The sequence below is a fragment of the Oncorhynchus keta genome, chromosome 17 (genome assembly GCF_023373465.1).
Source record: "Oncorhynchus keta strain PuntledgeMale-10-30-2019 chromosome 17, Oket_V2, whole genome shotgun sequence".
Lineage (NCBI taxonomy): Eukaryota > Metazoa > Chordata > Actinopteri > Salmoniformes > Salmonidae > Oncorhynchus > Oncorhynchus keta.
In genome coordinates this window covers 16,021,603-16,165,781 of record NC_068437.1, presented here as the reverse complement: position 1 = coordinate 16,165,781, position 144,179 = coordinate 16,021,603, and the positions used below count along the sequence as shown (strand labels likewise).

The following is a 144,179-nucleotide window of genomic DNA, read 5'->3' as shown; positions in this document are numbered from 1 at the left end:
AATCAGTGGTCATGGTTGTAATGCAAAAAAAATAAAGGTGAAATCAGTTACTGACACAGACATTGTGGCATAGCAGCAAGATCAGAATGCTGTGAACCAAGAGGTTGTGAGTTCAAATCTTAGGAAAGGTCATGTTGAAAAAAATGAATGTATAAATAAACATAAACAAACTTTGTATGTTAAAAGCACTGTGTGTGTATCATAATAATACATATATGTTTGCAGGGAATTTACCTGTGAAAATCCACATGTGAAATATCATCATGTCATGTGTTCCAAAAACACATGATTTCTCATGTGCAAAACATGTGGATATGTCACGTGAAATCAGATGATTTTCCACATGTGAAATCATGTGGTTTTTCCGCAAAGGCTCTGTCTGCTTGCAGCATCTGGTGGACACCTGCAACAGTGCAAGTCACTAGAAAGAAAGAAAGAAAGAAAGAAAGAAAGAAAGAAAGACTAATGTGTTTGCATATGGCTGGTTTTGATATGTGCACAGGAGGCAAGTTCAGTACTTCATTCAGAGGGAGCTGGTTTGGCCAGCTCAGTACTTCATTCAGAGGGAGTTGGTTTGGCCAGCTCAGTACTTCATTCAGAGGGAGCTGGTTTGGCCAGCTCAGTACTTCATTCAGAGGGAGCTGGTTTGGCCAGCTCAGTACTTCATTCAGAGGGAGCTGGTTTGGCCAGCTCAGTACTTCATTCAGAGGGAGCTGGTTTGGCCAGCTCAGTACTTCATTCAGAGGGAGCTGGTTTGGCCAGCTCAGTACTTCATTCAGCTGGGGGAGCTGGTTTGGCCAGCTCAGTACTTCATTCAGGGGAGCTGGTTTGGCCAGCTCAGTACTTCATTCAGGGGGAGCTGGTTTGGCCAGCTCAGTACTTCATTCAGAGGGAGTTGGTTTGGCCAGCTCAGTACTTCATTCAGAGGGAGCTGGTTTGGCCAGCTCAGTACTTCATTCAGGGAGCTGGTTTGGGAGCTGGTTTGGCCAGCTCAGTACTTCATTCAGAGGGAGCTGGTTTGGCCAGCTCAGTACTTCATTCAGAGGGAGCTGGTTTGGCCAGCTCAGTACTTCATTCAGAGGGAGCTGGTTTGGCCAGTTCAGTACTTCATTCAGAGGGAGCTGGTTTGGCCAGCTCAGTACTTCATTCAGAGGGAGCTGGTTTGGCCAGCTCAGTACTTCATTCAGAGGGAGCTGGTTTGGCCAGTTCAGTACTTCATTCAGAGGGAGCTGGTTTGGCCAGCTCAGTACTTCATTCAGAGGGAGCTGGTTTGGCCAGCTCAATACTTCATTCAGAGGGAGCTGGTTTGGCCAGCTCAGTACTTCATTCAGAGGGAGCTGGTTTGGCCAGCTCAGTACTTCATTCAGAGGGAGCTGGTTTGGCCAGCTCAGTACTTCATTCAGAGGGAGTTGGTTTGGCCAGCTCAGTACTTCATTCAGAGGGAGCTGGTTTGGCCAGCTCAGTACTTCATTCAGGGGGAGCTGGTTTGGCCAGCTCAGTACTTCATTCAGAGGGAGCTGGTTTGGCCAGCTCAGTACTTCATTCAGAGGGAGCTGGTTTGGCCAGCTCAGTACTTCATTCAGAGGGAGCTGGTTTGGCCAGCTCAGTACTTCATTCAGAGGGAGCTGGTTTGGCCAGTTCAGTACTTCATTCAGAGGGAGCTGGTTTGGCCAGCTCAGTACTTCATTCAGAGGGAGCTGGTTTGGCCAGCTCAGTACTTCATTCAGAGGGAGTTGGTTTGGCCAGCTCAGTACTTCATTCAGAGGGAGCTGGTTTGGCCAGCTCAGTACTTCGTTCAGAGAGAGAGAAAACTGGTTCTAGAGCCATCTGATGATTAATATGAGGGCACATTATGAGACAGCACTGAGAATCTCTGTGAATATTCTTCTTATTAATCTTTTACCTGTATTGCTTCATTCAAGTCCATTTAATCTGGACTTCTTGCCACCCTCTGTAACACTGAAAAACAAAAAACACACATCGTGAAATACAGTATCTAACCACAGCACAAAGGACTTTGAACACAACAGTCAACGCTAACAATCCATTGGACGTAATACAACGGCACAAAGAGACAAGATATTTTCCCTTCACAACAAAGCACAATGCTCCATACTGCGGGCCAGTTCATTATGCAATAGCAAACCAAAGAAGCGCTTTCAAATGGTATCAGATACTCACGCGCTCTTTCATTTAACAAGGCTAACAGCTCCAAGTGAACCCGATCACAAAGGGAGAGACGCTCACTGACACCACAGCAATTAGGCAGTACAGCTAATCTTACAGGGCACTTAGGACATCTTTAACAGCCGTCAGGGCACCAGGGTTGATGTGTCCTGGTCTCTCCTGGCCCGTGGGGCAGCACGGTGGCTGTTTTATGGCCGTGAGGGTGCAGGGTTGATGTGTCCTGGTCTCTCCTGGCCCGTGGGGCAGCAGGGTGGCTGTTTTATGGCCGTGAGGGTGCAGGGTTGATTGTTAACACAGGGAAAGTGATCCCTGGAGTCAGGCCACTAAATCTGCTCCGTCCCTGTAACCATGGCAGCAGACAGGTAGTGTCTGGGTCACAGGGCAAAACATTGCCAGCCTCGAGCGGTCTGCCGTCGTTTAATAAAACTCTAGCTCAGTGTGAGCGAGGGCGCAGAAGCACACACACAAACAGACACAGCATGTGCACACACGCACACACGCACACCCGTCTCGGGTGACTGGTGCCAGCTGACCTGAGGACAAACATTAATATACAGGGGAACAGGCTTCCATTAATCAACGACAGCTGAGTCATAAGGTTAGATGCCCATTTGAGGTCATAGACTCTTATGTACTACTACGTGTATATTCCATGTTTTACAACATGTACATATCCAGCATGTGTTTGTCCCTGGTTAATTTGGGAAGATCATGGCAAGAAATAAGTGGAACAGTGTAATGGAACATTGGTTGACAACATGAGAGCTGTGATGCCAGACAATGACACAGCTACAGTTTTATTTTTTGTTAAATGACAGTGTTATCTGGAAGTAATAGATCACATTATACAAAGCAAATAGGTTTTCCTCCTCTTTGCATGTTAAGTATTCTTCAGTGTGCTTGGACTGAGCCCTGGTCTGTCTGTCTGCCCCACGAGAGACAGACAGACGCCCGTGATTGTCTCTGCCCTTCTCTCGCCTCGCCTCGCCACTCTGTCTTCAGTTGCTATGAGACAGGTCGGCTCAAGCCAAGGCCTCCGCAATTCATTATTAAAAGGAACAAAAGCCAAAACCGTCCCGACCAACCCAAACCAGCTCCCACTTAACACACACATCACACTTCACTGTGCTCTCTGACTGACTGACATACAAATGGACAGTTCAAGGCCTTTACGTGTCTCCCTTTGAAAATAAATATGCCCAGTAATATACAGAGACACATCTCATAAATGACCACTACGAGAAGTCAATAGAGGGATAATTCTGCACTTATTTCAATAACCTCTAACAGGCCTCCGATGGATATCACTTTGTCTCTTGCTGCTTAGAAGCCAGCACCTTTTCACCTCAGCTGGTTTTACTTCCTTATTACTTCTTTATAACACAGTATAAATGACACGGCTGTTTTAGGAAAAAGTACACCATGCAAAAGATCACCCAATTTCATTCATAATCCAGAGTCTGTTCCCTACGTGATATTACTTTAAGAAAACTAACAAATGTAATATATTTTAGCTCTAACACAGCACAGTAAGACTGAACAGCAAATCGACATTTTTTTTTACAAAATCACCTGTATTTCTGGCTTCTAGCCTCCTCACACCAGTTCTTTCTGGCGCCAAATGTCATTAAAAAAACACACACATCTGAATCTGCATCTGTTTCTGTCCAAAGTAAGTGAGGCAAGCTAATGAAAAGCCTCCCTCTTCCTCCTCCAGGTCTCCAGACCTGCTCAGTCACATGACAATCACTGTCTATGAAATGCCAGCAGAGAGGCAATCAGTCATTGTAATTAGTCTGCTTGCCATCCCTGTTGTGTCATAATTCAGACTGGGCTGGAAGGCTGGGGCTGGAGGCTGGGGCTGGAGGCTGGGGCTGGGGCTGGGGCTAGAGGCTGGCTGGGAGACATAGTGAGACACTAAAGACCCAGCTGTTGCTGACTGGGTCCACCACTGCCTCATCTAAACCCCAACACAGGCCACTCCCTCTCTCCCCTTTCTCTCTCTCTCCTTTCTTCAGTCTTATCCCTGGTCTCTTCTCCTCTCTCAGGGGGGGAGACAGCAAAATGATTTGTGTGGTGGGAGAGGGGACTGACTCCCCCTCCCTCCCTCCCTCCCTCCCTCCCTCCCTCCCTCCCTCCCTCCCTCCCTCCCTCCCTCCCTCCCTCCCTCCCTCCCTCCCTCCCTCCCTCCCTCCCTCCCATACCCTTCTTACACTTTCTTTTTTCTTCTTCACTGCAGACATTTGTTTTCCAAACTGCTTGAGTGATAAGTGCATGAGCAGCCGATAAACTCAAGGTTCTTTCTGAAATCAAAGGCAATGTCTTTAGTGTGGAAATTCACTTACCAAAAATAAAGATCTGAACCAAAACCCACACCACGTATTAAACATGTAATGTCCATTTTACCAACATTTAAATCCTTTAAAAAAGGGGGTGTTCTTCAAACTGCCTCTTAAACGCCAACTGACTAATTCTCCCTGGGCGCTGGATGGATGCAGACTCGGAGAACCAGCTCAGTTCCCCTTGGAATTCAGAGATAAACAGGAAGCTATGGCAGCATTCTACTGAGATTTATTTTATTTGCTTAAAGGACGTGGTTTGCCTGCTGTATCTTTAAAGGACCTGAAGTTTTCTTGGCAGTAAAACGAAGATCTGTGAGTTCAGCCAAAATAGACAATAAAGTAGAATGGAGAAACATGCCAAATTGCTGGGGCAATTCAGTCCAGAGACTCATTTTTCCAAAATGATTCACACTGGAAAGAAAAGCATTTCCCTGTCCTCAGATGAACTTAGTGTGCTCTCACTACCCCCTCTCTCCCTTTCTCTCCCTCGCTCTCTCTCCCTCTCCCTCTCTCTGCCGGCTCATACAAGGAAACGTTGAGGGCGGGAGGGAGAGAGGGAGGGAGGGAGAGTGTATGCCGGCACACACACACACACACACAGACACACAGACACAGAGGAAAGCCTTCACTGCAGATTATTTGCTCGCTGCAGAATTAGGTCATGCACATAAAGGCCTGAAACACAGACACACAGATAAACATGCACTACTTTGAAAGGCCATTTTCAAAGTCATCGGAAAATCACATGGAAACCCAGCAAGAAAAGCACACACAGTAAAAACCATGCCAACGTAACGCGAACGGCCATTTCTAAGCACCCAGTACTGTCAGTAAAGTAACTAGTCATACTGTATGTGCTGAGCTTGGACTTTTCACATGTATTTGACTTGGACATTACACAACACAGAGACAGATGACTTTAGGAGAGGAGAGTGGGCTACACAGAGGATGTGCCCCACCAGTCAGCTATGGTCAATAGTCTGAGTCTGGTCTACGGGTTAGTCTGGCAACGCACATCATTCACCAGCTCTGTCTGTCTGTCTGTCTGTCTGTCTGTCTGTCTGTCTGTCCGTCCGTCCGTCCGTCCGTCCGTCTGTCTGTCTCGAAAGCCGCATCACACTTGTCATTTCCTAGGTTAGCCAGGACAGGAACAGCAATGAAAATAGTTTGAATGTGACTTACTGGAAATGATGTGACATGGCTATGAAAGTTAAATACCAAAGCAGAAATACATATCTCAATATCTCACACACCAAGTTATTTACATTAGTCAGCCATCAACTCAATGACATTCAGTGACTGATAAGTGTTTGGTAGCACGTGGGAGAGTACAGCCTCAGTTGATGAGTGAGTTCAACGTTAATGAGAGCGTACTGCAATACCGGCTAATACTTGCAATTATATGGCGAGTCCAACTCTTTATGCAAAAGGCAAATTAATACTACAGCCATCAACTTTCTGACCTACAGTCATAGGAAGCAACCAAGCAATCTCAGCTCTGCACTGTTACAATTGGCAGTACATATTAGTCAGCTTTTGTGCTGACACACATTATCTAGGTGTGGCAGGCTCTCAGGCCACTGACATACTGCTAGTAAAAGTCATGTCAAATCTCAGGAACTATCAATTGAAAATAAGAATCTGCCAGAGCTTTTCCCAAAGCTGAATGAGGATCCTGAGAAGAGTGCATGTATGTATGTGTATGTGTAAAATGTATGTGTATGTGTAAGATGTATGTGTAAAAATGAACAGTTTAGATTAGATTGTTTCCCTTTGCGATGTGCGTGTGTTTGTTAATATTGCTATTATTATGTCTTGGCGGCCAGCAATATTCTCTGGACAGAAATCCCAATTCCCTCCCCTTCCCAACCTCGCCACGGCCTTGCTGGAAGGAGGTAACAGGGGAGAACAAGTCATTCGTACACAGACCAGAAGTTTACTGTTACACTCCCCTATGTATTTATTTGGACAGCGAAGCTACAACTCTGTACTCCAGCATTTTGGATTTGAGATCAAATGTTTTATATGAGGCGACAGTACAGAATGTTACCTTTTTTTTAAGGGTGTAGTGTTTTCGTACGTATGTGTTTTACCATTTATAAATAAATGCACTTTATGTTTCTAGGCCCTCCATTTGAAGGTGTCATAAGTATTTGGACAAATTCACTAATAGTGTACACTTCTACAGTAATGTGGACGCTAACATGATTATGGATAATCATGAATGAATCGTGAATAATTATGAGTGAGAAAGTTGCAGAGGCATAAATGTCCCCAAAACATGCTAACCTCTCACCATTCCCAAATAACACAGGAGGCTAGCATTTGGGGGGGGTGACATTTATGTCTCCCTTCATTATTCTTGATTCATTCATGATTATCTGCAGTAATAGTAGCATCCACATTAATGTAGAAGTGTTCCGAATCATATTCTATTCTTATTTAGTTTAAAAGTGACTCCAAAATGACAATACATTATTTACCATTCATTTTTATTGGGCACAAAATAATCTGAAACAAATTGCAAATGCATCCAAAAGGTTTGTAGTCACAAGCTTGATGTGGTCATTGCGTGCTAGGAATATGGGACCAAATAGGTTCTATCGCGAGTGGCGCAACGATCTAAGGCACTGCATCTCAATGCTAGATGCATCACTACAGACCCTGGTTCGATTCCAGCCTGTATCACAACCGGCCGTGACAATTGACCCAGCGTCATCCGGGTTTGGCCAGGGTAGGCCATCATGGTAAATAAGAATTTGTGCTTAACTGACTTGCCTAGTAAAATAAAGGTTAAATAAAAAAATACTAACCTTGTGACTAAATTTAATACACTATAAGTGAATTTGTCCCAATACTTATGACACCTTCAAATGGCAAATGGTAAAACAGATATGTGTGAAAATACCCTCAAATAAAAGGTGATCTTCTGTATTGTCGCCTCATATAAAACATCCAAAATGCTGGAGTATAGAGCCAAATGAAAGGTTTTAGCTTCACTGTCCAAATAAATACATAGGGGAGTGTATGTGTTAAGGCTTTCTTAGTAAGAGGTCTGGCTGTGTGATTGTAGGAAACATGCCCTATATTTTAAGATTATTCCACATCTACCAATGCACACCTGGCCATATGTGACACTGTTATATGACACGTTTCTATCCCATCTTGAAGGCCCTCTCTAGTTTGACAAAGGTACACCATGTATACCTGTACTGTATATAAAACCTGTATACTGTACTTCAGTCAGTGGAATGGTCAAGGCCAAAGTTGCAGGGTCTTCTGGCATTCTAGTTTGTCATATGAGCTTCATTCAATGAACTACTAAGTACATGTAATAAACGCATAACTACAGTAGCCTTGGACATTCTAAATGCACGCCTCAGACTTTTGAGCACACAGCATACAGCTACCTCAGGATATTGTGTTTGGTTACACAACATACACTGTACTACTGACTGTTTACACCATGAACTACCAGAGAAAGAAGGAGCAGCATGAAAATTCCCAATGTTGCCATCTTATTTTCCTATAGGCCTAATATACTAAGGAAATTAGTCAAGGAAACACAAACATGTAAATGAAAACAATTATAAGCTACATTAACTGCATAGTTTTCAATACAAATGGCTAAAATGGTAAACAGTCAGAATCGTGGACAGTCAGAATCATGGACACTAATAATTAAGCAAGGCATCAACAACTAAAGAATCACAGTCCTATGTATCATTTTAAAGTATAGGCTATTTTCAACAAGAGGCTATTCTCATAGTGCAATACATTATAATAGGCTGGCCTACATTACAATGTAACTGACTTGCCTAGTTAAATAAAGGTTAAATAAAAAATAAAAACATTATTTTAAATAAGGAGAGAAGGCTATTCCACCTCAATTATATTTAAACCGTTGGTTTCAGCACCAAAGATCTAGGCCTACGTATAGCAACACTATATTTCCTACACATTGCCTCACTATAAAAAAAAACACATATACATAAAACAATGTATAAACCTTAGGCTATGTCAATAGCAAACATGCAAAAAGTATATCAGTGTCCAATGGCAAGGGAAACACAACACTTACCATTTGTCCGTTGTTGTTTTCAGGTCTCCCATCTGACTTCCACGTGTTAAAAGACCTGAATTAAAACCCAATAAAACATTTCAAGCACACCATTTTACGTGTAGTTGTGCTTTGTGTGATTTTTCGCGCGTGTAAGAGAGCACTGTACAGAAAGGAAACCGACGCCGACTAACGACGACCGACGATATAGAACCTTTCAAGAGGACGGGGTTTTAATCCCGGGGAAAGCTTCTCATCTATGTTTTTCCCCCCTATCCCGATTCGTGTTCACTAGCGTGATAGCCACGAGCTGTGCATCATGCACTGGCTGGCGAAACGGAACCATAGGCTGAAACTGCGGTAGTCACTGCACACAGTCACACATAATAATAAAACATTTAAAAAAATTGAACATCACCAATGGAGAGGTGTGATAGCCTATTTGAGCAGGATCATGTCCGGCTCTCGGAATGATAAAGGACAGTTATGCATTACATATTTTGAGCCATAGAAATAGAGTAGGCTGACAGAAACCCCCAGTAGACAAACGTTGACGTCAGGTGCATTTTGTGTGCTGAATGAAAGGTGAAAAATATTTTCTGTATGTCGAAAATACATGTCTATACGTCTTTTACGGAAGTCGAAAAGACCTGTTTGCAGGACATTGAAATAAGGTGCATTTAAGGTGCTGAGTGAAAGGTGAAAATAAGTGTTTCCCCGGATGTTTAAAATACGTAATTTACAGACGTTGAAAATGTGTATTTTTCAGTCATTGATTGTATGGCCAAATTTCAACTGCTATACATTCTTAATGACGTAAGCATTATATCACACTCGTTGTTCCATCCTCTTAATATAGGAAAGAAGAGCTGTAGGTCACAGCGTACTATATGATTTATAACATGCACAGACAGCCATCTTTATCAAAAGCTTTAAAACTAGCAGCAATTATGTTTAAAGGAGGCCAACCAACCGCTTTAACCAACAGACCACATTAATCACAATAAAATTCTCAGAAATGGTTACAGATTTTTTTGCTTGCTATGACTGTGATACATTTTTGTACCTTAGCTGAATGCACTGACTCGGCATAGAGCGTCTGCTGAATGACCAGAATGTAAATGTTAAAACAAACACTTGTAAAGCATGCTGGGTATTAGTTTAATGAGCTCCACCCCCAAACAAGTACACATTTGGTGGTGAGGACGAGATCCAAAGCTCACAAGTTTGAACATCACAGCAAGGCACGGTTTAATTCATTAGAGTACAGTAGAGCACTCTATGGTAAAAGACAGTAGCGTTTTATTCATAAGAGTTCAGTAGAGTAAAGTACAGTATAGTTTAATTCAGTAGAGTACAGTACAGTTTAGTATAGTACAGTATTGTACATTTGAGTAAGGTAGGGGACAATACAGTACACTATACTTTATTTTCTTTACTTTACTATACTCTACTATACTCTACTGAATAAAATGCTACTGTCCTATATCATACCATACTGTACAGTATTCTACTGTACTCTACTCAGTGGTGTAAAGTACTTAAGTAAAAATACTTTAAAGTACTACTTAAGTCGTTTTGGGGGGGGTATTTGTACTTTACTTTACTATTTATACTTTTGACTACTTTTACTTCACTACATTCCTAAAGAAAATAATGTACTCTTTACTCCACGTATTTCCCTAGCACCCAAAAGTACTTGTTACATTTTGAATGCTTAGCAGGACAGGAAAATTATCCAATTCACACACTAACCAAGAGAACATCTCAGTCATCCCTACTGCCTCTGATCTGGGGGACTCACTAAACACATGTTTCATTAGTAAATGATGTCTGAGTTGGAGCATACCCCTAGCTATCAGTAAATAAATCAAAACAAGAAAAAGGATGCTGTCTGGTTTGCTTAATATAAGGATTTTTTTTATGATTAATACGGGTATGAAAAATGTTGTGATATTGTATATTCTGAAATTGAAAAAAATGGGTATTAAGAATTACCCTCGAAGTCCAGGAAAATTTACAAGCTGAACAAGCATTATTGGAATGATGAATTAAGGGATTGTAAAATGATCTATGGTCAGTAATGCACAAGGCTGAGTACTTATTTTTACAGTGTAAAGATATGAATACAAGAGTGTAGGAAGGAAAAACTTGTTTGATAAAAGACTGTGCCTATTGAAACGGAGATATCAGAGAGGGCAGTTATTACACCTTGAGGAGATACAGACAAGAAATCCGCAACAGTTTTGGAGCCAAATAAACAAGTTAGGACCAAAACGACATTCCAATGGAAGTCAGGGAAGAGCAGGGGGGGGGGCTGAACTCTGATATTACACAGGTACTTAAGGAGTGGGAGAAGGGGTTTGCTAGTTTGTTCTCTGGTAATGTAAATGTGACATATTTTGAGGAAGAATTTTATATAGACATATGTTCCCTAAGAACTAAAATGGAAAATACAACATTTAGAACCCTCTTATATATGTAACCCGTACTTAAATGAGGAGCTGTCTGTGGCAGAAGTTAACAAGGTTATTGACGCTGCAAAAAATGGGAAATTATTTGATATTGATGAACTGCCTAATGAGGTTTAAAAATCCCCTAAATGAATTGATGTCCTATATGATTTGAGTACAGTATACAGCCATTCACTTGGTATAAGTCTATAGTGAATCCCATTCCCAAATCTTCAAAAATGACCCAAGAGTGCCATTGAACTATAAAGGCATACGTTTATTAAGTACGGAATATAAATTATATTCATCCATCCTCAACAATAGGCTAATTACAATTTCATTACACCAAAACATTCTGGTGGAAGAACAAAATGTTTTTCATAAATCCAGAGCCTGTATAGATCACATCTTCTCGGTCTGTACAATAATCAGAAATAGATTACATGACGAGAAGCCTACTTTTGCATGTTTCATTGATTTCCAGAATGTTTTTGATTTTGCAAATAGGATCTTTTAGCCTATATTTTGTTGACAGGGTTTGATGGGACATTTTATCAAGCAATCCACTCTTTACAAAGTACCAATTGCTTGTGTGTGTTAATGAATATCGTACAGGTTGGTTTCCCACACCCTCGGGTGTAAAACAAGGAGACGCCCTATCACAGACTTTGTTGGCTTTGTTTATAAATTATTTGGCAAAAGAAATTAAACAGTTAAATATTGGAGTAAGATATGATGATGAAATGCTACGTATCCTTTTACATGCTGATGATATTATTTTGAATGCAGAAACTGAACAACACCTGCAGAACATGTTGTTATGTGCAGTCAATTGGTGTAAAAGATGGAGACTCATGATCAACCAGACAAAAACACGGATAATGACTTTTAGAAAACCAGCTACTAAGATAAGTGTTTATTCCGTTTTGTTTTGGTGAAGACATTTTTGAGTTTACTAGCATTGATAAATATTTGGATCTTTTTATTGATGAACATATTACCTTTCTATATGCAACATCTGCCCTGGCCGACTCAGCAAGTAGAGCTCTTGGGGGAGTTATAGGACAAACTAAAACACTCAAAGATACTGGTTATGCTACATATTCCAAACTGTATCAGACATGTGTGTGTCCTGTTCTGGACGACTCAGCAGGAGTGTGGGGTGCTAAGAGGTGTTTTAAAAACAAACATGTTCATAACATATCAGTATGTTACTTTTAGGTGTCCACAAGTTTGCACCTATACTTGCAATAAATGGGGACGTGGTCTGGGATCCCTGTGAGGTGAGATGGAAGGTGTGTATGGTGAAACTTTGGAATAAACTGTTGGATTTGCCGACTGCCAGAATAGCAAGTAAAGTTTTCCAATGGGATCTATCCATACGGGGAAGCCTGGGCAACTGAAATGTCTGACCTTTTACAACAGTCTGACTATGAACATCTGTATGAAAACCAAATTAAGGGATACGTAGATATGATTAAAAAACAACTGCTGATGCAATCTGAAGCATACAAATGGATGGAGGAGATGAATCATAAACCACAATTGAGAATCTTTTGTTTGATTAAGGGTTTTAATTTGTGTGTGAGATGTATATTAGGTATAACCTACCTAAAAATAAGAGATCGCTATGTGCACATGTAAGATCAGGGATATGGCCTCTGCGTATTGAAACAGGTAAGATCAGGGATATTGCCTCTGTGTATTGAAACAGGTAAGAGCAGGGATATTGCCTCTGCGTATTGAAACAGGCAAGATCAAGGATATTGCCTCTGTGTGTTGAAACAGGTCAGATCAGGGATATTGCCTCTGCATATTGAAACAGGTAAGATCAGGGATATTGCCTATGTGTATTGAAACAGGTAAGATCAGGGATATTGCTGCTCTAAGATCAGGGATATTGCCTATGTGTATTGAAACAGGTAAGATCAGGGATATTGTCTCTGCGTATTGAAACAGTAAGTAAGATCAGGGATATTGCTCTCTGCATTGTCTCTGTGTATTGAAATTGGTCAGACAGCTTGAAACAGGTCAGATCAGGGATATTGCCCCCTGAAACTCAGATCAAGGATATTGTCTTGCGAAACAGGTAAGATCAGGGATATTGTCTCTGTGTGTTGAAACAGGTCAGATCAGGGATATTGCCTCTGTGTATTGAAACCGGTCAGATCGGGGATATTGTCTCTGTGTATTGAAATTGGTCAGATCAGGGATACCGTCTCTGTGTATTGAAACAGGTCAGATCAGGGATATTGCCCCTGCGTGAAACAGGTCAGATCAAGGATATTGTCTCTGCGTATTGAAACAGGTCGGTATTGTGGTGAAATAGAAGAGGAAAGACTATGTAACTATTGTGACCTCTAAGAAATGGAGAATGAAACTAATTTGATCCTCTATTGCCCATTCTACCTTGATATACACTTGCTCTTATTCCAGAAAGCACACCAGATATACCCTGGCGTTATGTAGCTGAGTGACGAGGAGAAATTTAAATGTTTTTTTTGTCCATTGTGTATTTCTGTTTGTGGAATATTTACATAAAGTATGGAATAAAAGAAAAAGGGTTACCTATAATGAAATTGTACAAATATTTAGCTTCTATGTGGTTGATGGTGTGTGTATATATATTGTGTAACCATTTCTGTTATAGGCTGATCAGTTAACAGTAAAACTGTTGGTTCTCTCAAGGTCTAGACTATTTGCTTTGTCCTTGCTCATTTCTTTTTAAAATAGGCTATCGCATATGAAACTATACACATATGAAATATTGTATGTGCATATAGCGTTTCCCATTTATTTTGTTTTGTTTAGGGTATTCCCGTAGGCCTAAATCCTGTCTCTCAAAATGTGGTTAATTACAATGACTATTACAATTATTTATTAAATATAAATGAATTATTAGACAAATTGAAACATTTATAAACTAACCCATTACAATTAAGGCCTATGCATGATTTTTTTTATATCACTGACCCCTTTCCCTTTCAACACAGACCTGTTTTAGGGACCATGCTGTCATACCATTCGTATGTTAATAAATTAAAGCACAATTTTAATTTACATGTGCCCAGAAACTCTTTAGTGAACAATGTGACGTGGTTTGTTATTTTATTTTATTTTCACCTTGAAATGCATCTCCTGTAAGAAATATGCTCTATAAATAAAGTTTGATTTATTGATTGTTGAGTGGGAAGGCTTAAAAACATATTTGTGAAGGTATGAATCTAAAACTGTTGCAGTTGCTGATACATTTTCCTGGAAGAACTATGTTGACCAGGACTACTGACAAGAGACCTGAGATTTGATGAGATTTTCTAGATAATTGATTGTTAGTTTTTGAATGAGCAACTTCTTGTTTGGGCGGCAGGTAGCTTAGCGGTTAGAGCGTTGGGCCAGTAACCGGAAGGTCATTGATTCAAATACCAAAGCCAACAATGTGGAAAATCAGTTGATGTGCCCCCGAGCAAGGATATTATCCATCATTTGCTCCAGGAGTGCCATACTACTATGGCTGACCCTTTGAAACAAAATACTTCACTGCACCTATCCACTGTATGCGACAATAAAACGTTGTTATTATTATTGTGCAAATGTGTGTCTTTAGTTGTAGTTTTATGGATACTATCTATACTTATAGAGTACCATTCAAAAGTTTGGAGACACCTACTCATTCCAGGGTCTTTCTTTATTTTTTACTCTTTTCTACATTGTAGAATAATAGTGAAGACATAAAAACGATTAAATAACACATATGGAATCATGTAGTAACCAAAAAAGTGTTAAACAAATCAAAATATATTTGAGATTTGAGATTTTTCAAAGTAGCCAACCTTTTCCTTGATAACAGCTTTGCACACGCTTGGCATTCTCTCAACCTGCTTCACCTGGAATGCATTTCAATTAACAGGTGTGCCTTCTTAATGCGTTTGAGCCATTCAGTTGTGTTGTGACAAGGTAGGAGTGGTATACTATTTGGTCCATATTATGAAAAGAACTGTTTAAATGATCAAAGAGAAACGACAGTCCATCATTACTTTAAGACATGAAGGTCAGTCAATGTGGAACATTTCAAGAACTTTTAAAGTTTCTTCAAGTGCAGGCGCAAAAACCATCAAGCGCTTTGATGAAATCATGAGGACCACCACAAGAAAGGAAGAACCAGAGTTACCTCTGCTGCAGAGGATAAGCTCATTAGAATTAACTGCACCTCAGATTGCGGTTCAATTAAATGCTTCACAGAGTTCAAGTAACAGACACATCTCAACATCAACTGTTCAGAGGACACAGCGTGAATCAGACCTTGGTCGAATTGCTGCAAAGAAACTACTATTAAAGGACACCAATAAGAATAAGAGACTTGCTTCCGCCAAGAAACAAGAGCACTGAACATTAGACGTTTGGAAATCTGTCCTTTTGTCTGATGAGTCCAAATTTGAGACTTTTGGTTCCAACCACTGTGTCTTTGTGAGACGTCGAGTAGGTGAACGGATGATCTCCGCATGTGTGGTTCCCACCGTGAAGCATGGAGGAGGAGGTGTGTTGGTGTGGGGGTGCTTTTCTGGTTGACACTGTCAGTGATTGGAATTCAAGGCACACTTAACCAGTATGGCTACTACAGCATTCTGCAGCGATACACCATCCCATCTGGTTTGTGCTTAGTGGGACTAACATTTTTTTTCAAAAGGACAATGACCCAACACACCACCAGGCTGTGTAAGGGCTATTTGAACAAGGATAGTGATGGAGTGCTGCATCAGATGACCTGGCCTCTACAATCACCCGACCTCAACACAATTGAGATGGTTTGGGATGAGTTGCCAAGAGTGTGCAAAGCTGTCATCAAGGCAACGGGTGGATACTTCAAAGAATCTCAAATATAAAATATTGTTTTTATTTGTTTAACACTTTTTTGGCTACTACGTGATTCCATATGTGTTATTTCATACTTTTGATGTCTTCACTATTGTTTTACAATGAATAAATAGTTTTAAAAACAAAATACTCTGGAATGAGTAGGTTTGTCCAAACTTTTGACTCTTGTATATTGTATATTGTCTGCAATGTCTATTTTAATGTTTTTAAATGTATGTACATTGTAAAGTATTTTTGTCTGTAATGTCTTTTTCGTTATGTATCGGACCCCAGGAAGACAGGCTGTCACCATTGTCGTCGGCTAATGGGGATCCTAATAAAATAAAATCAAGCAATTCAATTTATTAAATGTCAAACTTAACCAATTATTACTTTAACTGACAGGCCAAGCTGATGCAAATGTGTTACAGAGATGTTTATACAGGCACAAATAGAGTAGATTCATTACAAGTACGCCTAAAGTCTACATTCAACCGTTGGAAATGCTGCAAATCTTTCATGAAATGTGGAATCAAACGTTTTCTACAGACATTTTACAATATCTTGATCCATGACTATACAATAAGCCACAGTAGTATTTCAGTGACTATAGTTATGATTGTTGGTGTGTACACTGTAACTAGTACAGTGATTTTAAGCTACATTATGGCCAAATGTATTTAATCCATCATGGTTACAAGTTTGTCAATATCCACTCAGACTTTTTAGGACACGCACCCTAAATTAATTTATATGAACTATTATACTATTATTGAACTATTATACTTCTTATTTTAAAAGGTTTCTACTATTGACAAGATACCTATTTGTTGTTTGTTTCAATATTATATTTTTAGTAGCCATATTGATTTACTTCAAATACGTCTGGCAAGGTGCAATTCAAACATTGTACAATCAATGACAAATGGGGGTCTCTTCAGTGGCCACGGGGAGCTCAGAGGAAGGAATGACGAGTCACACAGATATTTCTCAGCTTGCCTACAGTAACCTACACCTGTAGTACTGCATGAACAGCCTCGTTTAAACCAACCAGGGCTCCGAAAAACAGGAAATGCAGGCCCTAGCAGACTTTTCCTGCAGGAGGATAAGTTCAAGGCTGCTTCTGAAATGGTACTACTTTAGTGAACAATATAGGACATAGGAGGTCATTTCGTGCAACTTCCCCCGTTGTTTACCACCAAAAATGTCCCCCCCTTGTACAACACCAGACATGTTTTCCTCCCATGCAGAGTGAATGTAAGTCCACTCAAGCTGCTTCATCATTCTGGCAGTAGTACTAACATGCCCGGCCACTTTAAACTGACCGACTCATGTTTTGCACTTAAATACATTATAATTTTGATCCTATTGTAGGACAAGACACACAACAACCCCGTTGACCGTAGCAGTGACATCGAGAGACAAGATTTAATGAGATTACCAAGGCAGAGTGTGACAGTCTGTTGGTGACGTCTTTTATTCCGCATTCAGGCAGCCATTCAGCCCCCTGGTCATGTGACGAGATCACTGAGGTTCGGAGAGGGGGATTACTTGGCGGGCCAGGGTGATCGGGTTCGCCCAGCCTGGGACTCAGGGCAGAGTTACGTGCTCTGTATAAAGAAAGATTGTAAGGACTTACAGAGCTAGAGGTTCTGAAAGGAACACACTGTCTCTCTGTGTTTGTCATGAAATACTAATACATGGGAATCAACCGTTCACATCGCTTTTGGATCATTCCAATGTCGCAATTCCTGACGCTCATGTAAAATCCTTTGTTGATAGCTATGCTTTTTCTAAGAACTGCATGAATGTGTCTTAATGTGTCTTAAGTTAGTCAGGTTGTTGTTGATGTGCTCAGGGTGGGTGCAACAGCCCTGTGGTGGTGTGACCGGGAAGAAACACTGGGGCGTCTCGTCATCACTGGTCAGGATTAAGAGGGTCTCCCAGACCTAAAGCCCTATAGCCGTAGTCTTAGCCGATGCTGCATGTGATCCAGGAACAGATGTGGTGGGAGAAAGCATAGATTTACGGAGTGCTGACACAGGCTCCACAGGGAAAGTCTACTTTGGAAGCTCCACAAGGCTTTGCTTTGCCCCACCATGCGCCCGCCCACCCCACAGCCACTCCGGCTCCCTGCTTCCAATACAGCCATGGAGCCATCCGTAAGAATAAAGACAACTGTGGAGCGTCTTGTCAAACCAAGGCACTGCTGTCAACAGGACATGCTGTTGCATATTCAGGAGGTTCCAGCTGTACATCAATACGTCTGCCTGAATGTCAGTTTATTTCCGTGTTAAGCCTTGTAGTCAATGTTGCAGGAGCGAATGAACGCCAAGTACAGAACAGAATGAAAGGGGATGGAGATCAAGAGTTTCTGCCTTGTTGATTTCCTTGACGTTTGAAATAGAAATAAACGTGAATTTAGACCTAATACATATTTGTTATGGTTGAATACAAAAGCCTGTTTTTCTAATGCATGGACACATGCTTCCCCTAGCCCCATGTGCTGTGCAGCTCTAACTATAGACAATGAGCTTCTTATACTGCCTAATCAACAGGTCAGACAACACGCTTACATACCAAAATGCAAAACCACTAGATATTTAGTTTAAGGTTTACAACTTGCTGGCTCAGAGTTCTTACCTGCTATTCATGTCACTCATGTGAACACCAACTCTGTGAAGTGGTGAGGTCTATTTTTAACTGTGGTGAGATGTTTGCCATAATTACCGCTTGACCCCAGACTGTCTGGAGGCTCTATACACAAGTCACATTAAGCCATACTTATTTGTAAAGTTCTCCATGGCTTCCCCTTGTTGAGGAGATTATTGACAGGGCCACAAGTACAAAGTTACCGCTCTCTATTGAGTTTGGGCTCTCTGTCTGCTGCTTACTACTAACCAGTATAAGTGATGAGGGCTGAAATTGTGTTCCTTTAGTAACTCTGACATTCGCGTGAATTGCACGTTGATGGGAATGGTTTCTGCATACGACAGGTTGAATAACAAGCATCCCCATTTGGGGTTTCACCTGAAGAATCTATCCACAATAACTGTCCCACCCACAGACCACAGGGGAGCTTTCTAACACCAGATTGCATGAAGATGAACAGGACTGTAAAACCAAAAAACTGGCACCAGATCCAAGTTCTGAATTAAAATGAAATCCAATCAACATTCATTTGTCACATGCTTTGTAAACAACAGGTGTAGACTAACAGTGAAATGCTTACAGTGAAGTTATTGGCATTTAACTTTCTCACATAAACCAATAAACACATCATATGCTAGTCTGTTAACTGGGAGATAGCATCTTATGGAAAACACGCTCAGTAGACTCCCAGCAGGGTCCCCTACATGGGGCTTCACCCCTGTCAATGACAGATGCATGAATGACTCAATATGTGTCTGGATTTGTCAACCTGCAAAGGCTTAAGCAAGAACCAGGGAGACAATAGGCAACTTGAGGGGAAAGCTGCGTAGCCATGCAGTCTAAACAAAATCTTATTGTTCCTGTTTTCCATAGCTGGGGGAGTGGGGGCAGACATTCCCTCCCCTCTCCCTCCCTAATACACTCCTTCTCTGTCCCAGTGTCCCCACTGCCTCCCCAGTCTCCACAATATGCTCCCCCAGCTCAAAGACTTCATCTCCGCCCTCTCCCTAGTCCTCTGTCCACGCTATGCTCCCCACAGCCTTCTCTTCCCTCTCCCTCCCTCCCCAGTTTCTCTCCGCGTTACGGTCTGCCAGCTCTGAGGCAGTTACCAGACTGGTAATTAAACAGTGCCTCCTCTCAGTGTCTGTGTCTGTGTCTCCGTGGGGGGAGTCCCTCTCTGTAATGCACCCTATTATCTGCTGGTGGAGGTACTACCCTGCCATAATCTTCAATTAGTTAAATTCACGGCAGGCACGTTGGGTGGACCTGCCACTATCTTTCCCACGGCTCCTCATTTTCAATGCTTTATTGAATCCACCAATCACATTTCATCACAAAGGGCTCAACAATTTCAAGGGTCATTGAGACAAGGACACTCAAGGGAACAAAAAAAGCACCATTCTCCAGACAGCTAGGCTGCCCATAACCGCCGAAACAGAGCAGTACCCACATGAAAAAATACTATTGTATACTACTATGGTATAAATAATATTCTCTGTAGTGTTTTTTGCAGACTTTACTGTAGTGTTCACTGTAGTGTTTTTGCAGACTTTACTGAAATATTCAGTACAGTGTTCATGTTTTATTATAATTTTATTGAAAAGTGGTGTCAGAGTTTTGATTGACGCTACACCCCCTTTTGTTTCATGCTGGCTGAAGACCTAGCTAGCCAGTAACTAGCTAACACCAGACACAGATGAAGACCTAGCTAGCCAGTAACTAGCTAACACCAGACACAGATGAAGACCTAGCTAGCCAGTAACTAGCTAACACCAGACACAGATGAAGACCTAGCTAGCCAGTAACTAGCTAACACCAGACACAGATGAAGACCTAGCTAGCCAGTAACTAGCTAACATCAGACACATATGAAAGGGGAAACATATAAGTGTCTTTGTCAAAGATGAAGAGGGTAAACTTTTAATTAATTCTAGTCACATTAGCGCACGTTAGCAACAACCGTCCCGATTTAGGGACACCCATCCCGTAGAGGTTAAAAAAGTGTAGTGTTTTTGTGGACTGACGTGTTTTTGCAGACATTGCTGTAGTATTTACTACATTATTTCTTTGGCGGATAATACTGCAGTATTAACTATATTATTCTACATCATACTACAACATTCTATAGGAAGTACTGCACATGATCGAGGGATGCTACAGTGTGTAGTATAGTATTCTACTGTATTCTATAGTTTACAATCAAATTATATAGTAAGTACTGTAGTATTTTATAGTAAACTGTAGTATTTTTTCATGTGGGTGCCTAGCCAGCTGCCTTGCTCTGGTCTTAGGCAGGCCTGCAATCTGGAGGCCTTGTACAGTAAGCTTACGTACGTGACCGAGACTGCCAAATAACAGTGCCACCTACATTCCTCTGCATCCTAGGCTGTCTAGGCATGATATGAGGGGCTGGTTTTGAGGAGCTTGTCTGCAAAAGCAAACAGTCGAGTGAGCAGCCCACTTCCAAAATCACCACCTCCTTCTGGCCTCCCCCCAAAACAACAATATCTTGCTTATTCGGCAATACAAGAAAATCATCTACACATCATCTACATCAAACCAGGCTCCTCTGACAAGAGACTGTACGTGTATGTGCGCTGTTGGTGAGACAATCTGACTCACCTCAGTAGCTACCAGGTCAGCAAGGTGGTCATACCTTGCAATGCACAGGTCTTTGTATGAACGGCAACCATTCACAACATGTGCAGCAGACTCCATTACATTTAACTCAGGGTGTAAAAATACCGAACGGATCATGGTTCGCAGGGTACTACAGTGCTAGGTTGTATCTTGTTGGTAGAACCAGCAGCCTTGCCATTCAATACACACAAACACACGCTCTTCATCAGCGGAGTACTTTTTCTGGTACCAGATACTCCCCTGGATTTGGCCAACAGGCCTCTAGGCTTCACTATACTCTATATACTATACTCCATCACTTACTGAATTGATCAGTCTCAGAGTTTCACGGTTTAATGTCACATGCACAAGGTCCAGTGAAATGCCTTTAGGCTGTACTCTATTAGGCTATATAATACAGCATGAAGCTCAATATGGATGAAATTCATAGAGTTTTGCTGATGAAGATGTTTTTTAACATGTCATACTTTAGGCTGTATGCCCCTTCATACATCAGTTGATTATTATATGGTTTTCATCTTATTACTGTAAATTGTATGATAACATTGGCTTGCAGGCATGCACTCCACTATACTTTTGCAGGCCTCGGAATGCCCAGAAATCCTTTAACTTGGTGATATTAATAATCAGTCTTTCAGCAGGGCTCTCGTGTTCTAGGAGTTTGAATGTTAAAAGGAAGTTGGTTCTGGATTGAATAAGTGGCAGTGTTTGGAAAGGAACACAATCTTTCGCTGCACCTCTTCACACAGCTATAAACCTGGCCTGGGTTAATATGGGAGAGCTCTGGGTTTGATGTGTCACTCAGAACGATCTAATGCCGACAGATTGTTTCCCAGTGAGGGAATAAAGTGTTTCTGTCACTGGGGGACAAACACATGACCTGGATCTCCAAATCCTTCATATCAAAGGCTGTCTCCCAAATGGCACCATATTCCCTATATAGTGCACTACTTTTGACAAGGGCACCCATTTTTTTTATCCTTCTGAAATTGTAGGACTTTGTCAAATCTGCATTTAGCATGATTTCTGTGTTAATACGGAGGTTAGAAAAATGATCTAAACGTTGTATATGGGAACACAATAGTAAACTTTGCGATAAAAGCACAACATTTGGCACAGAGGTAGATGTATGGACGCTGAAAAGGTATGGAGCCACCTCAGATTTGGCCTCTGGGGGTTGTGGCAGCCACCATAACAAAAAAATGATAAATACATATTTAGCTTACAGTCAACATATCTACACCAAGTCAAGAGTCTCATCTTTTATATGCAATTAGATCGGAGTTGATAGCCCATAGCGTTCCAAAGTTAGAACTAAAAGTCTGACGGCACCAGCTCCCATGCCAGCGGCCATCTTGGGTCCGACTGGTATGTCAGATTAGCTCAAATCGCCAATTTCTCAGCCTCTGAGTATCACAGAAACGCAACACTTTGAATGAATAATGGACAAATACATGTTCATAACGAGTGTCTGTGGATAGACATGTAAATATCTGTTCAAAACATGACAAACATGCAAAATCGTATATTACAGTGCATTCGGAAAACACTTGACTTTTTCCACATTTTGTTACGTTACAGCCTTATTCTAAAAGGTATTACATCTTTTTTTCCCTTCAATCTACACAAATACCCCATAATGACAAAGCAAAAACAGTTTTTCTTTTTTACATTTTTGGCAAATTTATTAAGAATAAAAAATTGAAATACTGTATTTACATAAGTATTCAGACCCTTTACACAGTACTTTGTTGAAGCACCTTTGGCAGTGATTACAGCCTCAAGTCTTCTTGGGTATGACGCTACAAGCTTGGCACACCTGCATTTGGAGAGTTTCTCCCATTCTTCTCTGCAGATCCTCTCAAGCTGTCAGGTTGGATGGGGAGTGTCGCAGCACAGCTATTTTCAGGAGGGAAAAAAAACGATTTAATCAATTTTAGAACAAGGCTATAACATAACAAAATGTGGAAAAAGTCAAGAGGTCTGAATCATTTTCGAATGCACTGTACCTTATGCTTATTTTTTTATGGCATTTAAACCATTTACTTGAGTTACAAAAAGTTAATAAAATAAAAAGTGTAACTGATTTACTCTTTGCAATCATTACCAAATTGGGGTCAGAAATGACTTGTATGGTTAAAAGAGGTCATTTCAAGAGTTTTTTCCCAAATGAGACGAAAGTGGGACAACAGCTTGGACTGTGTCCTCATATAAGTTCACTGGTTCATATACTCTAATTAAATCACTTGATGTGATTTTGGATCCTCGAAAAGGAGCTATCTTAGAAGATCTATGTCCTCATTAAAGGTCACTGTTACAGATGCATGAGACTGAAGGATGGACAGGCAGAGAGCAGCTTAGGAAGATTATCATATTGCAGGTTAAAGTACAGATGCATAGAAGACTGAGACAAAACAACAGCTTGGACTGTGACCTCACATAGATTCACATTCAATTATAGTAATGTGCCAGCTGGTGACTTGGCCACTTATGTCACAAGCCTGGTGACTGTGCCCTCGTAAAAAGTAATGTTTAGTTTATGTATAAGACAGACCAGACAAGGAAACAGACAGCAGCCTAGGCACTGTGTCATAACTTTGTTGGAACAACCAGTGCACCAGGTCCTCACACAGGTTCATCAAGTTCAATAATTACATCTCAACCTGCCTCTATAGCTGCCATAGGGTAAGCTGCTATTGTGCCAAAAACGTTATGACACAGTGTAAGCTAGTGGTTGAGCCCTAAGGCACAGGGGCTCAGATTACATTATCATAATTATCATAGATAAAATACATCGCATAAGCTACAGGCAGAGTTTCGCATAGATGAGTCATCTATTCTTCTCTGGTGGGGTTATCTCAGGTGAAGAAGAGATAATGCAGGCACACAGGGAGGGACCTTATCCAATGATGTGGCAGTGGCAGAACTTGGCCCCGTATGCCGTGGGTGGCTACATTAGCGGTCAGGCTGACAACATGGGTTGATACACAGCCAAAAGCCAGGACATTCAGACAAATCAGAGGACTGTCCACTATATCAGTGGTTCCCAACTAGGGGTACTGACCCCTGAGGGTGCTTGGACTATCCAAAGGGGGTACTTGAGAAGACTCATGAGACCATAGGCCTACTGGTAAAATGCACATGAGGAGGTACTTCAGGGGTACTCTGGGAAGAGCAAGATTCAGTTTGTGGTCCAGTAACCAAAAAAGGTTGGGAATCACTGCTCTACATCAGGTTTAAAAAAAAAAAAAAAATTTAAATCAGTGTTTTCCTGGGACCCAAGCACATCAAAACATGCCTGCTTTTGGGGGCCCTAAGTGAGATTCAGTTTCTAGACTAAGTTAACAATCAAAAGATTGTTAGCTGACACAACTGATTGAGTAACTGTCAGTAAGAGAAGAGGAAAAACTGCTGATGTACAACCACATTTTGAAATTGCACCTTGTGTTCTACTATTCTAAATCAATGAGAATGACAGATCTATAACTCACATTTCTATGTTGCCCAAACAGTTACATATTGCAGCCTTAAAGGTGGACTCAGTAGGGCAGATACTGTGTGTGACTACAAAGTCTTGTATCTCGGTCATCTGCGGTGCTGCTCGTGGCAACTTAATTTCACTGAGTCTACCTTTAAAGCTACGATATGTAACTGTTTGGCCGACCGAACAAAATTCACATAGAAATTTGCGCTACAGATCCATCATTCATATGTTCTATGTGTGCTATTTCTATGCTTCCCGTTCTTCAGTTCAGTTTGGTGTCTTTTGCTTTCATTTTTGTACACCAGCTTCAAACAGTTGAAAATACAATATTTTTGGTTCTGGAAAACATATTCCACAACGGTTTAGATGGTACAATGATTCTCTACACCACGCGTGCTTGTTTTCTCAGATCAACTGGAATTAGGCAAACTATTACAATTTTTGCAACGAGGAAATGGCAGAGCGGTTTCTGCACAGTGCATCTTTAAAGAAAGGCTGCTCTATATCCTTATTCTCTGCTTCCTGTGACCTATTTTAAGGATAACTCCATAGGCTCGCACACATCAGACCGAATGTTGACCTAGCGTTTGTTTGCTGAGGGATCATCCGCTGTAGATGTCTGACTGCAGACATTTTTCACATGGTTCTACAAGTAAAATCGGTGGGCACTCGGTTTGCAAATTACTTTCTGCAGCGCTAAGTACTCTCGGCCAGCAAACACTGCTGGTGTGTCTGAGCCCTAACAGTGAGCTCCCATAGGCTGCTGCCAACTGTCTCTCCTAGTTGTCTCTGCTCTCTCTTGTTTGTTACCCCTAACTACACAACACAACGACAGGCTTAGGCTGGTTGGCAGATGTGTCTTAACAAGATATCAAGTCCCAGTAATACAGTCAAAGGAGCTCACAGACACTCTGGGTCATCACGGGACTCCACGGACTCGCTCACCCCTGGAAGTAGCAGCTCAGGGATATCAGACGATTTGCAAGTTCTCTACAGGTAAACAAATCATCCAAATAAACTGGAACCTCAGTTTTACTAGGCCTTCACCATAGCTATAACTCTGTTGTTTCAACACTTGAAAACTCACAGTGGTAGAAAAGAGTATTGAAGAGAATCATAAACAAGACCCCAATAAAAGTTAGACAGAAAGCAAATATGTATCACTTCATTCTAGACTTGGCTTGCACGTGCTTGAGGGGACTCTGTCTGTAATGTGTGCATACACGTGTATAAATGTGCGCGTGCGTCTGCGTACATGTGCACGTGTGTGTGGTATGGTGTTGTTCATCCTAAACAACCTTGATCTGTTGTTTCCAGTGGCATTTCCCGCCTCGTCCCCGTGTGAGGCTCAGTCCTAGGCTATAGCTCAGATCTGCTCCACTCCAGGGTATCCTCCAAGCATCAGACCCGAGATCTGCAGAGCCTTAGGCTCGCTGACTGGCCAGCTCCCAGCCTGGCTGCAGTCGTTGCACAACACTTTGCGTGTCATTTGTCATACCCTGTCATGAGCTGTCAAAGACGCCTGTTGCAAATGTCTAGCATTCTGTTTACCGAACCGATTCATTGGCTTGGTGGTTTGACTGAGTTATCGTATTTAATTTGAGTTGAATTGATTGTTCATGTTAACTCCCTTTTGAGGATACACTGTGTTATAACTCAAAGGCAGGAGGACATTTCAAAGTTCACGTGACATAACAGATCGATGTCGTTTTATCCTTGCCTGTACTTACAATAAAAACCCTGCTTATGAAACTCACAGGCAAGAAAGACAATGGTGTAATGAATGGTTATGCTAAGCCTGCTGTGGATTTGTAACTGGGCTGAACAACACTCTCCCTCCCTACAGTAAATGACCTCTCTGAACTTACAGTATTGAGCCAGACACACCCATGGGTACACAATAGCATTACTGTATGTCCCATACACTCCCTCTTTGCACCCAGTGATGACAAACATGCATTGTACAAGTGCAGAACCAGAACACTCACTTCCTTTGTGCTGCAGACACTCACGGGTCCAGCAAGGTCAGAGAACTTTTGAGAGCTTCAAAACATTTAATCGTGTCAACAGAATCATAGCCATCCACTGTGTGTTTATGAAGAAAATGTGTTTTTCCCAAAATGATGGCTGTGACTATTACTGGTTTATGATTCTGTAGGTATGCTAATTATAAACAACAACGTAAAACTCTTATTTCCATATTACTTCTAACATTTGTTGTACGAATTTGGCTAATAATACTATTTATATTAGATCATCAAGATACAGCTATGAATCTTTCTCTAACATTCTCAATACCCAAAGAAATACCCAGAGCACCCATCTCACGCTTTAATTGTTGCATTTCCACACAAGTAGACTGTTGTAGACTGCTGAGTAAACTGCTCATTGGCCAGCTCATCCTCCTCATGAGGATGACATATTCCTTTATGAGGAAATAGCAGGCATTTTTGAAACGGTGTGTTTGAAATAAAAGTTTGAGGCGGGTTTTTTTAAGTGTTTTTTTTTTCTCTCAAAATGTATGCTTTGGTCACAAATATGAGCATAGGATAAGTCAACAACACTATTTGGGTATGAGTTAATATAATATTAACTTTTAAAAGTTAGATTTTCACTGGACAGTTGCTTTAAGAGAGCTTTCCCTCCCTCCCTCCCTCCCTCCCTCCCTCCCTCCCTCCCTCCCTCCCTCCCTCCCTCCCTCCCTCCCTCCCTCCCTCCCTCCCTCCCTCCCTCCCTCCCTCCCTCCCTCCTCTGTCCCTCCCTCATCTCCCTCATTCTCTGTAGATCACACATCTGCCCTGCTGTGCTGGGCCCTTGCATCAGCGACAGAACTCAGTCTCCCCCAAAGACAGAGACAGGAAGGACAAAGGGGTGGAGTAAGATGGTGTGCTATATCAGCAGAGCAGGCTCTTCACAGAGCAAAAACTTGAGGGGAAGTAGACAATAATTTTAAAAAATGTATACCAGGCACAGATGGCACATCGAGATGCAGAAACGGTATACCTGCTGTGTCTTTGTAATGCTGTTTTCCCTATGGGTCTCTGAACAATTCAAAGGTTATATCCAGATCACCCAAGCTTTCATCTCAGAAGTACTCCATTCAAGACAACTAAATGGGTTATGACTGAATACATGTTGAAAGGGTTTGATCTCACACTGCATGTTGGAATGCTAGATCTGAACAAAGGATGGAACACATCATTCAAACCTGCCAAATGTACAGTTGTTTTGAGCTGAGCTTCCAGCTGGCCCATATGATTAAAAGTAAGATCAAGTGGCTGGGCTAACACATTTGCTGAAAGTGATGTGGTTGACTAGGTTATGGCTCTCCTGAAAGGTGCCAAAACTAGATTGCGAGCGAGAGGAATTTGATTATGCCGGGGTAGTGGAGTGTGCACTTGTAGTACAGTTTTTGGGGTCATCAAAAGATCTCATTTATTGCAATCATTCAAAACCTTATGTCAAGACACCCTCTGTACACTCAGAAAAAAGGGTTCCAAAACGGTTCTCCGGCTGTTCCCATAGGAGAACTCTTTTGGTTCCAGGTAGAACCCTTTTGGGTTCCACGTAGAACTATCTGTGGAAAGGCTTCTAGATGGAACCTAAAAGGGTTCTACCTGGAACAGAAAAGGGTTCTTCAAAGGGTTCTCATATGGGGACAGCCTGAAAACCCTCTTAGGTTCTAGATAGCACCTTTTTGTCTAAGTGTACTACCAGTATTGTTTCATGTCTGGCTGACAATTAATTTCAGCTATTTAGGGACGGCAGGGTAGCCTAGTGGTTAGAGTGTTGTACTAGTAACTGAAAGTTTGCAAGTTCAAATCCCTGAGCTGACAAGGTACAAATCTGTAATTCTTCCCCTGAACAGGCAGTTAACCCACTCTTCCTAGGTGTCATTTAAAATAAGAATTTGTTCTTAACTGACTTGCCTAGTAAAATAAAAAAAAGTATTTCTTCCCCTCTAGTGACTCCCCATCCCGCATGCGGGAGTGTAATCGTTGCCTGATACAAATTAGCATAACGCAACGGACATAAATATCCCTAGAAAATATTCCTATTCATGAAAATCACAAATGAAATATATTGAGACACAGCTTAGCCTTTTGTTAATCACCCTGTCATCTCAGATTTTCAAAATATGCTTTACAGCCAAAGCTAGACAAGCATTTGTGTAAGTTTATCGATAGCCTAGCATAGCATTTTGTCCAGCTAGCAGCAGGTGACTTGGTCACGGAAATCAGAAAAGCAATCAAATTAAATTGTTTACCTTTGATGAGCTTCGGATGTTTTCACTCACGAGACTCCCAGTTAGATATCAAATTTTCCTTTTTTCCAAAAATATTATTTTTGTAGGCGAAATAGCCCCGTTTGTTCTTCACGTTTGGCTGAGAAATAAAGGTAAAATAAATAAAAAACATATTTTTTCTTAACAGTGGGGCCTCATTTCCTTCCAACTGATTGTGTTAGAAATTCCCTCATACAGCAGAGAAGGAAAGGATAATGAATTATACAGTGTACGTGTATTGCATGATTTCAATCAAAGATATAAGAGGGGACAGCCTAGCCTTTTCATTCCGGTACAGAATATTCTAAGATAGTTGATTTCCTCCAGAGTGAAACAGACACTTTGGTCTGGTCTATCAATAATAACATGTGATAGCCAACACATTAGCATACTTCACCTTATAATGGATTCTGTCTTCATGCAGTGTGTGCAGCGTCAATCTTTGATCATTGTAAAGTCTTTGAACCCTTATCGAGGTTAGGAACCCAATCTGCACAGTGGGAATGGTGAATGGTGTGGGTGTCCCAAGCACGCATTGTTCTCATCACAGTGGAAGGATGCAATTGGAGGAGATGTGTTTTCTGAACCCCAAGGGGTGGATGCAATCAAGAGAACCCCCTCTTGCTCACACACATGCGCAGACACAGACATGAATGTAGGCATGGATCACACAAACACATGCATGCACAGTGCGTTGAAATGCACACACACACACACACACACACACACACACACACACACACACACACACACACACACACACACACACACACACACACACACACACACACACACACACACACACACACACACACACACACACACACACACACACACACACACACACACACACACACACACACACACACTCCTTAGCTAGCAATCCAAACCATGGCCTTGGCTATAGTCAGGAAGCACTAATGAAGTTATTAATGATATGCATGTGTGCTGCGGTGCCGTGCAAGCCTTGGCTCCATGCCGTGCAAGCCCCAGGCAGATGGTAGCTCCTACTCAGCTTTGGTTAGTGGTGATTAAAGAGCGACTGAATAAAAAAAAGTATCTGGCTGTAGTCGTAGTAGTGAGCAATGTTCCCTCTAAACTGCACGCGCTCGCCCCAAGACTGCCGCATAGAAAAATAAGCCCACAGAGAGAAGCACGAGATTGAACTTCACTCATCTTTCTAGAGCAGTGATCACGAACCGGTCGATCGCCAAACATTTCTGTAAAGAACCGAAAGATAAAGCCTTGGGTTCGTATTTTTTAAAATTCATCTCGGGCTGTTGTCAGTCCGTGCACCCGATTCAGCTGCACTGCACGCCGGGTAGGCAAACTGTTGCCATTTTGAAACATTTCATGTGTCTGAAGGTACAAACTCAGCCTTCCCGGCTGGCCCAAAGAGCAAATCAAGTGCACTAAAGGTCTACCGCTGGCCAATCGGACGGCTCAGATGAACGTGTCTGCAGTAATGTAGCACACATAAAATAAAACTACAGCAGTTTATACGGTGAGATTTAAAAACGTTTAAAACCATGGCTAGATAGAAACTATCATGTATGTACATGTACTTACCTGGAGTGCCTGAGGGTGGCGCTATTACTAATTATTACGTGTGATCATCTGTACTGGCACTTGACATCTGGTAAACGTTGCTCTTCCACCCGCATCCCTGCTTCAGGGTGCTAACATATTACATGGTGTCAGAAGTTTAAAAGTTATACAAGGAAATCGCAACCTAGAAAAGGGTCCAGATACGGTCAGATATGCAAAGCATGTCACAGAAAAAAATAATGTCGCCAAAACGTGCTCCACACGCACACAGAGACGAAATCTTAGGATTCGGGCATTGACTGGGAGATGACAGCAGGAAATGAGGACATTGGGACAATTGAAGTGAAACAGAACAAAGTACAATGTCTAGATCAGCTAGTGTATGTCAATGAGACAAATACAGAGGAAGAGCAGTGGACAGAAACACTGAAAATAATCGACCACAAATGTACTGTTGAACTGGATACAGGAGTCTGTGAGAGACTTGAAAACGCGGGAAGTGAACGTGACGGGGTGATTCCATGCGGAAATCCAACTGCAAGCAAGTGACATATTCTGGCCACCAGATGGAGCCAAAAGGCAAGACGGCGCTTGAATGTCAATTTAAAGAGAAATAGTTTGAACTGGAATGTCAAGGGATAGAACAAGATGCACCTGCAATACTTGGAAGATCAGCTTGTCTGCAAATTGGGCTTAATAGAGAGAACATTCAAGCTCGAACACAGGACAGAGACTGACATTTTGAGTGAATATGAAGATCCATTCACAGGGCTGGGATGTGTTGCAGGGGTCCATCACATACAAACAGACCCAGACGTCACCCCAGGGGTTCACTCACCCAGAAAAGTGCCTGTGGCACTAAAAGAAAAACTGGGAAAGGAACTGAACTGCGTGGAAAAGATGGAAGTTGTCGTCAGGCAAACCGAGCCTACTGAGTAAACAGCTGGGTGACAATCGTGAAGCCAAAGAAAATATGGGTACGCATGGACCCACAGGATCTAAACAAAACCTTCAAGAGAGAACATTATCCTTTGTGTACCATTGAAGAGGTAGTTGCTGAAATGCCTAACGCAAAGGTATCTCCAGTAGCTGATGCAAAACAAGGATTCTGGCAAATCCGACTGGATGAAAAGGGACTGCCGTTCAGAATCTTGTCCGCTCCAGAGGCGTTCCAGTGGAGCCTCGCCCAGCCTTTGGAAGGTCTGGAAGGATCGTTAACATCATGGATGACAGCAATTTGCTACATTGGACATGTTTTACGCAAAAAAGGTCTGAAACCAGATTTCAAAAAAGGTCCGATCGATACAAGAAATGCCAGAGCTAGAGGACGAAGCAGCGCTTCAGAGGTTCATGGGAATGTTGCAGTATCTCACGAAGTTCATCCCAAATCTCTCAGATGTCAGCGCACCACTGAGACAACTGCTGGAACGAGAAGTTCAGTGGCACTTTGAGTCAGAGCTTCAAAAGCTTGAAAACACTTGTCAGCAATGCACCAGTGTTAAAGTACTACGATGTAAAAAAAACTACATTTAAAAAAATAACAGGGACTATCTGTGGGTGCAAGCTCAGAAGGCTTGGGAGCTGTGATGCTGCAAGATGGTCAGCCAATCGCATATGGGTTAAGATTCCTCACAGACTATCAAAAGAGATTGAAAAAGATCTACTGGCGATTAGTGTAATGACTGCAAGAAGTTTCATCAATGCCTGTATGGAAAACCGATCCTGGTGGAGTCAGACCACAAGCCCTTGGAAACAATCTTCAAGAAGTCGCTCCAGAAAGCACCAGCCAGACTGTAGAGCATGCTGATGAGACTACAGAGATACAGTTAACATGTGCAATACAAACCAGGAAAGGTGAAGCACATCGCTGATCCACTGAGCCGAACGTGCTTAAAGGAAAAGAGAGAGGAATTGCTGGATGGTGAGATGGATGTAAACTACATCGCTCATCATCGTCCTAGTTTCCGAAGAGAAACTGTAGCAATTCAAAACAGCAACAGCAGAAGATGAAGAGGTAAGCCTGGTCACAGAAACAGTTAAGAAATGATGGCCATAAACGAGAGGGAAGGTTGCAAAGCAAATACAGCACTACTGGACCTTCAGAGAGGACTTGACATACTCGGATGGACTGCTGTTCAAAAGTTAAAAAAGTGTCATTCCTCAGAAAATGAGAGATGAAAAATCAATAAATCAATAAACCACACAAATGTAAGGAACGAACAAGTGATGTTCTGTTCTGGCCAGGCATGCCTAAACAGATTGAATATGTTGTAACAAAATGTGCAGTCTGCAACACACACAAAAACAACAGCCGCTCATGTCTCATCCAGTCCCAGAGAGAGCTTGGACCAAAATTGGAGTGGACCTCTTCCATTACAGCGACACAGAATATCTTCTATGCGTGGATTACTTCTCAAAATACCCAGAAATCTCCAAGCTCAGTAGGACAACAAGTAAACACATCATTACAGCACTAAAGTCATAATGCATATTCCCACGGCATGGGGTGCCCGTCGTTTTGTGCTCCGACAATGTAAGACCGTTGGTGAGTCAAGAAATGTCAAAGTTCTCTACCAGCTGGGAATTCAAACATTTGAATTCACCAACTGTCTTCACAGCTAAACGGCCACGCTGAGAGAGCAGTTCAGACTGTGAAGAACCAGTTGAAAAAAAGCACAAGACAGCAATGGAGATCCTTACATACCTCTCCTTCAGTACAGAAACACACCCCTGGATGAATTAGGTCTCTCACCTGCACAACTACTAATGGCAAGAAGGCTGAAGACAACGATTCTGACATCAAAGAGATTGTTCGGAGGGCCTGGCAGTCTCTATGGGAGTGCCACAGGGTTCAATTCTCGGGCCGACTCTCTTATCTGTATACATCAATGATGTCGCTCTTGCTGCTGGTGATTCTCTGATCCACCTCTATGCAGATGACACCATTCTGTATACCTCTGGCCCTTCCTTGGACACTGTGTTAACTAACCTCCAGACGAGCTTAAATGCCATACAACTCTCCTTCCGTGGCCTCCAACTGCTCTTAAATGCAATTAAAACTAAATGCATGCTATTCAACCGATCGCTGCCCGCACCTGCCCGCCCGTCCAGCATCACTACTCTGGACGGTTCTGACTTAGAATATGTGGATAACTACAAATACCTAGGTGTCTGGTTAGACTGTAAACTATCCTTCCAGACTCACATTAAGCATCTCCAATCCAAATGAAATCTAGAATCGGCTTCCGATTTCACAACAAAGCATCCTTCACTCATTCTGCCATACATACCCTCGTAAAGCTGACCATCCTACCAATCGTCGACTTTGACAATGTAATTTACAAATAACCTCCAACACTCTACTCAACAAATTGGATGCAGTCTATCACAGTGCCATCCGTTTTGTCACCAAAGCCCCTTATACTACCCACCACTGCGACCTGTACGCACTCGTTGGCTGGCCCTCGCTTCATACTCGCCAAAAAACCCACTGGCTCCAGGTCATCTACAAGTCTCTGCCAGGTAAAGCCCCGCCTTATCTCAGCTGGCTGGTCACCATAGCAGCACCCACCCTTAGCATGCGCTCCAGCAGGTATATCTCACTGGTCACCCCCAAAGCCAATTCTTCCTTTGGCCGCCTTTCCTTCCAGTTCGCTGCCAGTGAACGAACTGCAAAAACCTCCCTCACTAGCTTTAAGCACCAGCTGTCAGAGCAGCTCTGGGATCACTGCACCTGTAAATAGCCCATCTGTAAATTGCCCATCCAACTCCCTCATCCCCATACTGTATTTATTTATTCATCTTGCTCATTTGCACCCCAGAATCTCTACTTGCACATTCATCTTCTGCACATCTATCACTCCAGTGTTTAATTGCTATATTGTAATAAGCCACCATGGCTTATTTATTGCCTTTACCTCCCTTATCCAACCTCATTTGCTCACATTGTATATAGACTTTTTTCTACTGTATTATTGACTGTATGTTTGTTTATTCCATGTGTAACTCTGTGTTGTTGTATGTGTCGAACTGCTTTGCTTTATCTTGGCCAGGTCGCAGTTGTAAATGAGAACTTGTTCTCAACGAGCCTACCTGGTTAAATAAAGATGAAATAAATAAAAAATAAAGAATAAATTGTTAGGAGCCGTCTCACAAACTTTTGGTCATGAAGGAAGAAGAACGAGTCAGGATCAGATAAGACAGCAAATGGCAACCAGCAATTGTACCTGAAAAACATGACCAGCCAAGGTCATACGTAGTACAAACACCAAACAAGAGAGAATCTACAGAAGGAACCGGAGACTCCTGTTAAAAACACATGAAACAACACACCCAGAGAGACACCATAATGGACTTACCTTATCCTGTGGAAAGAGAACCTGAAACAAGTGTTACCCTGGAAGACAACTACTCATTAGTGTGTTCTCCAGCACCAACAACACAACAATGTAAACACTGACACACCAGTGAAATCAACTCGCTATGATTTCGCTATCAGAATGCCAAAATGCTACCAGTACTGAAAATACTATATTGAAAAGACTGTTAAAAAATAAAAAATAAACATTGAAAATACATTAACAATAACAATGTGATGACAATTTTGATGTCTTAGGTTATGTTGAAAAAATATGATTGTTTTGCATATTGTTTGCAATGTGAAACACTGAGTTGAAAGAAAGAACGTTAAATAGTTTTTAAAAAAGGAAAATGTCATGTATTTACATGTACTTCCCTGGAGTGCATGAGGGTGGCACTGTTACTAATTAATACACGTGATCATCTGTACTTCCACTTGACCCATGACATCTGATGTTGCAACCACATCCCTGCCCTCAGTGTGCTAATATATTACAGAAACCGTCAACGAATACAGCAAAGAGACGCTGTTCTTATGAGCGAGTTCAAGTTTCTTACTCAGCGCTGTCAACACTTTTATAAGCCCAAAAATGCGAGTCCTTCTCCTTTCCACTCAGCGCTACAACAAGCAGTGCAGCAGTCATGAATGAGTAGGGAAGTGTATCTACTCGACAGGCTTGCGTTGTTATTATTATTAGCAGGCTTGAGTCTTTTTAAATATCGAGGGATATTTGACTTTCTCTGTTCATAGGAGTAATAATATGAATTTGTGCATGAGGCAGATGCTTCTTGAGTTTTGCCATCAGCTGCAGGATAGGGATACTTTCTGGTCAGTGTCAGTGGAGGAATGGAAGAGCGGAGGGATGTTGAGAGGCGGACCCCTCAGTCTGCTGCTCTTTTCCCTCCACTGAGACTGACCATATAACAATGAAAAGCTAATTATGTAAGTGTATGCTCACTCAGCTGTGCTTCACAAGTAATACAACAACAGATCTACTACCTGTGTAATCATATAGCCTACCTCATTAAAAAAATATATAATTTACAAAAATAGCCCGAACAACATTGCTTTGACAGGGCAATTCAATAAATATGAGGTGATAATGTATTGGACCTATAGCTTACTCCACAAACCTCATTGCTACAGTACTGTTTTTCATTGGTTAATATCGCATAGGCCTACACTTTCTAAGTCACGTTAATAGAAAATCTGAGCAGTAGATCTCGGCTTGCATTTTGACTATTGACTCAGAAAAGGTTGGTGACCACTGTTCTAAAGTTTTCCCTGTTAACACTATTTATGTTTCCCTTTACTGTGGCAATTGTGATCGAATCAACACAATATTAGCCACTTTCAATGCAACATACCGTGTACTGCCTATGTTGTGTGTCAGTAGCATGCATGTAAGTAGCTAGTTAGGAACTGCCCCTGTTGACGGTTCCTAACTAGCCTCATAGATCTATCCAAAGTCAGCTCCAACTCTGCCACGGTTGCACACCGGCCCGGCTGAAGGTAATTGGAGAAAGAAGTTGGCTACTTCCAGACACAAACTGTAGTTAGGCTGTTTCAGGTTATCTAGAAGGGTGAATGACTGTAACTGTATACTGTTTTGGCCGAGTGAATGTACAAACACTTCCCACATGCAAGCACACACACACACATAGGAGACACCCACATCAAAACACGCCTTCGTGACCCAAATCTCGTTCTCAGTTGCATTTCCTAGTGAGGAACGATTGAAACCGAGGCTAAATCTGTAAGTTTAGACCCACTTTAACAGTGAGACAGAAAGAGATGGAAGGGGGAATCAAAGTGCCCAGTCAGGGGGAGAGAGGAGTTGAGGGTGGGGAGAGATGAGGCTTTCACCAGACTTTGTGTTATGCAACACCAGATCTGCATCCCAAATGGCACCCATTCTCTTAATAGTGAACTACTTTTGTCCAGGGCCCATAACACTATAGGGAATAGTCTGCCATTTGACGCACACAACAGCAGTCTCAGAGAAATGTCTCAACGACCAACTGAGAAAATACTGGGGTTGATATACAGTTTTAAATAGTAAAAAACAAAAATCCAGATACTCTGTGGGCCTGAGGACAAGGGAAGGTAGTGCTTACTATACATTAGTGATAAATGATCACATGCAGACAGTGAGTTCAACCCAGCCTCCACATGTTGCCTGACTGTAGCAAATAATAACAAGAATATGGAACATATGTGCTCGTAACCAGTGTCTTTAGTGTACAGTAAGCATATGCTATGATAATAATTGAAACAGACGATGTCAGAAGTCAACAGAACCCCCACCCACCCCACCCACCTATTCACACTTCATAGAAATGAAGCCCCAGTTATTACGACGAGTTAGCCCTCGATGTGGCGTGAAAACGCCTCGATAATGGCGCCAGGCGTTCCTACTAAGACCGCTGCAATTAAGATGGCGGAGTGACTGGAGGACGGTTGTAACTCCAGCTCAGATCCACTCCACTGTTGGGGGCGTTTGAATCAGGACCTCCTGTTCAACTTACTGTGAATACTTAGGGTATAGCACCCTCAGGTGGGCATTGTTAATAAAACTTCTTCTGAATTCAAGGCGTTAAATGAAATCTTGTGCTGAAAATAAGTTGCATTGTAAAATCTAATGGATATTGTCTTCCATTGTGTGTATGTGTATGTGTGTGTGTGTGTGTGTGTGTGTGTGTGTGTGTGTGTGTGTGTGTGTGTGTGTGTGTGTGTGTGTGTGTGTGTGTGTGTGTGTGTGTGTGTGTGTGTGTGTGTGTGTGTGTGTGTGTGTGTGTGTGTGTGTGTGTGTGTGTGTGTGTGTGTGTGCTTGAGTGTGTGTGTGCTTGTGTGTGTGTGTGTGTGTGTGTGTGTGTGTGTGTGTGTGTGTGTGTGTGTGTGTGTGTGTGTGTGTGTGTGTGTGTGTGCGTGCGTGTGCGTGTGTGCGTGCGTGCGTGTGCGTGCGTGCGTGTGTGTGTGCGTGTGCGTGTGCGTGTGCGTGTGTGTGTGTGTGTGTGTGTGTGTGTGTGTGTGTGTGTGTGTGCGTGTGTGTGAATCCTGTATGATCTGCCGTTTGAATTTCCTGCAAAGGTTCATCCACTTGGCTTCTCAAACTAGAACAGATGCAAAATCATCCCACCTATAGCACATAATACACATCACCTTTCTTCATCTGTGGTGATATTACTGGCTAGGCATACAGCGTTCTCCCTGAATAAATGTGGGCTATTTTAGTCCATTTTAGATCTGTTCGCCCTACTCCGTCTTCATCTGCGGGGAGGGTTAGGAGCTTCTTCTTTACTTCCGTTTCTCTCTGACGACCTGGTTTTCTCTTTCGAGCCATTACTCAACAAGCAGACTGACTGATCTCTCAATGCAACGGTGGAGGACATTCCATGGGTGATGAAGACTCGAATGGAAAATATTTCACTATGGCAGTGGGTGTGTGTGTTACTATGGCGTTACAGAAGCGCGCATTCACCAACATACAGTAATGGCCAGCTACTCAAACATGGCAACAAAATACAGAGGTTAAATATCGAAACATATAGTGTACAACATATTGCTTTAAGACTTCGCTGTATTGAACCACACAGACATGATGAGATATATATGATTTTAACATGCATAGAATGACAATGTGCATGAAAGGCAGGTCTGAATATATTATTTTAACATGCATAGAATGACAATGTGCATGAAAGGCAGGTCTGAATATCATGTAAGACTGCCAGGGTTAGACCGACCACCCGCTAGCTTCAACATATCCCTCAAATTATTAAATCACTTGGTTATGAAATTATTCATCTGTCCAACAACACTCGGCGCCAGATCTGTGTACGTTTGGGAGCCATTACAGCCATGTTTTCAGTAAAACATTATGATAAAATAAATACTAGTTTATCGCCCTGTTCTGTTCTGTTCAATACTATATAAAAGAGAACCTCATTGTCCACAGACAGTCGTATTTGCAACTTCCTGTGAGCTTTGTGTCCATGTACATCACTGCCAACGACTCAGCGCTAGCTACAAATTCCATTGGATTCCAGTAAGTAACATTTGACAGCTTTCCTGGGCTTAACGGGAAATCACTCAATGGGACCCAAGATTATAACCTCTGTAAACCGCTGGTCAATGGAAAAGTCTTAATCCACTCATAGCCAACCACTCCCTGGTGTAACATTGACTTCGCCAGATACGGAGGTGGCCGATTTGACCATAAAGCAAATAAATTCTGTGAAGAAGAAATAAATTCCCAGGGACACAGTGTTTGGAGCCACTGCATGCTATTTCTAGCCTCTCTTCACAACAGTCACTTCAGCATTTATATGTGCATCTGTATTTATTTATTCACAGCAACAGAGGCTAAATGAGGTATTATCTAAACTAACCGTTTCTTAGACAGTGTGTCACAAGGTAAGCTGTGTTTTGTATATCGCCGTCTGGTTTTAATAGGTTACTGTGGGCCTCAGTATACGAACTATACTAACTATTGGGCTATAGGGCTTGTAAGTAAGCATTTCACTGTAACCTGTTGTATTCGGCGTGTGTGACAAATAACATTTGATTTGATTCGTTGCCTAGTTATGCTTGCTTTACTAATTATTGATCCCAGCTTGTTCTACAGCGTAAAAAGAAGGCCTCAAGAGGGCCTCTGGAATAAAGTCATTACAACGTATTCCACATAAACATATCACACTGTAGAACAACATGGCTCCCCCAGTGAGTCTCTCTAGACGGGCCTCATGCATGCAGGACCTGACGGTGGTCTGTTTTACACTTGAGTGTGGCCTCTGAGTAATTGTTTAACTACAGACCAAACTGTCTTCTTAATTGTCAAAGAAAACACATGTATTGAACTCATGCACCACAGCAAAATAAAACGAAATGGATGCCTTTCATGTCAAACAGCTCCAGTTTATAGCTGAGTTACGCGGTGACTGAAAATGTCATTGTCATCTCTGTGGCAGCTGAGGTAATGGCTTCAGTGTAGACTTGAAAATGGCTCCCTCTCCGAGTCCGTCTCCATCTGTTGTCACCTCGGCCACACACTGGAGAGAAACAAGATGGAGACAGCAGACTGAGCGACACAGATGAAAATAAGAAACAAAATAGCCAAGGAGGAGGGGAGAGGAGAAAATAATTGTCACCGCAACCACAGACAAACTCCAACAACAGAACCCAAATGTGTCCTTTGACCTTCAGTCACCAAAACCCCCAGCATGCTTTCTGCTTGCAGTTCCACTTGACATCAGCCTCTCGGTGGGGAATCTGGGTCGCCCATAGTGACTGTCACTCTTCTGTCACTGCGGAAACTGAGGATGGAAAATCCTCAGTCTCACATGGCTGAGGAAAAGCCAGGGGGCAAATAGACAGACAGGAGGACAGACAGACAAACCACAAGCACTAAACTGTCTTGAGTTGAAATAACAGTCATTTCTGTGAGGAAAGCTCAATGTGACGCTCCATTACTGAAACACAACAAAGCAGCCTTTTCATCAACTCACAAACACTGGGAGAGGAACTTGGGGTTCACCACGGGCCATCTACAAGACAGGGGTTGAAATAGGGTGTGTGTTGAGTACAAATGGTAGCTAGAAGACATTGAGAACTTTTTGTGTCTTTTTTAAAGTCATGTCCTCACATTTAACATCAAATCCCATGAAAAAGGTTCAACATTCATTCTACTGTAGAGGTTGAAATCCTTCCCTGACTTGACTGGGATATCGTCAGGTTGCTATTGCGAGGTCCCAGACAAACAAGCAGTCAGTGTGTAATATATCCCTCTAAACATTCCTTTGTGTGTGAAGCCCTGTGGAGGCAGAAGCACTCTGCTGGACTGCAGACAGACACAACAAAGGCACCTGTGTTTGACATACAGCACCATACCAAACCTGAGGCCAGATAGAACACACACACTAGGTCACACTAGAACTAAAGAAGGCTAGGACATCCACCTCACGTATAACACTGTAGGTCAGAAGCACAATAGCACAACTCAGATACTGCAGTGTAAAATATTTAATTTCAATATTTTTACAGTCAATTACTGGCAGCACAGAAGGCTTTATTGAAACACAAATTTACAGCACCTGACAACAGCAACATGTTGTATTTCAAGAATTTACAGTGCATTACTGGGAACGCAGTAGATTGGAAACCGTTGCAGATTTACAGTGCAGGCAGCTAGTGCCAAAGATGGGCAGTATTTCTGTGACATGCGTTTGATAAAGGTATTTCAATAGTTTATATACTTATTATGACATTGGTCTTAATTGCAACTTAAGTATGGCATAACAGTTTAATTTGAATACAGTAATTCAAATACATGTATTTTATAATATAGCAGTAAATTTACAACTACAAAAACATTCTCGGTAACAGAAATGGTATTTTTGCTTGCTATGAGTGAAATGTTCTTGTTTATCTGCCATAGTTGAATTCACTGAGTGTAAGTCGCTCTGGTTAAGAGTGACTGCTAAAGGACCAAAACGTAAATGTAAACATGAACACTTGCAAAGCACACTGCTGGGTATAAATATAATTACCACCCCCAAAGAAGCCAAATGTGATCAAAATACAAATAATTTGAGGGCGGAGCTCATAACAATTATACCCAGCAGTGTGCTTTGTAAGTGTTCATTATTACATTGACATTTTGGTCATTTAGCAGACGCTCTTGTCCAGAGCGACTTAGCTAAGGTTGATTAAAATAACGCAATGATATGTCATAGCAAGTAAAACGTTCCTGTAACCGTTCTTCAAGGTGTTTTGTATTTGAGTCAGAGTCTTTACCCGACAAGGTCGTGTTAGTTATCCTGTTAGAGCGGTTGTGGTGAATCAGGTGCAACGTTTATGGTCGTAGAAGTGTGTAGGAGGGAGATTTCAAGATGTGGGAACTGCGCAGGAGGGCATGGGATAGAGGATTTTGTCGTTTCGGTGAATAAAGTTGTGTGTGTCAACTGTAGGGGGTGCACATTTTGCTGGGGATGGGAAGTGTCCGGTGCGAGAGAGGCAGGTTCAGGTGGCCAGAGTCAGAGTAGTGTAGAAGGTGTCGTATACTGAGGCAGTGAAGAAAGTAGAGGACGAGTCAAGGGTGAAGGATTCTGAATAGTAGATATGTGCCAGCACAGAGGGATAGGCCAATGAGTGGTATATGCTTCAGTAAGATTGGCTTCTTAGCGTTCATAGGAATGGCTATCAACAGTACCGAAGAAATGGAATGTAAATACCAGAAAATAGATGTTGTGGTGGCAGCTGCAGAGAAGTATTTGGGGGTACGAGATTTGACATCAGAAGAGTTACAGAGTGTTGTCACGCCCTGGTCGAAGTATTTTGTGTTTATCTTCATGTATTGGGTCAGGCCAGGGTGTGGCATGGGGTTTTTGTATTGTGGTGTGTTTTGTCTTAGGGTTTTGGTGTGTATGTATTGGGATTGTAGCTAGTGGGGTGATCTAGCAAAGTCTATGGCTGTCTGGAGTGGTTGTCAATCAGAGGCAGGTGTTTATCGTTGTCTCTGATTGGGAACCATATTTAGGCAGCCATATTCTTTGAGTTTGTCGTGGGTGATTGTCCTTAGTGTCTTTGTTCCTGTCGCTGTGTTAGTTGACACAAGTATAGGCTGTTTCGGTTTTCGTTTCATTATTTACGTTCTTTGTTTTGTAGTGTTTGTGTTTATTCGTGTTTACGTTGTTTATTAAACATGGATCGCAATCTACACGCTGCAGTTTGGTCCGACTCTCCTTCATCACACCAAGAGAACCGTTACAAGTGTGTTGAGTGGTAGTGTCCTGTACTCTCAGGCCATTGGCGATGGGTTTTAATGAGTATTGGTAGGGAACTTAAAATTGATGTATATTTGAACTTAATTATATTTTTGCATCCCAAAGTGTACTAGATCTATACTATAGTTCAGTTGGGTTCGATAATGCAACATATTGGCAAGTGCCAAGTAAATTACTGTAATATTCTTCCTGTAATTTACTGTAATATCAGAACAACGATACAGTACAATACTGTAAAATTATTCAACTATACTGTTAGAAAGTAAATGTTCTTGATGTTACGTTTGAGGCATGTGTCAAAATCACTAAGCAGTTTACTTCGAAGCAGTGTGCCGATGCCTGTATCACTTTATCAGAAGCACATGATGAATGACGTCTGAAGGTTACGCTGCGCACGTGGCTTTGGAGTGTGGGATGTCATCTATAATAAATGGCTGCTCTAAATTATTTTGACCAGCAGGTGCCACTAGTGTACACAGTGTTGATCAAAGCCTTGCGTAATGAACCTATTTTCGACACAATTGGCTGTAAAGCGCCAATGCTTCAGGACGCTTCGTTTCCCACTAGGAAATGCTACTGTAATCATATTTTTATTTTACTGTAATTACATGGGATTGGTGCATGCAGGTTGGCTGTTGGTTATCTGTATTTTAGAGCATATGTATGAACACTTTTGTTTTAACCACTTGCACTTCTAGAGGCCTGAACAAAGGCTTTCAAACTGGCTCTAATTACAGGGTAAAGCACTCAACCAGTAACAGTTTAAGACTCGCTGTCACTAATCTGATCCCTATACACATTGAATTGTTAGGGCACAACTGCCACATACAGTTTAAGTCAGAAGGTTACATACACCTTAGCCAAATAGATTTAAACTCAGTTCCTCACAATTCCCTGTCTTAGGTGAGTTAGGATCACCACTTTATTTTAAGATTGTGAAATGTCAGAATAATAGTAGAGAGAATGATTTATTTCAGCTTGTATTTCTTTCATCACATTCCCAGTGGGTCAGAAGTTTACATACACTCAATTAGAATGTGGTAGCAGTGCCTTTAAATTGTTTAACTTGGGTCAAACGGTTTTGATTGCCTTCCACAAGCTTCCCACATTTAGTTGGGTGAATTTTGATCCATCCCTCCTGACATAGCTGGTGTAACTGAGTCAGGTTTGTGGGCCTCCTTGCTCGCACACGCTTTTTCAGTTCTGCCCACAAATTTTCTACAGGATTGAGGTCAGGGCTTTGTGATGGCCACTACAATACCCAGAATACATTTCTCCAAAAAGTACGGTCTTTGTCCCCGTGTGCAGTTGCAAACTGTAGGCTGGCTTTTTTATGGCGGTTTTGGAGCAGTGGCTTCTTCCTTGCTGAGCGGCCCTTCAGGTTATGCCCGTATAGGACTCATTTTACTGTGGACATAGATACTTTTGTACCTGTTTCTTCCAGCATCTTCACAAGGTCCTTTGCTGTTCTGGGATTGATTTGCACTTTTCGCACCAATGTATGTTTGTTCACCTCTAGGAGACAGAACACGTATCCTTCCCTGAGCGGTATGACGGCTACATGGTCCCATGTTGTGTATACTTGCATACTATTGTTTGTACAGATGAACGTGGTACCTTCAGGCATTTGGAAATTTCTCCCAAGGATGAACCAGACTTGTGGAGGTCTACAATTATTTTTCTGAGGTCTTGGTTGATTTCTTTTGAGTTTCCCATGATGTCAAGCAAAGAGGCACTGAGTTTGATGGTAGGCATTGAAATACATCCATATGTACACCTCCAATTGACTCAAATTATGTCAATTAGGCTGTCAGAAGCTTCTAAAGCCTTGACATAAATTTCTGGGATTTTCCAAGCTGTTTGAAGGCACAGTCAACTTAGTGTATGTACATTTCTGACCCACTGGAATTGTGATACAGTGAAATAATCTGTCTGTAAACAAATGTTGGAAAAATTACTTGTGTCATGGACAAAGTAGATGTCCTAAATACCTTGCCAAAACTATAGTTTGTTAACAAGAAATTTGTGAAGTGGTTGAAAAATGAATTTTAATGACTCCAACCTAAGTGTATGTAAACTCCCAACATCAACTGTTTCTGTTCAATTGGTACAGCATTCCCACTAATGGGTGCAACAAAAATATAGCCACTTAAAAGGCGAAAAACACTGCATGACCAAAAGTATGTGGACACCTGCTCGTCGAACATCTCATTCCAAAATCATGGGCATTAATATGGAGTTGTTCTCCCCTATGCTGCTATAACAGCCTCCACTCTTCTGGGAAGGCTTTCCACTAGATGTTGGAACATCGCTATGGGGACTTGCTTCCATTCAGCCACAAGAGCATTAGTGAGGTCGGGCATTGATGTTGGGCGATTAGGCCTGGCTCGCAGTCGGCGTTCCAATTCATCTCAAAGGTGTTCAATGGGGTTGTAGACTGGGCTCTGTGCAGGAAAGTCAAGTTCTTCCACACTGATCTCAACAAACCATTTCTGTATGGGCCTCGCTTTGTGCACCGGGGAATGCTGAAACAGTCAAGGGCCTTCCCCAAACTGTGCCACAAAGTTGGAAGCACAGAATTGTCAGGAATGTAATTGTATGCTGTAGCATTAAGATTTCCCTTCACTGGATCTAAGGGACCTTCGCCGAAACATGAAAAACAACCCCAGACCATTATTCCTCCTCCAAACTTTACAGTCGGCACAATGCATTCGGGCAGGTAGCGTTGTCCTGGCATGCGCTAAATCCAGATTCATCCATCGGACTGACAGATGGTCCGATGTGATTCATCACTCCAGAGAACACGTTTCCACTGCTCCAGAGTCTAATGGTGGTGAGCTTTACACCACTCCAGCTGACACTTGGCATTGCGCATGGTGTTCTTTGGCTTGTGTGCGGCTGCTCGGCCATGGAAACCCAATTCATGAAGCTCCCGATGAACAGTCCTTGTGTTTCCAGAGGCAGTTTGGAACTCAGTAGTGAATGTTACAACCGAGGACAGACCATTTTTACGCTGTTCTGTGGGCTTGTGTGGCCTACCACTTCGTGGCTGAGCCTTTGTTACTCCTAGACGTTTCCATTTCCCAATAGCAGCACTTACAGTAGACCGGAGCCGCTCAAGCAGGGCAGACATTTCATGAACTGACTTGTTAGAAAGGTGGCATCCTATTAAGCTGCCACGTTGAAAGTAACTGAGCTTTTCAGTAAGGCCATTCTACTGCCAATGTTTGTCTATGGAGATCGCATGGCTGTGTGCTCGATTTTATACACCTGTCAGCAACAGGTGTGGCTAAAACAGCCAAATCCACTAATTTGAAGGGGTGTCCACATAGTTTTGTATATATAGTGTATGTTAATGAGCCAGTGATTCCTCCCACAATTTTTTTCCACAATGCACCATCATTTACAGAATGGTGCAGTACATACCTGTATACAGCAAAACAACAATACAGTACTGTATTGTAATAAAGTGAATTTGTAATTATATATTACAGCATACTAGTTAATATTTGGTATTTTATATCACTTGTACTTGTAGAGGCCTAAACAAAGGCTTCCAAACTGGCAGTGACTAAAGGGCAAAACAGAACAGAACGACAAGGCTAAACACTCAACCATTAAAGTTTAAGACTCTGATCAGTCCACAATAAATTGCTAGGGAATTACCATCACATTTCAGTTAACTTGGTACAGCGCTGTCACTAACAGGTGCAACAAATATAACCTCTAGTGAGGCACGCCTCAAAATATTTTTCCTGAGATGGAAATGACAAAACCATGCACCCACTAGCGTTCAAAAGGTTTTTGGCGCTGCCAAAATATGGTAACGCACTGTATTCTGTGGGGTGAATTACAGTCAATTACTGGCAAGACAGTAGCCAGTAAATTATTGTATAGTTACAAGAAAATAAAAATAAATAAAAAAATACAGTACGGTGTTCTGTGGGGTACAGCATTCTCACTAACAGGTGCAACAAATATAGCCTCTTACGAGGCACTTCTCCAAATATTTTAATGAGCCAGAGTTTCCCCCCCACGGCAGTGTAGTGGAATGCCATTGAGCCCCCATATTGCATTGCTCTTTACAGTACTGTAATATTGAATTACAGTAGATAACTGTAAATGTGTTGCTGTAAATTAACAGCAATTTGTTACAGTGTGTTGTGTAGACTGCTGTGATGTACAGCACAGTATATTCAAACTATGTGTTTAAGCATAGGAATAGCAGTTTTGTCTGCCCATGTGACCTGACCATGAAAACTTCTGTTGGCTCTGTGTTGGCTATAACCTTTGCCCTGTAGCAATAGTATGCTGTAGCATAAAAGCTGGCTTAATCATGGTTTTGAAGTAAACTTGTTAAACAAATTGTCGACTATGTATGCAGTGTACTGCGCATGACCCTTGAGCTTTGAGAATGGCATGGGCTTAGAAGTCAGGAAAAAGTGGCTGTACTTTCTCAATCCTGCAGTAATATGTTAGTCCAATAGAAAGCTCCCTCTCTTGCTGCGTTGCCAAGCCATCGCTGGACGTGAGGCAATAACAGAGGACCTGCCGGCCGTGATATCAATGTTATGATTATATAAATGAAAGTAAACTTGTCGCAATGCCAAGAAAGAAAACCACAATCTTATTGCTAAACATATCAGCCGCCCATACCATATTGGAATAAGATCCTTAAAAACACCCAAGTACAATGTTAAAGATAAACAGTGAGAATCAATTAAGGAGAGGGTAGATGTTACAGTAAGAGAGTGAGACGGAGGGGAAAGAGAGCAAGCTGAGCAAGCTGAAAAGTAATATAATTTATTTGACCTAGCGCTGTACATATCTCTGTTCTGCAGAGCACCCAAGACATACTCAGCATGCTCACATGGTGTGAGAAAGTTCTTGGAATACCAACACATTGTCAATAGATGACACCAAACGTTGAGAGAACATATTCGGTACATTACTAGGATTCCGATTGATTTCTCAATGAACTGAGGCTCTTGTTTTTCAAGTAAGTCTGCTCTTAGGCTTTCTCTCTCTCGCCGCAGTGCGCGTTAGCAACAAAAGCTAGGCTTTGAGTATGGTTGAATGAGCTGGGGATGGAAACATTGTCTGTTTGAACTGGAACGCGGAGCAAACACAGACGGTACAAGGGGCTATGGTGTGAGAGAGAGTGGAGAGGAGGTGACCCACTCACACAGCAAACACCCCCAGCTGTTCAGAGGGAGTGGAGCCGGGGGGGTGTCGAGATGACAAAGAGTTCAAAGTTAGTAAGTACTGTGACCTACCTGGCAAAATCCGCTGAAATAAATCAATACCAACAAAGCAACACATTAATATTACTTGGATGACAGTCAGTTTGTTTCATTGACATTACTTTACTGGATAGCCTTAAGACTTGCAACGGTGACACAACTATGGAAATCAGCACAATCTATTAAATGTAGGTTATTATTGTCTATCTCTGTCATTCCGTCTACAGGTATTTGAAAATAAGACTAAAATGGATTATATAAGGCTGGGGGAGGGTAGGATTGTGTGTGTGTGTGTGGGGGGAGGTTTTAAATGATAATTTGTAGTGACTTTCCAGAAAAGGATAGAGACAAATTGTTAACTTACAAATGGGCAAAGGTACAAGGATAATGGGGGGCTTTGCAGAGGGGCACTTACTCTGATAGTCCATCAGTCTGAGGGCCCTTCATACTGTACCGAATGCCAGTGTGACTTAATGTGGATATATTAAATTAAACAACCATTTTATACTCTTTCTCTGCTACTGTATCATTCATTTCCTAGTATTTTTATACTGCTGCTCTACATACTTTTTGGTTTGAAACTTAACGTGATATTTTCAACTTAAAATACAGTTATTATACTGTAATAATAACCCGCAACATACACAGTTAACTTTGAAAAAAAAAAACATGTTAAGCAGGTATTAAAGTTCAAACTGAAAGGAATCGATCTCTGCTCTACACAATTATCAACAATGTAACATCATCATGGCTGCCTCTCTCCTGCATGAAGTTGACACATGCAATACATACCTTCTTGACTTAAGATGCTATCATTTCATCAGAGATCATATATGATAACTCAGATGTATTCACGCTATGACAGATCATCTATCCATGAACTCTATCAGCTTGGAGAACTGAGATGTATTCAAGCTATGCCAGAACTACCCAGCGTTAGCTTGTTAGATATATCCTGACACAGCTAAAAATGACTCAACTGTAAATGTAAAGCTAACAAGCTACTAGCCAGGAGAAAGCGTATGTTTGCTCATGTTCGTTCTATATCAAAGTTTATTCACATCCATAAACGTTTTAACTTAAACTGACTTTGTTGTTGCAAAAACAATTACTTTACCCGGTGCGGTGAGTAATGACGGTGGTGCTGCACAGTGCTTTAACTCTCATTCACACACTGCCACACTGCTTGTAGAGTGAGAACAAAGCAGTCAGTGGGAACTGAGGAAGTGACACAAGTTCCAGCAACAGAGGCTTTTTCAAAATAAAAGTCCCTCGACAAATCTGGCGAATCATTTTTCTAAATTAAATTCTTGCCTATTATTATTATTATTTTTGGATAATTATTCATTTGACCTGCTTCTAACATTGGGGGGGGGACATGTGTCTCCCCCCTGTCTCCCTAGGGCTCCTACGCCCTTGCCTCTGGACATAAATAAAAGATGTATAATGCTCGTAAAATGTCATTACATGTAATTTTACTTCAGTAAATTATTTGTCTGTTCTAAAACTTTCTCTCATATACAGTGAGTTATTACCATAGAACAGAGATGCATTGGTCGTATTTTCTCAACTGCACATAATACTCTGGCCCTTAAAGACATAAGCCACGTCTGTCAGATTTTTTTGTGAATGTAAATTCTTCAGTTCCATTTGCAGACCAGCAAATGAATGCGGTTTCAGTTTTTGGGTAAGTGCAATCATTTTTTGTTTCGTTTTTTGAATGATGAACTCACATATGACTACAGTTAGTGATTTCTGCCCGTGCCCACTATTAGACGAACTGGACCCTGTCCATAGGCAGCGTATGAAAACAAGAGTAACTAAAGCTGAATGCAGTCATTTGTCTACCGCACATCCCAAAACACAACACACATGCTCCTTTATGGACGTCCTCATTCCATCAGACAATCCCTGTCCACAAATGTGGCGATGGCCTCTTGTCCATCTGATCTCAATTGAAACATCTGCATACAAATTGTTTCCCTAACTATTGCAGAGGCCCTGCGAGCAGAGATAGGAGACTTCTCTCCCTCGAATGAATTGGAGTATTGATACATAATGACGGGATCTAAGGGGCTTAAGAGAGGCACATTATATCCGGATGCGGCGGGCGCTCACATATTCAACATGGCCGGGAGACGATGATTAAGTGGAGGTCTGGTATGCTGCAGGGAGTGGGACTCATGCAGTACTTAATAGGGCCAAAGGGTTTGTTGAGTCTATTATCTCAGAGCTTTGGGGAGGACACGTCACACAATGGACTCCCAGATGGGATCATAAGTCATCAACTGACTGTTTTCCCCTTTAATCACTATGACTAGTCTGGGTAATGTGGGATGTGACCAGTCCATCACTAGAGAGTAGGGTGTCCAATCAAAGCGCATCTTTTACCAAATTTCAGGGCTGCAAGTAGCCTAGTGGATAGAGTGTTGGCCAAGTAACCAAAAGGTTGCAAGGTCAAATCCCTAAGCTGACAAGGTAAAACATCTTTGCTTCTACCCCTGATCAAGAGAGTTAACTGACTGTTCCTAGGCCATCATTGAAACTAAGAATTTGTTCTTAACTAACTTGCCTAGTAAAATGTTTTACAAATTGACCAATGGGTAAAATAATATGTTAATTGTGTAGATAAACCTCTACGAAAACCAATGGTCCAAACCTTATGTCTCTATCATAATTTGTTCAAAATGTATTGGAGTTTTACCCTTGTAGGACTGCCAGAATTAAGGTAACTAAATCAATGGAGGCCAGAGAAAAAAAGTGGTCAAAAATGAAGAAAATTGCATAGCGTCAGCTGGGCTGAAACGTCTTAGGGATTGTCGTCTCGTCAACGGGAAAGTTGTAAATCATGCAGTGCCGTGTGTCATGATCTAAGATTTTAGAGAAACAACAAATGTCGGTACATATAAGTGTCTTATATCGGCTGAAAGCTTAAATTCTTGTTCATATAACTGCACTGTCCAATTTACAATAGCTATTACTGCAGAAAAATGGCATGCTATTGTTTGAGGAGAGATCCTAACAACAAAACACTTTTTTTCTCCGCGATAGGTTTTGACCTCTGAAGGTGAAATGTGTATTTACATTCTGAAATATTGCTCTGATTTATCATCCAAAGGGTCCCAGAGATAACATGAAGTGTAATTTTGTTAGATATAGCATGCATGATCGATTTTGTATTTCCACTTGTTCGATTTGCAAAGAAAGGAATCTGTGAAAATCTAACCCTAAACGTTGTTTCAACTAATCAAATCACTTTCCTATTTATTCCTCAGAGATCCTAGACTGTAACCAGACTTCACTATATCATTAGGAGTGTAGTATGTCTTATAGGACACCACATTTTGGTAAGTCAAAGTCCAAGTATACAGATTTGACGAGTATGGTTCCCAATCAGAGGCAGCTGTCTATCGTTGTCTCTGATTGGGGATCATACTTAGGCAGCCCTTTTTCCCACCTTCTGTTGTGGGATCTTGTCTTTGGTTGTTGCATGTGTTTGCACTCCTAGCATTTCGTTCGTTGAGTTGTTTTTATTATTATTGTTTTTGGTGGAACATTTATAATTGAAAGGAAAATGCACGCCTACCACGCTGCACCTTGGTCTTCATTTAACGACGAGCGTTACAATGCTTTTCATATTAATTCTAAATTCCTGTTCTTTTTCAAAGATTTAGAACAAAAAAGAAGCGTATCTCTGTAAAGAATGTACGGAGCACTGATTGCATACCAAGCTTTTAAGTCTTTTACATTTCATTCAGCTTCCGTCATGCTATGTTTGGTCACAACTTGCAGACTTGTTTACGTGTTGATGTATGTTTTGTTGCCAACCTTACTTTGCTACCTGACAACTTTACGGTTTTTACTTTTTAATTACCATTTATATTTTTGTTTTTTCCCCTCACTCAACTTTTTTTCATTCAACTTTTTCACTCTGGATGCTTTATCTGGACATGGTTCGTCAGGACCTCTAACAACCGAAGCTAAGTAGTAACATTAACATGATGCCTTCTAATTGCAGTCGCTGTACTCATAATATACAGGAGAATGATCGCCTTACGGCGAGGATAGCTGTGCTGCAAGCCCAGCTTCAGACGCGATCGTTGGCAAGGGTAATTTCAGTGTAGGAAAGGGTGAAACAGCGTCTGTGCCACCAGTAAGTACAGATAGTAAAGTTAGTATAAATCCCCTCGCACGGTCCCCGCAGCTGGACAACTTTCTCACAGTTTCTGTAGGAATGCTCAACGGGTGTCGCTCATTCAGCTGACAGAAACTTTCAACCGGTTTTCCCCACTAAGCAATGAGTCGGAGTCAGAGGCCGAGCCTTCTCTTGTCTCTACTCCTCCCGTTACGGGGTCTGAGACGTCAACGCTTCCCACCACTCTTCCCACGCTCTGACAAATTGAAAAACTCCATAACCCGCAGTATTAGCCTTAAAACGAATCATCCAGCGATCATACACTGTTTACCAGGGGGCAGGGCTACCGACGTTAAGGCTAATCTGAAGATGGTGCTGGCTAAAGCTAAAACTGGCGAGTGTAGAGAGTATAGAGATATTGTTATCCACGTCGGCACAAACGATGTTAGGATGAAACAGTCAGAGGTCACCAAGCGCAACATAGCTTCAGCGTGTAAATCAACTAGAAAGATGTGTCGGCATCGAGTAACTGTCTCTGGCCCCCTCCCAGTTAGGGGGAGTGATGAGCTCTACAGCAGAGTCTCACAACTCAATCGCTGGTTGAAAACTGTTTTCTGTCCCTCCCTAAAGATAGAATTTGTAGATAACTGGCCCTCTTTCTGGGACTCGCCCACAAACAGGACCAAGCCTGGCCTGTTGAAGAGTGACGGACTCCATCCTAGCTGGAGGGGTGCTCTCATCTTATCTACCAACATAGACAGGACTCTAACTCCTCTAGCTCCACAATGAAATAGGGTGCAGGCCAGGCAACAGGCTGTTAGCCAGCCTGCCAGCTTAGTAGAGTCTGCACTAGCACAGTCAGTGTAGTCAGCTCAGCAATCCCCATTGAGACCGTGTCTGTGCCTCGGCCTAGGTTGGGCAAAACTAAACATGGCTGTATTCGCCTTAGCAATCTCATTAGGATAAAGACCTCCTCCATTCCTGTCATTATTGAAAGAGATCGTGATACCTCACATCTCAAAATAGGGCTACTTAATGTTAGATCCCTTACTTCAAAGGCAATTATAGTCAATGAACTAATCACTGATCATAATCTTGATGTGATCGGCCTGACTGAAACATGGCTTAAGCCTGATGAATTTACTGTGTTAAATGAGGCCTCACCTCCTGGCTACACTAGTGACCATATCACCTGTGCATCCCACAAAGGCAGAGGTTTTTCTAACATTTACGATAGCAAATTTCAATTTACAAAATAAAAATGACTTTTTCGTCTTTTGAGCTTCTAGTCATGACATCTATGCAGCCTACTCAATCAGTTTCAAACATTCTACTTTTAAACTCGGACAAAACACAGATGCTTGTTCTAGGTCCCAAGAAACAAACAATTAATCTTAATGGTTGCACAGTCGTCTCAAATAAAACTGTGAAGGACCTCGGCGTTACTCTGGACCCTGATCTCTCTTTTGACGAACATATCAAGACTGTTTCAAGGACAGCTTTTTTCCATCTACATAACATTGCAAAAATCAGAAACTTTCTGTCCAAAAATTATGCAGAAAAATTCATCCATGCTTTTTTTACTTCTAGGTTAGACTACTGCAATGCTCTACTTTCCGGCTACCTGGATAAAGCACTAAATAAACTTCAGTTAGTGCTAAATACGGCTGCTAGAATCCTGACTAGAACCAAAAAAATTTGATCATATTATTCCAGTGCTAGCCTCCCTACACTGGCGTCCTGTCAAGGCAAGGGCTGATTTCAAGGTTTTACTGCTAACCTACAAAGCATTACATGGGCTTGCTCCTACCTATCTCTCTGATTTGGTCCTGCCGTACATACCTACACGTACGCTACGGTCACAAGACACAGGCCTCCTAATTGTCCCTAGAATTTCTAAGCAAACAGCTGGAGGCAGGGCTTTCTCCTATAGAGCTCAATTTTTATGGAATGGTCTGCCTACCCATGTGAGAGATGCAGACTCGGTCTCACCCTTTACGTCTTTACTGAAGACTCATCTCTTCAGTGGGTCATATGATTGAGTGTAGTCTGGCCCAGGAGTGTGAAGGTGAACGGAAAGGCTCTGGAGCAACGAACCGCCCTTGCTGTCTCTGCCTGGCCGGTTCCCCTCTTTCCACTGGGATTGTCTGCCTCTAACCCTATTACAGGGGCTGAGTCACTGGCTTACCGGGGCTCTTTCATGCCGTCCCTAGGAGGGGTGCGTCACTTGAGTGGGTTGAGTCACTGATGTGATCTTCCTGTCTGGGTTGCCACAGTGTCTCCTGACCCCTCCTGTCTCAGCCTCCAGTATTTATGCTGCAGTAGTTTATGTGTCGGGGGGCTAGGGTCAGTTTGTTATATCTGGAGTACTTCTCCTGTCTTATCCGGTGTCCTGTGTGAATTTAAGTATGCTCTCTCTAATTCTCTCTCTCTCTCTCTCTCTCTCTCTCTCTCTCTCTCTCTCTCTCTCTCTCTCGGGACCTGAGCACTAGGACCATGATGACTGGCATGATGACTCCTTGCTGTCCCCAGTCCACCTTGCTGTGCTGCTGCTCCAGTTTCAACTGTTCTGCCTGTGATTATTATTATTTGACCATGCTGGTCATTTATGAACTTTGAACATCTTGGCCATGTTCTGTTATAATCTCCACCCGGCACAGCCAGAAGAGGACTGGCCACCCCTCATAGCCTGGTTCCTCTCTAAGTTTCTTCCTAGGTTTTCGCCTTTCTAGTGAGTTTTTCCTAGTCACCGTGCTTCTACACCTGCATTGCTTGCTGTTTAGGGTTTTAGGCTGGGTTTCTGTACAGCACTTTGAGATATCAGCTGATGTACGATGGGCTATATAAATCAATTTTATTTTATTTTATTTGAATTTTGCTTTTTGCGACCCACAGTCTACAAAATGTTGAAAAATATATATATACAGTACAAGTCAAAAGTTTGGACACACCTACTCATTCAAGGGTTTTTCATCAGTTTTACAATTTTATACATTGTATAATAATAGTGAAGACATCAAAACTATGAAATAACACATGGAATAATTTAGGAACCAAAAAAGTGTTAAACAAATCAACATCTATTTTATATTTGAGATTCTTCAAAGTAGCCACCGATTTCCTTGATGACAGCTTTGCACACTCTTGGCATTCTCTCAGCCAGCTTCAACTGAAATGCTTTTCCAACAATCTTGAAAGAGTTGTGATGAGCACTTTTTGGCTGCTTTTCCTTCACTCTGCGGTCCGACTCATCCCAAACCTTCTCAATTGGGTTGAGGTCGGGTTTTGTGGAGGCCAGGTCATCTGATGCAGCACTCCATCACTCCCCTTGTTGGTAAAATAGCCCTTGCACAGCCTGGAGGTGTGTTGGGTCATTTTACTGTTGAAAAACAAATGATAGTCCCACTAAGTGAAAACCACTTGGTTTTCACTTAGATGGTGTAGCACTGCAGAATGCTGTGTTAGCCATGCTGGTTAAGTGTGCATTGAATTCTAAATAAATTGCAGACAGTGTCATCAGCAAATGACCCCCACACCATCACACCTCCTCCTCCATGCTTCACGGTGAGAGCCACACATGGAGTGACCATCCGTTCAACTACTCTGCATCTCAGAAAGACATGGCTGTTGGAACCAAAAATATCAAAACTTGGTCTCATCAAACCAAAGGACAGATTTCCACTGGTCTGATGTCCATTGCTTGTGTTTATTGTTCCAAGCAAGTCTCTTATTATTATTGTTGTCCTTTAGTAGTGGTTTCTTTGCAGAAATTTGACCATGAAGGCCTGATTCACGCAGACTTCTCTGAACAGTTGATGTTGAGATGTGTCTGTTACCTGAACTCTGTGAGGTGCAATCTGAGGTGCAGTTAATTGCCGATTTCTGAGGCTGGAAACTCTGATGAACTTATCCTCTGCAGCAGAGGTCACTCTGGATCTTCCTTTGCAGGTGGCGGCCCTCATGAGAGCCAGTTCCATCCTAGTACTTGATGGCTTTTGCGACTGCACAAACTATCCAAGTTCTTGAAATGTTCCGTATTGACTGACCTTCACATCTTAAAATAGTTATCTTTGCTTATTTGAGCTGTTTTTGCCATAAAGTGGACTTGGTCTTTACCAAATATGTCTATCTTCTGTATACCACCCCTTCCTTGTCAACTGATTGGTTCAAACGCATTACGAAGGAACTGTATATTATGAGACACCTGCACCGCTATGTCAACAGAGCGTGGTGCTTATTATCGGATGTATTAGGATATATTCATGACAGGGGCGCAACTTTGGTTTTCAAAGTGGTGGGGACATTATATATATTTTTTATCCAGTCAGATAAACAGTCCAAACAGCCTACCCTACCGCTCGGAGGCATCTGCATGGTCCTAAAGCACACCATTGCCGCATTTTTTATCACATTCCGATGATAAAACTGGGAAAGACAAAAATGCAATGTCCCCCCCGTCCCCATTGAAAGTTCCACCCCTGGTTAATGATATGTTAGAGATAGACCCCACTGAATGAAGTGAAATGTCATAACCAAAGCGCAGAGTGGGCAGAGTGGGTGGACACCAGTGGAGGCTGCTGAGGGGAAGATGGCTCATAATAATGGCTGGAATGGAGTCAATGGAATGGTATCAACCACATGGATACCACGTGTTTGATGCATTTGAAATAATTCCTTTGACTCCATTCCAGCCATTACTGTGAACCGTCCTCCCCTCATCAGCCTCCACTGGTGGACATCCTATACATACGAGGCCTTCAGTTAAATATTGGGACCATTCTGTTATACTGAGTTGAGAAATCTCTGGTCACTCACCTCAGAAGAGAAACTCTTGATGTGACCTGACCAGACAGAACAAGCGTTGTCTCCTAATCAGGTCATTTCTTCTCAAAAAACTTCTGAGCCTACTCAACACACAGCGCACCATGACCAGGACAGAGTAGTAGTAACCCATCCTAATATCATCTCAGACAGAGAGAGCTCCTCTCCAGCTTGAAACCGAACACTTTTTTTCCTCTAAGCCACCAGACCATTTCTTGTGAATGTGCTCTTGAAAAAAGGGCTTTGGCTTTGAGTCCCAGACTGTCAGTTCTGGGTAAATCGATCCGGGTCTCTCTGCACTGTCTCTGAGATCGGCTGATCAGAAAAACACACTTGAAAGGTTGGCAAGGGGCTCCGGTGAGAAGTGAGCCATATTTAAAATAGCAACATCGCAGATTAGCGTTTGAAGGTTTAACATGAGCAAAAACACCACTGACTTTAGATTTTTTTTTATTAATCTTTATCCAAGCGCTCGATGTGGCATTCGGCTCTGGCAAGCCACGGTGAACCTCAGAAAACCTGCTTTCCATCGAGAGGGCATGATTGAGCATTTCAGCTTGCACTAATCAGCCAGTGGAGCTAGTCGGGCCGCATGTGGACACAGTCTGGCATATCTACACACGCCCAGTCAGGCCCCTTCCTCTAAGGACCCAAAATATAAGTGGGCATGTTGGGGAATTAATCAAGCCGCACTCCACTCCACACCCCCATACGGGCATCCACAGCTGTGCCCGACCAGAAAAGGAGGAGTTCAATCACATCTGTCTGGTTAGGAGGAGTGGAGGACCTGTTGGGGCAGTTTTTGACATTTGACCTTTGAATTGTGAACATTCCTCACTGTGTGATGTACGAGGTGATGTTGTCTGCCAAGGTCATCCAGGTCACGCACTCTCTCGCCCATTCTGTCTCTGTCCCTTTCTATCCCTGTCTCCCTCTTTCCCTCTCTCTCCCATTCTGTCTCTGTCCCTTTCTATCCCTGTCTCCCTCTTTCCCTCTCTCTCCCATTCTGTCTCTGTCCCTTTCTATCCCTGTCTCCCTCTTACCCTCTCTCTCCTCTCTCTGATGTGATCCATGTCCTGGTCTCAGTCTCTTCTCTCTCAGGGATAGGAAGCCCCCTTTTCATCCAGACCTTCTCCGTGCCAAACAAAATCTTCCCTGGGCTAATTGAGGGAAGTGTTAAAATCTGGAGGCAGACAGAGTGTGGAGCTGATGGAGCCCGGGCCATCAGGGAGCAGCATAATGGCCGGTTGGTTCCCCCTCCTGCCTGTGTCTGCCTGGGGCCTTGTGTAGATGTGGCGGACCCAACCCCAGACGCCGCTCCATGGTTTGGCATGCTGCTGCATTCATCCATTTCAGTGCATTGCTGCAGCCGCTTTCCAGCTGACAGGGCTCCCACACAAACATATGGATGCCTGGTGGGTTTTCTTATTTAGTTGTCGGTCAAGAGTACTTAATAATATTCAAGAAGACAGTACGACATATCATCTGACATCTGCCAAAATACAGACCAATATTTTTTTTCACTTTCCTTCTACCCTCCTGCAGTTTTAAAAGATCGTAAATTTAAAGAAGCAGATACAATTGTGCAATCTTCAAACTTGTTTTGCTTCACATTGGAAAGCAATGCTGGATAGAGGAGAAAACTGTAGAGATAGCAGAACCTTTCACGGGACAGCCTTTGGAATTTAGTAACGCAATATAAATGGGCCAAAACGGTCCATACAATTTAGTGTATTATATGTGCAACACAATGTTTGTGATTGGGTCAAATAGTGACTCTATCTACAAGTAAGAGGAAGTGGTCAAAAAGAATAATCAAAACAAATTAGGTCCAGGAGTTTTCCTGATTACGTAGTTGGGACCCAAGGTTTTGTGGTCAGGAAAAACTCCTGGCCTTACATATGATATGCACTGTAAATATGTAACTAACATCAATATCTAAATGTTCTTGACTGTCTGCAACTGTCATGACTGTCTTAATTAACTTTCACATGAACTACAGTCACACGAATATCACCACAGTTTCCCCTTTAAACCACTGGGTGCGTTGTGTTATGTGGCATATGACGTGGCTAGATTGATGAGTCCTCCCTGTCCCAAATGCTCTCTGTGTGTGTGTGTGTGTGTGTGTGTGTGTGTGTGTGTGTGTGTGTGTGTGTGTGTGTGTGTGTGTGTGTGTGTGTGTGTGTGTGTGTGTGTGTGTGTGTGTGTGTGTGTCTGTGTCTGTGTCTGTGTCTGTGTCTGTGTGTGTGTGTGTGTGTGTGTGTGTGTGTGTGTGTGTGTGTGTGTGTGCGTGTGACATGTCTGCAATGACAGTCACGGGTGACAAATTGTGTCCCTGCTGGTCTTTGATGATCTGGCTTAATAAAAATCGCTCCTTTGAACATTTTAATTAAACTAAACAGGACCATCCCCACCCAGCCTTTACCAAGAGTTACATTTGAAGAGAGAGAAATAAGTCCATCTTTTACAGGAATACATCAAATACGTGTCTTTTTTATGTCACCCTGGGTCTTTATGTTGACATTCATTATTTCAGAAATCCATCTGGAATTTGGATGGGCATGTTTTGAAGAAAATGGCCTGGAAACCACAAAGCAGGGATGTCTTGAAACAAAGGTTTCTGTGGTTTGTCTGTCTCTTGTGGTGAACAACAACTCTCAGAACCAAAGAGAAGGGTCTGATGTCTGTCATTTTAGTTTATGCTGTAATTATTATTCCAGTTTAGACGTGTTCATTGCGTATAGTTTTGTTCTAATATGGTATATGACTTATGTGTTGTTTTAACAAAGTGCGTTATACAATCAAAAATCTTATATAGAATCTTGAATAAGGAATTACATTTATTTGCAAGACCATTCAAATGCAGCAATAAAACACAGAAATTAACAGGACCATATTTAAATAAATTTGCATATAGCATATTTATGGTGATTTACACTTTCTAAAGATCACACAAGTGCACATCATGTTAAAATATAAGTGCAGGAACTTAGCCAAACTGTCTGCATACAAAAGCTCACTCACTCACATCATACAGGCCTCTATAGTCACACAGAAGACACTCCCCCTACCAGTTCGACAGCAGTTGTCTACTGTAACCACCAGGGGGAGTATTGTACACCAAAAGGGCACCACAGGGCACAGACACTCAAGAAGCATCAAGATTGTGCGCATCCTGAAATGATGGTCCGTCCCCCTGTGCAAAGTCAACTGGCTATTTTTACATGTTGTTTTAAAACGCATTTGTCATAGTAGGCGATTCTGTCGCCTATTTGTTGAAAATGAGCCCCGTGATTTGATGTAATAAATAATAAGAAATGCATTTCCTTAATGATCTTTAAATATTGTCTATAGATACATGCATAACAGGTGGCAAACAAGTATAATTTATGATCGGTTAAGCTATACATATGAAATGCCACAGAATACTCTAGAATTCTACTCAAGGTTCATATTGTAAACTGGTGCATGGACTAGTCGCTAGAATTACTTGTCTACTTGATGAGAGTAGTCTAGTATCTCCTGTTGTGCAATACCCAAGGTTGCAACCTCAAATAGCCTATATAAGGAAGTTTCGGTGAGATTCGCTGTATGTTACTGTAGCTGTACAACAACTGCACGTGTTCAGCTCAACCCAGAAGCCCGTCCCAATCCTTGCATATCCATACCAGCTCAAAGGAGGAGGCGTGGATAGGGCTTTTGTTACCTGCATTAGAATACCTGCAGCTACATGGAAAGAATTTAAGATGTCGTCAAAGGAGAGGAACTGCAACCGATGTGTTACGGCCTCAATACAGACGAGGGGAGGAAAAGGAGGACATTGCACCGGGTGTAAATGTACCTGGCGCACGCAAGAACAAGTGAGAATACATAACTTGTCCTACTTTGATACAAAGGACGAAATATAAGAATGGTTCACCCGAGAACTCATCTTACTCCTCGACCCATCGCTCTCTCATAAGTGTTTTGTTGTCGAACTCTTTAACAACCACGTTTTGGATCACCATCACTCTCTGTCTCACCTGTTACCCGTTGACTATGGATTTGAAACGGATAAAGATTTCAAAGGAGTTTAGATTTGATACTTTGGAAAAGAGAAGTTATATCTGCATCTGGAAAGGTTAGGATACTGTAGTGTTGCCAATGTGAACGCAAGAATGACCACTTCATTCTAGTGAATGGCCCGTCCCAGAAGCGGTTATGATCATGCACCGACCCCTCCGAAGGTGGAATTTGTACTTCTTGTGCTTTGGCATCATCTACTTAAGGCTTGGGTAAGTGTAAATGTAATACTTATATCAACTGCTTATACGTTTATGTTACTTTCTTGTCAGTATTATTATTGTTGTTTGAAATATAACCTGCAACATGCTGAGCCTCATGGGTATTCTGAATGCCCAGCCACATGTATATTCTGAATGCCCATATAAATGCAGTGTTCTTCTGCGGGCGGCAGACGGAACTGCCCTTTTGACCTCAGTAACTTTTACAAACAATTTCTGACTTTTACAAACAATCTCAAAAACTCAGTGTGATTGCAGCCTAATCCATCCATGTCAGTGTTGAAATGAACCTGACACCCATAGCCATCAACGGACAACGGCTGGATGTGCGTAAAAGCTGTGCCCATGTTGTTGTTGTTGTTGTTGCGCTTGGCCCAATATTAGATGAATTCATATTCAGTCTCGGTTGTGGTTCATCGGATCAGAGTCTTGTTGGTTTTTGTCGCTCTATAGATCGTTTGACCCCCTCAGCCGGGCTCGTGCTCGTGCTCACTGCGGCATACCTTCATTAATAGAGGCAGCCTGGCTGAGTTGTATTTCCACATTCCACAGCCCAGATGGAGTTTTTACTTGTTTTGCAATAGCTCATCTTGATGTATAAAAAACCCAGAGGAATTATATATGCTGTGTGTGTGCAAAAAGAAAAACGGGTATTGTTGTTGCATATATAGAAATTATATTACACAAACGGTAAGATCATTTTGTTTACCTGTCTCTGTTGTAGGTCTGTGTTGTCTGCAAGGTAGCCTAGCCTGATGGTTTGGAGTGAATTGATAAGAGTACAAATATATACGAACAGTAAAAAAAATGTTTTATACACAAAGTATGTAACGTTAGGATATTTCAACAAGAGTCAACCCTTGGACAGCTCAAGGTCCTGTTTTCTTTACCCATACATTTTTCAGGCTAGTGTTCCTCATCATCCATAGCCAGTCGTGGTTATCTAAACAAAAACAACAGGTGTCATCTCCCAGCGCGTTCCATTGGTGGGAGCTCACCTTTCCTTCTCCTACACAAGCCTTAAGTGAAATAGGCCTAACGGGTAACCTCCACAGGTATTCATATCTTAACAGTTCAAATAGGGAGAAAAAAAAACACTCCAAGTGAAGCGTGACGAGATATCTCAGGGTTTTATCAAGCCAAACCAGTTAGCTCATTCCCGCCGCGTTCTCCCCCCTTCTTTAGCCTGGGAAAATCTTTCATGATACCCTCTTCACACACAATGACTGGAGTCTACAGGTGACGAGTGACATCACTTTGTGCTGACGCGATGGTGCAGGCAGAGCCTTTCACTCACCGGGTCCAACACCGAGATCGCCCTGTAGATCCCGTGTTAAAACCGCAGGTTGATGTTTATTGTCATGAATCTTGTCCCAGAAGCAAAACTGAGCGATTTCTCCTTATATAGGCCAGCTGGAAAGTCAAAATTGTCTATATTGTAACTTAAATGAACCTTTTGGTCTTAATTTAATGATAGATTTAGACATTAGGTTTAGCAGTGTGGTTAAGGTTAGGGTTAGGCTTAAAAACTGATTGTAATGACTTTGTGGCTGTGCCAGCTTGTGACCACCCTGCAGCGCTGCCTCCAGAACAAGATGAAAAACGCGAACCTGCTTTAAAACCTGCAGTCGCCTGCTCATTTATTGACAGGATAAAGTAATGAATAACACAACATACCAGGTGTTCATTTCTGTGTGGTTACGTATTAGGCTATCCACACCGTTTTTATTTTTTAAGCATTGGATAAAATGTGTGCAAGACCAATTGCTTTATGCACATTACCCACATACGTTTTTTTGTTGTTGCCTGATGATGTGTTAGTGTGAAGCAGTAGGCCTGAAGATGAAACAGTCAGTGAGTGCGCCAGTGTTTGTTTACTTTTGGGCCTGATTTGATGAATGAAAGGCAGCCCTGTCCAGGGGAGCAGCGGATCACTGTCACCCTATTGTCCTGCTGTGGCGCAGAAGTGGGCGGATAGCAGTGTCTCTCTCTGCCCAATGGCAGCCACGACACTCATGAGTGTGGAGAAAAGCACTTTTCTGCCATCCAAAATCCCTAAAACCATCATCATTCCGTCTCGGGAACCACACTCTGTAACAGCCTCTACCGCTGAGAGATGACAGAGCCAATCTCCGCGCCCGCTGCACACTCACGGCCCTGGGACTGGGAGCTAGGAGCTGCATAGCACCGCCACTGAAGCGAGCACCGCAGACGCATCGCACCAACCCTGGTGTCAGCTCTTTGATTTTTGAGCAAAGGGGAACTAAAACGCGCGACATCAAGGATTTAAAGAGGACTCTATCCCACCATTTTTCTCACTCCACTAGAAAGCGGCCATTTGTTCAATGTCATCATGATCATCTTCTCCTCGCGCAGTGTACTACTGTCAGTCTACTATCCACAGATCTTCCTCATACTTACAAGTGGGAGCTACCTGTAAGTTGACTCAATCACCCGAACCCTTAGTTGCCTCACTGGTGTGATTTTGTGTTTGGAGACATACAAAGAATGGATTTCATTTTCGATTATATATACTCTGCTTTAGAATTGTTATTGTTGAATCTTTCTCCGAAATATTACCGCAGGTTGTTGGTTACGGTAGCCCATGTTTATGATGGATGTTTACTTCACAGTGCACATGCTAGTCTAATCCAAACTGTTTTAATATAAAATATAGCCCACAACATGCTTGACTAGAACTAGTCATTTAAGACAACTGGGCTTTAGCAAAATGGAGATATTAAACGATTTCGATCATTTATTTGTGTGCACTTGGGTGTGTATTTTACGCACCGACTTTGATGTATTATTTTGTATTTCCCACATTCGATGATGTTCTAGACGTTACCGTTTAAAATGACTAAAGGATACTCGAAATACATTCATTATCAATGCGTATGCTTCAGGTAGGTAGGGCATCCCTCCGGTCCACGTGGGAAACAACGGATGAAGTCGGTGTTAATTACCTGACGTCTTTTTTTATAGGCCTGTAGTTCGATGTGACACACTACAGTATTTTTTAAATTTGAAGTTAGGATCCAAATCCTCTTTTACAACATTGTAATGACGGTTGGACACGGTTTCATTTGGCCACAGAGTGGCAGAGATGTTCAAGACAATTGAATGAAGAGTGAACGTTATTTCATTATTTCCCCTTTATGAATAGCTTTTACGCATGCGGCGTATTACCTGTCACAATTTGTGAATAGGGATTATGCTTTATGCATTACATCACCATAGTATTATGCATATTTACCAAGTTTCAATTTAAAGCCACATCTGGAAAAGTAGCTGTAAAACACCGGTCTATGACACGCACACGATTGACAGTGGTCATAATTGTATCATTGAATTAAAATAAGGAGTTGCTCACGCAGGAGAACGTTTTATTTTTTCCTTAAAAATAATTACCGAACCATACGTTGTATCCATCCCCGTGCTGGAGACCCCAAACTTAATGTTAAAATAGATGTGGTTTATGGTTGCAGTTAAACGTGGCTATGATCTATGTTTAGTAGCCTATTCGTTTGCACATTATAAACTACATATATCATTTTGTTTTCATAATATAAACATGCTTTATTACATTACAGTACCGCAAATGAAATAGGTTTTTAGGGATGAGGATGATTTTAAAGTGGAATAAGAAACACGGAGGAATGTGATCCCCATTCTCCACAGTGTTCCTTCCTCTCTCATTACATGTGCAGCTAAATGCGTGTTAATCTAACAGTAAAATTCGGTTAACTACATGGGTGGCAAATGACTCATCCTCAGACAGAGGTATTAGTCAGAACACGCTGTCATTCCATGAAGAAATATGCAAATGTTAGGTGAATTGTGCCTTTAAAGTTGTGTTTATTGCACCACCTCACCAAATATGATCAGTATAAGGTTTTTAAAATGGGGAACTTTGAAAATACGTTTCGATTTCCATATTAAACCCTAGTAACATCAAAGTGGAATAATACATTTCATATGAAAACAAGCTGCACTGTTAATTTGTTTAACTTGCCCACAGATTTGCTATAACCTACATTTATAACACAAATACATACAAGGGTGTTAGACTGGACAGTCAAGATTTAAAATCTTTTCACTACAGAAAGATTTGTTTTGACTTGAAGTAAATATTATGAATTGATATCATATCTTTAGTTTAGACAAATCTTGTAGATTTGATTCGTTTTCACAATTGCTATTTTGGCAAATTTGCCCAAGAAGCAATTCTGACAAATCTCACCAAATAAATCCACTTGAATTACCTGCATCGTGAGACAATTGTGGCTGAGATATTTCTCAGTGAAACATACCTGTGAGCTTCATTCTGTGTCACATCAAAGGCATTCGACTGATGGAATAGGTGTGTGTGTGTGTGTGTTTGTGTGTGTCGGTGTGTAGAACCATGCATCCCTCCCCCTTTACAACACCCTGTCATCGAACCCACCACCTTATAATGTAAGGTTTGGGGGAAGGTTATTTCGCTTTGGTGGCCCGCGTGCACTATAAAATACTGTGGGAATCCCTGGATTTGCTATTGTTAATGTCGCTACATACTATAGCCTATAGCATATGGAGAATAATTGTTTGTAGCTATCATAGATGATATAGCTGTATTATATATATATATGTGTATATAATGTGTATTATACTTGTATTAATATACAGCATGGTTACCAATTGACATATTGAGCTTGTTTTCTCCCTTTGTATCTGTCTATTGGAGTACTAGCTGTTTCTGGACTGACACTGTGCACACAGAGTCGCCACTAAGCAAACATAATCGCATTTGTGCACTTTGATGCTGCAGGGATTTAACAGCTTAACTGAGGAATGCTCTGTTTTTGCATTGTCTCATGCTTTTGCCAGCCCATGTTCGACAGTGATGCTGGGAATTGGCAGGTGAAAATGGCCAGGCTATGATGATACAGGAGAGTAGTAGCAACATCATCATGTCCTCATGACCATTTTAACAGACAGTGAGCTGCACAGTGACTTGTTGCTGACCGAGGAGATACCCGAGAGCCATTACGGTTGTTGCTGTTGTTGTAGGATATATGCACATGATGTGATCCAGAGCATCTGTGTACATTCCGAGAGCATCAGTTGCAGTGCACCTGACCTCGTGAATAGTAGCATCACACAGTATATGAACCACACATTTAAACCACAAGCTCCACGGGGGTTGTTATGCGATAGAGGAAGGTTGGTGGAGGATTTGGATTGTTTTGTTCGGCAGACATCAAGGAAACAGAAGGTTTAAAGAGTTACGTTTCGAGCTTTGTGCTTCACTAATTCTTTGCTTTATATCTCAATTTCAGGTCTGAACGGATATAAATGGAAAATATACTGTATTAATGACATTTGAGAGCGTTCTAATGGCATTTACCAGACATTTCACCCAATTTTCACCTAATTCTCAATGCCTGGTAATGGTGATTATGTTATCTTTGCAAAGGTCAAAGCATTGGTGAGCCTAATTCATCACATCATTTTGGATATGGAAAGGGGAGAGGTCTATGCTGCGTATGGTGTGGCAGATTGGAAGCAAGAAGGGATGTCTGAATCGTCTCCCTTGAACCATTGAAATCCTTTGCCGTTCCTTTTGAATTCACTGGACTCAAATGTTTGCATTTTTAAGCATCTTCACAACTTTTGCAAGGATGGAACTGACACTTACTCACATGGCATCCATAGTACATTCTCCTCTAGTGCAGATGAAGTAGCAAATAGTGTGAATAAGAAAAAGCTCTGTTTTTGCCAAAGATACATGTCACGTTGCAGTTATAGTTTAATTTGAACATGTCATGTCGTTTTGCATTCAAGGTTCATTTTTTGGTCTGGAGACAGATAATGGAGTAAGAGGCATAAGCTTTAACCAGCACGAAAAAGAAAAACGCATAGAAAATGTCTGCACTCACTACTGTAAGTGGCTCTGAGTAAGAGTGTCTGCTAAATGACTCAAATGTCAATGTAAGCTGACGCACAACCCAAATTGTTTTAAGGAGGTGTTGACTAACGGAGAGTAAACTATTAAAAGAAAGAAAGACAGAAAGAAAGAAAGAAAGAAAGACAGCTAATCAACAGAAGAGGAACATGTTAGGTCAACATTCACTCTTTTTGTTCTTCGAGTCATAAGGGCAGTATGGTTTTGTTCCATAATCCTTTTGAAGGGTAATCCTCAAATGCAGTCGACCTCTTTCTCTCCCTCTCTTTTCTCTCTCCCCCTCTCTTTCCCTCTCCCCTCTCTCCTTCTCTTCCCTCTCTCGCTCTCTCTCTCCCTCTCTTCTTTCCCCCTCTCTCTGACCCCCCCCCCCCTTCTCCGCCCTCTCTCTCCCTCTCTGTCATTTTTTTTGCTGACACACAACTTGCCTGCATCAGCCTGCCCTGCTTGTGGTAAAGCCCTCGGAGGCCCTACGTCATACATCAAAGCTGGCATTCGCCTTTATGCTCTTTTTACTGCTCCTTGTCTACTGACATGTTTGAAAGGCATGTATCTGCAGGGTTTGGATGGCTATAAACACACTGATGGAGAAATAACCCCATTTGTTAAGCCGTCTGTTTTCAGCTACGTGACTCTTCCAAACCCATCCAACATGTGTCACCCCCAAAGTGACGATCAGTAGTAGAAGCTCCATGGTGTCTTGTCATGGGTTAAATGACTGCTTCAACTTTACGCTTGGAGGAACAACACTTCCTCGGGTGTGCAGGAGGGCTGGTGTCGGAAATCTTGCGTACTTGCCAGGCATACCGTGGCATTGCTCTGTGTGGATAAATGAACGAAGTCTCGCACAGGAAATATATTTATAGGCGGTGTGTTATGCCGCATGTGAGCTTTGAACTCATACATATCAAATGAAATAAGGATAGCATAGTTGTGTGACGTCTTGGTTGAGAAGTGAACCATGTCCAAATTTGAGAGGCCCAGTTACAAATGGAAGGCACGGTTGTGCCGGCGCGTGGCTTGCCCACGCCCGGAAACAATTCTAACCAAGTTACCTAACAATGACCGCAAAACCCCAACTCATTTCTCTACGATCACGAGCGAAACCAACGCGGAGAGGCACATGGTCAACAAGCAAATAAACACAATGTCACTTTCTGCTTTGGATCTGTTTTACCATACAGTGTAGTTTTATTATTCAGCTTCACATTGGATAATATGGTTTCAGATGCTCTCTTTGTTTCACCTCTGATCCATGAAATTGTAATATTTTTAGCAAGACAGCACTGAGTGCCTAAGGAATGCTCATCAAGGCTTTGGTTGAATTTAATTCTGGTCTCGAGAGGCCTAAAGTCGATGTAATGTGACTCAAGTCTATGTGTCCTGCATTACCGCTAACTGACTATGTGTGTGTGTGTGTGTGTGTGTGTGTGTGTGTGTGTGTGTGTGTGTGTGTGTGTGTGTGTGTGTATGTTTACCTCTCCATCCATAGGGCCCTGTCTTCCGTGGTGGCTTTGGGTGCCAACATCATCTGCAACAAGATCCCTGGGCTGGCCCCTCGCCAACGGGCCATCTGCCAGAGCCGCCCGGACGCCATCATCGTGGTGGGGGAGGGCGCTCAGCTGGGCATCAATGAGTGTCAGTACCAGTTTCGCTACGGCCGGTGGAATTGCTCCGCCCTGGGGGAGAGGACTGTCTTCGGACAGGAGCTGCGAGTAGGTTAGTCTGGGAACCTTGGGAGAATTCGTTGTCTTCTGTACCGTGGACTGACGCTGTAATGTCCACAACTCTGAAAGGCATGTTTGCGGACATAGACCTACTGTAAAGGTGTGGCGCAATACGTTTGCTACATTTGTGGGGAGGCATTTGTGAAGAGTTACTTCAAATCTTATTTGCAGGGAGGACTGGATTGCAATGGTAATCATTGATCATTTGCTTTCAGGCAAAGTATTGAAGCTGTGATATAAAACAGGTTACATTTTGGATTGAGGATGTCACCATCTCCTCCAAATGGTAGCCTGAGAGGAGAACTCAATCCACTACCAAGCCCCGACCACCCAAGCCTCTTCACAAGCCAAACCCAAGCTGCACACATCACAGAGTCAAACATTAACCAACTGCACACACGAGTCTTTGACTCTCTATTGTATAACAATACACGTTGGCAAACTCAAACTCAAGATGACTTCATATGTTACCGTTACGACAGATTGCAGTCCGATGTGTCCTCATTTCAATTCACACCGTTACATTTCTGCAGCGTGGCTTGATTTCTTTTGATTTGCGTTGAACTTCTGGTTAAAAGCTGGCTGCAGCAAAGTTATGGAAAGGTTACCAGAAGCACCAAAGTCTAATGGGGAAAAAGCATGGTTGAAAAATGATATAGCAAATGAGGAGACAACTAATGGTATTATTGTAGAGAACTTTGTTGAACAGAAATAGATGGACACATCTGTTGTTAATCTTAGGAAATTGGTTGTGTCCATTGCTTGGTTCACGTGTGTGTGTGTGTGTGTTGTGTGTGTGTTGTGTGTTGTGTGTGTGTGTGTGTGTGTGTGTGTGTGTGTGTGTGTGTGTGTGTGTGTGTGTGTGTGTGTGTGTGTGTGTGTGTGTGTGTGTGTGTGTGTGTGTGTGTGTGTGCGCGCGTACAGACAGTCAGAACAAGCTACAAGCAGACAAACATTTACGGGGCTTTTGTTTGAAACTGAATTCCGCAGACCTCTTTTTGTATGACTTTTTTTACAGAGACTTTTATACATTTGTTTCATTTAGAAATGTTTGTCGCTGTTAAAGTGCGGTTCGACTATGCATTTAATCCAACAGCTCTGTTAACAATCACTGCTATTTAGGAGCGGCTGACTTCGCTCCAACCCCTCTAAAAGCGTTTCTCTTTGTTGTAAATCTGGCACTTTTGTAATGGATCTCGTCTCATTTTCTTCTGCGTTCAGCATCTCTTATGCACTCCTTTTTTCACATTTTCTTTTTTGCTTAGTTTCAGGGAGACTTGAACTGAACAGTACCACATGTCACGCCTTGCTTTATCACTGAGAAATCGATCAGGTCACTGATACTGCATGTGAACTACGCTTATGTTTTTACAACATTTGTATGAACTATTCAAACTACTTGACTCATGAACCAGCCACATCTCTGGTCAAAGCCTTTAGTTAGTCGTGCGATTTAACTTTAGGCGGATGTTTTCCTCCATCCTACACCCCCGGAGAGAGAGAGAGGGAACCTCTTCTCTAGAGGAGGCAGAGATGAGGCATATTTATTTTTTCTCTCGTACTGTGCTACCATACTTTCCTCCTTGATACTCACTGACAGCGAAGCCAGGGATGTTTCACTACACTCTCTCAGAGCTACAGCCAGACAGTGGGTACTGGTACTGTAGAGATTGACTCATACTGGTTAGTGATTGGTTGCTGCCATGGCCAATTACCCGTGAGCTCAACCGCTCCAGTACTGTAGGCAGAAGGGTCAGTGGATGGATGTGACCATTTATTGAGTATTTATCTCAGGGCTTTATTGTCAATACACCATAGATTGTTTTTGATACTAATTTGATTTGTGCATGATGAGAGTAGCCGTGTTCTTTAATTATGTTGTATGCATGACAGTGGTGTTGTTCAGTGTGGCATATGAAGTCATGGAATACACCTCCTCAATAGACAAATGTTACAGTCCGTCTCCTCCTGAATCTGCAAAATCCCACATGATCATAATCAACTGCAAGGAGAAAAATGCATATTCCACTCCCACTGAAGTTTTTCATTCAAATCCCCCAAATTATGAACACTAAACCTTTCCTATTCTCAATGATCCAGTCTTAGTTTTGGATCGGGGGAGATGCCGTTGTTTTCTGAAGAGTTAAAGATCAGGGAACCACAAGCCTAATGCTTTCTCTCTGCGCTGCTTGCACTTGGATGGAGTCGGTCAGTTTGGCCGGGTTCCGTGGTATTACATTCGGTTTCCAAGAAAGTACACATTAATAGCTGGGTTATTGAGTAGGACAGAACCCCAAATATCTTGATTCAAGGAAAGATTCTGTTTAAAAAAAGGCCATTCATTTGATATTTATTTCTGTGTTATTATACTGTAAATATATATATATAACCTTTATCTGCCGATGCTACCGCAGCCTTCCTTGACACTGGCATCTCTGTTAGTTCGATGGGACTTTAAAGGATGGATGGAAACATGGATGGAACCATACTCATTACGGTCACGTCCTTCAACAGTTCCTCTGTTGTGCAAAGAGTTGTTGGCTCTCCTGTTATGCTCTAACTGACACATTGGAGAACAAGGCCATAAACACTGGATGCTGGGTATTAAAATATGTTTGTGTTTCCTCCTCTGGACACAGAAGCTATAGTAATCTCACTCACTCACGTTGTCATGTGCCTTAGCAGAATGATATTGGCACTGCTCTGTACCTTGAGCCCATAAAATGTGGAGTGAATTATCCCGTGCTAACAGAAGTGGGTGTTATTGAGTGGTATATTACCCTCTATTAACAGTAAATAATACAACTGAAGTCAGAACCATCAAGGCAGGGAGGGGCTATGGATAGGCAAAGCAGATTGTTGCACTAGGGCTGGTCGGAGACGTGGAAAAGGCCAGGATAAATGGCAAGAGAGTGATACTCAGTAAGGTTTTAATACAGCGCTGAATAAAAGTGATGCATGTTGGGGTTGACTACAACCATAATTCCAACCTTAGTTTGTCATAACCTGTGGGAAGTCAACACCTTATCAGTTTTAACACTGCTGTCTACTTTGGCCTGTTGCTTCCTGGTCAGTTAGGATGAAAAATGCCATCTTCAATTGGAAATAGTTGATGTAATCTCATGTGATATACGGTAGATTGTGGAGAGCATCTACACCAGAGATATCCTGAGCCTCCGAGCCTGAGCACCTTCAGCTTTAACAGCTTTCACAGCCTGAACAGAAGAGCAGAGCACTTGAGGTTAGCGATTATAGTATGAAAATAGACACCTTTCAACGGCTACACTCAGCATCAAAGGAAGACGTAGGCCCCGTCGTATAACTGCCCTGCTCTGGTTACTTTCTGTTTAACTTTCCAACCAGTTTGTCACCATAGTGATTCATGCTTTTCATCTCAAAGAGGTTCTTGTTGTGCTCAGCGGTGAGATATTGCAAAAGTTCAATTACTCTGGCCCCTGGCTCATTGCACAAGAATGGAGAATGGATGCAGGACAGGGGCAGGTGAACCTCTCAGTGCACGACATAGGAATGCTGCTTTAATTTCATACCAACACTAAAAGCCCGGGCTGGGCTGGGGAATCCACTTGTTAGAATCTATTAGAGACTGGAGAACTCAATCTACATCCTACATTTAATGACAAAGCAATGCAGTAGTAGTCCCTTCGTTTTTTTTTGACCAGATTGCTTTTCACACAAAAACATTACTTCAATCATCAGAGAGGAGAAGCTGTCAGACTAGCAGGCCGTTCTGCTCTATGGGCCACATTGCATTGCCTCCTGCTCTCGCTGCACCTTTTCTTAGAAGCAGCAGCCTGAAGGCAGCCGACAGACAGACAGGCAGGCAGTGAGTTGAGTTATAGCGCTGAGCCTGACTCCATGAGTACAACTCTGGAGAGAGGCACTCCAAGGCACGACCAGCTTGGAGGCAAACGGACGGCATGAAAAATGCCTAGCAGCTCCAACCGGCTGGTTAGCAAGCGAACGAGAGGTCTGGGGGCTTTTAAAAGAGGAAAAAACTTAACTGGGGTGGAATGTGAGAGCTGGTGGGGGGTATCAGGGAGGGGATGGGGGTGGTTCCGTCTCTATTTCCCACTCGCCTGGGTGCATACAATACAGTATCGCCTCCACAATGAAGCGCTCTCTTACTCCCCCACATCCCCCAGGGGGGTGGGGTGAGGGTTGTAGAGGGGGAGTGCTACTGCTGCCCAGCGGCCGGGCGGCTGGGGTAGGGCCGAGCCAAACAGACGTCTATACAGATAAAAGATGTGGAAGTCAGCAGGTTCATTGGAAGCCACTTGAGAGGAAAGGGTTAGGACAGGCACATACTTGATCAGGAGCTGAAGATGCAAACTACTACTCCCATAAACAGACCAGCTCCCCCAGATCAGACAGGGAGGGGGAAGGGTCACAGTCAACAGATCGCCTCGCTCCATAAGTCAGACTGATTAGAGTGTTTTTTTAAAAATCTCTGTTTAGAAGTGGGCTGAACAGAGGAAAGGTGAATAATGTTCAAGTTTAGACTTAAACAGGTGACTCACAAGCAAAATGGTGTACATTTTTGCCACTGGTCAGATGCAGAAGATTCTTCTCAATTTTCTATGTGTTTATTTAAAGGAATGCTGTGCCTGTGCACAGAGCATGCATTTTCTGCAGTATTTTTGGCAAATGTTATGCTAATATCAGCCCGCAGCATAAATGTATCAAATCAGTGATGAGTTGGTTGGGTTTGTCTCTCGTTCCACAATGGAGGTTGTTTTCATGAAAATCACGATTTTCTACAAGTTGCTCATGCATCTGTACATTGACAACTCTTGGAAGGAGTGCTATCGGCTATCATCAGTTTAAAGGATTTCACTGTTATACTGTGATGTACTATATGAGATTGAGCTGTCATAGGCTAGCTAAGCTCAAATAAATAATGTCTTTATTGGCGATTCAGTCCAAATGAATTCATTGCCATGTAATGTCTCCCAATTATGTCACATTATTTCCTGTGGTCCTTTTAATGAGATAAGATGCTATCATTGAAGTGGCAATACATTTCAGGTGTAGATTTGTTATTCTCGGTCATTTGCGGGTTTCAGTGCCAACAAAGAAAGTATAGCTTTGTCTCATGTACTGTAATATAGCTGAAGGTCACAATTGCAGGGCAACTAAATACTCCAATTATAAATGAATTGGTAAGATCTCCTTCCTTTTCTCAGAATCACTTCGTAATTTGTGGTGAAACTGTATCTTAAAAGAATGCAAACACAGACAGTATCTCCATAGAATCTGATCCTAATTATGAGCGACTATCCTCCCAAACCTAACAATGTATTTAAATGCACTGCTATGATCAAAACATACACATATGGTTTAATTTATGCATGTGTTGCATGATTTCATCCAATGTTACGAAATTAAAGGAAAGGCATTTTGGGATATTCATTATGACCAGCTGAAGTTTTCTACAACCACTCATTTTTTCATTTAAATGGGAAAGTCAAATACAAATCTGAAAAGAAACATATTCCCTTCAAATATAAACTTGTGGGAACCCCCCTCAAGGCATTCTAAATGTAAAAAAGCATAGAGAGCCGGTCAGAAAATGTCAGCCTTTGCAAAGTAAACACTATAAATTAGTCATTGAATCCCAGGAAGGAGAGACTATACATTATCATATGATAGTGGTCATCTATTTTTTTTCTACGTTTATTGGCTTGTCTTCCCTCCCCATATTTTACATCCAACATGACTGGTGGGGAGTGAAATGTAGTAATTAAATTCTTGCTAGAATAATGATTTGATGCCCCATCTGATTGCACAAGTCTCTCCTGACACACAGCTCGTAACTGAACACATTCCATTCCACAGCCAAGTGTTTAACCAACCCATCCTTGTTTAATGTAGAGAGGAAAAACACATTTTTTAAGACTGTAAGAGCAACGTAAGTGGCTGCTTTGACACCGATGAACTCTCCCAAAATATCATTCATCACTTCAGTAGTACACAACTACCGAGCCCATTCCTTTTAACTTCACTATTTATAATAATATATGCCATTTTGCAGACACTTTTATCCAAAGCAACGAACAGCAATGTGTGCATGCATTTTTACCTATTTGTGGCCCCGGGAATCGAACCCACAACCCTGTCAGTGAAAGCACTATGCTGCACTAACTGAGCAATACTGGACCACTCTCCTCTTCCTGTTGGCTATATTACTCTCAAGCAAATGATTGTAATCAAAGCTGATATGCTATCAGACTTTCTACAGCGTTATCATGGAAAGATGAGAACGCTGTAGAACTTAATGTGCAATGTAAAGCCCGCACGGCGCTCAGTAAACAGAGACAACCATAGCCAAGTAACTCATATCATGTGGATAACCCTGTGCAGATGATGCGTGCATTGTGCTATGCGAGACTGGTGGCGAATAAAATACCTATGTTTGGAGCCATCATCATGTGGGTTGGACTAATCCGCTGGCCACGGAGGCCAGGGGAGACAGAATGGGGTGAGGAACTTCTGATGGAAACATGTAGAATGTGTATCACCATCTGTAGGCTTTATCAGGGTCATTGGAGTTGATCATTAGAGGTTATCACATTGGAGTTGATCATTGGACTTGATCATTAGAGTTGATCATTAGAGTTGATCACATTAGAGTTGACCATTAGAGTTGGTCACATTAGAGTTGATCATTGGAGCTGATCATTGGAGTTGATCATTAGACTTGATCATTGGAGTTGATCATTGGAGTTGATCATTAGAATTTATCACATTAGAGTTGGTCATTGAAGTTGGTCATTGGAGTTGATCAGTATAGTTTTTCACTTTAGAGTTGATCATTGGAGTTGATCATTGGAGTTGATCATGGGAGTTGATCATTGGATTTGATCATTAGAGTTGGTCATTGGAGTTTGTCATTAATAGTTGATCATTGGAGTTGATCATTGGAGTTGATCATTGGATTTGATCATTAGAGTTGGTCATTGGAGTTTGTCATTAATAGTTGATCATTGGAGTTGATCATTGGATTTGATTATTAGAGTTGATCATTTGAGTTGATCAGGTACTGTGCTGTTATGTGGTGAGTCTTGCTGTGTTCCACTACAGTGTGGGCTGTATCTGTAGCCTTTATCAGGTACAGTAGTCTGGCTGTGGGTTGACCTTCAGAGAGTGGGTTGTTAGTCCCCAAGGCATGGCAAAGGTTGATATGTGTATCACCATCTGTAGGCTTTATCAGGTTCATCAGGATCTCTTCCGCCTTTAATGGCAGTGTTTTCCATAATGCGTTTGTTGCCTAGGCAGGCCTCACCTCCTACGTCGGGGAACCAGTTGTGTCTGGTCCCCACGGCTGCTCTCTCTCTCCACCTACCCCTCTCCCCCTCTCTCTCAGACAGCATGGGGGTCCCCTCTCACCTACAGAGTATACTGTTTGCTGACAGGAGCTGCGTGTCCCGGCCTGCCCTACCCCTTGGCCCCCCGGGGGCCTGATGCGGTGGGCCGGAGTCGGTGGATAACCCGCGTGGTTTTATCGTCCGCTGGGATCTGTGTCCGTCTGTGTCCGTATGTGTCCGTCTGTGTCCGCCTGTGTCCGTCTGTGTCCGTCTGTGTCTGTCTGTGTCCGGCTGTGTCCGTCTGGCCGCCAGACGCGGGGGAACAGGATGTGAGAGGATCAACTGTAATCTCAAAGCGCGCTTTGTTCCACACAATCCCAGCACGGACTGTATCCACTACACGCAAGTCGGCAGAGCACATTTACATGTGCCAACAATCACAGCACTATTGAACATTAAAGAGAGTTGATTGAGAGACAGATACGGATAGGTTTTTGGAGGTGGAAAATGTTCAAGAGGCTTTAACCCCTTATCGAGGTGACAGTATGAAAATGGGAGACTTTGCATGTTGTTAATGTCAGGACGATCAGATATCCTCTGAGACTCCAGTGAGTGGTTGAGTTACAGTTTAACCAGTACATTGGATATCTAGGCAGCGTACTACTTAACAGTTGACACACAAACAAGATGCCAATCATTCAAATGGACTAGAACCTCTAACAATGACATCAAATGAATGACTTTCTGAGTTGCTCAATTAGATGAGGTCTTGAACTGTCCCGACTCATTACGGGATTTTCCGTTCAAGTCTTTTTAATGGATTTTGGCACGTTTTTTTTTGGGCAGAGTCATCATTGTGTCAGAATCTTTATCTTCACCTCGGGGAAGATAGATGGGAGAAGTGCGGGCACATGAGTAGTGTTCCAACTGTAGGTCATAGAGAGGGAGATTGGTTGGCATCCCAGTATTTAAAACCATTATGCCCCGAATGCACTCACATTGTTTTTCAGTTCTAACTAACACTTAACTCGCTCTCTCTTCGTCATCGTCCTATGGACCAGAATTTAAGACTTATTCCGCCTGCCTGAGTGTGTGACTCCCACAGCATTACAGTATATATACGCGCTTTGCAATGTGAGTGTATTCAGTATGTACTTCTGGTAAAACAATATTACTTTATTGTACAGGAACATGGCTGCACTAATTCCTCTAGCTGCAAACCTCACGGACCACAACTTTGTCTATAATTTGCTCAGAGCATATGTTCATAGCAACGGTACATAAAGCGGAACGAAAAACAGTAGTACAGAGTGCATTAGTCAGCTCGGGGAGAGAGAGATAGAGAGAGAGAGCAAAAGTGAGAGAGAAGGAAAGAAAGAAAGAAAGAAAGAGAGAAATTGGTTGGTATACAAAGCAAGGGTTTTCCTCTACTGGGGCCCTGGAGAGAGAGAGGAAGTAACAGCACCAGGGCACTGCAATCTCACTGGGTGCGGACTTCACTGTGTGTGTTGTTGTTTTGGGATGTACAGTGTGGAGTACATACATGTATGGCATAAACCTCTTGGGTTATCATTGGAAACACTGATTTAGTATTAGTATTTAGTTGCCTTTCCTTTTTTCGGGATAATGCTCAACCCTTTTCCTAGTGGCACTCTGACTCTCTGAAACCGCAATGCCTTTTCATGCCTGTGTGGTTGCAGTTGAATTGCAAACACAAGCAAACACAAACCACACTGCCTAACTGCAGCACCTTGTGGCTACCAGCAGGTGCCACCTTTTTTCTTTGTTCCAAGTCAATGATTACATGTGTGCTGTACATTATGGGCTCTCAGTCTGTGCTTTAACAGATTACTTCAAACTAGAACTATATAGAACTGTCCTCCTCAACTGTAATGCTTCCATGCTGTAAGCAAGACACTCTTCATCTCTCCTCCTCCAACTCCTCCTCCTCTCTGAGTGCATTTAGAGACAGGGGCCTTCCTCTCCGGCAGCCAAGGCCTCCCCCTCTCTTTTACAGGCGCTTGGCTTGTGTGTAGAGGCCACTGGTCTGCACTGCTGAGCTTAGTGTGTGTGTGTGTGTGTGTGTGTGTGTGTGTGTGTGTGTGTGTGTGTGTGTGTGTGTGTGTGTGTGTGTGTGTGTGTGTGTGTGTGTGTGTGTGTGTGTGTGTGTGTGTGCGTGTGCGCGTGCGTGTGTGCAAGGCTATATCGATGTATTTGTATCTGTCTGTGTGTATGTGTGTGCGTGAGTGTGTGTGTGTTCTGCCTCTGCTTTGCTTGGGTTCCCACCCTGATTCCGTCCGGGGCCCACTCCCCTCTCCATAGCTCCTCCTCCTCTCTCTTTATCCCTATGCCCCGCCCCAGAGCAGTGATTAAGTCATTCGTGTGCTCTGTGACTCACTGGGACAGCTCTCTGTCTGACCCACTGAGGTATAAAGATCTGGAGACCGCGCCCAAGATGTCCGACCGTTGTTGTCAACGTAATCTACTCACGTTCACATATGCCGATTCATGGACCGTTTATGTCCAGGTTGCATCCGGTTTACGCAGCCCAACTTTACATGTGCATACAGGGGCTGCGGCCCAAACGTGAATTAGACAGCCCTCGGACCTCAACCCTCAGCCTTTGAATGACGTTTGCCATCGTCACGGCCGAGTGTACCTTAAATGTCCCTTGCCCAAGCGAGGGAGAGTGATGATCGGTGGGAATCTTGTTGAGCCTAAAAACAACCAATCTGAAGCTATTGATGTACCTAGCAAGCTAACATAGCTAGCTAGCACTCCTGTCAGGTAGCTGGCTAGCTAGTTTTATGCTCTTTTATTCCAGTAAATTTCAGAATTCCAAAAATATGTTTATGAAGTCACTTTGAGCATCATATCCCCATTTGCCACCGCTAAAATAAATGTAATCTATAGATTTTTGTCTCACGTGCCGAAAATGCAGCGTGTTGATTCAATTTGACACTTTGCAGCCACTGGAGTTTGACATGTGACTACAGTTTGCTTTGAAATGTTTTTTCTCATCAACCCCAGAAGTGATTAAAGTTGTTCACTCTCGCCCTCAAGCTAATTTGAGGGCCGATTGAGAAACTTTTGTGAATTGGACCGCCACATAAGATGTCAATCAAACTGCATCCAGTTTCGACCGGGATTCTCCTGAGGGAAGTGGCTAGCGCGAGGGCTGAGGGGGTAAAAATAACACGATTGGACCGCAGCCAGGGAGGGGAGCGATGATGTCATCACGTCATCCAAAAACATGGCAGACATTGGATGAATATAAAATGTTAATGATGGGTGGGGGGGATCATCCGCAGCGACAATTATTTGAATAAATAAATGGATGTTTTGTGCACATAGGTAATGTCTAAAGTGTCTTATTAGGAATTTTCCGGTCTGACTTCTCTAGATGGCCACCTATAGAAATTCTTTCTGAACCCGGGACTCAGTTAAACTGCAGTACAAGACTGAAGGAGCAGTCAAAACCATGCTTCTATAGACCAGAACCCTGGCCCCTTGGTCTGATCCCCTGTCCCCCATCACGTACACAGCTCCAAACAAACACAGGCTCTAAAGAGGAAGCACATTGCCAGTCCATAGCACAGCGATGGTTAGTTGTAGTGTTTCCAGGCAGCACAGTGTCCAGACCAGAAGCTCACCAGAGGACCAGGGGTTGGCAGTAACCTCAGTACTTGTGAACCAACTGTGGTTTCTACGGCGACTGTCCCCAATATGTCATTTCTGTGTCCCTTTGTGTCCTATTTTCCTCCCTTGTCAACAAAATCAACAAAGGCCAAATGCATAGTTATGAGCCCTTAACCAATAATGCAGTTTAAAAAAAGACTGATAAGAATAAGAAATACAAGTAACAAGTAATTAAAGAGCAGCAGTAAAATAACAATAGCGGGACATTATTCAGGGGGTACTTGTACAGAGTCAATGTGTGGGGGCACCGGTTAGTTGAGGTAATATGTACATGTAGGTAGAGTTATTAAAGTGACTATGCATAGATGATAACAACAGAGAGTAGCAGCGGTGTAATAGGGGGAGGGGGGTGACACGGCAATTTAGGTGTTCAGGAGTCTTATGGCTTGGGGGTAGAAGCTGTTTAGAAGCCTCCTGGACCTAGACTTGGTGCTTCGATACCGCTTGCCGTGCGGTAGCAGAGAGAACAGTCTATGACCAGGGTGGCAGGAGTCTTTGACAATTTTCAGGGCCTTCCTCTGACACCGCCTGGTATAGAGGTCCTGGATGGCAGGAAGGTTGACCCCAGTGATGTACTGGGCCGTTCGCACTACCATCTGTAGTGCCTTGCGGGTTGAGGCCGAGCAGTTGCCATACCAGGCAGTGATGCAACAGTCAGGATGCTCTCGATGGCGCAGCTGTGGAACCTTTTGAGGATCTGAGGACCCATGGCAAATCTTTTCAGTCTCCCCAGGAGGAATAGATTTTGTCGTGCCCTCTTCACGACTGTCAAGGAACTTGAAGCTCTCAACCTGCTCCACTGCAGCCCCGTCGATGAGAATGGAGGCGTGCTCAGTCCTCGTTTTCCTGTAGTCCACAATCATCTCCTTTGTCACCAGGAGAGCTTTGCTAGTGTAGCCTAGCACTGTCTGCAGTGTCTGTACTCTCTCCGGCTGTATAACTCCATTGCTGTGTCATGTGAAATGTTTGTGGTGCACTCGCCTCCGGTTTAAACACAGATTGATGTAAAAGCGTCCTGCTACCACATACAGAAATGTTTGGGTTCATTTGATACGGCAAGACATGACAAACAAGCAGAGGCCAGGCAGGGGTCCGCTTATGCGAAGGCCACACTCTCACACCCACTCCATACAAGGTGTATTCCTCCATACAGGGTGTAGCGAGCCATCCTGTATCGCCCTGGGATGTTGACTGGTACCTGCTCTCAGGGAAGAGCTTGTGCCTTCCTTCTCTTTATGGCCCCGGAATGTTGACTGGTACCTGCTCTCAGGGAAGAGCTTGTACCTTCCTTCTCTTTATGGCCCCGGGATGTTGACTGGTACCTGCTCTCAGGGAAGAGCTTGTGCCTTCCTTCTCTTTATGGCCCCGGGATGTTGACTGGTACCTGCTCTCAGGGAAGAGCTTGTGCCTTCCTTCCCTTCCTTAGTTTCCATCTTGGACACTGTCACAGACACTTGCCACTAAACTCCATTAAACATCTGGTTTAATATTCCCCTATTCTTCTCCCCAGACTGTTCCAAGTTCATTGAGGTTTTTCTGGTCAGTCCAATTTTCCACTGGCAGCAGAGAAGGCTATCCCAGGGTGGTTCTTCCTGGAATCCTGTCAGGACTCTGGGGCCTGCTGCCTCTTTAGCCTTTTTCTCTTTCATAAACCACATTCCTATTCATCAAGCGGGGTCTCCGTGTACACAACTCCCATTCATACTGTACATCTATTTGAGCATCGCGCCCACAGCACACCAACACAGCGTTGAATGTCTGGCTTATCATTACAAAATAAATCACCTCACGGATCAATGATGAAACTTCATCACCAAGACTACTCCATCAAACCTTACACTCACTGATACTCTGAGACTCCAACACAGAAATGGAGCACCTGAAGGTTGCAGCATCAAACATCTCCTCCATGGAAGCAGTGCCAACACTTGTTGTTCTGCTAGCTAGTCCAAGCATCAAGCAGCTCCCTAGGGTCTTGGGTCTGCAAACATTCCTTGCACAGTTGTAAACAGTCTGATTCAAGACTACCAGTTGTGTGAATTAAAATGTGAATAAAGACATGCAAGCATGATGTTGACATTATTGTGTGATGGATAATGCTGATTCCCACAAACGGAGCTCCCGCATGTGAATAGGATTACTGCAGCAGAACAAAGTGGGTGCTGCTTTCCTACCGTTTTCTCCCGTTACTAGACTAAGCCCTCTTAGCGTTGGCTGGCAGTTCCGTGCAGGGCCATAACTACATATGAGGACACCGAGGTTTGGACCTCAGTAAAAAAATAAATAGAAAATATAGAGAAAATATACATTTTTACACATCTAAATATTGCTCCCAGCGTCGATCAAAGCTCAGAACACTTATACTCATGATCTACTGACTTCTGATTGCGCCTGCCTCTTTGCGAATGAGTGAGACACGAAACAAACTACCCCAACTACCTCAAATGTCTCCGGGCTCAAGTTGGCAACTAGAGACGCTGCTGACAGTGTGTTTGCGAGATGCTGGACAAAAGGCCGTTTTAAACCGACCCACGACTTCTGTGTACAGACATCCACCAAACAAAACTGCCTCTCGGAGAACGAGTCCACAACTGGTAAATAGTCATTTATATGTCAGTCAGTCAGGTGGCTAGCTGCCGTAGAGACTTCTATGGTAGTAACATTTAAGGGCTCTGGCTAGTATTACTTAGCCAGCTAGAAGGAAGAACTAAGCAGCTAACATTAACCAGAGCCTACCTCAACAGGAGCAAAAGAAATGGCTACTAAGTTCTCATAATAACTTTGCTTTACAGAGAGTAGATTACTGAGACAGACAGTGATGTGGCGCTCATTGGTGAGGCTGAGGCAGACTGCAATGCATGCAGGAGGAAGCAGAGGAAACAGAGAGAGAGAGGAAGCAAGCAGAGAGGGAGGTTTGTATAGTGGCTCCTAAACTGGGGGTCAGTCCCCATGTGGGGTCCCCTGAGAAAATCTGTACTAATCTTATCAAACAGGTTAGTAACTTAAAAAAATATATATAAAAAAAAAAAAAAAAAAAAAAAAAAAAAAATATATATATACATATATATATATATATATATATATATATATATATATATATATATATATATATATATATATATATATATGTTTCAATATGAACATCTCGACATGCAATCAAAATGCAAACAATACAGTTCAAAAGTTATCCACCTTTTGTTTTTACCACTACATCACTGATATTAATACAGAATCGTAAGTAATGTTGTAATCATTCGTGTTAAAGTGATAAAATGATCATCTGTGTGCTCCTTTGACGTCTGTTTGTGCGGAGCTGGATCAGTGTTGCCTAGGAATAGACATGAACATCATGCAATTTGAGCGAAGAGATATCTATGCAAAGATTTGATGATTTTATGCAATTCATCATTACAACCGACTGAACAGTTGCTGATGCTACGTGTCAGTGTGAATCATTTCTCATATTTCCCCTCTTTCAGGGGTATAGCATTACAATTGTATAGGTAATAGGTTATGTGTTTGTAGATCGACTGAGGTGAATGAACCAAGGTGATAATGGCGGGGGTAAATTTAGCTTGTTTTTCCTGTTCTCCAAATACCATTTTAAAGTTGTTTCATTGTATAGATATGCAGTAAATGAACTTCAACATTCAAAAACAAATCCTGGGACCTCACTAAAACTCAAACCCTGGTTCCGGCCCTGGTTCCAGAGCCAACAGGGGGTGTCAACCAATACCAGCCAACCCAATCATCATCATTTTCCCCATGAGCAGTTTTAGTGCAGGCAGAATGGCCCCAGAAACAGGCCTGCATCTATGGCACAGGGAACCACCCTTCCTACGCTGGAAACTCCAGTATCCATTCTGTTTTTACCATTACACTGCCCCGCCATGTGTGTGTTCAGTGTGTGTGTGTGTGTGTATTCTGAGTATGTGTGTCTTTGTGTGTGTCTGTGTACATGTGACATTGTGTGTGCGATTCTGTGTGTGTTTCAGTGTGTGTGACTGTGTGCGTGAGGTGGGGATAGCTCAGCAACAAGATCTCACGGTTTGACCAGTTTTAATTCACATTCTGATGTTTAAACATGTTTCTCCAAGCGTCAAATTTCAAAGTGTTTTAAACATCCCAGATTGCTCCTCATACTCCACATCATTCCAAATAGTTAGGTTAAGGGTTAAAGTTTTTGTATTAAAACGTTAAGTTTAGGCATTCATTCCCGAATGGTTAAGTTAAGGGTAAGGTTTGCGATATGGTTAATACCCCAAAATGCAAAACCAGTGTCTACCACTCTGATTGAACACACATATTCACAAATTGGGGGTGGGAACATTGTGGTGATTTTCAGGTGGACATGTAACAACACCCTGAGTGCATCGGACACAAACAAAAACATCAATACAAATGTAACAGCACAACAAAATAGACAAACAAGTTTGTGGAATCTATTTCCCCACAAGTTCATCTGACTCTGGGGAAATAGATAAAAGGTCCTCATTGCCAAAATCCCAAAGTATCCCTTTAAACCCAAACCTACTTGATGGTAATAGTGCTCACCGTTGCCCCTAGTGGCCAGTTTTGAAGGCAATTCCCAACGTCCTCAGGACATGCACAGACATCCAATTTCGAAGTCAATCTGAGCTGTAAGTAACCACAAGCTGGCAGGTCACATCTCTGTTGATAACCAGGAAGGCTGGTGGTTGTGAGTCATTCCTCATACAGTACATACGGCAGGCCAGTGGGCTGGCAGTCCAGGTCATTAGCAATAGCAGCAGTCATGGCCGGGGCGAGCTCCAGCACGGACTAGCAGCCTCCACTAGCTGTGACCACAGTGTTTGGGGCTGTAAAATAAGAACAATTAAGCAGTGATTTTACGTCTAGTAAGTTTCTAAACTGTAAAATATTTATTTGCTTAGGCAAATAACCTACCACTTTTCACATTTGAGGTATGTCGTGGTTTTTTTCTGTAATTTGGCTAAATACATTGCAATATGGAGTGGCCACACGTTGCTGAACGTCAAGATATTTTCCCCTTCCCTCATGCTGGTAGCCTGGTACAGTAGGCCATGTGGACCAGACAGCAGAAAGTATACCGGACCGATCATAAAATCTCCTTGATATCTGAAATACTTGATTCATAGTATTCACATGAAACAGAAGAAACGTTAGAGTAAGGTGAAAACACAACCATGAGTTCTACAGTGTGCTTCCTGTGACGTTACAGGCAAAATATGTTACGTAAAAGAAACAGGAACAGCCATGTTTTTTTTTTAAAGAAGAAAAGATCCCCCACTCCCCCTCATAAATGCTTAGAGGCCCACTAAAACACACTGGTTAGTCACCAGTAGCGTTTGTTCTCCCTCCGCCCTCTCTCTTTGAAGTGCAGATCCTCTCTACTCTCGCTCACATTAAGGACGGCTCAGGGGACACCTGGGTCACTGGCAGTGACAGCACAGCGCCCACGGACCCTTTTAGAGCACAGCAGTCTTTTAAAGGCACTGCCTACTGACCATGGGACAGCACTAGGGGATGCATACTTAAAAAGGGATGGTAGAACAAAACATCTGTGTTGACGGCCCTGAACAATAACTCTCATTGGAGGAAAGACTACATGTGTCACTTTTGCCTGTTGATTGTCCTCTGACCTTATGCGTACATGGCCTTAGCCTTTACCAGCAATACTGAAATCCTAACCACTGCAAACTGTACTGTCGACAGAGAGAACACCAGAGAGGGAAACCTTTGCTGCCAGGCTACTACAGACAGACAGACAGAGAGAGAGAGAGAGAGAGAGAGAGAGAGAGAGAGAGAGAGAGAGAGAGAGAGAGAGAGAGAGAGAGAGAGAGAGAGAGAGAGAGAGAGAGAGAGAGAGAGAGAGAGAGAGAGAGAGAGAGAGAGAGAGAGAGAGAGAGAGAGAGAGAGAGAGAGAGAGAGAGAGAGAGAGAGAGAGAGAGAGAGAGAGAGAGAGAGAGAGAGAGAGAGAGAGAGAGAGAGAGAGAGAGAGAGAGAGAGAGAAAAGGAAAGTAAGTGCACTAAGCAGCCAGGCAGACCTGCAGACCACAGCTGTAGTAATGTGGGCAGCAGTACAAGGTGCTCGAGGAGAGGAATTCAGCACTTTGGACAGCACCTAGCTACAGTACTCTCCTCTCTCCACTCTGCCTGGAATCACAGCACCGCATACTTGGAGGCTGTGCTTAAGGACTTTGTGGTCTGCACTGTGACCACGTTACTAAGGTGCAGGAGGGGAAGGAGGGAGGGACGCAGGGGAGGTCTTGCCTGGAGGGTTATGCCGGATTTCCGTGTCTAGATCAAGTGGGAATAGAATACAAACGGGAGCAACGAGGTCACAGTTCACACCAGCTTCTATAGTGTTCAGTTGTCATCGTTGTAGTTCTACAACTATTTAACGACCTTACTCTCTCTCCCGTCTCCTCTTCTCAGGTAGCCGGGAGGCTGCATTCACGTACGCTATCACGGCCGCCGGCGTAGCCCACGCCATCACGGCGGCGTGTAGCCAGGGCAACCTAAGCCAGTGTGGCTGCGACCGGGAGAAGCAGGGTTACTATAATCAGGAGGAGGGCTGGAAGTGGGGAGGCTGCTCGGCGGACATCAAGTACGGCGTGGAGTTCTCCAGGAGGTTCGTAGACGCCCGCGAGATCAAGAAGACCACGCGCCGGCTGATGAACCTCCACAACAATGAGGCAGGGAGAAAGGTAAACACCCACATAGAAGAAATGCATCTTTGTCTTTTCAGTTTGGTGTCTGTGCGCATGCATCCATGTGTAAACACCCTAGGCCTGAGAAAGAGTGGAAACCTACAGACTGGTGGCGGGAACCCCTGATTGGGTGACGTGCTGATTGACAAGTCCCAGTTAGCCTCTCAGCAGCTTGTTTTGCTTTAGCTCAATTACAGTTTTTTTTCCCTACCATAATGGGGTGTATTTTTCTCTAGGAGTGATCTGGCACACTTGGGCCATGTTTGTTTGCTATTAGTCATCTCAGAACACAGAACAACATGAACCATAAGGGAGGGAGGGAGGGAGGGAGGGAGGGAGGGAGGGAGGGAGGGAGGGAGGGAGGGAGGGAGGGAGGGAGGGAGGGAGGGAGGGAGGGAGGGAGGGAGGGAGGGACAGAGAGGTGAAGTGAGAGAGAGATGTAGAAAGAAGGAGTGAGAGAGCGCACAAATGACATAAAGATGAGAGAGAGAGAGACAGAGAGAGACAGAGAGAGTGAAAGAAAGAAAGAAAGAGCGAGAGAGCCTGACTGCCTGCCTGTGCTTCTCTGGCATTCTGGTGACAAATGGATCTAATTAATAAGTTCAGGGTTTTATCGTGTGCTCGCTGCTTGCTAGGGAAGCGGAGTGCGGCCGGCCGCCAGCTGCCAGATGGAGTTCTGCCATGGCCCTCCATCCAGCCCTTTCATGGAATTATGAAGTGTAAAGTCAGGAACAGGATATTATTGCAGTTCTCTCAGCCGTACCAAAAACACAGCACTGCTATTTCACTGCACCCATTCTGTTTCTGAAAGCACAGCGACAATGGTGGAGTTAACGCAGGCAGACTGATATGAGGGGATCGCGGTCAGGTGACCTGTCTGGGTCTGAGTTAGGCCTGGCAGAGGTTTGGTATGGATGATGGGATTCAATCAAACACACGCTGTGGAAACTGGAGTTGTGGGGGGAAAATGACTTTTTCTAGTGCAGTCTGTTGATTAACGAGACAAGAGGGAAACTCAACTAAACATATTTCCAGTTTGAATGGCTGCATTTTCACAGCACAGGAATAATGTCCTTTTCTTTAAGTGTTTGGGGTTTGATTGAAGCTGGCCCTAGACCATTTAACGAAATACTCTGGTGTCTAACAAGTTTGAGAGTCTACTACTCTACCACTACAAAGATCGCTTTGCATCTAGAACATTCCGACACAAACACTGTCGGCTCCAGTTCTGTAAATCCCAAATAAATACAGACAAACCCATGGAATTATTTAGTCTCTCTGGAAGTTTGACCAGATTCTTTTCGAGGAAATCTGGTCATATCTGACTAATTGGTAGCAGACAAGAGGTTTGACGGACACACTGTAAAGTAAATGTTTCCAACCATTCCGTCAGTCTGTTTCACATAGACAATCATTGTGGTTTGTGCCGCCAGTATGTTTTTGGAAATCCTCATTCTGAATCACCATGTGTGATGAGATTCTTGGTTGACCCTCAAATCTTTTACCTTCTCCCCTCTCTTTCAATCAAATATCTGCTAATGAGGGATTTCAAATCACACACCGTATCAAGAGTAAGAGTCTAACGGCGTGTATTAATCGATAACTCAGCGTACAACGTGTCTGATAGAAGTGTCTGTGAGTGTCTGATAGAAACGATGACTACTGCTGGCAAGGCATCGTGCCTGGAAAAAAAACTGCTCTGGAAAAATGCCCTGCCAACAAAACAGAACATGTTATACAACAAATGCATGCTTGGTTCTTACAAGTAGAAGCGCCCAATTAGGTTGAAAGAGTCATGTTAAGAGTACTACAGAAGTGTTTATGTATTCCATGTCTCATACAAGAGCCTCTGTCTCTTATTTCTCCATGACTTTACCCTCTCTGTTCTCTGCAAAATGCAGTTTGTACTGTAGTGGTGGAACGCAGTACTACAGTAGGTTACTGGAAGCCTGTTGTAGAACAAGGATTGTCTCATTCCTGACACTAAACTGCTGTGGACACCACACAATATTTCCCAGATGCCCTAGGATTAGGCATTTTAGTAGGAGTTCTCTACTACACTGTGTGCCACATGTTGGAGCTGAAGATGAGCTTGGTGAGGGCGTGGGGTAGGGGAAATTAACCAGTGCTAGTGCATCTCGAAAAGGATTCAGTTTCTAAGAGATATGTCTGCTATTTGAACATGTAAGAGTGTTTTGATTCAAGATAAGAGACTTTGAAGTGTTGGTTTGGAGGATCTGTTTAATTGCGACATCCAGTACTTCATGCATCGTGGTCCTTCTGTAGCTCAGTTGGTAGAGCATGGCGCTTGTAACGCCAGGGTAGTGGGTTCAATTCCTGGGACCACCCATACGTAGAATGTATGCACACATGACTGTAAGTTGCTTTGGATAAAAGTGTCTGCTAAATGGCATATATTATTATTATTATTATAGTATTATATTATTATGCATCGAGCTTGTTCATTTAAACACCATGCTTCTTTACTTAATAAACCAAACCATGCTCCCAGTGTACACCGTGATCCAGATGCAAACAGTTAATGGTCATCTGTCGAGGATGTCTGCCCAACGTATCTGCAACAAATAAAATAACTGAATGATCCACATTTAACTAAAGTGTAATGGTGTATGGTTATATGAGATTTAGATTTATTTTCCTCTGCTTTTGATGTGGTGTTCAGGAAGGTAGGGATAATTACATGGTAGAATATGACCAGAAATTGCATTTTTCCTCGCTCTACGGCCCGTGAGGGGGTCTTATCTAGCCAGGGGGTGGTTTAAGTTAATAAAATATATAGAAAAAATACATATTGTTTTGAAAAAAAAATTGGTGGTGGAAAACAAACTCAATATATTTTAAAATAACTAAAACCAACTCAAAATTGTGTAGTAATGATAATGGACCTACATTCATACAGTTTCTGGACTGTGTCCAGTTCACTAATAATCACCTAAATGAAAGCAAGACAGTTAGGGACAATAGAACATTTAAAAAACCTATAGATATAGAACAATTTCTTCAGATTTTGATGGCGAGGGAATATAACATATTTTCAGTTGTTTTGAAACCCCTGTTCTACGCTGAGCCAGGATGCAAATGTTTGGCCCTTAGACGTAAGTGGATGTGGCACAACGCACAGAACAAACAACAAGTGTGAATTAAGATAAAACAAAACTCCCCATTCTATAACACAATATTAAGTCAAATACTTCCAAACAAATGTGTTTGGAATTCCACAGATCTGTCATTGTGGACATCCGTTTCCACTTACAGGGACCCCCCTCCAAACAAAGAGGGCATTTACCAACCATCTGCTGCCAACTCTTGGTTATTCATTAATAGACCCAATATTGAACTCAAATAAATATGTCCTCTTCACTCAGATTGTCTCTTGGTCTTTCTCTAAAATATGTATATGTAACACTGAAGAGAAAACAAACTAGGAAAGCACTGGTGTGAACTGTGAAGCTGACGTTATATCAGAGAAATACCAGCATCCATAAAAACATGCCATCCAAACAGTGCTGCAAATACAACATAGACGACAGTTGTCTTTTTTGGCCATGCAACAGTGTGGTATGTTCCCAGACTTTTATTTAAAGAATATTAAGTAAACTATTATAAGGAGAGATGTTTAAACTTGATGGTTTCAAGTATTCAAGTATGATTACTTTAATGTCCTTTTATGTCCTTTTAAAAATGTCAAGGAAGGCTGTAAAGCATTTTGTAAGTATCATTACATTTTCTCATACTGTTACCATTGTTGCCCAATGGAGGATTGTTGGACAGAATCCTGACACATTTCACCTTGCATTAGACGACTGTGTTTGGGAGGTCAGTACAGTGGCTTGCGAAAGTATTCACCCCCCTTGGCATTTTTCCTATTTTGTTGCCTTACAACCTGGAATTAAAATAGATCTTTGCGGGGTTTTTATCATTAGGATTGACATAATATGCCTACCACTTTGAAGATGCAACATATTTTTTTTATTGTGAAACAACCCAGAAATAAGAAAACTTCAACTATTCACCCCCCCCCCCCAAAATCAATACTTTGTAGAGCCACCTTTCTCAGCAATTACAGCTGCGAGTTTTTTGGGGGTATGTCTCTTGGCACATCTAGCCACTGGGATTTTTGCCCATTAAAAGGCAGCTCCTTCAAGTTGGATGGGTTCGGCTGTTGTTCAGCAATCTTTAAGTTATACAACAGAGTCTCAATTGGAATGAGGTCTGAGCTTTGACTAGACCATTCCAAGACATTTAAATGTTTCCCCTTGAACCACTCTAGTGTTGCTTTATCAGTATGCTTAGGGTCATTGTCCTGCTGGAAGGTGAACCTCCGTCCCAGTTTCAAATCTTTGGAAGACTGGAAAAGGTTTCCCTCAAGGATTTCCCTGTATTTAGCGCCATCCATAATTTCTTCAATTCTGACCAGTTTCCCAGTCCCTGCCGATGAAAAACATCCCCACACCACCATGCTTCACTGTGGGGATAGTGTTATCGAGGTGATGAGAGGTGTTGGGTTTGCGCCAGACATAGCGTTTTTCTTGATTGCCAAAAAGCTCAATTTTAGTCTCATCTGACCAGAGTACCACCTTCCATATATTTGAAGAGTCTCCCACATGCCTTTTGGCGAACACCGAACGTGTTTGCTTAATTGTTTTCTTTAATAAGCAATGTCTTTTTTCTGGACACTCTTCTATAAAGCCCAGCTCTGTGGAGTGTACGGCTTAAAGTGGTCCTAAGGACAGATATTAAAATCTCCACTGTGGAGCTTTGCAGCTCTTTCAGGGTTATCTTTGGTCTCTTTGTTGCCTCTCTGATTAATGCCTTCCTTTCCTGGTCCATGAGTTTTGGTGGGCGGCCCTCTCTTGGCAGGTTTGTTGTGGTGACATATTCTTTCAAATGATTAATAATGGATTTAATGGTGCTCCGTGAGATGTTCAAAGTTCCTGATCTTTTTTTATAACCCAACCCTGATCTGTTCTTCTCCACAACTTTGTCCCTGAGCTCTTTGGAGAGCTCCTTGGTCTTCATGGTGCTACTTGCTTGGTGTAGCCCTTTGCTTATTGGTGTTGCAGACTCTGGGGCCTTTCAGACTATATATATATATATATATATATATATATATATATATATATATATATATATATATATATATATATATATATATATATATATAATGAGATCATGTGACAGATCACGTGACGCTTAGATTGCACACAGGTGGACTTTATTTAACTAATTATGTGACTTCAGAAGGTAATTGGTTGCAACAGATCTTATTTAGGGGCTTCATAGCAAAGGGGGTGAATACATATGCACGCACCATTTTTCAGTTTTTTATTTTGGGGGATTTAAAAAAAAAAAAAACTTTCTTATTTTTTCTTACCAATTTTTTACTATTTTTGTCCATTTCATGAAATCCAGATAGAAATCCATTTAAATGACAGGTTGTAATGCAACAAAATGGGAAAAATCCCAAGGGGATGAATACTTTTGAAAGGCACGGTAGTTATTGCCAAACACACTAAAATAGTATCCATTTGTTGGCTCAAGAGGTAATTAATTAGGAGTTGTGGTGCGGATAAAGGTGCGGTGGTTCAACAACATTTGAGAACAGGTCTTTTATTACAGACTCTGATCTTAAAATGATATTATACCAAGGGCCATCTTTTCTCACTGACCTTCTGTTGACTGTTTTTCCATCATTCATTTAGCAGAAGAGCTAGGAACCTCTTCACCCTGGCCTTGGTTTCTGTTTCCACCCTAGTCAGGCCATTCCAGTATTTTAACGCTCGGCCTGCCACAGGAATGCAATGTAATGTCTTGTAACGCCATGTAACCTCTTACATCGCTCTCTTCCTGTGTGTCCATGCAGGTCCTGGAAGAGCGGATGAAGTTGGAGTGTAAGTGTCACGGCGTGTCGGGCTCCTGCACTACCAAGACCTGCTGGACGACCCTGCCCAAGTTCAGAGAGATCGGCTATATCCTGAAGGACAAGTACAACGAGGCGGTTCATGTGGAAGTGGTCCGGGCCAGCCGACTACGCCAGCCCACCTTCCTCAAGGTGAAGAAGACCCAGGGCTTCCGCAAGCCCATGGAGACCGACCTCGTCTACATTGAGAGGTCGCCCAACTACTGCGAGGAGGACGCGGCCACGGGGAGCGTGGGTACCCAGGGGAGGCTGTGTAACCGCACCTCGCCCCACACGGACGGCTGCGACCTCATGTGCTGCGGCCGGGGCTACAACACGCACCAGTACACCAAAGTGTGGCAGTGCAACTGTAAGTTCCAGTGGTGCTGCTTTGTCAAGTGCAACACGTGCAGCGAGAGGACGGAGGTGTTTACCTGCAAATAAAGGGGTTTGTCATAACAGACCTACAGCACGGTACTATGACGGGGAGGGGCATAGCAGGACTAGTTGGATGAGGAGGAAGACCCCCAGAGGAAAGATAAATGGACATGTCTTGGAACAGGAACAATGAAAGACTTTACAATAAAAAAGGAATGGAATTTTTCATGTCAGCTCTTCATGGCATCGTTTTGCACAGCAGAATCAAAATTAGCTTTTTAAGAAAGTAAAGGCTAAATATCAATAGGAAATAATACTACCCCAAATCTTTGACCGACTGAGACAAAATAATGTGTGCTCATGTAGTGATGTATTCAAAGTGACTCTAAAAGTTGGGACTACAGGAAACAAATAGTGCCTGGACGGGAACTGTGCATTGCACTCTGGGATTTGTAGTTCTTTATTTCCCGGTATGGCTTCTAAATGGACCAGAAAGAGACTGGAGATGTGGTAGAAATTGACAGTAACTGTTGAGGGATGAGACTCTGGGAAAGAGTCATCTAAAAGTCTTCTAGTAAGAACTCTTTGCAGTTTTCTTTTGTCTTTCCACAGAAGGAGAGAGCAGAGGTGAATATTTTAGCCCCGAAACAGGAGGTGTTTTCTTTTTGGAGTTGTGTAGACATGAAGAACGCTGTGTTAGCGTGGTGCCTTGGGGCGCACCGAAAGCTGAGTCTCTATAGTAAGCCCTCTGCTGCCAACTGGAACAGAGTATGTCCGTTTTCCAGTCACACTGGAACTGTCTGTTTGAACACTGAAAATAAATGGTTTATTTATGTTATAGTATCTTAAAACAAAGCACTAACGGGTAGAAATGTCTTTTTTGTACTAAGTGTAAAAAATACTTTTTTTTTTAGAAAACTCTGACTGAAGATTATGCGTGTCTTTTAGAAAATGGTACCCATCCCACTATCAATCCCCCTTTTTTCTAAAATGGTTCCATTGCTATTGGTGTGTTGACTACAACAACAACAAAAATCAACATTAAAGTGTATTTTACAAGTAGAATCAATCACGTTGGTTCTATTCTGCTGTAGCATAGCTTTTGTTTGCAGTCATTTATGAACCAGATGGTAGGCCTACATCCTGCCTGGGTTATGTTGCAAAGACAGTAGAAAGAGCACTCCTTTCTTAACCGCAAAGATCCTTGCTCAATTAATTTAACGTGATATTGACATGTTGCCGCATGTGTTGTCGAGATATGCCTCAAATGAAAATCATATAAACTCCAATTTGACTGAGTTTTTGAAATGTATTGCAAAGAAAAACAAGACTGAGAATCAAAGTGAGTGAAGTCTGCTGGTCTTGAGGGGAAATGCAAGGCGTCAGCCAATGGCTTCATTCATTCACTGCATACAGAGCTGTGATCTCATTCTCATCTGTGTTCATAGGTTGCGGTTATGCTATACAAAAGTGTCCGGTTACATCAGGTTTCAGTGACGTAAAACATCAGAACACATCATTTTGGCACTTTATCATAATCGATCATACAGCTCCTCCTCTATTTTCTGTGTGTTTAAGCTTCATATGTTGATATGAGACCATTTGTTTTTCTGCTGATTTGAGACCATGACGACGCAAGGTTTACTTCTCAGACAGGCCAGTTTCTTTCTTGTTTCATTTTCTTGGTTTTTCATGAGATAGACAGATCTGTCATTGTGTGCACAGTGAATAATAAACGTTACAATTTAGGTGAAAGGTGCTGTTTTATTGTAGTGACGATGTAAAATTCAGTGCTTTCGTCGTTTTCAATGATGGTATCAATGTTGGTGCTACTCAAATACAATAGTAGTTTAATTAACCGGATAGTCTGCTGACTAAAGCAAACTATTTAATGTCGCCTAGACGTGAAAGTTTATGAAATGAGTATGTGTTCTAATATTGATTAAAACCACTGCAGCCTGTTACTATTTCAGGATACAGTATAAACTCACAAACAAGGGGATAAACGTGTGAAAATGATCCGATTTATCTCAGATAGATTCTCATCGCTGCACCCACATATTAGAACGACTAATCCTGGAGTTACTGATTAACATAACTGGAGTCAATTGTTTACTTTGCTATATTTAAGTTCTCTACAATATCCAGAGAGTTATCTCAAACTTTTATGGCAGAAGACCGTATATTGTTTGGGCCAAGTGCAAGTTGATTCACATAATATTGCTTGTCAGTGCTCATCTCAGTTGCCCATGACAACTGTTCCACCAAATATCCAAAGGGCTTATTATTTGGGCTCTGACTCCCTGCAATGGAACACATTTTAATATGTCTGGCCATTGTATGTAGAGATTTTAAGCCGCCATTGTCTATATAAAAAATGTCCCTTATTCAGAAGTTCCAACCACCGTGAATATGGCTATTGGCGTTGCGAAGGAAGCGTAAATCATTAAATATCATAAATAAATAAATCAACCAGCTTGCTAACTTTGACATTATTTTGTACACAGCACATGTTCATAATAATCTGTGGTTCGTCTGTCTTGATTATGGTGCGCACAAAACAAAAGTCAATTATCTCTCGCGGCCCATCGCTGAGTCAGTCGGTCACATGTGTGCAGCGAGTGGGAGAGCAAGTGGAAGAGAGAGTCTTTGGGGTTTCTAAAGCTTCATAGGGAGTTATTGTGTTGCCTTTTCTGGGTAATTGGGGTTGTCTGTCTTGGATTGTCAGAGCAGCATGTAAAGCCACATCTTCTCACTCTATCATTGAATAATCGGTCTAACTCAGTCACCATTTGTTGCACATGTTCTTGACTGCATGCCTGCTGTAGTCAATATATCACAATTTAATATGAGATACTATTAAATCAAAATCAAATAAAATGTTATTGGTCACATACACATATTTAGCAGATGTTAGGGTAGCTACTCTAGAAATGTAGTTTACCAATCTACCAATTACTTCACACTGGAAGAAGTTAAGCTACCCGTAAAGAAACATATAGTTCACTTAACTAAAGTTACTTTGAAAAAGTAGTTCACGACATCCAAACGACTTTGTGAGAAATTATCATAACTAAATCTTGGAAGTGTCATAGAATACAAAATTGCAAGAACGGTTCTCTCTGCCGTCAGATGTTAACAGTGTCATTTAAACTATTAAACACTAACTTTATGTTTCATGGGAGAATTAGGCAGATCTGATGCCGAAAAAGAAAGGAAATGGTTGCCTACTTCACACGTATTTGATTTAATTTTTGCAACAGAAAAAAGTAGTGTGTAGGAGTTCCAGTAGGTAGCGTGGCAAAATAAAGTAGTGTGTAGGAGTTCCAGTAGGTAGCGTGGCAAAATAAAGTAGTGTGTAGGAGTTCCAGTAGGTAGCGTGGCAAAATAAAGTAGTGTGTAGGAGTTCCAGTAGGTAGCGTGGCAAAATAAAGTAGTGTGTAGGAGTTCCAGTAGGTAGCGTGGCAAAATAAAGTAGTGTGTAGGAGTTCCAGTAGGTAGCGTGGCAAAATAAAGTAGTGTGTAGGAGTTCCAGTAGGTAGCGTGGCAAAATAAAGTAGTGTGTAGGAGTTCCAGTAGGTAGCGTGGCAAAAGAAAGTAGTGTGTAGGAGTTCCAGTAGGTAGCGTGGCAAAAGAAAGTAATGTGTAGGAGTTCCAGTAGGTAGCGTGGCAAATAAAAGTAATGAACTGCTGAAAACACTATCTAGATTTAGATGAACTACCACAAAGCTACTCCAAAATGTAGGTTATTACTAGTTGAACTACATGTAACTCACTATTACCCAACACTGATTATTGATATCAATAAGTACATTTCAAGTGTTATGGATGCCTTTACATGTTGATGGAGTACCTGACCAGTGATTACCTCAACTCTCTGAACCCTCGCTATACTCTCTGTGTTGGCAGCATTGGCCACTAGAGTCACTAAATACTATAGGCCATTTAAGCAGACACTTTTACAAAAGCTACTTTACAGTCATGCGTGCAGACATATGGGTGCCCTGGAAATCGAACCCACAACCCTGGCGGTGCAAGCACCACTCTCTACCAAGTGAGCCACACAGGACCACAAATGGGAAATTGGAGCTCCATGCAAATGACCTGTGCTGAATAAGAAGTGCCTCATTTTCCCTCTTGCTTTTTGGACACAAACGAGTGTCATTCTTTTGTGAGTGTGTTTTCCTAGATGGATGGAACAAGGATGTGCATGTGCAGTCGGAAACAGCAAGTGAGAGAGAGTGTGGGGATACTGTTAAGGAAGTACAACATTGGGTCAAGGGTAGCAGCTCTGTGGAGGAGAGAAATTGGTGTGAATCACATTTGTATTGTCTTTTCATAAACTGAAATTCTTGTGTCCTCTAATAGTTAATAGTCAAATCCACTTAAGATCAGATCAAAAAGTAAGATAAAAAATTGATAGCCCACTCGTCTTTGAACCAATTCATTTGTTGGTACTTGTGAGTTCCCTTGTTGGTACTTGTGAGTTCCCTTGTTGGTAATTGTGAGTTCCCTTGTTGGTACTTGTGAGTTCCCTTGTTGGTAATTGTGAGTTCCCTTGTTGGTACTTGTGAGTTCCCTTGTTGGTAATTGTGAGTTCCCTTGTTGGTAATTGTGAGTTCCCTTGTTGGTACTTGTAAGTTCCCTTGTTGGTAATTGTGAGTTCCCTTGTTGGTACTTGTGAGTTCCCTTGTTGGTAATTGTGAGTTCCCTTGTTGGTACTTGTAAGTTCCCTTGTTGGTAATTGTGAGTTCCCTTGTTGGTAATTGTAAGTTCCCTTGTTGGTAATTGTGAGTTCCCTTGTTGGTACTTGTGAGTTCCCTTGTTGGTAATTGTGAGTTCCCTTGTTGGTACTTGTGAGTTCCCTTGTTGGTAATTGTAAGTTCCCTTGTTGGTAATTGTTAGTTCCCTTGTTGGTTGTTGATGGTTAATTTGAATGTTGAATGGATTCTAATATGGACTCTGAAAGTCAGTCACCCAGACTTGGGTTTGTCTACTTAGCCCAGCTTGAAATTAGCATTTGAGGAACTGAAAATGGTTATGTCATTTTCTAAATATCCATTTACAGATTGATGGAGTAATTTGGATGAATGTTGCATTTCAAATTGAGAACTTGTTATAACAAATTAGTTATCAAATCAAATAGTTTTTGTCACATGCTTTGTAAGCAACAGGTGTAAACTAACAGTGCAATGCTTACTTAGGGGCCCTTCCCAACAATACAGAGTGAAATAATAGAAAAATATCACAAGGAATGAATAGAAAATGAGTAATGATAACTTGGCTCTATACACAGGATACCAGTACAGAGTCAATGTGCAAGGGTACGAGGTAAATTAGGTAGATATGTACATATAGGTAGGGATAAAGTGACTAGGCAACAGGATAGATAATAAACAGTAGCAGCAGCATATGTGATGAGTACAATGAGTTAGTGCAAAAAGGGTTCAATGCAGATAGTCCGGGAAGCTTATTGGTTAACTATTTAACCAACTATTTAGCAATCTTATGGCTTGTGGGTAGAAGCTGTTTTGGGTCCTGTTGGTTCCAGACGGTACTACTTGTTGTGCGGTTGCAGAGGGAACATTCTATGATTTGGGTAGCTGGAAAATCAACAATTTTTTAGGGCCTTCCTCTGACACTTTCTGGTATAGAGGTCCTGGATGGCAGGGAGTTCAGCCTCTGTGGTGTACTAAGCCCTACCCTCTGTAGCGCCTTGCGATCGGATGCCAAGCAGTTTCCATACCAAGCGGTGATGCAGCCAGTCAAGATGCTCTCGATGGTGCAGGTGTAGAACTTTTTGAGGAATCTTTTCAGCCTCCTGAGAGGGAAGAGGCGTTGTCGTGCTTTCTTCACGACTGTGTTGATGTGTGTGTACTATGTTCATTCCTTAATGATGTGGACACCGAGGAACTTGAAGCTCTCGACCCGCTCCACTACAGCCACATCGATGTGGATGGAGGCATGTTCGACCCTTTGCTTCCTGTAGCCCACGATCAGCTCCTTCATCTTGCGTTGAGGGAGAGGTTGTTGTCGTGGCACCACACTGACAGGTCACTGACCTCCTCCCTTTAGGCTCTCATTGTATTCGGTTATCAGGCTTACCACTGCTGTGTAGTCAGCAAACCTACTGATGGTGTTGGAGTCGTGCACGACCACGCAGTCGTGGGTGAACAGAGTACAGGAGGGGACTAAGCACGCACCCCTGAGGTGCCATTTGTTGACGGTCAGCGTGACGGATGTGTTGCTGCCTACCCTCACCATCTGGGAGCGGACCGTCAGTTATCCCAGACATAACAAAAATAAACATGACATTTACTTGGGCCAAATTGAGATAAAAAACGAACTTACCAGAAAATTCCAATACATAAAAATGGTGTCAACATGACTATTTTTATACATGATTGTGAGTCATAATCAATATTTCCATGGTTGTTGTTGAGTTTTATGGTATATTTTACATGTGCTATATTTATATCTACTGCTTTAGAACAGACAAGTGTCCACCTTTATTTGTACATATTATGGATAAATTGATATAAAGACAATATTTATGAATAAGTATATTACAGAACAGTGGAATATTTTGACCTTTGTACAAAATATACTCCAGAACGATCAGTTGTTTTTCAAAAGTAAATTTTATTGAAAACAAATCTCATATATATATATATATATATTTTTTTTTTTCATGATGTGAAAAGTATAAATGGTTGCTGTGTGTTAAACGTCATTTTGATTCAGATCTTTTTATAAAAGGGCGCAACATACTGTGAAAAGAACCATGCTACTTTATTCATTTGGTGGGCGCTCCCACTCGTTCTCCTGTATGTGAAAAGCATAACAGCCGAGCAGCAGAGCAGAAGTAAGATGTGTTTTGTTAGTTGTCTGAAACCCTGGGGACCGGAACCACATACGCTCCCCATACTATACCCTTGATGGAGAAAAATAAATCCATTTGTTTCTGAAAAACATTAAAAAAATATGAGATAGATAAACAGACTGCTGTGTGCGTGCCTTCTTGTAAAGCAGCTATTGTTTAGTTGACAGAATCATTAGTTCATTGGGTTATATTCTGCAAGCTAATGCATCTGGTCTAATTCACACTGGGAGAGCGCGACGTGTCTGCTTTTCCAAATCAGGGACCGGCCGGGGGAGAGAGAGTTGCAAAGTAACACAGCCATTGAAACAAGTGAGAATGGACACTGGTTGTATCTGCTCCCATGTATCTGTAACCAGCCCACATCTATGGTCATGATTAAGCGTTTAGAGAGGGGACAAACAAGAGGGGGAGGTCTGATCCGATGTACACCATTTTGGCAAGAGAAGCGGATCCTTTAACTCAAAGATGGTGGAAGATGTGTCCCAAATGGCACACTATTCCCCATGGGGCCTGGTCGAAAGTAGTGCATTTTATAGGGAATAGGGTGCCATTTGGGATGCACACTGTGTCTAAAGAGCATAAGAGCCCAAAAGGCTGCCAAGTCTCATTTGAACCCAGTCAGATGCCACAGAGCAAAGAGAGGATGAAGAGAGGACAGGAAGCTGGACGCCCACCCTCGTGAGGTCCTGATCAAAACGAGGGAATGTTTTCGCTCCTTTTCTCTGAAAGTCTTTGCTGCTCAATGCCAAATGAAGTGCCTCCGCAGATTGACACTGCAGTGTTATCCTCCTTCAGCTGACAAACATCCTGATTCACTGCTGCTGGAAATGGGGCACCGTTACCACCTATGGTCTAATGGGCCTGAGCCAGAGGCACATGAACCAACTGTCAGCTTCAAGTATCAGACCAGCTCAGGTCTCAGGGAGGCCCTATGTAGAATAGATATGGGGTGGCCACTAAAGAGGTAACAAAGACACACTAGGCGGTCCTGCCTCACACAGAACTCCCGGAAAAACACCAGTCTAGATGCCAGGGTGTCCTGTCTTTTCCTTTAACAGTTTTGAATTCACAAAAGCACTATAGATTCCTCTAGCTTGGCTCAGGGGATCTGACTCCACCCAGTCATTTGTAACTTCAGTGAAACAGAAGAGAACCTTTGGATCAGAGACCCGGCCCTTATAGATAAGACACAGCTGCAGCGAGGGGAGAGAGGAGAGGGTGGCGAAAAATAAATTACCTCAAAACCAGGAGGACGGGGGGGTTTAAAATCAAGGAGTCGTTGGAGTTGACGTTTGAGATTATCCAGGGATCCAGGGAGAAGAAAGGAAGGACTGTTGTCTTCCAGACACTGCACATCAATTACAGTGTGCCTGGGAGACACATAGGGGACATATGTAAAATTCCCTAGAGTGATGTATCATTCTAAGGCATTCTTCCCTGTCTTGTTTGTTATTCGAGGAACATGTTGGCTGTGGATGAGCTCATAAGAGAGTCTGAAGGCACTACCGTGCTGCTAAACCCCTTCGTCCTGGTATGATAGCACACTGTAACAATGATTTGGAAAGTTTTACAGCATGCCATGCAATTTGATTGTGAGCTTAGTTTGACTTCAGTGTCTCTGTAAGAAAGGTAAATCAGCTGAAGTCCAGGGATCACCATTAGCTCCACAAAAAAAAATCAGCTCTAAAATGCATGCTGTCCTATTATGTGATCGAAGAACACACCAAAACTCATGAAGTCTACTTGCGATAACTGGAATCAACAGGACAAAAGGTACCTATTTGAGTGCAACAAAGATTGCAACAGTTCTAAAATCAACGTGGTCTTTCATCTGCTGTTCGGTTAGAACGGTGTTTCTCATCAGTTCTTTTACATTGTTATGACTGCTCGTCGTATTGAAAGACCGTCATTTTGAGGTTTCACATCATCTGTTTGATATTAGTGGCGAGGAACACATGGCTATTCAAAGGCAGAGGCCTAAGTGACATCATAGACCGCATGGCGAAGCCAGGATCATATCGTCAGACCCCAGTCAGAGACTTCTCAAACATACCTGACAACCAACCCCCCTACCCTGCGTCTTACTACATTGATCTATTGGTGTAGTCTTCATCTATGGGATTTACCTTGGATTCTCCCTCAAAGAGATTTTCAATGACCTGCATTTACTCAACAGTACCACGTACTACAGTATATGTAGTCTTCTTGAGTACAAACCTCACCACACAATACTTGTGTTCAGAAGGCTACATCCCTACATGCATAATTGCAGGAAGTGGTCAACCAATATCAATGAATAGAATATTCATCCTGAATAATCATTGCCTTGTTGAGACTAACAAAAACACGAGGTGGGGCTTTGTGATTGAATAACAGTCTGAACAAAACTCTAGAATGTTAACATGAATGTTGTAAGTCATTGATATATTGCATACAAATGCAACAGGATTTACTCATCTGTTTCAGGGGGAATATGTTAAATAATGGATGTTTAATAACTATATGTAACTGAAACTGTAAATAATTTCAGATTGGTAGATATTGTGAAAGTGAAAGTTATATGAACTGTATTTGTGGAGACGAGACATTAGCCTAGGGAGTAATGACGCCCAATTTGGCCAGCACACCTGTTTATGTTGGACAGGGGCGGTAAGCGGTGCTTGTAAAATACGAGCGAGGTTAATACTTATGCTGTGACGCCCTCAGTCAGGCCCCACAGCTACAGTAAGGACAACATCAGCGCTCTTACACGACAGGATGGGTCTAACCCCAGGCTGAGCAGAGGGTGTGTGTGTGTGTGTGTGTGTGTGTGTGTGTGTGTGTGTGTGTGTGTGTGTGTGTGTGTGTGTGTGTGTGTGTGTGTGTGTGTGTGTGTGTGTGTGTGTGTGTGTGTGTGTGTGTGTGTGTGTGTGTGTGTGTGTGTGAGAGAGAGAGAGAAAGCGAGAGATAGAAAAATTGAAAGAGAGAGAAGAGGAGCAGTACATTCTAAACTTCAGAAGAGGGAATAAGAAAGCGAGAGGAGGGATGAAATAGAGAGGGGAATGTGTGACTGTATCTACAGTTAGTCTGTATCTCCTAGTGTCGATATGCATGAGTGTCGGTATATGTGTGTTAGTGTGTGTGTCTGTGCGGAACAGACAGACAGATCCCTTAGGGAAGTGGGTTTCTACATGGAGACATTGGTGGGGAGAGTTCGAGGACAGCCCACACGCGCTTTGTGCAGCGCGGCTCGGTGTCCAGTGGTTGGCTAGGCCACGGCTTCTCCTTGAGGATATTTCCTTCCTCGCGTTTTGTTTTCATGAAGTGAGGTCGGGGTTCTAAAAGCAGACTCCACCTCGGGAAAACTCAGAGAGACCCTTCACAACCCTTTTCATAGCACATCCATTTAAACTGCCCCCCTCCTCTAAACCCCAAGCCCACCCTCCTCAAAAGAAACAGAGGACAAAATGCTTTGGAACTCACCAGTGACTGTTTGACCAGTAACAGGCATGTAAAACACCAGAAAACAAAACACCATTTTGTCAAAGGTAATAATGCTAGAATAAAACGGAACCAGAAAGAGAGACAGAAGGAAGGAAGGAAGGAAGGAAGGAAGGAAGGAAGGGAGGGGACGGAAGGAAGGAAGGAAGGAAGGAAGGAAGGAAGGAAGGAAGGAAGGAAGGAAGGAAGGAAGGAAGGAAGGAAGGAAGGAAGGAAGGAAGGAAGGAAGGAATGCTGTGTTTTCTAGCATTTACAAACCAAGTCCAAACCAGAAAATGGCCCAGAACGCCATGCTCTGAGTGATCTGTTCTGAATTGATAAAACAACATCAATGTGCTACACAGCTGAGACCACAGAACTCGATACCCCACAGCCCAAATCCCTGGACATTTGGAAAATATTTAAATTTTCAACATTTTGGTTAGCTCTCACAGCACGCGAGATGTTGTCAACAAGCAAAAAAATGATCTGCCGACATTGAAAAGACATCTGACTTTACATTCATTTCAACGAGGCACTTTTGGCAATGTTTAAACTAGAACTCAGATACAGTTTAAGTGTATTGTATTAAACACTGATTAAGGAATTGATTTACAAAACATTGCATATGACAGCGCTACATGCCGTTGCCTCGTGCTGGTGCTGGGTTGGAGTAACTGGGAGCTTGTGTAGCGAGATGGGTAAACTCCAGTACTGAGCATCCTCCTTCTTTATGGGTCTGACTGGCCTGTCTGTGGAAAGAATAACGGCGGAGGTGGGGATTACAGCCGAAGCTACTGATCTGGGTCACTAACTTGGAAATAACTGTTTAACCCCCTGCACAGTTCAGCATGAGGTTACCACGGCATATAGGCCCACAGTATACAATGGAGGTTGTGTCATCTCACCATTCAACTCAACTGACTCCCTATACTACATGATTCCCTTGCCGTCAGTACTTTTTTGGATAACAGAGACATCGTTCGGATTCAAACCGTTGTCTGCTTTCAGCCAGTTGGCGGTGTTCCGTATGAAAGTAAAGTACGAGTGGACTTGTCTATCTCTATCTTCAGAAGATTGATGGCGAACTCTTTCTGTCAGCAGAGCACACCACACCGATGGAAACATCAGAGAGACCGGTCACCGCCCGGCGCTTGTATATTTCGGTCTCCATCTGTGTCACAGGGTTGGAGCGGGCTGGAGTACATGCCTTTGAATATGTAGGGCATTGGACATGAGCGTCATGTGGTTTTGGAGAAGTAAAAGGATGGTTGGGTTGTAATCCAGTCCCCCCCACTCCTCCTCCACCCAGTTTTCCCCTCTTGTCTATGCTGGTCCTATTCACCCCCTAAATCCCTCCGCCCCTCCCCCCCAAGCCCAACCTCACCAACCCGTCCGCTTCTAGCCGCAATCCAGAACCCTAATGCCTGACGGATGCACAGAGGTCGTACTGATGATCTAACAGAGCCCTTTGGTCCATCGCTGGGCCTTTGATCACAGCGTTGAACCCCAACTCCCTCCCCCAGCCGCCTCCCCCTCTCTGCCCTCCGTGGATGAGTGTGTGTGGGGGATCGAGTTACACACTGCTGAGGAACAGGCTGCTGACATCTTCTGGCAACACGTGTCTTTGTTTAAGGCTCTCCTCTCCGCAGGCGGACAGCTCTCGTTCGCTCTGACACAGTAGACACTGCTTTGCCAAGCTCTGCTGTGCCCTGCCCTGCCTGGTTGCTACAGAGGTGGGATTCTGTACTTGCCTGTACAACCTGGGGAGGACAAACCTTAATGCTCAAGAAAGGCCTAATACCTATGTGTTAACTTGTTTATATTGTGTCTGAAAATGTAACTTCACTGATCAGTGAAACCTGACCAAACAGACTACTTGAATGAAATTCTGGTGCACAGATAACATGAACTGGACACAAATCAGATCCTGCGATACAGTATGTGATTTGATGCCCCCCCCCCCCTGCACACATCCCTCGCCCAATCAAGACTCACACAAGAAGGGAATAAGCCGCTACTTGTTTCTGGATTGCTCTGGCAAGTCACCCGGTGATGGGTGAACTCACAGTGAACTATTTCACATCCTCCATAATACATATTTCCTTCAATCTTGTGCCACAAAACATCCAGTACACATGGCTTTCTGCCACTGTTTGAAGTCAAATGAAGATGCACACTCTCCAGCGGGCTCCACTTGTGGTGCTCTGACAGCTTAGCTATGGATGCAGTTTGGTCAAAGAGATACACAAGGTTGAGTCGGGGGGGCAAATTAATTTGACTGTCTAATTTGACTGTTTGTTTAGACTTGAAAAAAATAATTTGTATTTATTGGTTTTAGAATCACAACCAATAATAAAATAAAATAGAGTTAGCCTAAACAGGCCAACAATCAACATTTCATAAGGCACTCTGAATTGATACTATGGTACAAGTCATAGTTGACCCTAAGAAATAATAATATAATATTGCAACCATTTATATCCTTTGTTTGGCGTTGGCTTGGACATTGCCCATGTATCTGAAGTGTTCTTTTTTTCATTTATGTATTTCTTTTTTGGTTAAATCTCCTGGTGTTGTGTTGGCGTCCTTGCATCCCTATCTACATTACGTTTTCACCATTCTGTGGCACATCATCACACACATGCACACACACGGGCACACACACACACAGATCTTTAGACTTTTTAGTTCTGTGGGTGAGAGGCTGTAACACATTCAAGAATATGCCACCATGTGTGATCGAAATGTAAACCAAGGTAATGCATTATTATGGAGTGTTAGTCAACTCCTTTGTTACGAGTCCTCACGGCAAATACAATGTGGGGCTTTAAGCCATTTGTGAAAATAAATATCATAAACTCTTTGAGTTGACAGACTAATTGACTTTCAAAGTCGTGCCGATGCTTTTGACTGCAGATGTGTCGTCTTTCAATGCATGGCTATGTGTTCATTTTAAAATCACCTTACCAGTTGTCGGATATGTTTGTTCAATTAGCGGCTTGAGGCTGAAAAGCAAGGGAAAACTAATGTGTTTCTAATTTTAATATCTTCTGGTTTTTACATGTATGTATCATCTTTCCAAAGAAAACTTCTGCCCTTACGTTTCTCTGTTTTATTGAGCCGAATTGCAATAAAACCGAATCCACGAATACATAAACGCATTAGACCTCATTGGGAAGTGCCATTAGGTCTCTGCAGCAGCAGTAAAATCCATTTTTAACTCCCAGCCAGTTAGTTCACTGCTCCCTGCCTAGCTGGGCTGCCCTGCGACCCACAGCTTTACCTCTCATCACCCCGGCCATAAAAGCCTGCTCCCTGGGCCATGTGGATAACTATGTGGACAGGATGATGGGGCTCAGAGGCAGGCCCAGTCAGACACAACCAGCCAGGCAGCCCAGGCCCTGTCTGTCCTGTCCCCTGCCCAGCATCTGCCTGGTTGGCTCTAGCCAGGTTTTTCCGATGAGTCCAGGTTGGTTTGAGAGGGGAGCTGTCAGACAGTGGTTGTAGGCAGGGCGTGGTGCCTGACCAGAGGGCCGACTGGTCGACCATACAACGCGTGCTAGCTGAGACGTGACCTGGGAAGCCTGTCTACCGGGCGGTGGGGGAGGCGGCAGTGTGGTTCTCATCTCCAGATGGATGACAGCATGGATAGAACTCCTCAGCCTGGACGGACAGAGGTCTGTCTGTCTGTGGCCAGGTTTCCTAATGTGCTGCCTTCATCAGAGAAGGCTAGGAAAGAGGTGAGGAGTCTTCTGAACATAGTTCAAACTATTTCAGAAAGTACTGGTAGTTCCAAAGACATTTACAGTGTTGATCAAATGGTTCTGTAGAATATTCTGTCTTGACTCTTCAAACACATATTTGTGCTGCGATTGACTCAAACATCAATAGACTGAATGAAACCTAAGCCTCCTACTTTTTAATCATATTCCTACTACTCACTTTTATGAATGATATACATTAGACTTCCCTTTTGGCTTCCTCCAAAAAACGTGCCCTGATTTGGCCAGAATACAAAAACACTGCCGCGAAATGGAGGTGGTTAGAGTAGTGTGTGAGTGATGACTCTCACTATGGCAACCTCCTTGTGTTTTCAGTTTGAAGCTGCCATCTCAATAGCTCCTGTTGTGCTGACATGTGGGACAGTTAAACGTTCTGTATGCCGGTCATTCCACGAAAAGAGTGCCTTTTTCACCCCTTTGATATTTTAAAGATAAATTGTGCACCAATATTGCATTTAAAAAAAGCCTCTTATATTAAATTAAGTGCCCTTTTATATAGACCACACGGAGAATTCAATAAATAATTTTTTATTTACATTAAATAAACATTAACATTAATAGACATTAACCTCCGTGCACCCTCTGTGATTTTACCCCACTTAACACCAACATTTCACCAAGTTCTCACCATCATTGTAAAGCCCTAGTTATTTTGTTGCTTTCCAAAGTCCTTCCTGAAGATCATTTCGTGATTAGTGGTTAATTTATGTCTGTCCCTCATTTTAAGGTCAACACCGTTACGTGAACTGAACTCTCGTTTAAGGTGAAACTATTTATTTTTAAATATATTTTTTTCAAATTATTGTGCAAAGTAGGTGAGCTGGTTTAACTTTTTTTTGCCCATTTTCTGATGTTTTGTGGTGGAAAACTGAGCGAGTCGAACATAACACATCATCTCTATTACCCCTAGATAGACAGGCTAGAAATGATTGAACAGTTTAAATATTTTGGTGAAGCTTGCATTCAATTGTCGCTCCCTGTTGCACACAAAATGCTTCCATTCCTCCTGTCACAACGGGATTTATGGCCGATTTCAGATAAGGTTGTCAACCCTGTTACTATATTTGCACTTAATAGGCACTTACACTTTTTTTTAAATGTATGAGATGGGAAACATGATTTTTATTAAGTTGAACATGTGCTATTTATGACAGAATGTTAAAATTAGGTGAAATCAAAAGTTTTGTTTGACCAAGTTACACTTCTCAAAAGACACCAAATTGGTGGAATGACCCACGTACAGTATAGTATGAGGTGAAGTATTAGGAAGCCTGTTAATTACAGGGGTAGAAAAGGGTATAAATTACTCCGATTACAGGCTGGATGCAGAAGCAAAACAAACCGTGAGCCCAGACACTTCTTACATTCAGACCAAGCTTTGGCAGATGGATCTAGCCTCAATATCAAGGTTGGAATGGAGAACTTAACCCCTCATTTCAAAACTGAATACAGAATTAGCTAGACTGCAAACCCCAATCTACAGGGTAGTGATGGCCATACAGTCTTAGAAAAAAAGGACGCTAAGTAGAACCATATAGGGTTCTTCGGTTTGTTGTCATAGGGGACCCCTTTTTGGTGCTAGGTAGAACTCTTTGTAGAACCCTTTGAATATAAAATAGTTTGTGCTATAGCTTGGAAAATAAATAAATGTGACTACGGATGACAAAATAATGATGTTTTCATTCCTTAACATGATACTAACGTGTGTCGCAATACTGGTATCATCCTGAACCCTACTAAGAACCTTAATATCTTTGAAGATATTGCATGTCTAACCCTCTATGAACCCTCTATGAATGGTTCCACCAGCCTTATTAGCCTTTAAAATGTAACTAATTACAGAATACATTACATATATCATAAGGCCTTTCTTTGAGGGCCTAGTTATACCCTAACACAGTGGTTTTAGTAAACTCCTGGTTTACAGGCCACATCAGGCCATCAAGTCACATGAAGCGGCTTGCAAAGTGCTATGTAATTCTATTCTGCTGTGTAATTCTATTTTATTTGTTTTTTCCAAAATTCGTTACAGTTTAAAATGTTCAACAAGTTCAAATTCAATCCATCATTAAGTTTAAATTCCGAATAATAAACAATTCAATCAATAAGTAATCAATTCATTTGAGTTAAAACAAATGGTTATCCAATCAAACAAAAGCAAAGTAAAGGCAATCAACTAATCAAAAAATAATCAGAACAATCTGTCAGTCCATTCAGTCCATTCCATCAGTCAATCAGTCAGTTAGTTAGTTAGTCCACAATGTTCCTTTGTGTTGGGGGAGGGGTGGGGTCTGGGCTGGGCTGGCAGTGGCTGAAAGGAAAAGGAATTTGGTGCTGTGTTCAGGATTGGTGCTGGTGTTGTGGCTTGGACCGGAAAAACCTGGGTTGGTACTTCTGTTGGGACCTGGACTGGAAATTGTGCTGGGACTGGAGGCCAAGTGTTGGATCCAGCAGCAGTCCACCAACCTGAGAAAAAGTATACAAATGTTATTCAACACAAATAACAGGAACCGGGAACTGGGGCTGCTGCAGGTGCTAAGTTGGGATATGAGTCTGTAGAGGGTAGGAAAGACAACCTGAGGAGCAAGCAGACATACAAGGGAGTCTTAGACCCAATTGTGGTACTTCTCTGTGACCTGCTCGCTCCGGGTGAAGATGTGATTTTTGGTCCCTCTTTCACACCTCGTCTGGTGGTCTGGTGGTGGACTGGTGCTGGATCTACAGAAGGGAGGAAGACGTGGAGGTCAAATGTTGCACTCCCCTGTGGTCCGCTTGCTCCGGGTGAAGGTCTGGTGTTGGACCCTCCTCTGTGCCTCTTCCGGTGTTCTGGTGCTGTGACTGGGTCTGATACTGGAACTGGGTCTGATGCTGGGGACAGGACTAGAGTTGGATCTGCAGATGGAAGGAAGGACAACCTGAGGATCGAGCAGACACCTGGAAGCACAAGACCCGGAGGTCAGTGATGGTACTCCCCAGTAGCCTGCTCGCTCCGAGCATAGGTCTAGAGATTTGGTCCTTCCTCATTGCCTCATCTGATGTGGTGATGAAAGGTTCCTGGATCTGTGAGAAGGATAAGTGTAGAGGGAGGAAGGCAGAAAGGGATGGAGAGGGAGCAGGAGTGGTGAAAGGTTTGTCCATAGGCCTTTGTTGGAACAGGAGCAATTTGACATTAAGGCTAGAAGACAGAGGAAGCAAACAGGGCACAGACCAACCTGGCCACGGAGAACTCACAAACAGTTGGTAGGTGTGTTCAATGCAAGTGCCTCCATGGGGGGCTTATTAATCACCCACAACCTTGATTCAGAAAGACTGCCAAGGCAGAGCAGATAGTCTCATTTATCAATCTAAACCATCTGGAACAACCGTCTCAGTAACGGGTTGAATAAGTCCAACTACGAACAAATTTGATTAGTTGAGAAAAATGTATGTTGTTTATCTTTGTGTAGCATAAGATCAATCAATCAATCAATCAATCAATCAATCAATCAATCAATCAATCAATCAATGTATATGGAAAAACACATTCATTAATCAACCTGCAGTAGAGCATGTTGGGAAATATGATAATATTGGTTGTGGTTTTGAGTGTTTTACTCTACACCGAGTCAAAATGACACAATCACGCTCAGGGCCATTATGCATTATGCACACCAGAAATCTGAGGGGCTAGGCCCCCCGACAATAAGTTGGAGAATTGTTTTGAATTTTTTAAACACCTGAAACAATAGTTCTGCATAGCTAAGCATACCTCTTGAGCTGTCTGTGTCCTGACTATTTTTTTTTAAAGAAACTAAATATGCTTCTGTGCATCTCTGCTCAAATCTGGGTAAAAGATTAAAAGGAATGTGAGTCTTATTCAGTTCATTTAGTTATTGCTTACTTTTAAAAAAAAGTCTACCAACCTTGCCAGCAGGCATGCTAACTAAGACAGACAAGCGAGTTACTCGATCTTGATTGACACATGACAAATCTGATGGGGCACATGCCCCAGTACCCCCTATGGGCATGACACTTCTGATCACACTCACCTTTGGTTAACACCAACACTTGGGTTCTTTTACACCACTGAGTGTAAATTTACCTCTTTACAGAGTTCATTTAACTCCTGAATCAACTCTACAAATATTTCACTGAAATATCAACTAGGTAAAACTGGCCAATTTGCTATGTACAAATATTCCCGTGTAGGTACAGTTTAAATAATCTCACACCTGTCCTTTTAAACTCTAGAGGGTTAAAGTTTAAACACTGGGGTAAACAGTAATACTCAGGCACTATTTAAAATAAAGGAAAAAAATACAATACAAAAGCTTATTCCGATTCTGAAGTGTCCTATGTAGAACCGTTCTCACCTTCCAAAGAATCTTTCTTGCCATCCAAAGAATCATCAAAGAACCCTTTCTTCCAAAAACAGTTCTTAGGATGAGAAAGGTTCTCGGTTGAATCATTTGCCTTACAAAGTACCCATGTCTTCCAGAAAGGGTTCTTCAGATGAAAAAGTAGAAGTGGTAGAAGCCTATCCTTCTCTAAAGAACCCCTTTGGAACCCTTTTTTTCTAGGAGTGTAGTTATGAAGGATGAGAAAAAAAAGAAAAATCTACACGTCTTGAATTTAAGCTCAGAAAGTAAACTTAAAGTTTAGAGATGTGTGTAGACAAATGAGGTCAATGGACAGCAAAAGGGGTTCAATCTGACACAATGACAAACGAGTCCAGATGACATTATTCATTGGGGAGGCACAACTGCATACCGTTTATTGCCCTTTATGAACAATATCACATAAAAGACAGCAGTGGCATATTGAGCAACACAGGCCATTGTGGCATGCATACTTATTCCTTCAAACTGAAGAGTTTGTGCAGGGGGGGTGAGGGGAGACAGAGAGATAGACAGGTCTAAGAGCTGCAGCATTCACACACGATGTGCACTGAGAGGCTCCTTTCTCCCAGTGGCAGGCCCTTTCACAGGTCCCTCCTCGCCCCTGACTGGCCCCTGAAAGGGAGTCGAAGGCCACACCGCCCAGGCGGGAAGGGAAAGAAGAAGCAGTGACAAGTTAGTCTACGTATTTTCCTTTCCCATCATTCTCTCCCTAGTGCACCAGCTGTTACATGACCGTGGCGTCTTGTCTTTATTTGGATGCTTTTACAGTATAGGCAGAGTCTGCTCCAGTCAAAGGGCTAGTTGAGAGACAAACATTATACAGTTGTTTAAATGTAAGGAATACATTCACATCTGTAACAAAATTATTGTAAAAAAAAAACACCCCAAGTGCAAGGCATGAGCTCAGCAACCAATTATGTTAAATCTAGGACAGCAATGTGATACATGAACCCACTGCACCCTCAATCTCTCTGAAGAAGACATGCCATCATCAGCCACAGTGTTTTGGCCATTTCTGGGTTTGGTCTAAACAGGTGCACCACCATCACCACCGCTGCCACCACCCTGATGGATTGGAACGAGCATTATGTCTCTTACTAACCCCATATCACTCAGAATCCACATAAAGACCTTGTGGATTTTTCAGAAGGGTAGTGATGACATTCCATGAAAAAGTGAAAAAAGTCTTATAGCATACTGTTAGTGTTAGTGGGCCTGTGCCAGAAGATAAATGCCAAAGAATCCCCATGTGTGGAGGTGGTGAGCTAGGAAACCTTCAGAATGTTGGCAGAGAAGTTCCGCATCCTGACTGCACATGTGCAGTAATCCAGAGGATTATGTTTCCACTCTCTTGATTTTACGCCACACACACTTTACTGTCTATCTCGTATACAACTCCAAAGAATTGACATTTGTGCACATTTCATTTTCACCCGGTTTACACAAAGTTCTACATCGTCATAAAACAGTAACTAGATTTCACTTTGTCAAAGTTATTATTCACACGTAGAAAGTGTACAGATGTAGGATCTTAATTTGAGACAGTTTGCTACAGCAGGAAAATAATCCTGCAGCAACAGGACATTTGAATTATTATGTGGATTATAAATAATGGACATTTTTGTAGGGGTTGATACATTTTTTGTTCGGGCAAATCAAGTCAGATTGATTTGTGGAAATTACAAACTTCAGAAGCCTTTTTAAACCTCAGATAAACTACAAGTTAGAAATGTCCTGTGCAGGAAAATTCTCAGCGACAAAAGAGTGATCAAATGAAGGTGCCACTGGGAGAAGAGAGCCTCTCAGGGCCCGTTGTGTGTGAATGGTGCAGCTCTTAGACCTGTCTGTCTCTCCATCTCCTCTCCAGGGCTGAGGTTACCAGCCTCCTCCTGACCCCCACCCCCCTCATTCTCTCTCTCTCTCTCTCTCTCTCTCTCTCTCTCTCTCTCTCTCTCTCTCTCTCTCTCTCTCTCTCTCTCTCTCTCTCTCTCTCTCTCTCTCTCTCTCTCTCTCTCTCTCTCTCTCTCTCTCTCTCTCTCTCTCTCTCTCTCTCATTACCCCAGCCCCACACCTTCTCCATCTCTCACTCTCTCACTCTCACTCTCTCACTCTCTCACTCGCTCACTCTCTCTCTCTCTCACTCTCTCTCTCCCCCAGCAGGAATGTTTGTGTTTTTTGGTTTGTCATTCTTTAGTTCCCCCGCTGTTGTGACACCTTTTTGTTAAGACCACATGCATAGTGTGCATACCTCACAACCAACCTCAAATACACTATACATTTTATCAAATGAAGATCATACATCTGTACGTCTCGTTCTTGCTTCCCAGGTTCCTTTAGATTATCATCTGTGGCCTAAAGTATTTTAGAGTTGGCACTGTGAGTAAATAGGATTAAGTGACATAGTCGTTGTTCCCTGCCAAGGTATTCATCTGAAGGTTATCCTACCTGTGACACTTGGACACTCAATTTGTTGCCTGCAGAATGCATTCCGTCTGTCAGTGGCCAAGGCAATTAGACAGTTGATTAGCACTTGTACTTGTGGGTAACTTTCATGATCAAAGCAGCATACCAAGAATGTCGTCACATTTGGCCTAAATGGGTTGTTCTGTTGTTGTTGATTTTGTTGCTAGCTCTGTTTTGCATTGCGAGACTTGAGAGACTCTTGAGAGACTCTACATGTGATTACAAACTCCTGCGTGTCCTGATGTGATGTTCTGTGTGCGTGTTTCTGTCTGACACTGAGATGAAGCGGGGATGTGCTTCGTTGCCACAGGAAATGAGACGTGGCATTGCGTACAAAAAATAATTTATTCGATTGTGACATAAAAGGTGGCGAAATTTACACATCTCACATCACACTTGCTAGGTTGGCACCGAACTCATGTTTACAGGACTGAAGGGTGATAATGCCGTCACTGGTGGTGAGTGGTGGTGAATCAAAAGAGGACAAAAATAACAGAAGAGGGTAGACAGGGTAAGTGTAAAGTAGATGCTATTGGAGGAATTTGGGCACCAGTTTATGCAACCATATAATCTGCTCAAATATATAAGGGTCCTAACCTGAATTGACTTTCCAAGCTAGCAGTATGGGTGAGGTCATTCCATGCCTGATGCCTACTCAACAGTTGACACCCGTTTTGTGACGGTTGACAACAGAAAGAGCGCATCCCCACTCCAAACTAGAGCATTTTTTCCCCCTCCAAAACTACAACTCCCATACCACAGATATTTTGTGTCCCTTTCTATTCTCATCATTTTAATAACTTATCAATACTCAAGCAGACAAAAGTTATCGAGGTAAACCTTCACATTGCTATTCTTTCTCACAACTTGGTCCCACCCTGGCTAATGCATGGGATTTCCTGACCACTCGCCCGTTCCCATAAGTAGCTGTGCCGGTCCTAAGGCCCAGGCAGGTCAAGACATCCATTCTGCGGCGCTGCGGTCACCATGGTCCAATTGATAATCATTGAGTATGTGCCTTGTGCCGACACTAAGTGGTGAGTCAGGTCAGCGGCCATTCACTGGAATTCCATCCTGAGCATTCCGATGGGCATTCCAATGGTAACATTCCCCCAGGTTCAGGCCAGGAGGGAGGGGAGGGGAAGGGGACAGGTTATAGGTGGTTCACGGCTCTCTCCTAGCTGCCTGAGATATGAGTTAAACATGTGGAATGTTAAGCTGTCAATGTGTGGTCATGGTCCTATTTTAACCGGTTGTGAATTGAATCACGAGGCCCTGCCTGTTGTGTTTCTCTCCCTGCCTCAGCCATCCGTCCTTCGGTCCCCACCCATCAGCTGTGATTAAAGGTAACACACTCTGACACACTGATGGCCGTGAGAGGCATCCTTGGTTGGGCCAACAAAGCCACATGTCACACACTGACAGGAGGCCATCTTGTTTTCTATCCACCAGGCCTGTGGAATGTAGTTCATCCCCTCGCCCTCCTCAATAAGCCATTCTAGAATATTCAGGTTGAGAGGCCATTGTTTATCCAACTCTTAAGGGGATGCAAAATACCCCTCGCCATGAGAAACTATGTAGAATGAATGCATTTCAGTGCCTGCATTATCCACCGTTGAATAGACTGTCTTCTCACTTAAACCAGAGTGATCCGAGACCACATCTTAGTAAACGTCTTGTCCGAAACAAAACAGTGAACCAGTGTTGAAGACAAATGCATGGACCAATAAACTTCCCAAAGGAGAAGTGTTCACCCCCCTTTCCTTGAAAATCAATATCAGAGTTTTGACATTTTACAAACATTGCCAACATTACTCAAGAGTAATGAGTCTTTGGCCCCAAACACAAACACAAGAGTCACAACCTCTTTCGTTTCTTGTTTTAAGGAAGTGAAGAATAAATGGTTTTTACTCCCAATACGCTCGGATAAATCTATACCATGTTGGAAAAACATTTGTACCACAGCTCTGGTTTGTGGCGGGCTATTGTACCCAGAGTGGTATTTCACTTATGAAGTGATTCCGTTACAGCTGTCCCCCCCAAAAACCCCTGCACGCACTCACTTACTCACATACAACCACACACACACACACACACACACACACACACACACACACACACACACACACACACACACACACACACACACACACACACACACACACACACACACACACACACACACACACACACAATACTTAAAAACAGGTTATTTTAGAAATTACTCAATATGCCAAGTTGCACATCTGCAGAGCGGAACTGCCAGGCCTGGCCATGTGAAAGAGGATCTAATGTCGGCTTGCTTGGTTTCCAATGAATGACATCCTCACGCTTTTATCTGATGAATATTGCGTTTCAATTGCCCTTATATAGCTGGGCTCTCTATCAGGGGAAACAAATCTTGGAAGTATTATTGCATTGACTTTCTTTGGTTGGGCCTAGAATTGATATGGGGGGGTAGTTGTGGCTTTTGTGGTCTTGTGTTTATTGTTTATGCTTTGTTTTTATTCTTCATTAATGCTGTGTTGACGACCACTATCACAGACACTACCGAACAATGATTGAGTCTCATGCAATGTGCGGGCGATTTCCCTTTCCATCTCAAGGCCAGGCCGCAGTGTGGCGCAGAACGGTTCCTCCTGCCCAGCATGTCTCTCTCTCTCTGAGCTCAACTCGCAGAAGAAGACAGATGCGATAGGAAAACACACACCAAACCAAAGAATGTCAATCTGCGTCCTCTTCAAATGTACTTTGCTCTTGGACTCGTTCCCCATGTTTTCAGCATGTTGTACTTCAGAGACGAGAATGTTCAATAACTGTTGTATATTTAAGCAATAAGGCCCAAGGGGGTGTGGTATATGGTCAATATATCATGGCTAAGGGCTGTTCTTATGCACGACACAACACGGAGTGCCTGGATACAGCCCTTAGCCGTGGTATATTGTCCATATACCACAAACCCCAGAGGTGCCTTATTTCTATTATAATCTGGTTACCAACGTAATTAGACCAGTCAAAAGAAATGTTTGTTATATCAGTGGTATATGGCTTGATATACCACGGTTGTCAGCCAATCAGCATACAAGCCTCGAACCACCCAGTTTATAATATAATACTTTAACACACTTATCCAACTGCCTGGGGGCAAAGCACATGCTAGGTCCACCCAGGAGGTTAAATTCAGGTCTCAATGACCCCCTATTATGAAAGTCTCTGTCTCCACAAGTATTGTCATCAGATAATGTGTTCACTGACAGATCATATGATCGATGGGAAGTGATGATGTGTGATGGTTGCCGAAATAGTTATTGAATTCTGAAAGGACAGATGTGACTTGTTTCAGAAAAGTAGGCATATATCGCAGGCATTTGAACGTAAACATTAATTTCTTTTGTCAAAATGCATTTTTTTTTTGTCAGAAATGCCATCTGGAACATGTGCACTTTCATAACAAACGGGTATGACATCTGTAAATATGAATACATTTTTTAAATTACAAGCTTAGTTGGTTTAGCCACAGAAAAAGACAAGAACTTTCCCGCTAGCCATGATTGGCTGAGATAATGGATGGGCTGGACATAACGAGAGATGTGTTCGGATTGGTCTGCCATGAAGCATGCTTTTGTCTATAACATGAGCTGCTCAGTATGTGTAGGTAATCCTTTCCAACACTGCTTATTTAAAGATGTCTCAAAAAACTGCAAAAGTGTTGCTAATGCTCTCCACTTTCTGGAGGACGATCGTGCCATGCTGACTGTTTCTGACTCTGAAAATGAATCAGACTATGAGGAACTCCCTGATTTAGGTAAAAAATCTTTTAATTGAACCAGACATTGTAGAGTCTTCTGAAATATAAACCAACAGTGTTGTTGCCACGGAAGAAGTTGACTGAGTTTTGAAATCTGTAGAATGCCCAGTGGAAGCAGAGTATGATAGTTAAGGAGATGGAGAAAATTCCAGCATTTGATCACCACTGATAAATCCACTATAATTGCAAATTTCAATAAGCATTTTTCTACAGCTGGCCATGCTTTCCACCTGGCTACCCCTACCCCGGTCAACAGCACTGCACCCCCCACAGCAACTCGTCCAAGCCTTCCCCATTTCTCCTTCTCCCAAATCCAGTCAGCTGATGTGGATGTGATGTGAAATCTGGACCCCTACAAATCAGCCGGGCTAGACAATCTGGACCTTTTCTTTCAAAAATTATCTGCCAAAATTGTTGCCACCCCTATTACTAGCTTCAATGCCATACAACTCTCCTTCCGTGGCCTCCAATTGCTCTCAAATACAAGTAAAACTAAATGCATGCTCTTCAACCGATCGCTGCCTGCACCTGCCCGCCTGTCCAACATCACTACTCTGGACGGCTCTGACTTAGAATATGTGGACAACCACAAATATGTCTGGTTTGACTGTAAACTCTCCTCCCAGACCCACATCAAACATCTCCAATCCAAAGTTAAATCTAGAATTGGCTTCCTATTTCGCAACAAAGCATCCTTCACTCATGCTGCCAAACATACCCTTGTAAAACTGACCATCATACCAATCCTCGACTTCGGTGATTTACGGTCATTTACAAAATAACCTCCAATACCCTACTCAACAAATTGGATGCAGTCTATCACAGTGCCATCCGTTTTGTCACCAAAGCCCCATATACTACCCACCATTGCGACCTGTACGCTCTCGTTGACTGGCCCTCGCTTCATACTCGTCGCCAAACACACTGGCTCCATGTCATCTACAAGACCCTGCTAGGTAAAGTCCCCCCTTATCTCAGCTCGCTGGTCACCATAGCATCACTCACCTGTAGCACACGCTCCAGCAGTTATATCTCTCTGGTCACCCCCAAAACCAATTATTTCTTTGGCCGCCTCTCCTTCCAGTTCTCTGCTGCCAAAGACTGGAACGAACTACAAAAATCTCTGAAACTGGAAACACTTATCTCCCTCACTGGCTTTAAGCACCAGCTATCAGAGCAGCCACAGATTACTGCACCTGTACATAGCCCATCTATAATTTAGCCCAAACAACTACCTCTTTCCCTACTGTATTTATTTTAATTTTATTTATTTATTTATTTTGCTCCTTTGTACCCAATTATTTTTATTTCTACTTTGCACATTATTCCACTGCAAATCTACCTGTAACGGTTTTCTTGTGGTGAAGGAAAGGCTGCCCCCACTTCCTCTTCTCCCTCTTCATCCTCCCCCTCAAATCTCCTTCCACCCTCCTCACTATCCCTTCCACCCCCCAATCTCTCCCTGTCTTCACCATGTTCTGCCTGGCTTCCCACAGCCCCAGTTGAAAGAGACTCATGAGAAACCAGAGCAGAAACCTGTCCCTATCCGTCCCTCTCGCTCTCCCTACACCTCTCTCTAACCTGGCCCACGTCAATACAAAATCCCCCCTTACCAAACCTAACAACACCCGTGCCCTAGCCCATACTACTCCGGCAAAGGCACAGTCCCAAAAGACATGGCACACAGTCTCCTCCCTGCCACAAGAGGATCTTGGACAGGTGGGGGATTGCACCAAACTATACCGGTACATGAGCCTGTTGTCCAGACCCCGCGCCTGCACTCCCTCCCAGACCACTTCCGAGATGCCCACTACAGGCGCCGGACTCCCTGCCTTTCTGACCTCCTCGTACAGGTGCCTGTGATCTAAACCTACTCGGGCAACTTCAACCTCAGGGTGCACACGCAGCCACTTGGCCGCATGACCAAAGTGCCAAGGCAGCTGTTCCGCCCGAGGACCCGTGTTAGACCACACCATTACGCTTCTCGCCTGATACGAGAAGAACACCCGCAGGAGGTAACCGGACGGGTGTATCACTGGATGAGCAAGCTCCGTTAACAAGAAAGAAACAAAAATTGTGTCCAGCTTGAGGGGGAAATGTGGTACCCCCCTACCTCCCTCCCCGATGGGACAGATCATGCGTGCCCTGGCGACCCACTCGCACCTGCCACTCCACATGAACTGAAACACAAGCCTCACGAGAGGCCTCCTCAGACAAGCCGGCAATGGGTAGATGTACGCCAAATACAAAAGAGACGGAAACACATCCACCTTTAGGACCAGGACTTTGCCCATAAAAGGCAAATACCTAGCCTTCCACATTGCTAGCTTCCTCTGTACCACTGCAATACGCATGTTCCAGTTTAGCGTCGCTGAGCCGGAGGTCTCAAAATGGACCCCGAGAATCCTCAGGGCCCCCTCACAGAGAGATAACCCCCCCGGGCACATCCGTTCTACCACGCCATCTTCCGAAAAACTTGACGGAAGATTTTGCATGGTTCAGAACTGCTTCCGACACTCGGGTGAAATCCCCAAAGATGGCAAGGGACCTTGTCAGGCACAAGTCCTTGCACAGCAGCAAGGAAGTGTCGTCGGCGTACTGCGTCATCTTAACACGCAGCCCACCACTTCCAGGGATCAACAAGCCTTCCACCCCTGTGTCTGCCCTAATGGCAGCCCCCAGAGGCTCCATGTACAGAACGAAGAGGAGAGCCGAGAGTGGGCACCCCTGCCTGACCCCAGACGAGAGGTCAAAAACGTCACCCAAGTGACTATTTACACTAACTCGGCACCCCGCTCCAACATATAATGTACGAATCCATCCTATGAACTTCTCCCCAAATCCTAATCGACCTAACACTCTGAATAAAAAGGATCTATTCACGCGATCAAAGGCTTTCGCCTGATCTAGCGCTGCTACCATTAAAGGCAGTCCTCTATCTTCAACCCAAGCGATGGAGTCCCTGATTAACTGTAGGTTCCATCTAATAGAGCGGCCCTCTTCTCCGCACGTCTGATCCTCATGGACGACGTAGGGAAGGGCTGTGCGCAACCGGTCTGCTAAAACCTTTGCAAGTAGCTTGTAATCTACACACAGCATGGTCAACGGCCAGTTGCCAAGGTCTGTTACTTCCCCCTTCTTATATAAAAGTGACAGCACACCAACAGCCATTGATCCCCCCGGGACCCCCGTCTCAAGGATGGCCTTCAAGACTTCGAGGACCACTGGTCCAAGTATACCCCAAAACTTGAGATAAAACTCAGCCGGCAGCCCATCCATCCCAGGCACCTTCCCTTTTCCCATCCTCCTAAGAGCGCTCTCAACCTCTTCTAGTGAGATCTGGGCCTCCATCACTTCTCTAATGTCCTCCGGCAACCGCCTGGACAAGTGTTCTAAAAACACATTTCCCTGCTCGAAATCTATTTCCCTTTCCTGAAATAAACCTTGGAAATGATCAGTTGTCACCCTGACCATATCCTCTGGTTCTCTAACTATACTACCATTTTCTTCCCTAACGCCATGCATTACCTTCCTACTCTGTCTGGCCCTAACCGACTTAAAGAACATAGCAGAACAAGTCTCATTATGTTCTAGAAAGCCACTATGCGCACGCTCCAGGAAAGCTCGAGCCTTCCCCTCCTGCAATTCCCTGAGCTGCGCCTTTAGGGTTGCGGATCTCTCCCAGTCAAACGACCCACCGAGGTTGCCTGCCTCGTATTCGAGTTCAATTAACCTTTGGATACGATCCACCTCCCTCCTCTTCTCCCTTTTTTCCTCTTGCAATACCTTATTATAAAAGCCCTAATCCTCACCTTAACTAATTCCCACCACTCTAACACCCCCTCGCACATGGACCGGAGGCCTTCAAGCCTCCAAAAGTAACCATAAAACCCGTCAACAAAAGCCTGCTCCTCCAGCACATCCCGATCTAACTTCCAGTACCCCCTACCAAAGAGGCAGACTGGCGACCACAACTGCAGGAGCACCCCATCGTGATCCGAAAAGAAAACAGGCATGAGCCGCCCAGACAACTTACCCAAAGACCTGGGTACAAAAATATAGTCGAGCCTCCGCTCAACCCCCCTGGAGTTGCGTCATGTAGGACCGGCCATTTTCGGAGTAGTGTGCAGACCATCATCTACCAGACCATGGCAAGCCATTAGCCCGGCAATGGCGCCTGCACTGCTATCCCCCCCTATTCCTAAATCTGTATTAAAATCCCCCCCATCACTAATTTCCTATTTGTGACACACAGGGGCGTCAGACAGTCCACCATCTCCCTCCTGTCTGCCACCACCTGTGGCCCATACACCACCACTAATCTAAATTTACAATCCCTTATCGTGACATCCACCCCTATAACCCTCCCCTGCATTATCACAAAAGAATCGTCCACTGTTACCTCCCTGTGCCCACACAAAATCCCTACCCCCGATGAGTGCACCCCCCCAATACCCCAAACCGACTCCCCCTTGTCCCACTCCCTCTTAAACCTACTAACATCCCTTCCATCCCTCAGGTGAACCTCCTGTAAAAAACAAAAATCAAACCCCACACCCTCCAAATAACTAAAAACCGCCCTCCTCTTAACAAAATCCCTTAAACCCCTTACATTTAAACTAACAAAAGTAAAATTAGACCCCATGAAAGAATAAAATAAAAACATGTAATACACTCAAATTCTAAACCCAGACAGAAAAAAAACAAAAACAGGAGACTCACCCGATGCTCCCCTGCTCCATATCTACCGGGGAGAACACCATCTGTACTCCCGACATCCCCCCTCTTCCTCCATCTCACCAACCCAGGACGCAGGAATAGTGTTTGGCTCCGGGGTGCCCTGCACCCTGGGTCTACCCCCACAATCCTCCCCCTCCCCAGTGCCTGCAGCTGGATTGAAAAAAAAAATTGGGGAGGCTGAGTCCCCAAACAAAAAACTCCCCACCTCCTTCTGTACCCAGTCCTGAGTCTTGTTAGGTGTGTCCCCACCCAACAGAAGTTGAGGGCCTGGGGGAACCAGCAGCAACCCAGATGTTTCTCCCACCCCCATCACTCTCTTGGCCATCCCCTCCCTCTCACTGTCGGCCAATCGCACCCTCTTCTTCATTCTCTTCTTTGGTGATGGCGGCAGTGGAGAGATACCACCCTCCCTCCCCGCCAGCTCCTCCACCATACCCCTCATCTCTTCCACCAGGGCCCTTTCCCCCCAGTCCACTTGCTCTTCCACCGTCTCCTTCTCCAACACTCCTCCCTCGCTTTCTTCTCTCTCATGCTCCTCCACTCGGTTGCCTTCTTCCGCCACTTTTCCTGTTTCTCCTACTCCCGTGCCGTCCTTTTCCTTCTCTCTTCCATCCGCCACTTCTTGCTTCTCCTCCTTCCTTGTGGCCTTCCCCTCTGGACCTGTACTCTGGTCATGAGGCGTGCTTCCTTCCCCTCCTCTTCTTCCCCCATCCCCCGCTCCTGCTCCCCCAGCCACAGACGCATATGACCTCTGACGAGCCGGGCACCCCCGCCACAGGTGTGCTGACGAGCCACACCCGTGGCACGCCTTAGGCTTGTCACAATCCCTCGCCTCGTGTTCCTCAGATCCACAAAATCTGCATTTCCTTGTGCTGCACGAAGCGAATATGTGGCCGTAGGCCATACAGCGCCTGCAAAATGGGGGCTGACGTGCATAAAACAACATCCCCCTGTCAGCCCCTAGGGAGAACATAGCAGGAGGATGGAGGTAGCCACCATGTCCCTTTGGGTCCTCCCTGAGGAGTGCCTGGAAGCCTCTCCTCCCATTCCAAAACCCAAGGGAGTCTTTGAGGTGCCTTGCTGAGGAGACGTTATCCATGTATCTCCCCAGAAAGGCCCTCACCTCTTCGTCCTTAACGTATGGGTTGTAAATGTTGATAGTTACAACCCTAAAGTTGTTCTTCGCCAGGCTTGTTATTTCATAGTGGCTCATCGGCCTCTCACCTCCCACTGCTCTTGCCCTTCTCAGGATATCATCGTGTTTCACCTCTGTATATAGTGCCACGTCGTATGCTCCCTCCAACGAGTTGCCTTGGAAACAAAACACGTCCTTCACCGTCAGCTTTAGAATCCCCATCAATATTATCCTTCCAAAAGTTTCCCGTCCTAAAGGCTCCAACTCCTTTTCCTTCCAAGCAAACCGAATCGTGTTGGCCAGCCCAATCCCAGGGACCGACCGTGTTGATGTATTTAGCACCATCTCCGCAAGGAGAATGGCTCTCGTTCTCTTCTCTTCCAAAACCAGGAAAAAATAAAATCCAAAGTGACTGAGCCTATCTGGTGACAACTAACACGGAGACAGGAACAATCACCCACAAAACCCAACACCAAACAGGCTACCTAAATATGGTTCCCAATCAGAGACAATGACTAACACCTGCCTCTAATTGAGAACCATATCAGGCCAGACATAGAAATAGACAAACAAGACATCCAACATAGAATGCCCACTCAGATCACACCCTGACCAAACAAAACATAGAAACATACAAAGCAAACTATGGTCAGGGTGTGACAGTACCATTCCAGTGTTTTACTTGCTATATTGTATTTACTTTGCCACCATGGCCTTTTTTTGCCTTTACCTCCCTTATCTCACCTCATTTGCTCACATCGTATATAGACTTGTTTCTACTGTATTATTGACTGTATGTGTCACGTTCTGACCTTTATTTCCTTTGTTTTGTCATTATTTAGTATGGTCAGGGCGTGAGTTGGGTGGGCAGTCTATGTTTGTTTTTCTATGTTTTGGGGTATTTCTATGTTTCGGCCGAGTATGGTTCTCAATCAGAGGCAGGTGTCATTAGTTGTCTCTGATTGAGAATCATACTTAGGTAGCCTGGGTTTCACTGTGTGTTTGTGGGTGATTGTTCCTGTCTCTGTGTTTGCACCAGATATGACTGTTTAGGTTTTCACTTTTATTGTTTTGTTTAGTCTGTTCATGTATGGCCGTCTTTATTAAAAACATGAATAACCACCACGCTGCATTTTGGTCCGCCTCTCTTTCACCAGAAGAAAACCCTTACAGAATCACCCACCACAACAGGACCAAGCGGTGTGGTGAAAGGCAGCAGGAGCAGCAGCAGCAGGAGAAGCAACAGAGGCAGCAGCAGCAGCAGCAGCAGCAGCAGCAGCAGCAGCAGCAGCAGCAGCAGTAGTGGGAGAGGCTGCACTATTTGGATAAATGGACTTGGGAGGAGATCTTTGACGGGAAAGGACCCTGGGAACAGCCTGGAGAATATCGCCGCCCCAAAGAAGAACTGGAGGCGGAAAAAGGCGGAGAGGCGCTGGTATGAGGAGGCAGCACGGCGGCGTGGATGGAAGCCCGAGAGTCAGCCCCAAAAGTTTCTTGGGGGAAGGCACACAGGAAGTGTGGCGAAGCCAGGTAGGAGACCTGCGCCAACTTCCTGTGCTTACCGGGGGGCTGGAGAACCGGGCAGGCACCGTGTTATGCTGTGAAGCGCACGGTGTCCCCAGTGCGGGTGCATAGCCCGGTGCGGTACATTCCAGCTCCGCGTATCGGCCGGGCTAGAGTGGGCATCGAGCCAAGTGCCATGAAGCCGGCTCTACGCATCTGGTCTCCAGTGCGTCTCCTTGGGCCGGCTTACATGGTACCAGCCTTGCGCACGGTGTCCCCGGTTCGCCTGCATAGCCCAGTGCGGGCTATTCCACCTCGCCGCACTGGCAGGGTGACCGGGAGCATTCAACCGGGTAGGGTTGGTCAGGCTCGGTGCTCAAGAGCTCCAGTGTGCCTGCACGGTCCGGTCTATCCGTCACCACCTCCACGCACCAGCCCTCCGGTGGCAGCCCCCCGCACCAGGCTGTCTCTTCGGCTCATCCGTACAGGTGCTCCCGTCTGTCCAGAGCTTCCGGAGCCTCCCGCCTGTCCGGCGCTGCTGCCGGAGTCTCCCGCCTGTCCGGCGCTGCTGCCGGAGTCTCCCGCCTGTCCGGCGCTGCTGCCGGAGTCTCCTGCCTGTCCGGCGCTGCTGCTGGAGTCTGAGGCGCCAGAGCCCCTCAGCCCAGAGGCGCCAGATCCCTGCCCCTCTGTCCCGAGCTTCTGCCCCTCTGTCCCGAGCTTCTGCCCCTCTGTCCAGAGCTTCTGCCCCTCTGTCCAGAGCTTCTGCCCCTCTGTCCAGAGCTTCTGCCCCTCTGTCCAGAGCTTCCGCCCCCTGTCCCGAGCTGCCTCTCTGTCCAGTGGGGTCATTGAGAGGGGTGGCCATGGTTAGAAAGCCACGGAGGCGGACAATAAAGCGGACTAAGACAATGGTGAAGTGGGGTCCGCGTCCCGCGCCAGAGCCTCCACCGCGGACAGACGCCCACCCAGACCCTCCCCTATAGGTTAAGGTTTTGCGGCCGGAGTCCGCACCTTGGGGGTACGGTCACGTTCTGACCTTTATTTCCTTTGTTTTGTCATTATTTAGTATGGTCAGGGCGTGAGTTGGGTGGGCAGTCTATGTTTGTTTTTCTATGTTTTGGGGTATTTCTATGTTTCAGCTGAGTATGGTTCTCAATCAGAGGCAGGTGTCATTAGTTGTCTCTGATTGAGAATCATTTTTTAAATTTATTTTTATTTCACCTTTATTTAACCAGGTAGGCAAGTTGAGAACAAGTTCTCATTTACAATTGCGACCTGGCCAAGATAAAGCAAAGCAGTTCGACAGATACAACAACACAGAGTTACACATGGAGTAAAACAAACATACAGTCAATAATACAGTATAAACAAGTCTATATACAATGTGAGCAAATTAGGTGAGAAGGGAGGTAAAGGCAAAAAAGGCCATGGTGGCAAAGTAAATACAATATAGCAAGTAAAACACTGGAATGGTAGTTTTGCAATGGAAGAATGTGCAAAGTAGAAATAAAAATAATGGGGTGCAAAGGAGCAAAATAAATTAATTAATTAAATACAGTTGGGAAAGAGGTAGTTGTTTGGGCTAAATTATAGGTGGGCTATGTACAGGTGCGGTAATCTGTAAGATGCTCTGACAGTTGGTGCTTAAAGCTAGTGAGGGAGATAAGTGTTTCCAGTTTCAGAGATTTTTGTAGGTCGTTCCTGTCATTGGCAGCAGAGAACTGGAAGGAGAGGCGGCCAAAGAAAGAATTGGTTTTGGGGGTGACTAGAGAGATATACCTGCTGGAGCGTGTGCTACAGTTGGGAGATGCTATGGTGACCAGTGAGCTGAGATAAGGGGGGACTTTACCTAGCAGGGTCTTGTAGATGACATGGAGCCAGTGGGTTTGGCGACGAGTATGAAGCGAGGGCCAGCCAACGAGAGCGTACAGGTCGCAATGGTGGGTAGTATATAGGGCTTTGGTGACAAAACGGATTGCACTGTGATAGACTGCATCCAATTTGTTGAGTAGGGTACTGGAGGCTATTTTGTAAATGACATCGCCAAAGTCGAGGATTGGTAGGATGGTCAGTTTTACAAGGGTATGTTTGGCAGCATGAGTGAAGGATGCTTTGTTGCGAAATAGGAAGCCAATTCTAGATTTAACTTTGGATTGGAGATGTTTGATATGGGTCTGGAAGGAGAGTTTACAGTCTAACCAGACACCTAAGTATTTGTAGTTGTCCATGTATTCTAAGTCAGAGCCGTCCAGAGTAGTGATGTTGGTCAGGCGGGTAGGTGCAGGTAGCGATCGGTTGAAGAGCATGCATTTAGTTTTACTTGTATTTAAGAGCAATTGGAGGCCACGGAAGGAGAGTTGTATGGTGAGATTCGAAATGGTCGGTAATCTGTTTGTTGACTTGGCTTTCGAAGACCTTAGAAAGGCATGGTAGGATAGATAAAGGTCTGTAGCAGTTTGGGTCAAGAGTGTGTCCCCCTTTGAAGAGGGGGATGACCGCAGCTGCTTTCCAATCTTTGGGAATCTCAGACGACACGAAAGAGAGGTTGAACAGGCTAGTAATAGGGGTGGCAACAATTTCGGCAGATAATTTTAGAAAGAAAGGGTCCAGATTGTCTAGCCCGGCTGATTTGTAGGGGTCCAGATTTTTCAGCTCTTTCAGAACATCAGCTGAATGGATTTGGGAGAAGGAGAAATGGGGAAGGCTTGGGCGAGTTGCTGTTGGGGGTGCAGTGCTGTTGACCGGGGTAGGAGTAGCCAGGTGGAAAGCATGGCCAGCCGTAGAGAAATGCTTATTGAAATTCTCAATTATGGTGGATTTATCAGTGGTGACAGTGTTTCCTATCTTCAGTGCAGTGGGCAGCTGGGAGGAGGTGTTCTTATTCTCCATGGACTTTACAGTGTCCCAGAACTTTTTTCAGTTAGTGTTGCAGGAAGCAAATTTCTGCTTGAAAAAGCTAGCCTTGGCTTTTCTAACTGCCTGTGTATAACGGTTTCTAGCTTCCCTGAACAGCTGCATATCACGGGGGCTGTTCGATGCTAATGCAGAACGCCATAGGATGTTTTTGTGTTGGTTAAGGGCAGTCAGGTCTGGGGAGAACCAAGGGCTATATCTATAATCATACTTAGGTAGCCTGGGTTTCACTGTGTGTTTGTGGGTGATTGTTCCTGTCTCTGTGTTTGCACCAGATAGGACTGTTTAGGTTTTCACTTTTCTTGTTTTGTATAGTCTGTTCATGTATAGTCGTCTTTATTAAAAACATGAATAACCACCCCGCTGCATTTTGGTCCGCCTCTCTTTCACCAGAAGAAAACCCTTACAGTATGTTTGTTTTACTCCATGTGTAACTCTGTGTTGTTGTATGTCGAAAAGCTTTGCTTTATCTTGGCCAGGTTGCAATTGTAAACGAGAACTTGTTCTCAACTTGCCTACCTGGTTAATTAAAGGTGAAATAAAAAACATTTAAAAAATTGCAAATATGCGGAGGGAGTCGAAAAAAGAATACACAGAAGAAGGGTATTGTATAAAACACCTGTCTCTGGATTACATCTTCAAACTAAGGGCAACCATGGCATCCGTGACAGAGGGGGAAGCGTTCATCCCTGTATACGGGAAGAGAGTCTAGCTAGCTATATATTCAGTTATTATACATTTCTAACTTTGGCAGAAAGTATTTTTCATTGCAAGTTAAAGCGTACCGTTAGCTAGCTAGCTAGCGTTAGCTGGCTGGCTCGCTAGCTAACGTTATATGTATGATCTGTGTAGTAATATTATTTGTATCTCAGAAAGCCATTTGCATTGCTAGTTATAGCCTAATGTTAGTTAGTTAGTTAGTTAGTTAGTTAGTTAGTTAGTTAGTTAGCTAACATTGAACTTAGTTGGTTAGCTTTAGCTGCCTGCAGATTCATGCATGGCAGTAATGTTATGAGTTGGGATTATGGTTCATTGTTTAGCTGGCCAGCTACATGTCTAAACAAAAGACTCCATTATGCAAGCAACCATTTCACTGTACAGTTTTCACCTTCTGCATCCTGTGCATGTGACAAATAAACTTTGATTAAATTTGATATAGTGTATGTTACCCAGAGACGGTAATGTGAAAACAACATGACCTACACCAAAGTCAAATTAGGATAGAACGTTAGGCCAACGAGACAGTGTCCAAGTTCTAAAATTCTCTTGTATAATGCCCTGCTTCCATTTCACCACACTCACAACCGTAAGCTATTTTCTGTAATTAGCTCGCCATTAACTTGTGAATAATGATCTTGTTGTGAGTTTATTTTCCTGTAATAATTAATAAAAAATGAGCTAAAGTTAAGACGTTGTCAGCTATGATATGGTCATTATTTGAACTGGCTAACCAGCTAACTTAACGTTTGCTAACAAGCTACAAATGAACCACAACTTTGTTCAGAAAGTTGCTTTTAGTTGCCTGGTTTGCTAGAGTGACATACAGTGTACACTAATTTCATTTTGAAACTGATGGGTTTGTTGGTGTTAAAACACACCCGTTATGCTATTTTGGAACCACCAGGCTGCTGATGTCATGCAGCCTGTCGTTTCTGTGTTTATACTTTTTCATAAAGACAACGGCAATTTTGATGTTGGACGACAATAGAATTTTCATGATGTCACTGCGACAACTGTCTGCAGACATGTCGATAAACGTAGTGTAAACCAGACTTTAGTCATGAAATCTTTGGTTGTTTACTACACTACTCTACTCACTCTGTTTAGCACATGGCCTCGCATGTGATTGAGGGTGTGAGCAATGCTGAATGGGCGAAGACAAAGAAGAGCGCTCCAAAAGGTGTACCAAAACATTCAAGGGACATTTTTTCAATAGTGGGGTTACAAGTCTATCAAAGTTCAAAGCAGAATTACTTCCCCATTGTTCCTCAACTGTAGTGTATGATATACCATGTTCTAGCTTTGAGTCTCTACTTCTATCCAATGTGAAAATTTCAAATTGTGCTACATGACCGTATTAAGACGGTCACATATGGCTGTCAAATGGGGAGTCCAATGCTACACTGCTAAAGCATCAAAGGTGATCGACAGTGAAGTTTCTACAAACTGACAATGGCATGATGGTGGTTGCTTGTGTCAAGGCAATTAATAGCACATCTCCTGACTTTCCTTAGTAAATATGACCCTTGGTTACTTTCAATGTGGCGTAGTAGTTGCAATGTTTTCTATGTTGAATGTTCTGGAATGAAATATTGTTCTTACTCAATAAAGAAGTTAAAAACCCTTGTGACTTTTCCAGTCAAGCATGGTGGGCTGACTTTGTTGGAGATATATTCCCTCTATTTTAGCAGTTGAAGGGCTTTGCATGTCAAGCCTCCATATTACCCTAGAGAGGAAAACAGAACACTGCTATGGTTGGTTTCTATCCAGGGTCAGAGTCTCCCTGAGGGAGAGCAAGGGTTTTTGCTCCACCCGCTGAATGAAGTCAGGGGCCACTCCAGAATGTATCATCTGTGATGCACAGCTGCCCTTTACTACATACTACTGTCGCAGCAGTCTCCCAGCACCCCGGCAGCCCTGTGGTTTGGGTGGTGTAGGCCCTGGAAGTTTGTTTTTGTCTCGCAGGCCCTAAAATCAGATCTCATCACCCAAGGACAGGAGCATTTACTATTTTGATTCACTAGCGTGTGGAGTTGTTCCACTCAAAGAATAGGGATTTCAACACCCACCATCTCAGATTGTTCTGAAACTTTTTTTCTGAGTAGGGGAAATAGTACATCACCAAATTGACTGAGAATACATTACATAGTATGAATAAACAATACTCCAAGCCGCAGCTTCATACTACTTGTCAAACTTAAAGAACTGATACTGTATACTAGCGTTTGGGGTGGGCTTAGTGTGTGGTCTGGGGGGCTCCGTAGGTGTCTTTTGACCATTTATTTAGATTCCTCAAGTCTTAGTCATTATGAAGAAATAGTTTGGTCAAAATTGGATATTGGGTATTATATTTAATGAATATTATATGAATCCTATGAATTGAAATGAGTGCAATCAATTAGCTTAATTTCTCAGAGTTCATATTGTCTTTCAACAAAATAATGTTACAGGAATGCTTATCTTATCTGTTTCTAACTAAATATATAATTTCAGAACAATTTGAGATGGTGAGTGTCATGGCTTGCTGAAATGAAATTACCCTGTGGTGAGAAACATGACATGATAAAAAAAACTGTAACTGTAATCAAGTACAGTACATTACCAGCAAAAATATTGTAATCAGATACTTTGAAAAAATACCATTTCTTCTTGGATTATCTTTTAAATTCAGAAAAAATATATTATGACAGCTGTGTTTTCTCAGTGACATTCAATTCAGCATTTAAAAAAGGTGAAAGTTTAAGTTTGTTCCACCTGAGTGAGTCTGACGACAAGTCAGAGACCACTATGATGACACACCAAATACATTTCATAGATATTTTTTTTGTATTTTTTGTGTATTTTTTCTTCTTCTAATGCCTTTTGGACAGGTATCTAGTAACTCTAACGGGTTACACTCACCCCTTAAGGTCGATGTCCTCGCTCCCGTGGAAATCTAATTATCATAACAAAATAATTCCCCATCAAAATCAGTTTAAGCTAGAGATATCTGTTTTTTGCATTGAATGCGTCTCAATCCATCACATTCGCCTCTGTCACACTTTGCTGTGAAAGGTGACAGAGCTAGAGCGGTGTTTGTCAGACCATGAGACATACGGAAATCGGTCTTCTCACAAAATCGTCTGTCGGGTCCGAATGGTTTGGCCGACAAACTTAAAAAACTATGAGACTCTCAGGAACACAATGGTGTTCTCCGTTTTGCTCTACGACCCCCACAGGTGTCTTGGAACTCGTAGGAAGTTGGTACAGTCGATCTGCCAACTTCTATCTGTAGCAGCCGAACAGTTTGGACTACACACTAATATGTGCAAAGGTATGCAAATGTGAGACTCTCAAGAACACGTACACTACCGGTCAAAGGTTAAAGGACACCTAGTCATTCAAGGGTTTTTCTTTATTATTGCTATTTTCTACATTGTATTATAATAGTGAAGACATCAAAACTATGAAATAACACATGTGGAATCATGTAGTAACCAAAAAAGTGTTAAACAAATCAAAATATATTTTATATTTGGGATTATTCAAGTAGCCAAATAGCCAAATAACGCCCTCCCCCAACCCTCTCCACTCTTCTCCTAACTTAGACAGGGTTTATACTCTTTTAAGAAAGTAACCTAACACTGGATACTGTATTTACATTTTTAGGTACGTTTGACATACACTACATGACCAAAAGTATGTGGACACGTGCTTGTTGAACATCTCATTCCAAAATCATTAATAGGGAGAGGGTCCCCCCTCCACTCTTCTGGGAAGTCATTCCGCTAGATGTTGGAACATTGCTGCAGGGACATGCTTCCATTCAGTCACAAGAGCATTAGAACTGATGTTGAGAACTGACGTTGGCCGATTAGGCCTTGCTCACAGTCGGCGTTCCAATTCATCCCAAAGGTGTTCGATGGGGTTCTGGTCAGGGCTCTGTGCAGGCCAGTCAAATTCTTCCACACCAATTTTTAAAGCTCAGAAATGCTCAGCAATGTTCAGAAATGTCTAGAATGTCATTGTATGCTATAGCATTACGCTTTCCCTTCACTGGAACTAAGGGGCCTAGCCCAAACCATGAAAAACAGCCCCAGACCATTATTCCTCCTCCACCAAACATTACAGTTGGCACTATGCATTGGGGCAGGTAGCGTTTTCCTGGTATCCGCCAAGCCCAGATTCGTCCGTCAAACTGCCAGATGGTGAATCATGATTCATCACTCCAGAGAATGCGCTCCCACTGCTCCAGAGTCCAATGGCGGCAAGCTTTACACCACTTCAGCCAACACTTGGCATTGCACATGGTGACCGTAGGCTTGTGTGCAGCTGCTCGGCCAAGGAAACCCACTTCGCGAAGCTCCCGATGAACAGTTCTTGTGCTGACGTTGTTTCCAGAGGCAGTTTGGAACTCGGTAGTCAGTGTTGCAACCGAGGACAGATGCATTGCTTGCTGTTTGGGGTTTTAGGCTGGGTTTCTGTACAGCACTTTGAGATATCAGCTGATGTACGAAGGGCTATATAAATACATTTGATTTGATTTGATTTGAGGTGGTCCCATTGTGTGAGCTTGCTTTGCGGCTGAGCCGTTGTTGCCCCAGTATGTTTCCACTTCATAATAACAGCACTTACAGTTTACCGGGGCAAATCTAGCAGGGCAGACATTTGACGATCCTGTGAAGCTGCCACGTTGAAAGTCACTACTGAGCTCTTCAGTAAGGCCATTCTACTGCTAATATTTGTCTATGGAGATTGCATGGCTGTGTGCTCGATTTTATACACCTGCCAGCAACGGGTGTGGCTGAAATAGCCGAATCCACCAATTTGAAGGGGTGTCCACATACCTTTGTATATAAGGAGGGATTTAAAAGTTGGCAATTTGATCAAATGGCATTTATCCTACATGAGTCTATACCCAGTGTCATGGTCATAACCATGTCATAGTATGTCATAACAGCTGACTTAACCTGTCATAACCTGTTATATTATGGTCATAACACTGTCATGCGACATCTATTTAGACCTGTTGTGGCATACATTTGGCTATTGCTGTTATGACACTGATGAAACTGACCACACAAGGCAAAACATTACATTACACCATACCCTGCTTGTATGTTTATGTACATTTTAAATGTTTTATTAATCATATTAAATTATCATTGTAATTGCACACACATTGATATCAGACATGCATCTACCCCAAAGCTATGTTGCTGGTGACTAGGATGAATGCAGGAGCAGATTTCAGGAGCAGGACAAGACACCCTCTTTTTGACTGATGACTGACATAAGGGCATGTACGTGATAGGGCTATCTGGTTTATATGATTATGACGGTCATAATGCTTCTTGACAGTGTCATAAAGTGGATTTTCTTCAAGTAATTTAAAATATGCTGAAGAAAAAAAAATGACAGCAAAGTATTAATTACAATAACAACAAAGGATTAAAGAGAGAAACTTAAAAACAAAAGGAAATTCTTGGCATGGAAAAACTAAATTGAACAAATGTGGGTCTTGACACTCTTATCTAGGTGTGAACCAGCCATAAAATAACACAGTATTTGTCACAACAGGTGTAAATATATTGGTCATGACAGTGTTATGACCATATAATCACAGGTTATGACAAGTTATGTCAGCAATGACACATTTTGACATGGTTATGACCGTGTCATAACGTTTTATGACACTTGGTGTGAAGTAAAGCGTTACCAAATAATCATATATTACATCACACAGACTTAATGCCCTCTTCACCTATAGGACATCTATGGACCCATGGCGGTAATCCTGAGAGGCACCCTGTACCCTCTGTCTTGTGGCCAGCCCAGTTGATATGTGGGGATGGGAGCAGCCTGGTTGGTCAGCGAGAGGCTGGAGGGAAAACAGCAGGGCCCAGGCTGGTGGCTGGGCATAGAGAGAGAGACAGACTAGCCCCATTCCCAGTCCCCATCTCTGTCCAAGCAGCTGCTCGCTGACTGAGCTTCCTTCACAGTGCCCACTGCAGCCTAGCACCCGCTGCTCCCTCTCCCGCCGCGGTGTGGCCAATACCCAGCCACAGGAAGTGTCTCCCACCGCTCCCTCTCTTTTCCTCCTCTTCTTCTCCCTCCCGGCGTGGAAACTATTAGCAGGGCAGGGCTCCATGGAGCTGTAAGGGGATCTCTCTCTCTCTCTCTCTCTCTCTCTCTCTCTCTCTCTCTCTCTCTCTCTCTCTCTCTCTCTCTCTCTCTCTCTCTCTCTCTCTCTCTCTCTCTCTCTCTCTCTCTCTCTCTCTCTCTCTCTCTCTCTCACTCACCACTCACTCACTCACTCACTCACTCACTCACTCACTCACTCACTCACCACTCACCATCACTCACTCACTCACTCACTCTCTCTCTCTCTCACTCACTCTCACTCTGACTCTGACTCTCTCTCTCAAAGTAAGCCCCACCACACAGCCCAATATAGAGGGGAGACTCACTTCACTTTGGCTTTGCCCTCTTTTTTTTCTCAACCGCCACACCACAGGGTAAGAATTTTTCCTGATACGCGCGTGGTGAAAATGCGTAAGACCTGACCTTTTTTTCTACTCCCTTGTGTGTCACAGACAGGAGTGACATGGGAGGAAGGAAAATGTGATCGCAAGCAAACTTCAAAACAGTTAGAGTGTCAACACTAAGACAGAAAAGAGTAATAAGGGTTAGGGTTACAACAGGACAACTTGAGAGCTGAATGTAATGTACCTGCTCTGTGGGTAGTGAGTCCAGTCTGTACTGCTCTCCTCTTATACCCTAATCTTCCTCCGCTTCTCCTTCTTCAGAGGCTCATGTTGCATTGGGCAGCCTCACTGAAAGACCTCCATTTAAACACACACCTGCTAACAAATGGCAACAATGGTGTGCATGGCTGCCAGTTCAGTGAGCTACTTACACTGACTCCTCTCTCTCAGCCCCCTGCCGGATATTAAACTGCCTCTATTTACCCAGATTGGCACACAGCTCAGCACACAGCACAGCAGTAATGTTAAAGCACAGTGCATGCTCCATCCCCACAGTGATTTGTCAGGGGTGTCCTCAATCAGCCATTGTCGAGAGACTGAGAAGCGTCTGCTAAGAATGCTGAGGTAAAACTGAGGTTTAGATCATTCTGAGATTTTGGAGAAGACCTTGTGAAAGGCATATGAGTAAGTCCTTGGCAAAAAGGTACTACTTCACTACCTAGGCAGGTGCCCAAAGATAGATCAAATGGTGTGTCTAGCTTGCTATTAGCAATGAACTTCAGGGGTCAATCCCCATGCTATTACCATCGCTGTAACTCTCCTCCCTCTCTTTCCTATTGGTTATCGGGCCACATGTCTTTATCACCGTGCTTTAAACAGAATAACGGAGTTTCAACATGTTCTTTAGTAGGTTGTAAAATGAGAACCATGAAATGAAAAGATTGCCCGTATTGAGATAAACTGTGTCTCCTCCTCCTTGGTGGACATACAGGGATAAAGCTGGGAGCCGGTAACACCGATGGCTGCCATTCTTCAGATGGGACCATTCTCCAGCACAGCTCAGCCCTGGCCACTCCTTTTGTGTGCTCTGAGGGGGGCAACCCATTCAGGCCTATCTGAGGGATAATAGCACACTGGCCCACTCCCCTCAGCAGCCCCATCCTCCCATCAAATTCCCCTCTTTAATTGCGTTCCCTGGAAGCCAGGAGGAGAAGAGGAAGAGGAGAAATGCAAAGGAGAAGAAGAAAAAAAAGAGGAATCTATAGCGGGGAGGCTTTATTCATCCAAGACTACACATTGTTTTGAAACAACAAACTGTGAACCCAGTTTCTATGAAGAAAGAGGCACAACGGTCAAAAGGACCATGTGGAGGACTGGCCCACCGGTTTCCAATTGAGCCGGGCCTGGCTTCTTTAATGACCGATCGGGTTGAGAATTAATCCCCCCTGGCTGGTAATAGAAGTCTCTTTAGAGGCTCAATTGCCATTGGTGGGACACAGGGGGACTGTTGTGTCCTGGGGATTAGAGCCGGCGGGGGAATCAAAAGGCACTTTACAATACAGTAATCAGCATGTTTTCACTCTGAAAAGCCCTCCCAGTCCCCCATTTAGAAAACACAGAGTATTACCCCTTTTCTGCTCTCTACAAACCCATTCAGTTACCTGTTTTATTATATGGATTACTCCTATGTGTTTTGTGGACCCCACTGCTTGGCAGGCCGGGGCGAAGGTGAAGAAGTGTACCACTCCAGAGGGGTGAGTGAGGGAAGGGGAGTGAAAGGGACAACCACTGCCTCGTTCCCCAGGCTGAGCCAGGCCTCTCCTCACCTCTATGGACACAGAGTTAACCCTTTACTGTCTAGACTCAGTTCAACCAAACCTTCTCACGGCACAGATCCACAACAAGCAAGTGGTGGACATTGGTCACGATGTGGACAATGTAATAATCATCGGATGTTAGGTATCAAATCCAAGCCCTTGAAAATGTTCACTGGGCGTTACAACGTGAGCGTCTTTCAATTTGGTCAGCTTTTATATAATCAAAGAAAGGGATAGGGAAACTTCCCAAAGCCATACAAGTTCCTATTCAGCTTTAGTTAGATTGTTAATAATGTGTACCATAAGGTAATGACAATACTGGAAATGAATAGCAGAATAAAGAGCTGCATATTTTAAAGAACAGAGACTTGAGAACTAAAAGTAATTATATGGGTAGAAATGTTGAGTGATGAAAAAAAAAACAGCATGCGACTGAAAACAAGGGCCATCTGGGAAGAGAGGAGGAATGGAGAAATGCACCACAGCAACGCATAATGATATCAAAGCTGCTATTATGCTGCCCATCGTTACAGAAGCCTGGTCTGGTATCATGAAAGCGGAACTCCTTGTGCCGGGGATGAGGACAGGAAGTATTCCATTTCTCTGTTCTTCAACTTCCTGATGAAAACAACCACGGTCCATCTGCCTTCATTTACAGTACATCACCACCCACCAGTCTCATTGATCTCTGTAACAAAACAAGCACTGTGTATGTCAGACTGAGACTTAGCTATAGGCAAATCACAAACTCCTTCCTACCCTTGACTTTTTGACACTCCTCGACCAATCAGAGGCATCGAAAACAAAACATTTCAGAATGTCAAGGAAAGGGTATTTCATAACCAAATGGACACCTCTTGAACGTCAACAAACCTGACATCTGCAACAGTAAATGCAGTGAAGCGTTGAGCTGTTGTTAGCTCAACCCCTTGCTCTGTGAGCCGCCGCTTGTGGACTAACAAACCATTAACATACCATAGCCAACCAACGCAGAGCGAAAGTGGAAAAAACCACTGTCATGTTTGCTTACCCTACAGCCAGCCTATTAGGAGGTGTTGTGAACAATACAGCTCAGATGAGTCATGTGGTTTAAAGACGTAGCTAGGGAGGAGGAGGAGGGCAGTGATGCAAAGACCAGAGGCACAGACCAGGTTCACAGAAGGGCAGAGATGCTAGGTAAACTGACCAATGAATGGAGAAGTTGGTCAATGATCAGAGATCAGAGAACCTCAGTTCAGACCTCTTCTGTGGGATCACACTCCAAAGGTCAGACCAGAGCCTTTTATAGAGAATATCAAAACATACTGTAAGGCTCTGGATTAGACAGGTGGACAGAGGAAGCAGACAGGCTCTGTGTAAAAGTTCCTACACTCTAAAAAAATGCTGGGCCCTGGGTAAATAGTGGACAGAATACACATTGGGTTATTTTTGACCCAGACAGTTGGGTCACTTAGTTGGGTTATTGAGAAATGATCCACCGGGTCAGATCAGAATACTGGAGGCGTGGTTTAGTAGGGGTGTGTCTTTCAGGTTTTTTGGCCACCCGTGATAGTAATTGTTGTCCCGGTTCATCTGTTCTGTTGTATTGTCAGCCCATGTTAAGGTTGAGTATTAACACTTTTGTTGTTTAGAGGCTTAAACAAGTTAAGTGCCTATGTGTATCCCAATGTTAAGATAGTTACTACTTTGTTGTGATATTTAAATAATAACGTTATTAACCCTTTCTAACACATTGCAATTGTCGACGGCCGTTAATTAAATTGACGTGCTAAGAACTTGCTGTCTTATTCACGTGCCTGTTGTCATCAACCGGAAACAGGGTATGCTGTCACGTGACTTTTTCACAGAGCAAGAGGCTATACAGTTGAAGTCGGAAGTTTACATACACCTTCGCCAAATACATTTAAACTCAGTTTTTCACAATTCCTGACAACTAATCCCAGTCAAAATTCCCTGTCTTAGGTCAGTTTGTCATGCCCTGACCTTAGAGAATAAAAAAAGATCTCTATGTTTGGTTAGGTCAGGGTGTGACTCGGGTGGGAATGTCTATGTTTTCAATTTCTTTGTTTTTGGCCGAAGGTGTGTGGTTCCCAATCAGAGGCAGCTGTCTACCATTGTCTTTGATTGGGCATCACATATAAGTTGTCATTTTCCTTTTGGGTTTTGTGGGATCTTGTTTTGTGTTTAGTGTCTGTACCTGACAGAACTGTGCATTTTCGATTTTCAAGTTTGTTATTTTGTTTGAGTGTTTTTTTTGTAAATAAAATCATGAACACTTTCCAAGCTGCGCTTTGGTCCACTCCTTTCGACGAGAGCCGTTACACAGTTAGGATCACCACTTTATTTTAAGAATGTGAAATGTCAGAATAATAGTAGAGAGAATGATTTATTTCAGCTTTTATTTCTATCATCACATTCCCAGTGGGTCAGAAGTTTACATACACTCAATTAGTATTTGGTTGCATTGCCTTTAAATTGTTTAACTTGAGTCAAACGTTTCGGATAGGCTTCCACAAGCTTCCTACAATAACTTGGGTGGATTTTGGCCCATCCCTCCAGACAGAGCTGATGTCACTGAGTCAGGGCTTTGTGATGGCCACTCCAATACCTTGACTTTGTTGTCCTTAAGCCATTTTGCCACAACTTTGGAAGTATGCTTGGTGTCATTGCCCATATGGAAGACCCAATTGCAATTAAGCTTTAACTGATGTCTTGAGATTTTGGTTCAATATATCCACAGAATGTTCCTTCCTCATGATGACATCTATTTTGTGAAGTGCACCAGTCCCTCCTGCAGCAAAATACCCCACACATGATGCTGCCACCACCCGTGCTTCATGGTTGGGATCGTGTTCTTCGGTTTGCAAGCCTCCCCTTTTTCCTCCAAACATAACGATGGTCATTATGGCCAAACAGTTATATTTTTGTTTCATCAGACCAGAGGACATTTCTCCAAAAAGTTTGTCCCTATGTGCAGTTGCAAACCGTAGTCTGTCTTTTTATGGCGGTATGGAGCAGTAGCTTCTTCCTTGCTGAGCGGCCTTTCAGGTTATGTCGATATAGGACTCGTTTTACTGTGGATATAGATACTTTTGCACCCGTTTCCTCCAGCATCTTCACAAGGTCCTTTGCTGTTGTTCTGGGATTGATTTGCACTTTTCGCACCAAAGTACGTTCATCTCTAGGAGACCGAAAGCGTCTCCTTCCTGAGTGGAATGACAGCTGCGTGGTTCCATGGTGTTTATACTTGCGTACTATTGTTTGTACAGATGAACGTGGTACCTTCAGCCATTTGGAAATTGCTCCCAAGAATGAACCAGACTTGTGGAGGTCTACAATTTTTTTGTGGAGGTCTTGGCTGATTTCTTTTGATTTTCCCATGATTTCAAGCAAAGAGGCACTGAGTTTGAAGGTAGGTCTTGAAATACATCCACAGGTACACCTCAAATTGACTAAAACGATATCAATTAGCCTATCAGAAGCTTCTAAAGACATGAGAACATCTTCTGGAATTTTCCAAGCTGTTTATTAAAGGCACATTCAACTTAGTGTATGTAAACTTCTGCATGGACCTCACTTTGTTTCTGTATGGACCTCGCTTTGTGCACTGGGGCATTGTCATGCTAAAACAGCAAAATCTGCACCTTTAGAACTAGGATTTCCAACTATTATTAAACAAGTCGCCATGTAATTGTGATAATGATCAAAAATATTCTAAGAATAGCCTAATTAACAAATACCTTGCTGTGCATAGATCTCCCCCAAAGCAGGAATAGTTGAACATTGTATATAAACTTGTCTAGTTAGTTACAAATATTGTACAATCCAGGTGTGCAAAGATCTTAGAGACTTACCCAGAAAGACTCACAGCTGTAATGACTGCCAAAGGTGATTCTGACATGTATTGACTCACAGGTGTGAATACGTATGTAAATGAGATTTACAAAATGTTTTAAAAACTTTGTCATTATAGGGTATTGTGTGTAGATGGGTGAAAAAATATACTACCATTCAAAAGTTTGGGTTGTCCTTGTTTTTGAAAGAAAATAAATGTTTTGTCCATTAAAATAACATAAAATTGATCAGAAATACAGCGTAGACATTGTTAATGTTGTACATTGTTAATGTTGACTATTGTAGCTGGAAATGGCAGATTCTTTTGTGGAATATCTACATAGGCGTACAGTCTCATTATCAGCAACCATCACTCCTGTGTTCCATTGGCAGCTATCATTTTAAAAGGCTAATTGATCATTAGAAAACCCTTTTGCAATAATGTTAGCACAGCTGAAAACTGTTGTTCTGATTAAAGAAGCAATAAAACTCGCCTTCTTTAGACTAGTGTCAGCATTTGTGAGTTCGATTCCAGCCTCAAAATGGCCAGAAACAAAGACCTCAAAACAAATCAAACTTTATTTGCCACATGCGCTGAATATAACAAGTGTAGACTTTACCGTGAAATGCTTACTTACAAGTCCCTAACCAACAGTGCAGTTCAAGAAGAAGAAAATATTTACCAAGCAGGCTAAAATAAAAAATAATAATAAAAAGTAACACAATAAGAATAACGAGGCTATATACAGGGGACACTGGTACCGAGTCAGTGTGCGGGGGTACAGGCTAGTTGAGGTAATGTGTACATGTAGGTGTGGGCTAAGTGACTATGTATAGGTAACAAAAAAACTACGAGTAGCAGCAGTGTACAAGAGAGGGGGGGAGGTCAATGTAAATAGTCCGGTGGAGATTTTTATGAATTGTTCAGCAGTCTTATGGCTTGGGGGTAGAAGCTGTTGAGGAGCCTTTTGGTCCTAGACTTGGAGCTCTGGTACTGCTTTCCGTGCGGTAGCAGAGAAAACAGTCTATGACTTGGGTGACTGGAGTCTCTGACAATTTTATGGGCTTTCCTCTGACATTATATATATCCTGGATGGCAGGAAACTTCGCCCCAGGGATGTATTGGGCCGTTCGCACTACCATCTGTAGAGCCTTATGGTCAGATGCCGATCAGTTGCCATACCAGGCGGTGATGCAACCGGTCAGGATGCTCTCGATTGTGCAGCTGTAGAACCTTTTGAGGATCTGGGGACCCATGCCAAATCTTTTCAGTCTCCTGGGGGGGGGGAAGGTTTCGTCATGCCCTCTTCACAACTGTCTTGGTATGTTTGGACCATGATAGTTCGTTGGTGATGTGGACACCAAGGAATTTGAAACTCTCGACCTGCCCCACTACAGCCCCGTCGACGTTAATGGGGGCCTGTTCGGCCCACCTTTTCCTGTAAGTCCATGATCAACTCCTTTGCCTTGCTCACATTGAGGGACAGGTTGTTGTCCTGGCAGCACACTGCCAGTTCTCTGACCTCCTCCCTATAGGCCGCCTCATCGTTGTCGGTGATCAGGCCTACCACTGTTGTGTCGTCAGCAAACTTAATGATGGTCAGTCATTGCTTGTTCTGAGAAATGAAGGCTATTCCATGTGAGAAATTGCCAAGAATCTGAAGATCTCATAGTTCCTCTGTCCAGTGACTGTGTTATTTTGCCCATCTTAATATTTTATTTTTATTAGCCAGTCTGAGATATGGCTTTTTCTTTGCAACTCTGCTTAGAAGGCCAGCATCCATGAATCGCCTCTTCACTGTTGACGTTGAGACTGATGTTTTGCGGACACTATTTAATGAAGCTGCCAGTTGAGGACTTGTGAGGCGTCTGTTTCTCAAACTAGACACTCTAATGTACTTGTCCTCTTGCTCATTTGTGCCCCCAAGGCCTCCCACTCCTCTTTCTATTCGGATTAGAGCCAGTTTGCGCTGGTCTGTGAAGGGAGAAGTATACAGTGTTGTACGAGATCTTCAGTTTCTTGGCAATTTCTCACATGGAATAGCCTTCATTTCTCAGAACAAAAATAGACTGAGGAGTTTCAGAAGAAAGCTGTTTGTTTCTGACCCTTTTGAGGCTGTCATCGAACTCACAAATGCTGATGCTCCAGATACTCAACTAGTCTAAGGCCAGTTTTATTTCTTCTTTAATAAACATAACAGTTTTCAGCTGTGCTAACAGAATTGCAAAATAGTTTTCTAATGATAAATTAGCCTTTTAAAATGATAAACTTGGATTAGCTAACACATTGGAATACAGAAGTGATGGTTGCTGATACTGGGACGCTGTACGCCTATGTAAATATTCCATTAAAAAATCTGCCGTTTCCAGCTACAATAGTCATTTACAACATTAACAATGTCTACGCTGTATTTCTGATCAATTTCATGTTATTTCAATGGACTAAAAATGTGCTTTTCGTTCAAAAACAAGGACATTTCTAAGTGACCCCAAACTTTTGAATGGTAGTGTATATAATCAAATTTGAATTCATTCTGAAAAAATGCGATTTGTGTAATGGGATTTGATTGATTGAAGGTGCTGTGTAGCATCATGTTTTAGTGTAGTTTATTAGGATCCCCATTAGCTATTGCACATGATGCAGCTACTCTTCCTGGTGTACCACATGAGGATACTGTATACGGTGTGTGTGTGTGCGTGTGTGTGCGTGTGTGTGTGCGTGCGTGCGTGTGTGTGTGTGTGTAATGGGTGACGTGTTGTAACCGTAACCAGTAAGGGTGCGTGGGTAAAATCGTCTGAGGAAGCCAAGCCAGTAAAAAAGCCACACTACAACCTCTGTTGTGATAATTGCTTTGTTTGCTCTAAAAAGCCATTCATTCACATACAATAAGGCTGTGACAACAAAAAGTCAACCGTCACACAGTGGAGGAATAAATTAAAATACACGTGTGTTTCATCACAAAATCAGAGAGCATCATCTGTCCGGTGAACTCCACAAAGCAAATATTCAGTTATATCACCGGCAACATGATCAAGGGCGGCAGCGTAGCCTAGTGGTTAGAGCGTTGGACTAGTAACCGGAAGGTTGCGAGTTCAAACCCCTGAGCTGACAAGGTACAAATCTGTCGTTCTGCCCCTGAACAGGCAGTTAACCCACTGTTCCCAGGCCGTCATTGAAAATAAGAATATGTTCTTAACTGACTTGCCTGGTTAAATAAAGGTTAAAAAAAAGCAAGTTAATGTTTTCCACAGTTTACGAAATAACTACTGACTTAGAACCACAGAGTTACAGCAAGACAACAGAAGCACTGCCTCCACTATTCCAGCACCATTTCAACTTAAACAGTTACACACCATCAAATCAACAATAAATATGCTCAGTTTCACAAAAACAATTTAGTCCAATCAATGTTGCTGAATATCATGCGGTTGTCCATGA

At 43.1% G+C, this 144,179-nt stretch overlaps 1 protein-coding gene and 1 long non-coding RNA gene across 4 annotated transcripts; one reads left to right on the top strand and one right to left on the bottom strand.

The window, feature by feature from the left end:
* Positions 1-25,336: 25,336 nt before the first annotated feature.
* Positions 25,337-94,592, top strand: LOC118396224 (protein Wnt-7b-like). 3 transcript variants are annotated; one of them, XM_052465612.1, is made up of 4 exons: positions 25,337-25,665; positions 68,568-68,794; positions 86,265-86,536; positions 92,424-94,592. In XM_052465612.1, the coding sequence occupies exons 1-4, from the start codon at positions 25,523-25,525 to the stop codon at positions 92,901-92,903; spliced, it is 1,122 nt and encodes a 373-aa protein (XP_052321572.1). In that variant the 5' UTR covers positions 25,337-25,522; the 3' UTR covers positions 92,904-94,592. The 3 variants fall into 3 exon arrangements, with proteins under 3 accessions (XP_052321572.1, XP_052321574.1, XP_052321573.1); XM_052465614.1 differs by lacking the exon at positions 25,337-25,665 and adding an exon at positions 60,452-61,122; XM_052465613.1 differs by lacking the exon at positions 25,337-25,665 and adding an exon at positions 63,109-63,567.
* On the bottom strand, positions 38,467-49,085 carry LOC118396518 (uncharacterized). The gene is made up of 2 exons (XR_004828212.1): positions 49,007-49,085; positions 38,467-39,913 (listed from the first exon to the last, which is right to left on the bottom strand). It is a non-coding gene; the product is annotated as an uncharacterized LOC118396518 (long non-coding RNA).
* Positions 94,593-144,179: the final 49,587 nt, after the last annotated feature.

Excerpts from the sequence above, each read along its gene's own strand:
- LOC118396224 (XM_052465612.1), top strand. The coding sequence starts at position 25,523 with ATGTGTCTTAACAAGATATCAAGTCCCAGTAATACAGTCAAAGGAGCT. Across the intron at positions 68,795-86,264 it reads CGGACAGGAGCTGCGAGTAG|GTAGCCGGGAGGCTGCATTC; the intron begins GTTAGTCTGGGA and ends TCCTCTTCTCAG. Across the intron at positions 86,537-92,423 it reads ACAATGAGGCAGGGAGAAAG|GTCCTGGAAGAGCGGATGAA; the intron begins GTAAACACCCAC and ends GTGTCCATGCAG.